The 106201-nt window shown below is 37.2% G+C and overlaps 4 protein-coding genes across 9 annotated transcripts; 2 read left to right on the top strand and 2 right to left on the bottom strand.

Annotated features, from left to right (window-relative positions):
- Nucleotides 1–253: 253 nt before the first annotated feature.
- On the top strand, nucleotides 254–15181 carry tfr1b (transferrin receptor 1b). Its single transcript, XM_007252333.4, has 19 exons — nucleotides 254–368; nucleotides 5472–5523; nucleotides 5772–5994; nucleotides 6987–7191; nucleotides 7381–7518; nucleotides 7607–7694; nucleotides 8317–8439; nucleotides 8558–8650; nucleotides 8750–8889; nucleotides 8994–9163; nucleotides 9241–9357; nucleotides 9759–9844; nucleotides 9951–10014; nucleotides 10247–10314; nucleotides 10622–10689; nucleotides 10960–11050; nucleotides 11154–11384; nucleotides 11708–11860; nucleotides 11996–15181. The coding sequence occupies exons 2-19, from the start codon at nucleotides 5479–5481 to the stop codon at nucleotides 12224–12226; spliced, it is 2334 nt and encodes a 777-aa protein (XP_007252395.3). The 5' UTR covers nucleotides 254–368; nucleotides 5472–5478; the 3' UTR covers nucleotides 12227–15181.
- A 3263-nt stretch (nucleotides 15182–18444) lies between these two features.
- tnk2a (tyrosine kinase, non-receptor, 2a) lies at nucleotides 18445–41725 on the top strand. 5 transcript variants are annotated; one of them, XM_049462823.1, is made up of 18 exons: nucleotides 18496–18636; nucleotides 23170–23388; nucleotides 24733–24910; nucleotides 27300–27370; nucleotides 28687–28914; nucleotides 29502–29657; nucleotides 30032–30309; nucleotides 31386–31512; nucleotides 31687–31833; nucleotides 31951–32045; nucleotides 33417–33611; nucleotides 34219–34316; nucleotides 34448–34492; nucleotides 34728–35207; nucleotides 36748–37706; nucleotides 38724–38819; nucleotides 39354–39481; nucleotides 39778–41725. In XM_049462823.1, the coding sequence occupies exons 2-18, from the start codon at nucleotides 23341–23343 to the stop codon at nucleotides 39782–39784; spliced, it is 3336 nt and encodes a 1111-aa protein (XP_049318780.1). In that variant the 5' UTR covers nucleotides 18496–18636; nucleotides 23170–23340; the 3' UTR covers nucleotides 39785–41725. The 5 variants fall into 5 exon arrangements, with proteins under 5 accessions (XP_049318771.1, XP_007252397.3, XP_049318780.1 ...); XM_049462828.1 differs by lacking the exon at nucleotides 18496–18636 and adding an exon at nucleotides 18646–18737; XM_049462829.1 differs by lacking the exon at nucleotides 18496–18636 and adding an exon at nucleotides 18941–19051.
- A 960-nt stretch (nucleotides 41726–42685) lies between these two features.
- LOC111195092 (ubiquitin carboxyl-terminal hydrolase 37) lies at nucleotides 42686–48096 on the bottom strand. 2 transcript variants are annotated; one of them, XM_022681446.2, is made up of 16 exons: nucleotides 47824–48096; nucleotides 47585–47637; nucleotides 47127–47220; nucleotides 46977–47035; nucleotides 46653–46880; nucleotides 46394–46495; nucleotides 46156–46287; nucleotides 45536–45659; nucleotides 45246–45388; nucleotides 45054–45153; nucleotides 44865–44947; nucleotides 44557–44667; nucleotides 44392–44462; nucleotides 44208–44254; nucleotides 43909–43975; nucleotides 42686–43778 (listed from the first exon to the last, which is right to left on the bottom strand). In XM_022681446.2, exons 1-16 carry the CDS (start codon nucleotides 47857–47859, stop codon nucleotides 43636–43638), a joined length of 1593 nt encoding a protein of 530 aa, XP_022537167.2. In that variant the 5' UTR covers nucleotides 47860–48096; the 3' UTR covers nucleotides 42686–43635. The 2 variants fall into 2 exon arrangements, with proteins under 2 accessions (XP_022537167.2, XP_022537178.2); XM_022681457.2 differs by having other exon boundaries at nucleotides 44208–44251; nucleotides 47824–48094.
- A 20342-nt stretch (nucleotides 48097–68438) lies between these two features.
- On the bottom strand, nucleotides 68439–76562 carry LOC125780559 (uncharacterized). Its single transcript, XM_049462886.1, has 10 exons — nucleotides 76207–76562; nucleotides 74171–74267; nucleotides 73866–74021; nucleotides 73471–73631; nucleotides 73205–73341; nucleotides 73016–73109; nucleotides 72578–72910; nucleotides 72304–72475; nucleotides 72084–72211; nucleotides 68439–71397 (listed from the first exon to the last, which is right to left on the bottom strand). Exons 2-10 carry the CDS (start codon nucleotides 74262–74264, stop codon nucleotides 71074–71076), a joined length of 1599 nt encoding a protein of 532 aa, XP_049318843.1. The 5' UTR covers nucleotides 74265–74267; nucleotides 76207–76562; the 3' UTR covers nucleotides 68439–71073.
- Between the last annotated feature and the right edge of the window lie 29639 nt (nucleotides 76563–106201).

The raw sequence follows: 106201 nt of genomic DNA on the forward strand, positions 1-106201 counted from the left end.
TGAGATTAAAATAGCAAGAGTGTGCAGATCTGTCCTCAAAGATAAACGTGGTACTTAAATAATCTAAAGTGTAAAACATAAGCATACAACAAAACATATTCCTGTATATCTTTACTGACTTATAAAAAATCATAAATAGAAAGAAAACACATTTAGAATGAGGAGAGGTGTGGTTATGTCGCTGAAAGATAAAACGCTTCAATGTGAACTGTGAATCGGTTTGACAGGATAATATGAAATGAACCGATTCGCAATGATTCTCTGCACTTGACCTGCAAGAACAGCGTGGGAGCAGACCGGTACCGCGTGTTCCTGCGAGGAGCAGAATCCAGCCATAAGATCCCCCCTGATTTCAAGCTCAACTTTAGGTGAGACGCATGCGCTTATTTAGCAGAACCTCACCGGCTGTCTGAGCAAAGCAAAGACATTTCTTTTTGCAGTTTATGCCTTTTTTCTCTCGTTGCAATGCTAGAGCTAGCTAGCTTAGCTTGGAGGCAGATAGTGGCTAGCGTGGAGCTGAAGAGACTCATTCATAAATTTGAGTTAGTTTTTGTCAATTTAACCATTCTAACTAACTAACTAACTAACTAACTAATAACGTGCAGAGTAAAGACAGAATGTCTGACCACCCTATGCGTTTTATTTTGTACATTAGCTAATCAAGCTAGCTATTTAAGCTATATAACGTTATAGCTGAAATGGTTTGATTTCCTGTTAGCTAACGCTAGCTAACTTTGACCATGAACTTGTCCAGCTAGCAAGCAAGGTAGCCTTCTGCTTAATATATGTAGCTACTTTAAACCATGTAATAGCTATTAATAATATTCTATGTAGTTAGCTAGTTAGGTTAAACGTGTTTCTCAGATGTATTGCCTGTTTTATTACTTAAATCCTCAGAAAGTAATTAGCTGGCTAGTTAAATTGGTTGAGCTGTCAATTGAATTGGCCAGCTAAGCTAAGCTAACAGGCTTGGCTTTATCTTGCACAGTTACCAGGGCTACCAAGGCTAGTTAGCATTAGCCCAACTGTCACTACTATAACTAATGCTGCAGGTCTAGCTCCAGTATCGTGAGCTAGTCAGATTTATTCATGTTAACTAGTTAGCCACGCTCTATCCTCTACTAAACAAGCTTAGTCTGTGAAGCTGAGTAACTTTAAAATCCTATAACCAACCTTATCTTCCGGTTTGGTGTTTTGACCTTGATGTCACTGAGCTGAACTCACTGTTGTCCTCCACATGGTCCTAAGCTAGCTAAGCTAAGCTAACCTTAACTATCTGAACAACCAACACAACGTGGCTGTGAAGATCTAGCTGGCTAACTTAGGGTGTGACCCATTCAGCTTGCTATATATATATATATATATATATTTACAGTCTTATGTATGTTTGTGTATCTGTAGTAGCAAATATATTAATGAAGGTGTGCACATGATTTTAGTTTTTATATGATCTGATTAATTAAATTAATTTACTTAAATAGAATATACTAAGATTGCAACAGGGAATTTCAGTAGATAGAAATTCGCTCCTGTCAGTAACCTGTAAAAAAAAAAAAAAAAAAGTGTCAGATTTTTTTATATTTTACACTATTCCTGAAATACAGCTCTGGAAACAAATTCAGCTTCTAAATCAGTTTCTCTGATTTTGCTATTGATGGGTTTATGTTTGAGTAAAACTAACATTTGTTGTTGTTTTGTTCTATAAACTATGTGCAACATTTCTCTCAAATTCCAAATAATTCCAAAAAACTTTTGTAATTTAGAGCATTTGTTTGCAGAAAATGAGAAATGGCTGAAATAACAAAAAAATGCAGAGCTTTTAGACCTCAAATAATACAAAGAAGTTCATATTCATAAAGTTTTAAGAGTTCAGAAATCAATATTTGGTGGAATAAGTAGTTTTTTAATTACACTTTTCATGCATCTTGGCATGTTCTCCTTTACCAGTTTTACACACTCCTGGTGCAAAAATTCAAGCAGTTCAGTTTGGTTTGATGGCTTGTGGTCATCCATTGTCCTCTTGATTATATTCCAGAAGTTTTCAGTTTGGTAAAATCAAATAATCTCATCAGAGCTGCATATGAAGGTTATGTTTGCATCGTGTTTGAAAGGAATGTAAAGGAAACAATAGCTTGTTTACCACTTTAAATTGTGGTGTTTGTTACAAATAAAAAAAAAACTAGTTATGTAAGACATAAAACTCTAAATCGTAATTGTGGATATTGCATATACATAGAGAATAGCAAGATTTAATTTATATAATTTTTTGTACTTTTATATAATTTTTATAATGTTACAACCCCCCCAAATATGAGCCCAAAAATCCCATATCATTATATGGCTTATTAAATGAACTTGTATGGAGGAGCTAATATATAACCACATAATGGCTTCACAATGACAACAGCAATTTATTTTTAAGGATGAAATGGCACCCTAATCCAAATTGCTTTGCTCTTATGCCGTCTAGATCAGTGGTATGAAATATATTGTCACTGAATAAAAGTTTTAAATCTGTTATCTTTAATATCTGGTATGAAGTCTTTAGCTCATTTGGTCTTAAGCTTGTAGGCTGCTTAACAAATGGAAGAATCAGTGCACACGGTTCCTAGGCTTCATTGTTTGGCATTTATACTATGTTACTTACCAAACCTGCTTGCAAAGCTGCTGTCCAGCAACAGCATTCTTTCAAAGATAAGGGCTGAAAAGATGGATAATGCTACATTACAGTTACAAAATGATTTAGTGTTGTCTGCCAGTTCTTTTTAATCTTTCAGTGTTTAGATACGTATACACTTGCTGTAAATGTGGATTTAAGTAATACTAAATATTAGTTTTACTTATTTGCTTGCTTTTTCATGAAACACACGCATGTTGGGTAATATGGAGTTGCTGGTCCATTACTTGATGTTGACCTGACTTACCCCTTACTGATGTGGGTGTGTTTTTGAATAAAGATAACAAAAGAACATTTGAATCTTTTTTTTTTTGCTAATGTATTGAAACATTGTTGATCTCCGATGTCAGAATTGATTTGTTCACATTGACTTTTATTTAATACAAATTTAACATATAACAAGGTTTTATATGTATGGATCGTATTGAACTTTACTAGGTTAAATATGCAGAGCTCAGCCTAACCATTCAAAACCTTTAAATGAAAGTTGTCTATTAGGCAATTTTAAGGTTGTTTTTCCATTATCAAACATAAAAGATGTAAGGCAACAAAAAATACATTTATCACTGCACATTGATCTTAAAGGAATTGTTTTGCTAAAAGTGGTTTATCATGTAGTTGTACCAAGATTTTGGTCTTAATAGTCAGCCAAAGTCATAGTTTGATTAGAATTGTACTTGTAGTTTGATTAGAATAGTTTGATTAGAATTGTACTTGTAATACTGAGAAAATATTGGTGTCCGCAATAATAATAAAAGTGCAATAGCGTTTCTTCTTCTAGACAAAACAAATAAACTCCAGATACCATTTATGACTGACTTTGATTTTATAACTGGTTTATTTAGTCAGAGTATTTACTTAGATTGCATTTGAAGTGGGATTTATGATATGTGTTTAAGTTTTAACTGCATCCAATGTAACTAATTTAACCACGTCCTTATCTTTTTTTCCCCTATTCTTTCTTATATAGCCTAACTAGGTCATGTACTTTCTTTAATAATTTAGGCTATACTCTTTATAAGCTGTTGTTTGACCACTGACACATTGTAACCTGCAGTGTTTACCACTACTCGTCCTTTTCCATTCACTTTATTGAACAAGCCAGGCCGGCGCTGTGTGCCATGCGCCAGTCTGGCGCCTTTCTTATCTATTAGTTTTTTGTTTTTTTGCTTTGGCTACTTTGTGATGTAAATAACTCTTCAAACAGTGCAAGAGCTTGTTTTAAGAGAGAATTAATATGCCTACCAATGGCTGAACTGATGAATTTAGGCAGCTAACCAAGCATAAGTGTGGTTCTTTGATAAATTATTGCTTGATTTATCCATGTCTGGCTATAGCAAATAACGGCTAACAAGGTTTCACCACGCATCCAGAGTCTGTCAGTGTTTGTGACTCTCACATGGTGTGTGGGGGTAATGTGATATGCTCTGAGAGAGAAAACCATGCTTTGTGAAAACCGATTGTCCTAGTAGTTGGATACTGTGCTTTTAGACAGGGAAGCATTATGGTTTTTAGTTCATTGAAACTTGGTAAAGGAAGGAGTTATATTACCATTTTCCACAGAAAATGTCCTGTGGTGCAACCATACAGCAATTATCTAAAACGCTTATAGAAGCTTTAGAATGTAATAGAAAAATGTTTAATCCATCCAACATGTTGTTAATCCTGGTGTAAATTGTAATCTCCTAAATTTAATCCAGTATTTTATGACAAGGAAATTATTTGCACAGTTAATACCTAATGAGTCATTCAGGATCTAAAGTACCTAATTAATAGGTGGCAGTTCAGACTTAACTGTTCTTTGTAAAAGGAACTTATGTTGTGAAACTATCGGTTAAGAATTGGCGGTTATTGCGTCATTGTGGGGGACTTTTTAAGGAAGTGCTCATCTTCTTCTGAAATCAGTTTTGTGGTCAAACTTTGAAAGGTGCTTTTATGCTTTTAAAAGCTTGAGTGTTTTTACATGGCATGATCCATTTTTGTACCTTGCTTTCAGTTCCCGATATCTTTTTTTGTAAGAATGTATTAGTTTAGTGTGTGTGTATAAAAAAGCATGCAAACTACAAATCTATGTGCAGTAAATATGAAAAGGAAGTAAACATTTTGTAAATAATTACATAAAAAGTATGGAAAAATATGTATGAAAACCAAATGCACTGTTCACCCAAAACATTAACACTGCCTTCTTGTTTCTACACTTTTTGTCCGTCTTATATATTATTTTCACCAAGCATATAGGAGACTTTTGTATTTCTACAGTTACAGACTGTAGTTCTTTTGTTTTTCTGCATACTTTATTCTCCTCCTTTCGCCCTGTTCTTCAGTGGTCAAGACCCCACAGGACCACCACAGAGCAGCTATTATTTGGGAAGTGGGTCATTCTCAGCTTTGATCCACTCATACCAGCAGAATATACACTAATACACCACCACCATATCAGTGTAACTGCAGTACTAAAAGTGACTCACTTTACAAATAATACCTGCTCAGTGGTGATCTGAGTTACAGTCTGAACACAACAATTTGGAAATTAAAACAAAGAGGCTGTCCTGCAATGATATGCTGGGGGCTGTGGTTATATAATTCCCATATTGATTCATGTCTTTACTTTGTCTACAACTGGTACCATGATGTCTGGATAAGCAAAACGGAAAAAAACACAAACCTTGAACTTTGAAACAGTACAGATGCGCATATAATGCAGCAGAGACTCCAGAAGAGGCAGATTCCCAGAAAAAAAGCCTTTCTGTGCACTTTTATGCTCTGTTCTTATTTTGTTGTCTTTTCTTTTCAGATCTGTCATGGCAGGGCCAATTAATCAAGCAAGAGCGAAGATTTCAAAAATAGTAAGTATATTCATAACGAAAAGTCAGACATTTCTAGTACATTCCTCTTATAGGCTCCTTTCTTGTTTTTTTTTTTTTTGCAAGTTTGCTTTGAGTATTTTGTAACATGAATTTTAGGCACAAGAAGAAAGTGATTGTTCAGTTGTGTGGCTGAATGGAATAATTGTTGAAATTTGCTACTTGCTAGGACAAGTGAAAAAGCACTATAATGTTTTTATTTTGTACTGATATTGTTCTTTTTTTTTCAGTTTAATGGGGAACCACAGTCATACACACGCTTCAACTTGGCCCAGAACACTGATGGGGACAACAGTCATGTGGAGGTAAAGCTCTCTGGTGATGGTGAAGAGGAGATGGACGGGACTGAGGCAGGACACCACGGTGCCTCCAACACCTACACCCAGAAGCCACTGCACAACTATAAGAAAGTGTGTTACATCGCACTAGCGATTCTGATCTTCTTTCTTGCTGGTATGTTACTTCAATAAGTCAGTAAGCCACTGTGATATAGAGCTGTAATGATGTTGACAATCTTTTGAGTGAAAAATGTACTGTGTAGTGTTCTGCAATGTTCCTTTTGTCACGGTCATATTAACATATAGTAATGTGATATGATTTTTTTTCCCCAAACTCGTTTGCATGGTTTGTAAGTCATGAATTGCTGGAGTCTGCCATTTTAAAATGGTGGGAAAAAGTATAGCATGAGTGTTTGATAAGACAGCAATACTATGATGCCTGACCAATTACAATACACTACTCAAAGTATAGGGGGCTTTATTGCACTGTAAAAGAAAATGTTTTTAAAATAGACATTTGACCTCCAGTTTCTAGTACTGTGTGACTGTAAATAACTGACCATTCCATTTTTAAAGATGGCTACAGAAGGCTTTACTATTAGGAGTTTGATTTTCTTCACCAATAGCACTACCCCCTATCTCAGCCTGTGTATACAAGCAACAAGGCCAATGAGCTCAGGTCTGACCATTCACATTATTGTCGCATGCCCATAAATCAGATTTTTGTCACATTTAAAACACAAATTCTGAATTGATTAACTTTGGCTTGGTAATGTGAATGTGGCCTCTAATTTCACAATATCCCACAATATTATCAAACTGTTATTCTCTGTTACTGCTGTTTAAGTGTATTATTGTACATTGGCCCATATATTTAACTTCTTGGAGTAAGAATGCTGATCCAGGATCAGTTGAAGTGCTCTGTTGGGTTGAAATCTCACAGCACATTTATTAAACAAAAAAAAAAATTAGAACACATGCATGTATTATCCTAACATATGGTGCATTGTATTATTATTAATGATATTTTTGTAACTAAGCCCTAACGAAATGTCTTTACAGTAGCTTGTAAAATGTATCTTATAAAACAGTCCTGTTGCTGCTTGCCAGATCTAGCACATAGCCTGATTTTTTTTTTTTTTTTTCTTTTTTGTATGTGTGTATCAGGTTACCTTATTGGCTATGTGACACATCGTAAGACGGATGCAGGCAAACTGCCAGGCTCTGAGGGAGTGTCATGCACCAGTGTGCAGCCAGACAAGGGTAAGGATGAAGGAGAGATTGTGGTCCCTGAGCCCACCCTGGACTGGAGTGACATTACAAGCATGCTGCAGCGGCTACTGACCTCTGACGATTTTGACAAAAAACTAAGGTACTAATTGCTCACTTCTTTGGAGTGGTTTCTAATTAAGTTAAGGTATTTAATGTAAATATATTTTTTAAAACCAAAAATCTTAATTAAATTAAATGAATTTCGTATTTCTCTATGATTAGCTATTTCTTTGACAATTGTGTTTCTAAAATTTCCTTTTTTTTGCCTCTTTCCCCTCCGCTTTCGCAGCGAATTTGCTATGGATAAGCATGAGGCAGGCAGTGCTAATGATGAGGGTCTGGCCACCAAAATATTGAACATTTTTAAGGGCCTGGAAATGACCCCATGGTATGACGAGCACTATGTTCAGCTACAAGTTCCGTCCAGGTCAGTACTACCATGAAACCTTATAAATGGCAAGTCTGTTAATTGCAGGCTTCTCAAGGTCATTCACTGATGTCTTGTTCACAAACAGTGGCAATCGAAACAAAGTCTTCTTTGACTCTGAGGCGATTGGACAACCCACAGGATACTTGGCCTACAGTGCTACAGGAACTGTTTTGGTAAGTTTTTTGTGCAGGCTTATTGTTCTCAGGAAGGGGCTTGTCCTCATGAACCAGCTTTAGACGTAATAGAGTCTGATTGTTTTAGTGAAAACGTGTTGTGTAAAAGTCAGAATACAAATGGCAAATGTCTAAGGTGTCCTACAAAATAAATCAGACAAATATCTTAACTTGTCACATCATGTAACTCAATATAGAGTATGTTTACATGCACTTCATAATCCATTTATAAAGGGGGTCTTGTAAACAGTAAGGTTTAAAATTTGACAATGAAACGTAAGGATTAAGTAATTTTTTTTCTTCTAGCTGATGTGTGTTCATATTAAGGCTTCTTATGATAAAAGAAAAAATGCAGCATAAAGTTTGTGTTTAAGAAAAAGATATGTTTACATGACATCTTATTCTGTAAGAGTATTGTCTGTTTGCAAACTGAGTGCGTTTTTCTAATATCTGATTACCTAAATTCATGTAAACACATTTGATTGGATTATTAACAAACTCTGATGTTCTGCAGCAATCGAAATGTGAAGTGGTGTGTTTATTATAAGTTTGTGGAAATGTGTTCACTCTCAATGATTTGTGAAAGTGCTTCTCAAGCTGACTATTTGTGATCTTTTTAAAGGGCAAAGTAGTGTATGCTAACTATGGCCAAATAGAAGATCTGAAGTACCTGCAGGATGTTGGAATGGACCTTCTCCAGAGTGTTGCTCTCATAAGAGCAGGGAAAATCAGCCTAGCAGAAAAGGTACTGCAAACATCACACCTCTCACCAGGTTCCAAAGGAAAGAAAAAGTGCATCGGCTAAACTGTTTAATTTTCCCAAATAAACTGATATCATCGTACTGTATCTCTTTTAACCATAGGTTGCCAATGCTGCTAAGTATGGCGCGGCCGCAGTTTTGATCTACCCAGAACACGCAAATGACTTTGATGGCAGCACTGAACTCTATGGACATGTGAGTTCTTGTACTAATATGTTCTGAGCTGAACTCCCCTTTTCCTCATTTGAAGACACTTATTTTCCTTTTTCATTTCTTCTTATCTATATCATGTAGGTCCACTTTGGAACAGGTGACCCTTACACTCCAGGGTTCCCTTCTTTTAACCACACCCAGTTCCCTCCTGCCAAATCCTCAGGTCTGCCTAAAATACTGGCTCAGACCATCACTGCAGACATGGCCCTCAAAATCCATACGTAAGTTGTACTTTTAGCCTGCAACCATATTAAATATATCATTTGTAATATTTATCTTGTTTTTCTGTGTATATATAATATTTGTAAACTGTTCTAAATCACAGGAAGATGGGTGGAAAAGCAGCTCCTGACGGCTTTCAAGGAAACCTAAGAGGCATAAGCAGATACTTCCTAGGAAGTGACAATGACCTGGTCAACGTAACCGTTAACAATGTTCTAACTGACACCAAAATCACTAATGTCTTTGGAGTCATCAAAGGTTTCGTTGATCCAGGTGAGTCATGGACAGAGCTTACTGTGCATTTAGCATGAGGCCATGTAAAATATGAACTCACAGAATTGTTTCTGCAGATCGTTATGTGGTAATCGGCGCCCAGAGAGACTCTTTTGGCAAGGGATATGCCAAGTCCACAGTTGGGACCTGTCTGCTGGTGGAGCTCGCTAGAGCCATCACACAGATGAAGAAAGGTAGAGTGAAGCCACAACTCATAGCTTTAGTCATATACACTGTTGGGTATAGTCAGTTTAGTCAAATTTACTATGAATAAAACAAATACTATTAGAAAACCATTCACAAGAAGTCGTAATAGGCTTAGCATTCATGTATTTTGTGCAGCTGGTGTAAAGTGGTTGTTTTTATTGTGTTTTTATCTTTCTTTTTTTTTCCTGTTAGTTGTATGTGATCGAATGCATTATTTTATAACATTAATTGCAATGTGTCTTTAGCAATATTCTGCTTACTTGTATATTACAATAATCCTTTCCTTTCAACTACATTATTACAATATTCTGGGTCATTAATCAGCTGTTTAAGTAATATATATATATATATATATATATATATTTATTTTTTTTTATTCCTCTTGCAGAAGGATTTGTGCCCAGGAGAAGCATTGTGTTTGCCAGCTGGAGTGCCGGGGATTACGGCAATGTGGGAGCTACTGAGTGGCTGGAGGTATGTACTAATCCTACATTGACTGACTGTGAAAAAGGAATATCAAAATGTTATATATCTTTAGCATTAATATATAATCTAAAACCCCATGGTCTGTGTTAAACAGGGTTATCTGGCCTCACTGGACAAAAAAGCATTTACCTATATCAGCCTGGATGGTGCAGTTGTGGGTATGTCAACATTCGTCTTGACAACGTTTTATTAAAAAAAATTATGTTAAGTATTTTATGTCACGTTAATGACCCATTGTACGTAATTAAGGAAAATGTACTGGCCTAGGTTCATTTATGAACGGGACATTTTTAAGCACATATAACATTTTTAAATCACAGTTTTAATCACAGTTTTATAACAGTTAAATCACATGTCGGAGTATATAGTTGATCTTTTTTTTGTCTACAGGTGGCAGTGCATTTAAGGCATCAGCGAGTCCGTTGTTGTACAGCCTTCTAAAGGAAACACTGAATGAGGTTGGCAGAAATGCTTTCTGTTCAGTATTAGAATTTAATAGCTCCCATGCACATTGTATTTCCAAAAAATGCAACTTTATCTATTTTTTTTTTTTAATTCTAGTGAGTATTTTATTTATTTCTATTGGTCTCTATCAGGAATTTGAAAAACTACCAGATTTAAATAGTCAAAAATGAAAAATGTTAAAAATACATACAAGATTTTTGCATTATAGCAATGCTGTTTTATATTTTTATATAGTATACACACAGCACATGTTCTGATCTGTTCAATGCGGTAAGATAATGCTGTGTATCTCCTTTGAAGGTAAAGAGTCCAACAGATAAACAGGCGACCCTGCTCCAAACATTTGCTCGAAATGATTTTAATAAAGTGTAAGTACAGATTTACTGACTAACAGTTGGATTTTTGAAGGTGCTTGTGTCATTTAGTGTTTAAGCTTCTTCAAACTGATATTTTAAATTATATATATATATATATATATATATATATATATATATATATATATATATATATATATATATATATATATATATATATATATATATTTGCAGGGTGTTTTGGCAATCAAATTCCATTGTAATGAAAAAGCACATTTTAACTCTAAATACACAGCCTTCATTTTTTTACTTTACTTTATACAGTCTGGAAGAACCCATGAAAATGCAGGATGGTGCCTACCCTTTCCTGGCTTTCTCAGGAATTCCCTCCATCTCCTTCCGCTTTTCAGATACGGTGAGGTTTTTTTATAGAAAAAACACCTGTGTGTTCTCTTCTCTAATGGTGTGACTGACTGTGTCCTTTTCTGTTTTCTTTAATCCTATATTGATTCTACCAGACCTCTTCAGACTACAAGTTCTATGGAACAGATCTGGACAATAAAGAAAACCTGGACATTGCCACTCAGCAGCGACTGCGTGATTACTGTGTGTCTGCTGCTCAGGTGGCTGGGCAGATGGCCCTCAGACTGGTACACGACCACATTTTGAGGCTGGACGTGACCTCATATTCTCGCCTCATCAGGAAGCATGTGGCCAGTATCAACGGTCAAGTCATCCAGCTCACACATGTAAGCGCATATATATATTTTTTATGTTATGACTTCAACAAAAATAACATTCAAAACAAATTTGTTTTACATTTACAGCATTACATGTCATTAGATTTGAAAGAAGTGTTTTCCTCATCTTAGTGAAGAATCATATCACAATCTTGGAAATGTAGTCAATGGAGAGAATGTTAGAATTTAAAAATGTTAAAAAAAAAAATCTTGTCTTTATGGACAAAGTTATTTAGGATTGTTATAAAGAGTTGATTTTTTTAAGGCATGCTATTAAGCTCTTTTTTTTATTGTACACCATTTTAAAATATTTTGTTTGTGATGTCTCATAGGCTGGCAACTTGAATTCACCCCTGAAATCTCAGTGGCTGATTACAGCTGCGGGCTCATACGGCCGTGCTGCTTCCTCTTTGTTGAATGACATTCAGAATAGTGAGCTCAAGGACGATGAGATGAGTCGCAACATCAACGATCGTATCATGAGGGTAAATATTTTCTCTCTGTCCAATTGCAGACAGTATTCAGACTTTCTCACTTTTTCATAGAAGTCACAGAAGATATGGTGGGCAGGCTTGGTGGGCTTTGTGGTGAACTGACGTGTTTATTGTAATCTGTCACAGGTGGAGCACAACTTGCTCTCCCCGTATGTCTCTCCTAGAGAAGTTCCTTTCCGCCACATCTTTTTTGGCACTGGTAATTTCACTGTCTCTGCTCTGATTGACCACCTTAAGAATCCGAAGAAGGAGGATGATGACCTTCTGCGCAACCAGTTTGCCTTAACCACTTGGACCATCCAAGGCTGTGCCAATGACCTGGCTGGAGACGTGTGGGCCTTGGACAACTTGATTTAATGAGCAGTGTGTTTCATTGAAACACACAGGCGGGCCTGACATTACTGTTTGTTTAAGGTGTCGATTACTGAGGCAGAGTGAGAAACTGAGTAAAGGGTGCTTTATCGTTTAAGAAGTCAGAATCTTTCAATAGCATAATTGCCAGGTGTGGCTTATAATATTACATAATATAATATATGATTAACCTGGCCCAGTACAATGAACAGTTCAAGATGAATTATACGAATATGAAAAACTTAATGACATGAATTACTGTTACTAAGTCCTGCTGAGCTGCTTATTACAATTTTCTAGTTGAATTCTACTGACATAACCCAGGTTTAAGCCTCAGCTAGGGGCTGTACTGTATTAAACAATGACTGAATTCACTAATACTTCAACTGTTAGTATTAAAGCAGACAACTACACTGAAGCATATCAAATTTAAATAATTACAGCATAAGGTAGTAATGATTTGCACGAGATTTACGTTGTAATCAGCTTGGTTTATTCTGGAAAGTCAAAGCTGTCTCGTGCTGTTTCATCTAATCAGGTAATTGGAGAGCAAGTCCTCCTGAATGCTTCAAGTAGTCATAGCTGCTAATACAGTATTTAACCTGGTTGTATCCATTTGCATTTATTTCAAACCCCCAAAAATCAAAGCCCTTGCAGGGGCTCTGCCTTTGCCATATGTTTGTAAGTGACTGCCTTACCCGTTCAACGTTAACAGAATTATGTTTGTATCTTATTTATTTATCAGTGACAGTGTTCACTATAAATGTGTCTTTCTTTTTATTATCGGAAGCAGTGCCTTCCATAATTGTGACGGTTATACTGTCAGTTTATAAAAGCAGCATCTGCTATCAGAAATACATGTTACCAACAGCTGTCACCAGAAATTAAATCTGGACATCTTTTCTAAAGAGAAAGTAATGCATCTTTGTAATAATTATCACCATTTAGCAAAAAAAAAGGAAAATCAGGAAAACTTCATCGTTCTTAAATCTAATTTTTAGATGCACTGCATCTGTAGTGTATTACAGTGGACAGATTTTCAGCAGACAGTTTCCTTGTACTCTTTGTATATTTATTAATAATAAATAACTAAACAAAATGGAAAACCTGTTAACTCTAAACACATGTAACAGAAGTGTAAATAGGTGTAAAAGAAAGTGCTTATTGACTTCTATTGTAAATGTGTTTTGAGTTGACTGATTTTTCTGTTTTTTTTTTTTCTAGGTACATGGAAATGTTTGGGATATTATTGTTCATAGTAGGTGTCCATATGCTGCAGATGTGGTAGCTACAATATTAGATTATAAAACGCTGATGTATTTCTTAAATGCTGAACAGTGCAAAACAAAGCTTAGCAATTTCCCACAGATATTGTGAATTTTATCAAATGTTCAGCATTGCTCTTTGTACAACTTTTCTATTTGATAGAATCTGAGGAAAAATAATCTTTTAATTGCACCTAAAATATCTGGCCATTTCTGTGACAAAGCGTTTTTTTGGAACATTTATATTTCTATCCTGAAACATTATCGGGAGCAGTGTCTTCCATAATGTCAAGTGTGAAGGTAGTTTTTGCCTACCAGCGTGTATATATCGGGGGCAGTGTCCCTCATATTTCACTGTAGGGTGGATTAACTTATCGGGAACAGTGTTTCCCATAGTTTTTTTATTACATATTTATTTTCATTTTTGATGTTAATGTGGCTTTTTCTTGTGTTTCTGTTGAAGTCTGTGTTTAACTCTTAAGACAAATATGGTGACTCCCCAGTAGTTCCTTTTCAGCCTTTTCAGGCTGATGTAATTGTGTTTACTGTAAATGTTACCAAAATATTCAGCCTGGTGGTTCTGGGCTGAATTGCCTAAAAGCTGATTTTTAAGTGGTCGAGTGAGCATCATACTGAACACACACTTATCTCGCTACCATTAAGGATGATCTTAGCACCATGCTACTGTACATTTAAAACATCTACTATACCATAATGTGTAGGATTAGAGATTTTACATCATAATGTCTTCCTCTTGTGGTTTCAGTAGCTTTTTCTGAAAAGGTAAACACTGGGGAGCATGTGAATATTGTTGTTTCTGAGTTCCTTGAGATTGCACATTTCTTTTTTCTGTTTTTTATTTGTTTGTTTTTTTATTTGATTTCTTGAAATTGTTGTCTGAACAAAACCTTGCATTTCCAGTTTTACATATGAAAACTGACAGATCTTTACATTACAAAAACATTCACATTTCATGATAAACAGATCAATAATAATGGACCAGAATTGAAATTGTCTTCCTACGTTAGCCAAAAAATGGAAAATAAATTTTGTTAATGCAAGGTTTTGTTCCAACAGTGATGAAATAGCGCTTCTAGAGTCTTCGTTCAGTGTTTGCACTTTAGAGTTTCATGGCAAAAATCTGCTAATGGTTGTGGTGTGCTTGCAGTTAGGTTGACTATATGGCTTCCTTTTGGCATCTGTTACTGTCTCTGGTGGATTGTAATGCATATTAATCTCTCTCCTTGTCTTAAGCCACATTTGTTCAGTTTTGTAGAAATCTACATATTGACAATGAACCTGATTGGCTATTGCATGCTGTTTCTGGACTCACAAATTTAGATGTCTTAAAAATCTTATGCAGTACAGTATTCAGACATGGAAATCCAGAGAATTGATCTGTATGCTTTAGTTTCAGAAAGGTGCACAGGGTTTATTACACTGAGATTGGACTGGTAATTCCTCCATCTATAAATGATTTCATGTTACTGTGTTTAATTGAATTAACAAACATGTCTTTCAAAACAAAAGTATACTGTGTTACCACTGATGGTAAGTTTTGACATTAGGTTGTCAAAGTCATGAATTGGTTTAGTTAAAGTTATTTTGGATGGACTGTGTAAATTGGAAAATGTTTTCTCTGATCAATCTGAGTTGTCTTTTGCTGTGTAATAAACATGCTGTATGCTTACTGTCACCTGCAAATGTGTTTCTTATTGCTTTGTTCTATTAATTTACACTGTGACATACAAATGTAACAAACATGGAGAAAAAAATCCAGCATTAAGCATTAACCGCTGGATTTTTTGACAACACTTTGTGTTCAAACTCAGAACTACATGTACTATCTATTAATAATAAATCACAATAGATGAATTATATGATTAAACACAATTAATCAGTTTATTTCATAACCCTAAGCTTTTAATAATGGGTATTTAAATGTGAAAAAATCAGTGTTAGAATACTTAGATTTGTATTAATGATTCCAATCTTTTCAAACAATAATTGTATTATTTACAATAATATTCTGTGACTAAATCATGGATAAAATCATGATTGCATTTTCAAGTGCTGGAACTGTATATTTGGAAAGGTGACAATGGTGTAGACCAGGGAAGATGTACTGTATTATAATATCTCAGGGTAGATTTACTGTGTTATAATATCTCAGGGTAGTTTTACTGTATTATATCAAGGTAGTTTTTATGCTTTTAAACTATAATATTGAAATGTGCTGAGTAGTGAGTTTAACTAAGAGTCCTAATAGTAGAAATAAACGCTATTCCAGCTTCATATTTTACACTGTGCATTGTTTAACTATTCAGCACAATTTGCTGTATGGGAGAATAATGCAGAAGAAGCTGTTTTTGAGCACACGTCACAAATAGTTGCTTGAGGTGTGCTAAAGCAGATTTGGACAAGCCAGCTTTATTTTGGAATAAGGTGCTGTAAACTGATGAAACTAAAATTGAGTTATTTGGAGGGCGGTATGCATAGTGGCAAATGAATAAGCATTCCAAGACAAACACTTGCTCCCCGCAGTAAAAATTGGTGGTGGTTCATCATGCTGTGGGGCTGTGTGATCAGTGCAGGTACTGGGAATCTTGTAAAATATGAGGGTTGCATGGATTTCAGTCAATATCAGCAGATTCTTGAGAACAATGTTTAAGAATCATTCAGAAAGTTAGTTGCGCTGGGGCTGGATACTTCAACAAGACATCAACTCTAACTCTGCTCAAAATCTACTAAAGCATTCATGCAGAGGAACAAGTGAAACATACTGGAATGATCATCTCAGTCCCCAGTCCTGAATATTATTGAAAATCTGTGGTGTGATTTAAAGTGGGCTGTTCATGATCAGAAACCATCAAACCTGACTGAACTGGAGATGTTTTGTACAGAGGAATGCTCCAAAATAATTCAACCAGAAGCCAGACTCATTGGAAGCCGTAGAAAGTGTTTTGGAGGCTGGTATTTCTGCAAAAGGAGGATCTACTAAATATTGATGTATTTTTTCTGTTGGGGTTCCCAAATTTATGCACACTTCCTGTAACTTTTATAAACGTCATTTCACTTTTCAAATATCACTGTATTCCTCTGCTATATGATATATTAAACTGAAATTGCTGATCTGAACAACCAACGATTTTTAAAAGAAAATCATACAAATTATCAGGGGTGCCCAAATGTTTTCATACCAGTGTAGGATAGGACAGGATAACAGGTAGATAGAATAAGTAGATAGGATAGGTAAATAGGGTAACAGGTAGATAGGATAGGATAGGTAGATAGGGTTGAATAACAGGTAGAATAGAATAGGTAGATAGGGTAACATTACATTCCATTGAATTACATTACAGTACACTACATTTGGCAGACGCTTTTGTCCAAAGAGACTTACAATAGTGATGTACATGTAGTAATAGAAGTTAAAAGTAAACACATTTTTTCATAGGGCCTAAGGGAGGCCAAAGGGAAATAATAGGATAGAGGAGGAAAGGAGGGGAAGAAGGAAATGAGGTAGACAGGGTAGGATAACAGGTAGATAGGATAGATTAACAGGTAGATAGAAAAGGTAGATAGGATAACAGGTAGATAGGACAGGATAATAGGTAGATAGGACAGATGGAGGGATTGAAGGAATGAAGGTGCTTATTACTAAGGGAGAAAAAAATATTGCAATGAGTCTTTTTACAGCATTGTGGAGGAATCTTTGCAGATTTGTTTTCGAGCATGAACAGCCTTTTAAAGGTCAAGCCACAGCATCTCAATCGAATTCAGGTCAGGACTAGGCCACTCCAAAGTCTTAATTTTGTTTTTGTTCAGCCATTCAGAGGTGGTGTGTTTTGGATCATTGTCCTGCTGCAGAACCCAAGTTCTCTGCCAAGAAGGCTATTTCTGCCCAGTCTCTTTCTGATGGTGGAGGCATTAACATTGACCTTAACTGAGGCAAGTGAGGCCTGCAGTTCTCTGGATGTTGGGGACTTTTGTGACCTCTTGGATGAGTCGTCGCTGCACTCTTGCTGTAATTTTGGGTGGCTGGCCACTCTTGGGAAGGTTCACCACTGTTCCATGTCTTCGCCATTTGTGGACAATGGGTCTAACTGTGGTTCGCTGGATTCCCAAAGCTTTGAAAATGGCTTCATAACCCTTTCCAGACTGATAGATCTCAATTACCTTCTTTCACAATTGTCCTCTGCATGATGTGTAGCTTTTAAGGATTTTTGGTGGACTTCACTTTGTCAAGCAGGTCCTATTTAAGCGATGTCTTGATTGAGAACAGGTGTGGCAATAATCAGGCCTGGGTTTAGCCAGAGACAGTGTACTCAGGTGTCAAAAACCACAGTGATGGTATGTTTTTACAAGGGGGCAATCACTTTTTCACAGATGGCCTGTGGCCATGTAGGTTTGGATTTTTTTCTCCCTTTATAATAAACACCTTCATTTAAAAATTGTATTTGTGTTTAACTGTGCTTTCTTTGAGTAGTATTTAAATTGGTTTGTTCCAGGAAATCAGGAAGGGGGCAAACACTTTTGCACACCACTGTAGATGCATTAATTACAATGCATTAATTACAGCTGTTGATAAAAATATCTCTGCAGGAGTTAATATTCATGTATTTCCTCAAAACTCATTTTAAATGTCAGATCCTCAGAATTCAATCAGTAAAGTGTGGAGCTACTTTGACCTTTAACATGGTGTAAAAATAGTGATTTCTTTGCGTGGGCAACACTATGCACCTGTCATTAGCACTGTAAGCCTGTTGGGAACATTGACTAAAAGCCCTGTATTTCAGAGTGCTGGGGGTGAACGGAGGTCGGCTTTTCGACAAAAGGTCATACTCGGTATGTTTTAATACACCCCAACTCCATTTGGATTTCTCCTTTAAAAAGCAGAAAGTGCTGTTATTTCGTGTTCGTGTGGAGGTGTCGGTGTCTCTTTAAGGGGATGAGCTCAGGCGCTGTGTGTGTGTAGGGGGGACTTACAGGCGCTGGAACAGGCTAGCTGTCAATCCTCGGGGAAATGGAGGCAGAAGTTGGGATAAACTTGTCAGGATGGCGACTGTACTGTGTGTATCTGAGGGGAAGCGTTTACAGGGAGTCCGCGGGGATGAGCTGAGCGCGGAGCGCGAGGCGGACACGGAGCAGGTAACGGTCATATGTAACCGAGCTACATTCAAATATACACATCCGGTCATCCGGGTCCGCGGACTGTCCGTCGCCAGTCTGCCTCCTGGATGATAAACAAGGTAAAGACGCGAGCAGGCGGAGATTTGAGGGAGTTTTGTGGTGGTCTGATCTAATATTCATCCTCTCTACCGCAGCTTATAGCTGGTAGAAATGCTATTTAGCGTTAGCCTGCTACTGAGGGGTAATATGGAGGCTGCTGCAGTGATTTAGACCGACCGTATCTAGACACTCCACTCTTCAGGATATCAAACTACATACAGCTATCACTATATCACCATATATCGTCAACACTCAGCGTTCACTCAGACGTTTACACAGTTCTACAGGGTCTCTGGCTGGGTTCAGTGCTGGTGTGTGTTCAGAGGAGGGCAGTGTGAGTCTTGTTGCTTTATTAAAGGGACTGTTCGCTCTGCTGAAGAGCAGGTGTTTACAGTTAGAGGAGGTGATGACGAGGAACGACTTAGTTTGGCGTCATGATCTGTGTATCCTCATCCGTTCATCCCTCACCGAGAGTGTGTGTTTGTGTGAGAGAGTATGAGAGAGAGGAGAGTGTGTTTGTGTGTGTGTGAGAGAGAGAGAGAGAGAGAGAGAGAGAGAGAAAAAGTGTGAATGATTGAGTGATAGAGAGTGTGTGTGAGAGAGGGAGTATGAGTGAGAGTGTGAAAGAAAGTGTGTGTGAGAGAGATTGTGTGAGAGAGTGTGTTTGTTCATTGCTTTGGCAAAAGTTGTAAATTGAAAAAAAATTAGAAAACATTGAGTGTGAGACAGTGTTTAATAGAGATGTGTGAGTGAGAGAACGAGAGAGAGTGTTTGAGAGTGTAAGACTGTTCAAGAGAGAGAAAAAGAGTGTATGGGAGACAAAGAAACAGAGTGTGTGTGTCTGAGAGAGAGAGAGAGAGAGAGAGAGAGAGAGAGAGAAAGAGTGAGAAATAGTATGAGTGTGTGAGAGAGAGAGACAGAGAGTGTGTGTAAGAGTTGATGTGAGTGAGAGAACAAGAGCAAGTGTGTGAGAGACAGATCAAAAGTGTGAGAGAATATGAGAGTGTGTGTAAGACAATGTGAGTGTGTGAGAGAGCGAGAGACTGTGTGTGTGTGTGTGTGTGTGTGTGAGTGTGTGAGAGAGAGAGAAAGTGAATGAGTATGGGTGAGAGTGTGAGAGAGAGAGAGTGAGAGACAATAAGAGTGTGTTAGCTTTGACAGGTATCGAAATATACAGAAAAAGGCAAGTACAAAATTCCTGTTTGTGAAACTGCCCCAAATGTAGCCACATTAATTTGCACCTATTGCTGACATCTTATCCAGTCCCTGTGGAGAAGTACTCTCAACAGAAGAGGACTCTGTAAACATGAACCTATTGGCAAGTCGGATGCCAGATGTGTGCTAGAGGTGTATAAGGCATCCCTCAGCATTAAGCTTTTGAGCAGTGGAGCTGGTTTTTATGGAATGGTGGTTTCCAATAACTTTGGGATGAGCTCTAGCTGATTAATTGGACTCTCATTAGTATTATTGTGACTGGTCCGAATACCAGACAATGCAAATCATCACTGGCCCTGGACAGTCCTGACCCCTATAGGTCCTAAACCCTGGCTGGTCATAGTAGTAGTTTATCTTCTCCCTGCTGGTCCTAAAGATGGAGAACCAAAACCTTTGTTGGTCCTAACACAGAAGGATGCAACTCCAGACTCTACATTATTTAATATCTTACGAGTCTAAATGACTTAATGTATTGCTTATTTTACCCCTAGATTGCCTGAATCCTCTCTGGTGTAAACATTTGTTGATCCCACACCTGTGTTGGCCATTACTTGATTACCTACACCCTCACTGGCCCAAACCTTTGGTATAGAAAACTCATTATCTTTTTTTAAACTCACCTGTTCTGTCCTTTTATGTTTTCAGCTCTAGCCACTCCCCTACTAGAATGTGCATGCCCCATATAGTGAAGTAGGTGTCCTTTGTATTCTTCCGCCCCTGCCCTTAAAATAGACTGTGTCCGCAACTGGTGTTCCCAGACCTCTTTTGTGTCCACAGTTGGACAGTTCGATGTTACATGTTTTCTGAAAACATTTCTCATAAGCCAACAGTGAAACTACACCCAAGCACAGATTATAATTTTTATTATAACACAGTCTTACGTGCACTGCTAATATACTGTTAGACCTTGAAGTACGCTTTATAGAGCACATTTCAGGCTTACTGGAATAGACTAGTCCTATATATAGTCTTTCATATTTAGAATGCCCTAAATAAAAGCCTCACTGACTTCTATAGGCATTATTTTGTTCTTTCGTCTCTTATACAGGATTATTCTCAGTTTTTTTTGTTTGAAACAGCATTTGTCTTTAAAAGCTGGCTTATTTTGCAATATTATCCTGTAAGTACGTGTAGGCCCCATCTATATACATCGACAAGCAATATTAGCAAGACCATGCTAGTTGACCAGCATAACCAAAATGACAATGCTGTTCAACCAGTATAACAAAGTTGGTTGATCATCTTGGGCAGCATTTTTCCATTTTATTTTAAATAATTTAACTGAGCTAGAGCCAGAACTTGCAGTGGTTAGTCTACAGAGCCACACTATTTTTGTCTTTTTAATAACATTAACTATAAAAGACCAGCTTAGGCCACTTAAAACCAGCAAAATGTATCTTTAGATGGCCTTTTCAGAGGGCATTTTACTTGTCTACACAAAACCACTGAAAACAAAGACAAAAACCTTTATTTGGTTTTGGACAGGAGCCCAAAACGCAGGGACGTTTTCAAAAATAATGGATATGCATGGGTTTTAGAATACATATGCACATACATACATACATACATACATGTATATGCTTGTGGTGGGGGAGGTGGTCCCTGAGGGCTGTAGATGCTGTAAATAGACTGGCATATAGACGCTTCAGCAATTCATGAAGGGCTCCATCATACAGTTAAGTGTTAATCTATTCTGTGCTTTTTGCTCTCTCGCTTTACTTCATTCCTTCTCTTTTTCTTCCTCTCTTTTCTCTCCCTTTCTTACTGTTCTTTCCTCCTCTTTCTTTACTGCTCTCTCTATTTCTCTCTCCCTGTTTTCTTCATTCCTTCCTTCCTTCATTCCTTCCCTCCTCTAGTCGTGCTCTCCTCCCACTTACTGTGGAGGCTGAATTATTCAGTAGGGCTGAGCAGAGCAGGATGCTGTGTGTATGTGTATGTATGTGTATGTGTGTTAGTATAGATAGCGTGGAAAATGAAGTGGTTTTAACATGAGGTTAGAATGTGTCATCATACAAACAAGGTAAACATGAAGAGGCAGCTTACGTTCAGAGAAGATCCGAGTCTGATTGTGGATGTGTTTAGTCTGATCCTGGTCTAGTGGGATCTTATATAGTGTAAACTTGTTGTTGGGGTGATCTAGGAAAGTTTTGCACAATGCCCACAATATGCAGCATGTATTTTCTGTTATTACTTGTTATTACATAAAATGTTTATTTAATTACTGATTAATGCTTTCATAAATGTGGGATAAAAATAACCAATATCCATTTGCTCTTTTTTCTTTTCAACACGGAGCTGCTTTAGTAGCAGATATTTAATTGGGTGCCCAGTTCTCTTTTGGCACTTGTGCAAGGTTTTTTGTGCAAGATGTAGAAAAATTTGAGAAATCAAATGTAGAGTAAATATGTATGTATGTGCTAAAGTTCAGCTGAAATGCTGATAACTATTGGATTTAAATGCCAGTTATCAGATATAGTGCTAAACACATTGTGAAGTTGGTAAAACGAGCTAGTGCTAGGCTAAAAGCTGCCTCCTTAGCTGGCTAACTGTACTGTGCCACCTGGATAGCAACACAATACAATAAAGAATAACTACAAAAGCTAGGCTTTTCTGTCCTGATGTGGTCCATTGCAGTGACATAAACAAGCCAATTAAAGCATTATGTTTTTTTTCCAGGAGCCCACCTTAAAATAAAGTAGCTGGGTTGTAAATAGACATGTAAAACCACATTTACTTTAAAGCAGAATTTACTTTAAAGCATTTTAACTTTTACACAGATGACACCACCCCTTTTCCAAATAATTTGCTTGGGGGTTGTTCTTGCATTAAACAGCAGTGCAGTCATCAGGATGATAATTCTGCACACCCAGTGACTCAGAATATGTCTGGAATAGTGGATTTGAGGGCACTGAGAGCAGCTGGGTGGGTAAATGGTCACGCAGGGAGCAGTAGAGATGGGCTGAGGTCCGCCTCGAGCTTCGCAGTCTGCAGTGACTCAGCTAAAATGAGGCAGGCACGATCCTGTGTGGGGAGAGGGGAGCAGTGAAGAGCAAGGAAAAGGCAAATTGAGCAGAGATGAATAGGAAGGATGGGCTAGGGATGTAGATTGAGGATGGAATTACACTGACATGGGTTAGCCAGAATGGAGGGCTTATTCATGCAAAAACAGCCACGGAAGCTGGCAAAGCTCAAGTCTCGATCTGTATAAAGATTAGATATGCCTTTAAATGTGTGCAGCATCTCTTGCATTGGGTCGGTTTGTGAAGTAGAACAGCTGAAGAGGACCATGGTGCAATCCACAAGCTAGAAGGGGGAGTCAACATTTGAGTGTAAAATCGGGACACATCCTGCGGGAGCCGGATTCAGAGCAGTTTCTCGGCTCACACACTCGCAGCATTACCAGAGAAAATGGGGGGAGCATCAGAATACCGTCCGCAGAACGACGAGACAGAACAGGTAAAGGTCTAAGTGAGTTTATGCTGTTCTATCTGCACTTAGATGAGTATTGTGTTCCAGATGGAGAAGGACTGGCAGTCATTGGTTTCTTTGCTTTTGTATGAAATGTCAATAATTGGGTAAAAGCTTGGTTGTTGCCAGAGATAGAATTGAACATACTGGTTTCAAAAAAATCTGTATTTGAAAATGTAACATATTACATACAGTTCCCAATTTAAGTCTGAGATAGCAGACACACACTACTGTACAATGTGACATTCTTAGCTGTGGGGTAATAGTGTTTCAGTGGTCTGAGCATGATGCTCAGATTCTTGTATAGCATAAAGTGTTTTATGAAAAAAGTGACATTTTGTTTTTCAGCAAAGCATGTATTTTCAAAAATACAGTATACATTTTAATTATTAGTTTACATGTTAAGATAGGAGTCATTTTTCTCAGATGTTATGTATATGATTTTTTATATATGAACATTTTTCCTAAAATTTGATTTAATTAGTCACAGTATATTCCTTGAATACAGCAATATATTAAGTTGTATAATATAATATATATAGCAATATATTCAATTGTTAAGTTCTTTTTTTGTTTTGTGTTAACAAATGGAGCATAATCAGGTTTAATATCTGTGCTGCACAGTGACATAATATATTTTCCTGTCCAAATGTTTTCTATACAGGCTTACTGCACTATGTAACTTTGGTGAAGCTTGCACGAAAGCTTTTACATGAAATGCATAATGCTGTGGAACCTAAGCTGTGTGGTCTACATAGACTATATATTCTAATGCTTGTGGACACCGCTGATTAATGCATTCAGCTACTTTAAGTAGCACCATTTGCTAACACCACTCTAATACTTTTGGCATACTAACCTGCTGCTACTGTATGATAAAACGTGGAAGAACATGTGATACTGTATGTATATATACAACTTTAGAAAGAAAATAAGAAACCACTTAAAACCTCCAAAATATAATCAAGAGGAAGATGGATGATCACAAGCCATCAAACCAAAGTGAACTGCTTGAATTTTTGCACCAGGAGTGGCATAAAGTTATCAAAAAGCAGTGTGTAAGACTGGTGGAGGAGAACATGCCAAGATGCATGAAAACTGTGATTAAAAACCAGGGTTATTCCACCAGATTCTTAAAACTTTATGAATATGAACTTGAAAGCTCTGCATTTTTTTTTTACATTTTCTGCAAATAAATGCTCTAAATGACAATATTTTAATTTGGAATTTGGGAGAAATGTTGTCTGTAGTTTATAGAATAAAACAGTGTTCATTTTACTCAAACATATACCTATAAATATACCAATAGTTTGTGTGTGTTTGTGTGTGCAGGCAGCTGGAGGAGCGATGCAGTCAGACGAGGGGACGGAGTGGCTGATGGAGCTGCTGACTGATGTGCAGCTCCAGCAATACTTCCTCCGTATGCGTGATGACCTCAATGTCACACGCCTCTCGCACTTCGACTATGTGAAGAATGAGGACCTGGAAAAGATTGGAATGGGAAGGCCAGGTGGGTGCAGAGCGGCTCCACGTCAATGCCCCCTCTTCCAAACCACCCACCCGTGTGAATGTAGACTGCAGGTGTCATGGCTTAGTCACCCATGCACAGAGCGCATCTGTCAGAGTGATGAGTGAAAATGGTTAAATGAGTTTAGAAATGACTCAGGGGAAGAATATTCTCAGCGAGGATTTGGTTGAGTTCTTGCCTGTGACTCAAGTGGTAGAAGAAGAAAATTGTCTCTTTACTCTTTTTTTTTTAATGTGAAACAGCTTTTACCAGGAGTTGTGTATTGCTTTGGCAGACAGACTGGGTGTACTACATGTGAACAGTATAGGTAGATTTTACACCTCCAGAGAACACTTTCAATTATTTTACGATGAGAACCTGCGTATTATGTGTGAGGAGAAAAACTGGGACCACTACTTTTGGAATGTTAAGTTAAAAAAAACACAGGTTTATGTATATCTAGGCACAGAGACTGTAAAAAAGATGGACCCCGTGTCGCTGTTCCCATTCATTAAATGAAAATGAAGCCAAAATCTTGCGCCATTTTGGCGATCCTGATACCCGAGTCTGCACAGTAGAGACCAGAGGAGGGAGAAAGACTGTGAAGAGACAGCCTACTCATTTAAATAAACCCGCCCCTGAGGGCTGCCTCCACAGAGCTCACACAGTCTATGGTCCCACCCCGGCTAAGTGTAACCCAGCCCTTTTACAATAACCACACCTTTTGAATAGAGCTGAATAACGTTTTAAAAAACAAATTAGTAAACGGATATAAACATGTGACAATAAAAGCAGGGTTATACTAGCTGCTGCATTTAAATAATGGAGGTAGAATTACAGTATATTGGAAAAACCGTGATTGAAAGTTGTCTGTTTTGCCATTGAAATCTATGGGGATGGGTGGGGTTACACAGCTTTCTGAAACCGAACAGCAGGGGTCGCCCGACCTGTGGTGGATTCACTTTTGAGAGACGATGCTCTGTCCAGCTATACACAGTCTGTACATGGTCTGTGAAGATACCTTTTTTTTTTAACTGACAGTATATTGTCCCAGGAATTATTAAGATAAACACTTTTATTGCAATTAAAAAATTATTTTATTCCACTATATGTACACAGAAATAAGTGTATAAACATATGTTCCCACTATGGAATTATTAAAAAAATTATCCTTGGTTGTTTTATCGTATAATATAGTAGCAAAAATGCAATGACACTGTTTCTCAGAGCAATGAAATAGTTAATATAAATATAGTAATATAATTTAACACAAAAAAGTAATATAAATTCAGAAAGTAATGCTTTTATGCACAAATAAATTATCTCTTCTGAATATTTTTTCAATGTAAAAATGTGGGCTGTTAGCTGTGGTGCTGGACTCTCAGTGTGTATCAATTTAGTGGTTAGTTTAGTTTAAGATTAGTTTTTATTCACTACGCACACAGAGTCAGACGTGGTGCATGTATGAATCACCAAAACTTTACAGCACCGCTTTTTCCTAAAAAAAAAAAAAAAAAAAAAAAAAAAAAGCAGTGAAAGATGAAAGTCATTTTGGTTTGTCTTGCATTTAAACAGAAGTTACAGACATCTCACTTGATTGAACAGTGTGAAAGACTAAAGCAGCAATAAAACTGTACTCTGTGTGTGTGTGCGCACAAGGCCACCTGTTTAAAGTAATGTTTTGCTAAAATACATGCAAGTAAACACTACAGGCAATATCAAGGGCGGCATAATTTATCAACGTCATGTTCTGATCAACATTACATTAGGAGAGATGTGAGGAGAGAGCACTCTCTACCCATCCCTGATAGAGCAATTGTGCTCTCAGTTGTGCTTTCTCAGCACAATGGCAAACTAATAGCAAGCAGCATGATCAAGGGTTAGAAAATGAGCTAAACTGGGATAAATGTGTAAACTAGAAAGCTAAATATGAGCTAAACACAGACGGTGGGCATCTCACCGAATTTTCACGTATTGCAGAGCACTGAGCTATAACATTCACCTTTCATTCATGTTTAGGATGATTGTAGGTAATCTTCTGACCACAGCTAAATATGGATGAGCTAATTAAGCCTCAAATCTATGATCCTGCATATAGCTCAACAATAAATGCTAAGTTTAAGGTTTCTGCATTACACATTTTACATTAATTTTACATTAATATTGTTATTTTTGTATGACTGTCTGTGAGTACTAAACAACTAATTAGCCTATGTTTTATACTGGCTCATATTTAAAATTAGATTTCAGCAATGAGCTTGTACAAGAAATAAATAATGTGTTGTGCTTTCTACATAACAGGCCTTTAGATCAACACTTGGCTAATAATCATGTCTAAACAATAAAACAGTCTTATTGAAAACTCTCTTTCTCACTCTGTTTTGTTGTGAAGGTCAGAGACGGCTGTGGGAAGCAGTGAAGAGAAGGAGAGCGCTCTGTAAACGCAAGTCCTGGATGAGCAAGGTATGCTGTGGTTTCACCAGGCCCTCAGGCAGTTTCACCCTCACCTTTCTAATCTCACTTCATCTCAGTATGCAGACTTTTAAGTGTTTCAGTTGATTGATTTAGTTTGATGAGCTTTCTGTAAATAATAGGGACAAATGTAATTACAATTGAGAATGAATGATTCAGTTAATTATCATTTCACCATGATTCATTTTGACTCAGTTAAGGTAATGAACCATGATAGAATGTGGTTTGATCGGTTTGTTTGTTAAGATATATTGAATGTGGTGCTGGAAGTTTATTCTAACTAATTAGATTTTGAAAATGGACTAATTGAAACATCTTTACATATAAAACTTGCCAGAGGGGATCTTAGTAGGTCCCTGTCAGGAAACCTTTTTATGTGGCATTGATTTTCATATTTTGCCTTCTTCTTTAACTGAAACGTAAGAAAAAAAATATGTTGCTATTTGTTACTATTTTGGCATATCTCCAAATAAAAGTCTTTTTAGATATTGTGTAAGAACTAAAAAATCTGAATTGTATTTGAGAATAATAAGACTTCACACAACACTAATTGTGGAGAACTACTTACACTAGACAGGGTTGGGTTTCCAGTCAGTTATTTGTATTTATATACTTAACTTACATTTTACAAATCAATTTAAGATAAAACTCTTTTAAACTCTTTTAGACTTCATATCTACAAAGTTAATTAGTTAGATCACAGACCTTAGGTTAGACTAAGAAAATTCTTATTCAGGAGAAGCACAAAAAATAATAATTATAATTTAAAAAAGAATACAGTTGCATTGTTCTATCCCTAGTAGGAGTGACCCTAAAATATAATGATATTTGATATATAATGATATAAACACGATATTTCGAAGTAAGTTTGCGATAATGATGTTCTTAGTGATATGAATTATTTGAATATATTACGGCAGCAAAATATATAATAAAGCTTTATTTAGTATAAATATAACCGTTCCATACATTCAGTATGAAACAAAACATTTTTTAGACGTTTGTCTATTTCGTACAGTAAACAGTAACTCACCAAGACCCTCATTTTGAATCAATTATTAAAATAAAAAATAAAGAAATGCAACCAAAAAAAATCTACCACAAAACTAAAGTGCAGCACATAAACAATCAAACTATGCAAAGTATAATAAAGTAATTAAAAGTAACGTTTTTTTATATTATGTCAAATATTTTGCGATATTATCGGTAATCCCTAGTAAAAAAAATATTTGTAGTAAGACCTCATTGCTGTGATTGGTCAGTGCTGTGGATGGGTCAGAGGCAGGTGGAATCACTCTCAGCTGTAGTCTTTGTACCTGGGTCAGCAGGTGTTCACTGGGAAGCGGCCTGAGTCGGAATCCCAGACCAATGCTGTGTTCCACAGTGTATCGCCCACGCCTGGCCAGGGCGAGGGTCAGCCGTCTGCCCTCACCTGCCTCATCAGTGACCGGGACCTCACGCTCTACGAAAAGCTGGGAGATGGTTCTTTTGGAGTGGTAAAGAGGGGGGAGTGGCAGGCCCCTTCTGGAAGAGTGGTGAGTAGGGCTGTACACTGTATGCTTGTTCTTATTTTTATTTCAGTTTTTAATTTTTTAAGGTCATATCACACTAACCATACAGTGTAATTGCAGCATGGTATTTTACTGTAATTGTGCAGCAGAGTGGAGAGAGGAACAGATGGCTTATGTACTGGCCTATATAGAACATACAGGCCTGCAATTCTGTTCTCAGTTGCTCAGTGCCAATAGAGGCAAATGTACCAAAACAGATGGTGTGGATAAATGGGCTATTCTGATTGATTTAGCATGTCTTTATTGTATCATTCATTTATATATTATATATAAAATAAGATATAAATACATTTTCAAGAATCTTAAAATTATTCTCAAGTGCAGTCGCAAAGACCATCAAAAACTCCAAGAAGAAACTGGCCCTCATCAGGAAAACCCCAGGAAAGGAATACCAAGAGTTACCTCTCTTGCACAGGATAAGTTAATCAGAGTTACCAGCCTTTGAAAATGCAAGAGCCCACCTAAATGCTTCACAGTTTTTTCACTACATGTTCATAATCTGGATGACTGTGTAGTAGTGTATGTGTTACATGTCTGTCTTTCTTTTACAGCTGAATGTCGCAGTGAAGTGCTTGAAGACAGATTTGCTGGACCAGACGGACGGAGGTCTGGATGATTTCATACAGGAAGTCAATGCCATGCATTCTCTAGACCACCAAAACCTCATACGTCTGTATGGAGTGGTCCTCACACACCCTATGAAGATGGTATGTTATAGAATCTTGTTTATGTGCATACAAAAATGGACAGAATTATAAACAAGATTCAGGTTGTAAAACGATGCTGCTTTGCTTTATTGCTGCAGCATAACATACATTTTTCAGTTTATAGTTCACAGTATGTTTCCAGAATATCAACAGTGTTGTAAAACAAACTGCATAAGCAGGTGCATTTGTTATCTAGAGATATTTAAAACAATACCGAACATGTTAACGGATCAGCTAAATTTTGATATGATGAAACTGTGTCACTAAAATATTTATATACTGCTTGTTGCTTGTTTTGAACCAAAACAGCAGGACATGTCAGTTTTTTTGTTGCCGTGTGTTTATAATAGAGCCGGATGTGTTTGTGGTTGCAGGTGACGGAGCTGGCTCCGCTGGGCTCTCTGCTGGACAGGTTGAGGAAGAGGCAGGGTCACATCCTGATCTCTGTGCTGTGCCGCTACACTGTGCAGATCGCCTGTGGTATGGCTTATCTGGAGACCCGCCGCTTTATCCACCGTGATCTGGCTGCCCGCAACATCCTGCTGGCTTCCAATGACCTGGTCAAGATCGGAGACTTTGGTCTGATGAGGGCTCTGCCCAAAAATGATGATCATTATGTGATGCAGGAGCACCATAAAGTCCCTTTTGCCTGGTGAGAAAAAGCAGATGTTTCCTAAAGCTAAATTTTAGACAGTTTTTGCCAGATATTTATGGTGTAGGCTTATATATTAATATTTATATATTATGTATATATAAATATAAATAAATATATAAATATATATATTATATATTTATATATTTTTCTTAGATTTGTTACATATTATGGGAGAATTGCTCCCCCCAGAGGTCCAGGATGTAGTTCTTTTATCAAGTCTGATTACCCAGTGCAATAGCGTGTTTGGGGACTGGAGTGGTCATGATGGAAATGCCATTCTCACTATAATCAGTGAAGATCTACAGTCATTTAAAATATATTTTCTACATAATGCTTCAATAGTCTCAATTTTAGATTTTGTTTTAGTTGTATTATATTTATTTAGGTGCTTTATTTAAATAAAAAACAAATCACAGGGTGTCACAGTGTGTCTTTCTGAATATTCTGAGCATATCAATTCTATTTGCCTGGCTTTGAATATCAGAAAACATATGCTGTCTATTATATATTTATATATCCAACCCTTTTTTCTTATACAGTTTGTTTACTGATATGCATTTAATGTTTTCTAGGCCCTTAGACATTGTTGGCATGATTTCTACCTAGAAAAATATGTTGTGTGGTTTGTATACACCACATGGGGACTTTTAGCATTGCCCTATATTTCCTTTTACCAGCACTGTAACAGGTACACATCTGCTGTGGCCAGAAACCACCATGTACTCATTTTAATCTACAAAATTAAATGGTTCACTATTTTAGCACTACAAAATTGGGGCATTGGTCTATGCTTAACTAGGCGGCAATGTACAGAAATTGGTGGTTTCAATCGTTAAAAAAAATTGATTGAATCACTTGAATTAATCAAGTTAATAATTTGATTATTTACACTTACACTTACAATTATTCAGATATTCATTAAAGCATCAGTGTTAGAAAAATGTAGTTTTGCCTTGCTGTGTAAATAATGTCTTTGTGCCTTGTTGAATTACTCTTCATCTTTAATATACTCTTTCTTACTTTTTCCTTTCTTGCTTTCTTTCTATTTTTACTCTTTCTCTGTGCTTTAACAGGTGTGCTCCAGAGAGCCTCAAAACACGCCACTTCTCCCATGCTAGTGATACCTGGATGTTTGGAGTGACCCTGTGGGAGATGTTCACTCATGGCCAGGAGCCATGGCTTGGTCTTAATGGCAGTCAGGTACTTAAACTAGTCTCACTTAATACAGTTCAACTGTAGGATAGTTTACCTTTGAATGTTACTCTTGTTTTATTCAAATGTTTTCTTACAACCAAGAAGCAGTAGCCTATTAATACAGTTAATTCATTATATGCATCAATACTTGAAATGAAATAATCAAATCTCTTCCTTCAGATCCTGCATAAGATTGATAAAGAAGGTGAGAGGCTGGCTAAACCAGAGGACTGCCCACAGGACATATACAATGTCATGCTGCAGAGCTGGTCTCCAAAACCTGAAGACAGACCCACATTTGTTGCTCTCAGAGACTTCCTTGTGGAGGTGAAAATTCTCAGATCAGAACTACATTTTGCTTTTTCTAGCAAGAAACTGCTTCTGTAAATGCTTAGAGGTTAGAATATCTGAAATAATATGCCTATGAATAATTTATTTTTGTAGACCATGCCAACAGATATGAGGGCCCTGCAAGATTTTGATGAGCCAGACAAGCTGAAGATTCATGCCAATGACATCATCACAATAATTGAGGGCAGGTCAGTATATCTTAACTGTAATCTACACATTTTCTACTGACTGATCCTACAATGAGATAAAATGCTTCAGATTCATAGTAGGATTTAGGCAGTAGTTCTTTATCTTCTCAGACCTCACTAGTAGAAATTCCTGTTGATCTGTGGTGTAGTTTAAGTCAGATTTGTGTAGTAGGATTTTTATTAGGTGGTGGTTTATGTGGCATGATTATTTTAAGCTTATTAACAATACAAAGAGGGGGGGTGGGTGCTGAGTGGTTCAGTGGGCTAAGTGCTGCCACGAATCCCGGTCATGCAGCTTGACTTCGGATACTGGAGCCCCGAGAGAGCACAATTGTCCTTGCTCCCTCCAATGGCGAGGTCATCACAAGGTGTCTGTAAGCTATTGTATAGAAACCGAGTCGTGTGGTGGTGTGGCATCACTAGTGACTAGCAGTGACTAGATGAATGGGTGGGACAATTGGCCTAAAGAAAATGAGAGAATTTTTTTAATAAATCTAAAAAAATATTTTTGACCAGCTTTTATAAGAAGTAAGTGATTATACCTAACATGGTATTAATATTCCACTGTGTATCCAAGATTTAAGTAAAATAAATTAAATGAATATTGCCAAAAGTATCTGCTAGCCTGCATTGCTTTTGGTGATGTGAGGTTTGAATGTAGCTGCTCGGCCACGAAGACCCATTCTATGAAGCTCTCTACGCTCTTCTGTTCTTGAGCTAATCATGAAATTTGAAGAATCTGTAGTCATTGTCAATGGGCGATCTCTGTGCACTCTGCTCCTAAGCCTTTGCTGACCACGCTCTGTTATTTTACACTGACAGAGCGAGTTGCTTTAATTACAAGTTGCTTCCAGTTTATTATAATATTACTGACAGTTGGCTGTGGAATATTCAGTAGGAAATTTCACAACTGGACTTGTTGCACAGGTGCTGCATCCTATCTGCATCGTTCCACTCTGGAGTTCACTGAGCTCCTGAGAGCAACCCATTCTTTCAATAATGTTAGGAGAAGCAGTCTGCATGTCTAGGTGCTTAGTTTTACATACCTGTGGCCATGAAAGGGATTGCAATCTGATTAAATTATTTAGATGAGTAAGCAAATACTTTTTGTAGTATAGTGTATTTGGTCAGATATACTTGTCATGGGAAATAAAAAATATAGCTACATGATGTATATGTAGCTTTCCTTTGAGCATCAAAAAAAAAGAAGAGGAAGCTTTGTGACCAATTAGCTATGCAAACCAATATAAAAATGAATGAGTGAAAGAACATTTTGGTCCTAAATGTTATAAAATTGAATAATCCCATTTATTTTCTACACTGTGAAGCACTTTTCGATTTAAATCAATCAACCGGTTCTTTGGTTTGCAGGGCAGAGAACTACTGGTGGAGAGGGCAGAACAGACAGACTCTGAAGGTGGGTCAGTTCCCCAGGAATGTGGTGACCTCTGTAGCAGGCCTGTCTGCCCATGACATCAGCAGACCACTCAAACACAGTTTCATCCACACGGGCCACGGGGACACGGACCCACACCGCAGCTGGGGCGCCCCTGATAAAATCGATGAGTAAGTTATCCCTATCCAGCATGTATTCGTTTCACTGTATCTGTGATTTTCCTTACTGGTCTTGGGGTTATTCTTTCTTTGTATACCCTGGCCTTTCAGTCTGTGGCTGGGATTTGGTAGCTAAAAATCTTTTACATTAGACTGCATTTAGTGGACACTTTTATCCAAAGCGACGTATAAATGATGACTTACATAAACAATAGAATACATCAAAAATCCTAGGCAAATGTAAAACATTTAGCTGGGCCTGAAAGAGGCCAGAAGCGTAATATTGACATAGAGAAAGAAAGGAGGAAGGGCAGCAGGGAATTAGGTGAGAAGTAGTTAGTTAGGTAGAGGTGTTAGAAGAGAGTAAGGAAAAAAAGGAAAATCTTGTTCTTCTATTCTTTTATCTTGACATACTTTTATCCTGTTCTCTTTAATGCCTTCCTAAATGTTAATGACTTTCCACTTTTCACCACTAGACTGCACTGCAGCACATGCTTTTGTTTTTGTTCCACAGTACACTTCCAGTTTTCTGTCTGGTAATTTAGAATTTACCACATTCTGTGTTATTAACTTCCTCCACTGGATAATTTCAACCTGTCTTTTCACCTCTTGCATGCAGTCTTTACCTAGGTAATCCCATGGATCCCCCTGATGTTCTTGGGACTTCCTGGGATCCAAACGCTGCTCGGCCTACTAAATTACCCAACCGGTCTAAAAGTGAGTGAGCTCTGAAATGTAAAAGCTCTAGTTGCAGAATGTAGTAGATTATATTACCTTTTGTTTTCTAAATGAATCACCCAGACCCAATTTTGCTGTTTATGCTTCTTTTCTTCACTCTGGTGCCTCAGAGCAACCACCTCCTCGACCTCCTCAGCCTGCTGTTTATATCAAAAGTAAGCACCTTTGCTATTTTGTCTTAGAGGCTTTCCTCTAGATCTAAGACTTAAGGATGAGTATTTTATGTGTTTTTCCTCTTCAGATGTTCTCATTTCTGAATAATTTATTACATTCAAAGACATTCATAGACATAGATATTTTAGTTTGTGATTTTATTAGATATTATATGTTAAATTTACCGGTAATTAGAAAACTCAATTAAATAACAATCTGTTTGTTTGCTGCTCTCAGAGCCATTCTACGACTCCGTGTTGGACGATGATGATGATCTGATAGTGACGGGGGTAAAGAAGTTGTCTCTGAAGACACCAGCATATCTAGGACTGCGCCTGCGTCCGTGGGAGAGCTCCAACCCCAGTGACCGTCTCAGTGAAGTCTCGCTCATCGACTTTGGAGATGACAGCTTCAGCTCAGCATCGCCCTCCCCCATCACCGAAACTCCCAACTCCAGCACCGCCCAGCAGAAGCTCTCAGCCTCCAGCGGCTCCATTCTGGATGCAGCACCGCCCCAAAGCCCCTACCGCAGCCTGCCGAACCCTCTCCACCCAACCCCTGTAGTGGACTGGGACACCCGGCCCCTTCCTCCACTTCCAGCCTATGATGAGGTGGCCTTCGAGTGTGAGGAGCAGGAGGACGTGGAAGTTCGTTCCATAAACGCCTCTGCAGGACAAAACAACAACACGGCTGATCAGAAGTACGATGAGGTTGAAGGTATGGCTGTCCAGAAATCTCATTTTGATAAATATTCTGAATGTGGCTTTTGGCTAGAAATACAGTTGAATTCATACCGCAAATACAACAAAGTACGAAGAAATGTTACTGATGATGATACTTTACTACTTCTTACGACTCCTCAGTGAACTCCAGACAGTGTATGGATTGGTTCAATTCATCCAGCAGCTGTCCTGATTTGCTTAATTGTATGACTAACTAAATAAATGAGGTTGTGGATGATAACTGTGAAGGACAGGTTTGCAAATGGTTAACTGGAACAGTCGTTTATTTATACAGTATCTCTTAAAAGTGAGTGCATATTTTCTTATATTCCTCATATTTTTGTAAATATGTTATATATATTTTCATTGGACAACACTGAAGATATGATACAATGTAAAGTAGTCAATGTACAGCTTGCATAACAGTGTAAATTTGCGAATAATTATCCATAATTATTAATTATATCTGAACCACTGCCAATAAAAGTGAGTACACCTCTAAGTAAAAATGACCAACTTGTACCCAAAGTTTTTATATTTTCTGTGGCCACCATTATATCTCTCTTGAGCACAGAATTCACTAAAGCTTTGCAAACTGCCACTGAAATTCCACTCGTCCATGACGACATGGACTCCTCCACCTTCCATGTGAGGATGCCCCAGAGGTGCTCAATTGAGATTAGGTCTAGAGACATACTTGGCCTGGCCATCACCTTAATCTTAGCTTTCTTAGAAGCAAAAGCAGTTATCATCTTGGAGGTGGGTCATGTGGTCCAGTTTCCAAAGATAGGGAATTGTGCTTATGTCACACTGCATGTTGGCATTTATGGCCAACAGTATTCACTTAAATTGCGGTAAATAGGGCTAAATGTCTAAAATATTATGTTAAAAACATTGAAACTTCTCATTATTTAAAAAAAATTGGATACAATTAGTTCAGTAAGGCACTAGTATCAATTAGGTGGCTGTTTATAATAACTGATATTTTAAATGTGCCAGATAAAGTCTGGGCAGTGCTAAGGCAGTAGTATTTTACTTTGACTTTTATTCCGGTTCAAACAAGATGACCCCAAACTATTTCCTGTCCTGTCTGGTCAATTTTAATCCATTGCTACATTTTAGGCCTGTAACACATTCCAAACAAGTTGGGACGGTAAAGAATTTACTACTTTGTAATGTTGCCATTCCTTCTCACAGCATTTAAAAGATGTGTTTCTCACATTTGTTGACATATTTCCACTCACAAACTGCCCATCCTTTTTCCTCTGAGACACAATCATGATTTTAATCACCCGTTTGATATCACATTTTTTTATTTAGTTGTTGTTATGTTTGTACATCAGATTTAGGCCCTAAATTTCCTTAATCTTTTTTTGGAATGTGTTGCAAGCCTGAAATGCAGGAGTAGATGTATTTTAAAAAATTAAATGGGGAAGACAAAATATAAAATATAGAAATAATAATTCAACTTAATACAATATTGTATTTAATGAAGCACTTATTAATGAATTATGAATTATCTTTTGATCACCTAGATCTTGTGGAAGGAGACTCAGAGTCTGTGAGCGAGGGCAAGCGTGTTGTTGAGGATAACATGTTCCTGCCCTCCAAACCACCAGAGGAGACGCACACTTTCTCACAGTCGGCTGACATTTTTAAGGAGCTGCAAAGGGAGGCAATGGTGAAGCTGCGTGTGCCTCCGGCGGGCCGCTCGCTGCCCTCCTCACCCATTCCGACTTACTCACTTGCCCCACACCGTCAGATCATCCTGCCCTCCTCCTATGATGACAAACCCCAGATACCTCCGCGGATCCCCATCCCACCCATGCGGCCCTCCAAGCGGGCTACCATATATGGCAGCAGGCTCTCAGCCTCCTTAGGGGACGATGAAGGCCGGGGCAGGCCCCCTCAGATCCCCCCAAGAGACCATGCTGTGTCCCAGCCTGGCTCACGGGCCCCCAGTCCCCTGACTCCATATGCAGGCTCCCCCCAACAGAAGCCTAGCTTGTGCTGTGTTGGTTCCTTGGGTTCCTGCCTGTCCCCTTCTTCATACTCCTGTGCTCCTTCTACCACCTCCACGTCCACAGCCCCCAGCACCTCCTCTAAGCTTGTGTCCGCCCCAATAAGGCTCCCTAGAGACAGCCAGTACGGCTCTACTGAGACTGGACAAACTGGACAAGCTCAGGCTAAGAGCCCCTGCATCCTGCCCATCATGTGTGATGGTGTGAAGGCCAGTAGCACTCACTATTACCTACTGCCAGAGAGGCCAGCGTATTTGGACAAGTATGAAAGGTTTCTGAAGGATTCAGACGGAGGTGAAGACAGAAAAACCACCAACATGGCTACCGTTAGGCCCATGGTCCAACAGCAGGCCATCAGACCTAACAGTTCGTCCTCTTCCGGCAGCAGCGCCAGTGGGCAAAGCAGCCCCTACAGCCTGGCTTCAACAACAGCGCAGACAACACAAGCAAGCTCCTACAGCAGTGTCAGACAAGTAAATAAATAAATATTATCACACAAATCATGATTATTTCAATAAGTGAAGTAAGCTGACGTATGTATATTATTGTCCATTCATGCATGTAGAAATACAATTTAGAAATGTGGCCTTCAGAAAACAGGAGACAGATTCAGGAGTCAGCAGGGTGAACTGAATGGTCAGATTGTGACTTGTGCAGTCAGAAAATTATATAAAAGCACAGTTTAGTTGGTCAACAAAGTGGACAGTCTGTTGGGTCCAGGTCCCCTTTTCTCCTATATCTGTCTGTCTGTCTGACTGTCTAAGACGGTGGTTCTCAACATTTTTACAGCATGTACCACCAATGACCAAACTAAAACTTCCAAGTACCCCCTACAAGCCATTTCACAGGAACACCTGTACCATAGACATGCTTATACACAGAAAGCTAGCCTTATAATCCACACAAATATATGCCATATATTTTGAGCAGTTGCTCTTCAGCGGTTTTGTGGACCTTGCCCACTTTTGCAGTCTGTAAGTTACTATGGCCACTTGTTTGATTATTGTATCTGGTTAATACAGCGTTACTTATCTGTACTTACTGTAATGCAGAAACTGCTGTGAACTGTTGGTGACTGGTAATATAGCATATTTTGTGGCGTTCCACAGGGTTTTACTCCAGGGCCAATAAAACTGATGTTAATAATTATAAAACTGTAGTTCCGAGGGTGAAGAGCTGAAGGTTTTACTTACTTAGATAGATAGATAGATAGATAGATAGATAGATAGATAGATAGATAGATAGATAGATAGATAGATAGATAGATAGATAGATAGATAGATAGAGAGAGAGAGAGAGAGAGAGAGAGAGAGAGAGAGAGAGATACTTTATTTATCCCGAAGGAAATTTAGTTCTATATGTTCTAATGGGTAAAGCACTAAACACAAACACATGTAATGTTAGGACAAATTTTGTGGAACTTAATTCCTAATGTTTTAATGCAATTATCAGTTATAAAGAAGCTAATTGGTCACTGTATGAATCTATAGGTACAGGAAGCAGTCCATGGAGTGACTGTAGAGGAGTGCCAGGCAGCCCTCCAGAGTCATGGCTGGAACATCCAGGAGGCAGTGCAGTACCTTAAGGTATTCTGACCTTTTCGTAGTCAGTTGTTGTTATGACTTTCAGTTATAGGTATAATTTGTTGTTAAATCTGTTTTGTTATGTTTATTTTTTTCCTTTGTTATATCCCGAATGTGGTCAATCAACCAAGTCATCATAAATGTTATACCCTACATTATGGGTGTCATAAACATTAAATGAATAGTACATTAAATGTATGAATGTGTTTAGTTTACCAGATTGTAGAGTGCCACAGGGTTCTATTTTAAGGTTTATGAAAATGAAATCAGTTATAAAAGTAACTTACAGGGTAAAAAGGGTTTCATTGGTTATATATAGATCTGCTTATGTGGTTTCTGATTTGGTGATCTCTTTTAAGATGATGTACCTCAGCAGAGTCATTGTGTCGAAATTGTTTGACGATTTAGCCATGCAGTTTGTACAGCATTAATTGTATTAGGAATAATGTACACATGTATACAGTGATATGGCCTTGCATGACTACATGGCTGTACACTACTGTATACATCAACTGTATTTGTATCTGTTCTGCTCAGGTGGAGCAGCTGTTTCGTTTAGGTCTGAAGACTCGGCCTGAGTGTGTGGAGTTTCTGCAGAGGTGCAGGTGGAATCTGGAGCAGGCCAGTACTCAAATGCTGGATTCGTATGGACCCTCCAGGCAAAGGTAAGCACGATCTTCACAATCATGACTCAAACTTTTCAAAATTTGAAATGACTCAAAAATTTTCTCAAAATCTGTTGTTTTCTTAATATATTGAATGTGCTCAAGTACTTACTATAACATAAAATCTCTTTTGTAGAAAGCCTTTACATCTTCTATATGCATTGTTAACTTATTGTTGTCATATAATGAATTGTTATGTATTCTGGGATTAAATTAGCTATTATTTTTAGAATATTGAGTCAAAAGAGTTCCTCATTTTGTTGCTTGTATCAAACAAAAAACTCATTTTGTCTCAGATACTAAAACCAGCTTCGGAATGAACACATCACTCGTCTCCTCTTCTGTGTAAATCACAGTTCACTCTTCAGTCTGGACCTGCTTGAGATGCTTGCTTGCTATTCATGGTGAAATTCTTGGTGGTTTCCTAATGCTACGGATTTTCAAAGTGTTTCAATGTCTGGGGTCAATAATGAATCACGATAATGCACTAAAGCTCATTTTCTATTATTAAAGTATTCCATTCAGTCATTCACATTTTCTGCTTTATGTGGGACTCCGTATAAACGAGTGCTATTGCTTACTTGAAATAGAGACCTTTTATCTGTTTAAAGTATGTCTCCTTCTATATTTATTGATCTTTATAATATGATTTTAATGAATCATGCAGTGGTAAAACGGATTACTGCAGCTGTTACTGTGTATATTACTGTATTTATTTTCCTTCAATATAAAATATTTAAATTGCATTAAATGAATGTTTTATTTAATGGCAATACAGGGTTTGATGAGACAGGGAACTCAAATTGAATGTCTTAATATTATAGTTCAGTTCTTCTTCAAATCCTGTGAATCAGGTGTGTACAGCTTGTAGCCTCATGCTTGTATTGTACTACTGAACTTTTTTTCATGTTACATCTACAAATTTAAATGTATCTTATTGAAACTTATGTGAAATAACACAAAAAAGCAAGTAATTGTGAAGTAAAAAAAAAATCAGCCCCCCGTATTCAGATACCCCTAAATATAATTCTAAGAAGGATTTAAAGCTTTATTTTTTAGCCCACATCTTTGAGATTATGAAGCTGTTGATTGTTGACAGAAACAGGAACCCTATCTGAGATGAAAAAAAAAACTGTTTAAAATTGTGGTGAAATAATCTGAGAATCAATTTTACATTCATACGATCTGTAGACTTAAAGACTATGTTTATTTCTGTGTGCATTTACTGTAATGATGACAGTCTTTTGTAAAGTTTGTGTAACCTGAAAAGTTGCAGTAAAAACACATTTGTAGGCAGGGCATTAATAGTTTAATTATTCAGGCAATCAGACCTCATTTTCACTGTTGTACCATCAATTGATCATGTATTATTGCTTATTATAAGTTATTGTCAGCAGTCAGGATTCACTGACTTATACTGTATGTATGTATATATTTATTTATGAATGTTTTTTATTTCTGTATTTATTTGCATCTGAGGCTACCAAAGATGTGTATATGGTTTTGTTAATTCTGTGTATAAAAGCTTGTGTATAGTAATGACCATGTGGATGAAAAGCAGCCAGCTTGAAATTTCCAGCTCAGGTGACGACGTGTCAGTTCAGTTCTAGATCCTTCAGTTATATTACACAGTTTGCATAGATGTGCTTCTGCTTTATATGTGAAACTGGAGGAGCCATTGAGCTTCCAGTCTTCTGCAGTCCAGCATATACTGTATACTTTATATATGGATTCAATCAGTGCTTGCTATAATCCTGCTTAGCTGAGCCAATATATCAATGCTGTTGGACAGAAATCTCCATATGTGAAGCTTTACAGGAGCAGAAAAATGCATTCTTTACTTTCAGTGGAAGCCATTGGTAAAAGTATGTATTTCAAGTAATGTTGGAGCATTTCTATTGGTCAAATCTTAAAGTAACAGGTTTTAGATTCATATTATCTCAAAAAAAAAGAAAAAAGAAAATATGGAGATATGAGTTGTATTCGATAACAATGATGTGCTTTTGCACATGTTTTTCAAAATGCTGTACCACTTTCGAACTTTTTGCCCACTTCCACGGTCAAAGACTTGGTTGACACTATTATGTCAACTGCTGGTGAGGAATGCTCCCATTAAAACACTGTTTATTATTCAGGTTGCACCCTATTCACTGAAGTGTTTAAAATGCTGGGCTTGATGTACATTTGCATTAGATGTCCAATACTGCATCTGTATTTTTATATTGAAATAAATCTAAAGAAGTGCTTGTTTGTATGTGTTTAATTGCCAATGCCTTTGAGAGTACCAAGATTTCTGCATCTGAAGTATTATCACACAGGTGAACTATGTTAACTCTTATGTGATATTGATTGCATTGGGTCAGAATTCACACTGCAAGCTAGAAAACACTTAGTAACTCCCCGATAAAAGCAGCAACCTTTAATAAACATTTCCTTCAAATACTGTAAGGAATTTTAGACCACACCTCACTGCAAATGAGTTTTTGATTCTGTGCTTACACAGCCCTCTTGAGGTCATGCCACAGCATATTTATAGGATTAAGATGAGAATTTTGATTTCAAAATACTTCAAAACAGGACACTGGCCTTCTTTTCAGCCATTCTTTCTTGATTTACACTTGTGCTTTTAAGTCAATATATTGTTGCATGCTTTTTCAGTGAACCCAAGGCATCCAGGCTCTGAAGCAGTATGGCAGCTCCGGATCATGATGCTCCCTCTACCAAGTTTCACATGTGGAATGAGGTTTTGTAGACTAAAGCTTTAAAAGTGTTTTAGGGGGAACTTTTTTTAGATCTTTTATACGTCCTGTTTATTTCCCTTTGGATACTGTTCTATAACTCTTCTAACATGTTTTCAACCCTAACATATTGTGTTATTACATGTCATAATTACAGCCGCACTGAATGCTCCACTATCAATAAATCTGCAGCAGAAGTCATATGGTGGTCCTTTAGCAGTGATAGACAGAGTACAAGGAGCCAGTTAAATTGTGCAGCAGCAGATGGGCTACATTTAACACTTAATTGTAAATCTGCAGCTATATGGTAACCGTTTCAGATGGAAGTGATGTAGTGTCAAATGGGATGTACTGTGTAGAAGCTCAGTGTTAAATGTTGCCACACATTAAGACTGAAAAACAAACTTCACTCCGTTTGGTGGACTAAATACCTAAAGGTAGATACAATACAGAAGACAGAAATCACTTCATTTAAGTGCTCTTTGCTGTTTAATTCTCTGCCACACACAGACCTTTATGTTTACAGTCTCCATCTCTGTCTGGCCCTGTAGTGAGCTCTCCAGAAGAAATATTAAAGAGGCAAATTACCCCTGGACCAACAAAGGGCTGTCACTATTACTCACTATTAACCTTAAATCTGTAAGTATGTAAGTACTGTAATCTAAGGCTTGTACAATAGGCACTAGGCATGAAGGATGCATCACTACAGATGTCTCTCTTCTTCCTCTGAATATCTAGTTAATATCTTCTAACCCCCTTTACCAGCTCAGGCTCCTTTCACACTAATTACTTTTCATTTATCATATCAAGAGCCAGTTTCCACTGTCAAAAATGAGGTGCCATGATTCCAATTTAAAGATGAATGGACCAATATAAGTCCTAAGTCCTTAAAACGGGCAAAAATGGACCTCTATTGAAAACTCTATTGAATTTTTCTGGACACCAATTATCTATTCATTGATAGCTAATAATATTTGCTCACAACTTACATGTTACATCAAAGAGGTCTATGAGATCATGAGCTCATCTGCCCTTTTCCTTTTGCCCAACTGGCATCACACTGCAACCCCAATCTGGACCATGCAGCTGGGCGATCTGCACAACCTTTCCACATTAATCCCACTAGCAAATGTGGTTATATATTAACTAATGACTAATTTAGGTATTTTATACTTAAGTAATAGTGACAGCCCTGGATCCAAGCCCCCAGTGAGCAAGCCTACAGCGACTGTGGAAAGGAAAAACTCCCTCTGTTCCAAAGGAAGAAAGAGGAAGAAACCTTTAGAGGACCCGAGACTCACTGGGGGAGCCAGTCCTCCTGTGGCTGGTGGAGTGCTCTGCAGGGCTCAGAGACAGAGAGTGTGTGTGCACAAGCCATGGAGATTTGGAGAAGAGGCCGTGCATTCCACACACTGCTTAGGATCTTTCATAAAACAGCACGTAAGCACTCCTCTGCCTCTGCTCCATAACTTCTGCTACTGATGTCAGGGTGACATATTCATCATCACAAGTCAGCCAGGAGGAATCGGACTGGATGAGGCAGTCGGTCAGATAATGTCCTGATGGAGAGAGAGAGATATTCACGAGAATCAGCAACAGATAATAGCTCATCAGATGATAGCATGTAATGCTATGTGCTAGTGTATACTGCACCAGACCTTTTTTATTAGCTTTTCAACATACACTTACCAGAATAAATGCTCGGCCCATCATGGTTTAGGACACTGATCAGTGAATATGTACACACTGATTCATCCTATAAAACAGAGACAACACTAATTATGCACAAATTATATGCGAAACAATAGTTTTCTGTCAATAGCCTCCTCATTTCTCTTTTTTCAGACCTTGGCCATGATCCCATCATTCTCTAACCCCTTCACTAGTGCATATCTTTACCATTAAACAGCCATTCTTTCTTTCTTTCTTTCTTTCTTTCTTTCTTTCTTTCTTTCTTTCTTTCTTTCTTTCCTCTATTTCTCTCTCACCTGTTCTGTTCTTGCTGTCTGTTCCTCCTCTCCCACACTGGCTTCTACTTTAAAAGAGAAGGCACAAAGGATGGATAGATCAGGAACTAGCTCTGATCTGAAACATCTGGAAATTCATCATCTGCATCTAAAGATGCATGTGTTTGGTATCCATATTTATCTAATGATTTAATACAAATATCACCTCCTGGGAGCCATGTTCGAGCCTGATGACTGGTAGATGTGGCCATGGTGTAGGTGTGTCCTCCAGAAATGCTATAAAATGCAAAAATAAAGTGTGTGATAGAAATTGATAGAAATGTTCATGCAGATCTGAGTAAAAGTGTGCGTATGTGTGTATGTTCTTTACCTCTGCACTGGTCGCGTCAGGTAAAACACAGGATCTATGTGGATCTTATTGTGCTTCTTCTTGGTGGAAGTTGCAGACAGCCGAAACCTTTTCAGCTGCAGAATCAGAACCCTGCAAAAAAGAGTACATTGTAGATTTGCCATCTAGTGTTGATCTGCTGAACTGTTATTCCGGTCTGTAATTCTGTGCTTGAGGTGAGCTGATGCTGAAATGCTGCTGATCACGGGCAGTAATGGTCAGTTTGATCAGTGGAGGTTTTTGTAGCTCTTTAAACACACACTATTTTCTTGATCTGGGTGTCAGCTTACCTGGGCATTGTGTGGAATGCCCACCTGCTACTGGCAGAGCTATATCCACACACACTACACCTGCACTGGATTTCTTCCTCGTCCTACATACACAAATATATACATACAAGCACACAGTCGTCACAGACACATTACATTACATACATCTTTCATAAAGTCTGAGTGTGTGCGTGTGTGCTTGTCACTTACGCTCAAATAGCAATTCAGGCAACTCTCAACTGAACTGGGATTTGCCAATGGTAGAGCCAGATGATTGAACTCCTCATACTTGCTTTTCTGAACTCCACAGCTACACAAACACACACATTTAGCATTGCTATAGAAACTTTACAGCGTAGATAACAATAATAATGATGTTTAATTGATGACAGCATCTCTTACAATCTACATGTAATAATGTTCCTAAGCTGAAAGCTGATGTTGGCTTTAATGGGGCATTCTGAAGCCATGCCTCCTGCCTGGTTCAGTGTTCGGCAAATCATTTGCATTTGGCTCAAACAATAAAACAGGAACTCATGGGCATCCTGAACACAGGAACACAAACACATGCACATAGAAACACACAGATACAAAAAGAGAAAATAGGCCAAAATGTTCTCACATCAGAATTGCAAGAAATACAGTAAACATGTTCTGTGCATCTCTGCATTTGCGTTTTCAATCTGTCATACATTCTGGGTGTGGATGGTGATATCCGGGTTTGTGGAAGCTGCTGCCATGATGAAGTTCGTGAGAAGAATACTCTTCCTCTTTTGGTCCGAGCTCTCGCTTATTGACCACAACTCAATGAAGCACCTGAAGAAGAGCATTTGTTTAAAGCAAAAGTATTAGAATCAGTCAAATCATCATTCATCATTATAACTCTGATTAGGATGACTGACCCTAGAGCAGCACTGTATGTTGGGTTTTAATTTTAATGTTAATATGTTAGTCAACGTTACACAAAACCTGCAAACTAATCTCCAAAACAGCAATTTTACAGGAGAGGGCAAACATCGTCTGAACTTTCAATGAAAGTAAATGTAAATTGAATTTATTTTATGTGATTTGAAGCAATTGTATTGGTCCATTCATCACTAAACTTCAAAAGCACAACTGACAGATTTTGATTTGGTCAAAAAGTGAAGAAAAAAAAAACATAACACTGATGAATGATATAATAATATATGAAACTGCTGCATATAATCAATTTACATAAAACACAGTTAACTGTTTGTATTCTACCTAAATAAAATAACAGTTTTCAACACAGGTGTATACACACCCGTTCCCTCTCTTTCTCTGTCTCTACCTGATCAGTTTGGCAGATGGATGGTCACACCAGTCACTCAGCTGGACGCAGAGCTGAGTGCAGAATCTCTCCATGCTAAACAGACACTGCAGACTTGAGTTTATATAGCAGGTGTTCCTGAAGTTTTTCAATCTGCACCACAAACACGCATAAAAATATCACATACATTTATCAATTAACATAATAGCAGAGTCCTCACAGGCTGTAAGACAATGAAACACACGCTTGTGTTACATACCCTCTGTCAATGTCTGCTGTTCGCCTCTCGGCGCTGGTCTTATCTCTCTCTTCTTGCCCCTCATAAAGCACACCTCCACACAGCATTTCAACCTTAGCAAAGCTATGAGAGTAATGGTGATAGAGAGAGAGAGAGATTGTGGGTATAGGATGTGGATCAGTTATAAATGTCCAAATATTAGTAATGGAGTTTAATTGGGTAAAGTTTTATTATTATTTGACGAAATGTTAGCTTGATTAGGATGATGAGGGCCACTTACTTGTCTGAGGAGGATGAGAACATCTTTTCTGTGATGTCTTCAGTGGGGCAGATAATAATGTCGTCCATAGTAGCTGAGGAAAAAAAACAGACCGAGTAATCTTCAGGTGTAATTGTGATTTCACTAACAACTTCAAATGACACTGAAGAATCTGAAAAATCTGAAGAAACTGAAGAATCTTTCAATGCCGTGGACATCTCATCAGCAGTGCAGTCTGGTTGTGTGTTCCTAAAAATCAGGAGGAGGACAAATAGATTAACAAACTCAGCCGTGCAGTGGTCTCTGGCAGACCACACAAAATCACACATTCAGATATTTATTTACCTTTCTGCATTGCTGACAGTCTCTGCTGCAGGACGACCTTTCCTCCTCCACTTCTTAAACTAATAATCACAGCATAAAATATTTGTGTAAACATTTTTATTAATGAACTTTGTAGTAGCTTCATTTTGGTATTTGAAAAGGTTGACTCACCAGCTTAAAACACCACGCAAAGCAGGAAACATCGCCATTAGAATAAGTAGAATCAGTATCCTGGCTGAGCTTGGTGTTTGCTGTGTTTTTGTTCCTTTAATAAATAACAGAATATACATACAAATGTGTGTTACTCTTTATAACAGGCAGATAACTTAAATTCACAGACTCAGATATTCTCAATTTGTATTTAGACCCTTTAACCCTCAACCCTAATGTAGCACACCTGAACAGGTAAAGAAGACATACACAAGCAGCTGAATAATAGTCACATGTATTTTTGATATATAAAGTCTACAGGAAGTTAGACCTCCTGCTCTTGAGCTTATGTCTACATTCTGATAGACAGTAAAGCATTTTATGTTGGGTTTCTAAAGATAAACATCACCCACACATTATTATTATTATTATTATTATTATTATTATTATTATTATTATGAATTATTATGAATACTTACCTTCCTGCAGCGTTGCTTTTATCACCATCATCTACAACAGGATGAACTTTAGTCTAAAGAAAACAGACAGACAGGATTAATTCTATGTAAACATCATTTAGTACTGTTTATAAAGAATTATAACTTGAAACATTTATTGGTATGATTTAAAATTCATATATTTAGCCATTAGTCTATTTTAGCATTAGCACAGTTTTTTCACATTAAAGCGTACCTTAGTCTAGTTAAAGTAGACTTACCCGCTTGAAAAAACGCTTCAAACGACGCATCTTCATATTGTGGCTGAAAATATCTCTAATAAATCTCTCAAAAAAAGCAAGAAAGCGCTTTAAAAATTAGTCTAGATAAGATACAACTGCAATAATCGCACAGAAAGTGTGAAACATGTCTGTAAACAACTTTCCTAAATGCACGATCTGGATGACGTTGCCTGTTGAAGGCTCTTTATTGCGTCATAATAGAATAAAGCGCGTGCTGGGTAGTTAGCATTCCACGTCGCCACGGCAACGCATCTCCACCACCTGTTACTTTACCATGTGTCTGTACTCCTATTAACTCATCTAAACCTCTCACTCTCAATATAAAACACACACACAAACACACACACGCACACACACACACACACACACACACACATACCAGTTCTTCAGGTCCACAGAAGCAGTTTCAACCCACAAATACCCAACTATATTAATACAGCAGCTAAATTACACTGATTCTCTCAATCTACACACACTCTAGCAGTAAAATCGTATGACTGATTGAATGTCCTTATTGAATAACAGCTGGACAAAAAGCTAGGTTAGGGTATTTATTTATTTATTAAACAGGAATGTAACTTGTATCTGGAAAATATTTAAGTCTGTTAATAGCTTTAGACAGTACTCAGCATTCAGCTTCTTAATTTTTACCACAGCAAATATTAGACTACTAAAAAGGCATTGCTACATTCATTTAAAAGAACAATAAACCACAGTTCTGTCCTGAATGCACACAAGAAAATCATAAACAGAAACATTTCAGCATGCAAAGAACTAGCTTAGCTAGAGTTAGCTAGGTTAACTAGCTTAGCTAGAGTTAGTTAGCTAGAGCTAACTAGCTTGTCTAGAGTTAGCTAGGTTAACTAGCTTAGCTAAGTGAACTAGCTTAGAGTTTACTAGCTTAGCTAGAGTTAGCTAGGTTAATTAGCATAGTTAGAGTTAGCTAAGTTAACTAGCTTAGCTAGAGTTAACTAGCTTAATTAGCGTAGTTAGAGTTATCTAAGTTAACTAGCTTAGCTAGAGTTAACTATCTTAGGGTTTACTAGCTTAGCTAGAGTTAACTAGGTTAATTAGCTCAGCTAAAGTTCGATAGTGTTCATTAGCTTAGCTAGAGTTAGCTAGAGTTAATTAGCTTAGAGTAAGTTAGAGTTAATTAGCTTAGTTAGAGTTAGCTAGGTTAATTAGCTTAGCTAGAGTAAGCTAGGTTAATTAGCTTAGCTAGAGTGGGCTAGAGTCAATTAGATTAGCTAGAGTTAGCTAGGTTAATTAGCTTAGCTAGAGTGGGCTAGAGTTAATTAGCTTAGCTAGAGTTAGCTAGGTTAATTAACTTAGCTAGAGTAAGCTAGAGTTACCTAGCTTAGCTCGGGTTAATTAGCTTAGCTAGAGTTAATTAGCTTAGCTAGAGTCAGCTAGGTTCATTAGCTTAGCTAGATTGAGCTAGAGTTAGCTATCTTAACTAGAGTTAGCTAGGTTAATTAGCTTAGCTAGAGTGAGCTAGAGTTAACTATCTTAACTAGAGTTAGCTAGGTTAATTAGCTTATCTAGAGTGAGCTGGAGTTAATTAGCTTAGCTAGAGTTAGCTAGGTTAATTAGCTTATCTAGAGTGAGCTGGAGTTAATTAGCTTAGCTAGAGTTAGCTAGGTTAATTAGCTTATCTAGAGTGAGCTAGAGTTAATTAGCTTAGCTAGAGTTAGCTAGGTTAATTAGCTTAGCTAGAGTGAGCTAGAGTTAACTATCTTAGCTAGAGTTTATTAGCTTAGCCAGATTTAGCTAGGTTAGCTATCTTAGCTAGAGTTAGTTTTAATGTTTATTATTATTTCCAGCGATTCTCTAATTCAGTGAGTGCTGTAGTGCAGTTTACTTAGTGTTTATGTAGCAGAGCTAATACCACAGAACGGTGTCAGGGAGCCAATAAATGCCCAGTTGCCGAGTTCATTATTAAACTACTATAATAAATTGAAAGAATAAAACTTTCCATGTCATGTTTCACTCTTGCTACCAGTTACTATATTTTCACAGAAATTGACTGTCTGAGCACATGATACATAGGAGGAAAATCATGACAATTTTTAGGGATGCCCAAACTTTTTCAACTTTATATATCATTCTGTCTCCATGACAATACATTATATCTGATTTTTTAATAATAGAAAATTTACTATTAGGAAAGACAGTGTCTTGTTTAAAGAATGAACATGAATGAAATTTTTGACAAATATTATATTTATTTATTATAGTTTATAATAGAAGCTACCCTACCTTCAGCTTCACCCATAATGTTTCGCAAATTTACAGTAACATACTATTTTCATGTTTTACAGTAAGAATGTGTTCATTATACAGTATCAGTGCTGTGAAAACTCCAGATTTTTAAATGGTAAATTTAATTTATGTCATCTGCTGTTCAATGGATTCAACCTGGCTCTCCTCACATCCGTCACTAGATGTCAGTACAAGACTGATTTCTTTATGGGACCACATTCCCAGCATCACTGACCTCTTAACTGATCAATACAGTGACAAAAGTAAACCTTTAACACTATGAGTCTGTGCAACTCTGCCCGTTATTTCCCCATGGGCTGTGTATCATCAATATCTTCAAACATTGCTAAAACAAAGAATGGCTTGGTGAGATATATTGATATCTGTGTATTCTCTAAAGTACTTATAGGAACAGCCAATTGACTGGAGTTCTGTTATTACTTTTATTGATCTAGTGCCAGAAGCTTGTATCTGGTCATACAAGTACATCTTGTCAAAAACTAGAACACCAGTGACAGAAATATATCTTATAAATTCGCAGCACCATTAGCTATCTTAAGGATTTTATGTGGGTTTTTTTAGGTAAAAAAAAAACATTAATAAGGAATTCTCCAGTGAAATAGGTCCTCATATCTAAGCACAGTGATTTCAGTGAGTTTACTTTCATTTACTGAAGGAACAAAAAATGCACTCAAATGACTCACATACACATAATAAAATGGCACACTTGTAATAAAACTCAGTAGGCAGTTGCTGAAGCCCGCTAAACCATTTGGCTCTATCATGAGCCAGTTTGAGTCAATTTTCTGTTCCTCTTTAAATACAGGCACTTTATTTTCAATGGGGATCTCAATATTGTGACAGATTGAGATATAGATTGTGATTGAAAAATGTGAAAGTATTACTTTAAATGGGTCTTAGACATGCATTTTGAATGCATTACATTTTTTGTACTTGCCATTTAATCAAAGCTAATTACTGGTGACCTGCCTCAAATGAATTATATTGATCATTTCTGAGAAGCAAAAGGAAAAAAATGTAACCACTGTTTATTTGACATATTTGACAGCAGACTCCACCGTGCTGTCAAATATGACTGCCTGGCTATAAATTGTAGGGTGGGAAAATAAGTACCTTAATCAAGAAACTGGAGGCAGGTTAAAAAAGCACATTGTCTCTTAAAAATCATTACGTGTGGTTTTAGACATAGCCTGAAGAAAAAAATGTGGCCGTTGCTAATCTTGGGGTCTACGAATTGACATACATTTCCCTTGTTTTTATTTGTTTGTCATGTTCTGCTTGAATAGGACCTCCCTTAGGCTCTTGGTTTTGTGTGAAGACACAGAGCACATAAAAAAGATTGGGAATAATTGTGTACCATTATGTTCAAAACCATTATAATTGCAGATAAATTTTTGAACAAGACCAGTTTTATGTGCATCTTAAAAGATCTGCGTCAGTGGCAAGGAAAAACTCCCTCAGACAGAAGTAAGAAACCTACAGAGGGACCAAGACTCAAAACAAGAACCCATTCTATCGGGTCAACACTGGTTGAATAACTACTTGTTCTGGAACTATCTAAAATAATGAACACATCCTATATATAAACTTACAGAACATATTCACATGTTCAATGTGTGGTCTAATAAACAACTATTGATATCACAACTGATTTCGATCTTTTGAACCTTAAGCTGAACCTACGTATATTCAGGATGTTGTTTCACCGACGCACTGACACAGATGCCATGTAGATCAGTGCATTTTAATTAGAGAGTGCCGCTGGCTCCCATTTCACAGTCCTGGCATGTGTACTGTGGGAGAGTGTGCTGTGTGCTGGAGTGGGTGCAGGGGGTCCCCTGCAGTTCCCTGGAAGTCCTTTATAAAGGCCAGGAATAGACTGGCTCCTCTTTGACTCTCTATAGACTTTCTGTTGCAGAAAAGGTGACCCAGCAGGCACACACAGACACTGTGAAGCAGCTGAAGTTTTAGAGTTTGTTAGGATGATAAGAATACATCATGATATGCATGATGATAATAATGATGAGTTGCTAGCAAGATCATTTGGGTAAGTAAGAAAAGCAATCTGTAATAACAATGCCAACAACAGCAGTTTAAATCATTAATCATAAAATAAAAAATGTATGGTAAGTAACTATTGAGAAATCAATCATGTTCAAACTATAAATATTATATAAACATTATAAAAAGCTCACAAAGAAAAATGCATCTCAAATGCAGAGTAAGTTTCTTAGACAAAGGATGCTGACCCGCTTCCTCAGAAAAAAGTAAATAATAGAAATACAAATATAACAATAATACAAGGCCAGATAACAAGGTCATTTTGATTCCATTCAGTTTCTAATCTGACCCTAACCATAGGAGCTAAATGCTCAGTTGCATACCCTTAGGCAATGGGTGGACTTTTAATTCACTGAGTTACTAATTATACTATGGAGTTTAATTTTATTATGGTATGTTGCTGACTATAGTATAATTCAAGTAGTTTCACTGGCAAAACTGCATATAAACAGAGCATACAGAGGATTAAAATGGAAAAAATCTCTGAACCAAAGCTGCAGCAAATAAACATTAAAAGATAGAAGGCTGCTGCACAGAACATTTTCCAGTGTTAAATTAACACTGTTATTGTTAAATTAACATTGTTAGAATTAAAATGTAACATTCAGAGGTTTGCGCTGACAAATGATGTGCTAATAGCTTTGACTTTTGAGACCAAAGGGATCCAAAATAGTCTAATAATCTAACAAACTTCAAGAGTGATGCTGTATCTAATTTCCACTTTTTTTATATTATTTTATATCAAATTTTTTCCTATTTTTTCCCGGATTTACACTTACACTTACAATTACCCAACCCACTCTTTAGGAATCCCCCTATCACTAGTGATGCCCCAACACCAGGAGGGTGAAGATTAGCACAAGATCCTCTGATACATGTGAAGTCAGACACTGCCTCTTATTGAACTGCTGCTGTTGCAGCGGACTCAGTTCTGATACATCAGCTCACAGGCACCTTGTGCTGAGAGACATCACCCTAGGAGTGGCTCGTGGAGAAAGAGCGCCATCTACCCACCCAGACAGAGCAAGGCCAATTGTGCTCTCTCAGGGCTCCGGCAGCTGCTGCAAGCTACATGACCAGGATTCGAACTGGCGATCTCCTGATCTTAGTGGCATCGCTTAGCCCGCTGGACCATTCAGAGCCCTGTTTCATATTCTTTATTATATTTAGATACTAGATAAGAAACATGCAGAAAAAAGTCCAACATGCATGAATTTTGTAAATAGGTTGTTGAAATGACAATAAAAATATGCTGTGTGCTAGTTTTTATTTAAAAACAAGTTAAAACGTTTCTGAATGGAACGTTTTTTAAACAAATAATTAATTAAAAAGCTATTAATAAAGCTACACACAACCCATATTTAATCATTCTTGGCGCCTTAATTTTGAAAGAGAATCTTTTTCCTAAAGACAGTCATATAATAATAATCAGTATAAGTAGCTCCCTGTTCACATTTTAGGGCACTATTGAGTACACTGGGCATGTTTTCTCTGAGTGTCCAAAGCATAAATCGGAATTTAAATGTGTTTTTTAGGGGACCATAATCTCCCATAATGCACTTGTAATATTAGTGAAAAGCATAGCTCACTACATGTGTTGAATGTGGATTAAAATGCTTTGTGAGTCTAGTTACTAAGCAACAGACAGTTGAACAAATGACGATGTTTGACCATATAAGCCAGTGATAGTTTGGAGCTACTGGATTTTACATTTTTACATTTCACACTGATTTTCCCATGTGGTTTGTTAATGGTAGGCGTATGTGTGTAAACCACATAACAGTTGTGTTTTTTGTGCTCTTTAGTAAAGAAAACAATTCCTCTATTACACCAACCAACCATAACATTATGACCCCATCCTTGTTTTTGATGGTGTGTGTTGTGCTGGTATAAGTGGATCAGACACATTTATCTATTTATTATATTTAAAATACTACACAGAGATCATATTTTCCTTTAATCACTTTTTATTTTCACTGTCTATTTCCTGTTCTGCATGTGTCCAAAGTGGACGAATTTAGTGAAAATTTGCATTTGATGAAAACATGGTTGACCTAGAGTTGCATGCATGCTGAATTGTTTATGGTGATCTTGTTTTGTTCAAACATATATTTTGATTTTCTAAAATTATTTTAATTACTGTGATATTTAACCATGAGAGGGTGGACAGTTTATACTCACAGCTAAATGCCTAAAAAATTAGGCAATATGTGAAATATCAAGGGAAAATTATGCAACATTACGTTTTCAGTTCCCTGAAATAAAGTGAAGGTTTTAATGTCACTGATGTTAAGAATGGCTTTCTTTAAAGGCTAAATGAATAATTAAAATGTTTTTTAATGCTCAAAAAGGTAAGAAAATATAGTGTTGTAAAAAGCTTGTGTTATTTAACCAATTAAAATAATTATTTAACTTAGCAAGGCAGCACTGCAGAAATGGCAAAAAAAAAAAACTCACAAAAAAACATCCTCCACTTTAATGTAAGGTTTTCATCACATTTGTAATTGTCTGTTCATTTAGAGTAAATTCGAAAAATGTGTCTTTTTTTTAGATTTCTGTTGTTAAATGTAAGTGTGCATTGTAATAATATACTTTATTCTAATATTTGAATCAAATCACTTCCGTGCTGCTTACTCTTCTGATATTTTCATATCTGAATACAGATTAATGTATATGTCTATGGTTATGTTTTATCATATTCTGCCTGAGAAATGAAAGAGATTCATAGAAGACAGATTCGTATGGTCATCGTGTCACAGCTGCGTAAAAGCTTACAGTAGAATCTAAAGGATAAAGCTCAAAATGAAGGAAAGGAAAACATGGTAAAAAAAAATTGGAGTGACATTTAACTTCAATCTCTATCTCTTAATTAATTCAGGGATCAGACTTTGCGCATTAGTTTGCAGGGATGGTTGTTGGGACCAATTTGGCAGTACAGGTGGCTCCTCTCAAGATAAGAGTTCAAAGGGCCGCTCACCTATCGATCCAGCCTTCATTTCACAAACAGGCAGATAACTGAGGGTCACAGAGACGCTCTTGCCGCCAGTCAGTTCTGGCAGTGCCCCACCCCCCCTCCAGTTCCCCGGTCGATGATGAAAAACATCAGGAAATTCATTTACGCCCCGATAGCTGTAAAAGCTCTCATCAAAGCCATCTTTGATGTTGAAATTGAAATGAACTGGATCAGCAGGAGAGCAGTACCTGTACGCCAAGAGACGGTTTCATTCATGCTGGTCATTTTCGCTGTTTCTCCTATGTGGAGAGCCGCCTGGCCGGTAGATGGAGCAATGAGGAAGATAGAGAGGCAGGCACTAGTATTTCAACTCTGTTTACATTGCAGACTTGCCACAAATCGTATTTGATCTGATAAAAAAAAAAATCAGTATCCAGTTTCCCAAAAACATCTTAACATTAAGAACATCTTAACACGGAGAGAGTGTGTGAGATTGCTCTGTGTGAAGCTTGCTCGTCCATCTAAGAATAATCTTAGTGCTAGAAGCCTTTTGGGGAAACTCAGACCAGATTTTTTCAGAGTTGTGTGAACAGAAATATCTTAAACCAATTTAATTTTTGGTCCTGGTAATGGGTGCACTTTCACGCTTACCAAACCTGAACTGACTTTTTTTACTGGTTTATCCAATATCCATCCAATATGCATGACTGGTTTACCCAAACCCTCTTTTTATCTGCTTCTTCCTGGTCACCGTGGCAGTGGGTCTGAATCATTTAATTTTTCAAAAAATCATAGACTACTATCTGCAGTTAACATTTATGGATGATGAACAGAGACATGACCAGACGCTGCAAGATGCAAACCACTCTGCAGTACTCAGAAAAGCATTAATAATTCTTGGAAAAGACAAGACAAGACAACCATATATACGTACCTCACTAGAGCATCTGTTGGGCACAGGTAGAATTTGGCCTTCGCCTTTAATCCATCTGTGCAGTGAACACATATATACACACCAGTAAGCTGACGTGCCCGAAGCAGTGGGCAGCCATTGCTGTGGTAACCAGGGAGTAGGTCTTGTGGAATGATGACATCGAGATTAAGAGAAAACTTGTGGACCGTCCACGATCCAAAGCATACCACCTCGTCTGTGAAACATGGTGGTGGGGTTGGGCACAATTAGTTACTGTATTGTAACTGCTGAAGGCAGCCATGCAGTAATTTTAGGGTTTACAAGAAGATCGTATCTGCTCAAGCAGGATAATGATCCCAAAGAAACTTCTAAGCCTGTAAAAACGTTAAACCTCTTGTTAGTCGCCCAACTGAAATTAAAATTGAGCATAAGTTCCTTATCCTGAAGAGAATATAATAAGTCAGGTCCTTAAAAACAAGCAAGAGCTGAAGAATGCTGCATTAGAGGCTTGGCAAAGCATCACCAGAGTTGATACTAAACACCATGTTGTGATTTCAACATGGTGAACAGTGATTATGCATTTTAGAGTATTGTTGTTTGAACTGCATTGTTTTTTTTCTGTTCATCAGCTATACTTTAGTTGAACAAATCATACCCTAGTCATTTTCTGATATGTAAATGCTGACAGCCAGCCAGATTTGAGCAATATCAGCTTTGCTACTTGTCTCCTTCTACAGTTTCTTTCCTTCTGCACTACATGAAAGATACTCTTTAGATACTTCTGGTATGGTGAACAGCTCACTTTTGTACGGTGGCTGAGAAAGCCCAACGCAGTGCAAATTGAAAAGCGCTGCAAAAGCACAAAACACATCCATCAAAATTACAACACAGGCGCTGCAAAAAGAAAAACGCGCTGCAAAAAGGAAAACGCGCTGCAAATAGAAAAACGCGCTGCAAATAGAACCACAACACAACGGAAGTGAGTCACAACACAACGGAATTTTCCCGGGGGACCTTAAAAGATGCTGTACCAGCTAAGCTGCGTCTTCAGTAACGTCTCGGACTTCACTATGTGTACAAAGGACAATACGTGGCAAACAAGGCGTTTTGTGAAGCAGAACTTTTAATAATATGCACACAACCGTGGTAATCACAGGTAATAAACATTACTTACTTTTCAGAAGCTTGTTTGCCACTTATTGTCCTTTGTATACAGCTGGTACAGCATCTTTTAAGGTCCCCCGGGAAAATTCCGTTGTGACTCACTTCCGTTGTGTTGTGGTTCTATTTGCAGCGCGTTTTTCTATTTGCAGCGCGTTTTTCTTTTTGCAGCGCGTTTTTCTATTTGCTGCGCCTGTGTTGTAATTTTGATGGATGTGTTTTGTGCTTTTGCAGCGCTTTTCAATTTGCACTGCGTTGGGCTTTCTCGGCCACCGTACTTTTGTAGGCTATAAACCCTGAGAGAAATTACAACCCCAAATCAAGAAAAGCTGGGACAGTATAAACACCAATAAAGGCAAAACACAATGTTTCACACAATGACACATGACATATTCTTTGACTTATTTTATTGCAGACAGTATGAACCCACAATAGTTAATGTTTTATCTGCTCGACTTCATTTCATTTGTTAATGAACACCAATGCCTGTATTTCAAAAACTTTTAAAGCTGGGACAGTAAAACGTTTTACTACTTTGTAATGGTGCAATTCCTTCTCACGACACATTTAAAAGACATTTAGGCACTAAGGATAACAATCCAATAAGTGTTTCAGGTGTTTTTTTCTCCCATTCAGTCATGGCGTCAAACATATAATGAACTGTATAGTTCATTTAATGGTAAAATCAATGCAGTTGAATTGCCATTTTAATGGCTATTTGACTGTAATTTAAAATGGTCAAATTAGAATTTTTGTAACATTCAATTTCACCTATACATGTGCATTTTACTGTTTCCATCCATTCACTGTGTTACTGCTACAGTAATGGACCGTTCCTCAGGTACGATGTTTTCACGTGATGTTATTGATTCTGAAACCGTGCAGGTCATTTCAAAGCAGCAGCCTGTTCACACTCATGGCCGATGTGCTTCACTGACCAACCTGAACATGAGCCATCAGTGCAGAAAGATTTGAGCAAGAAATCGTAATTGAGAGATAAAGCATGTAATGTGAACAAAGCCTTTGTTTACTCGTGTCCCAGCGGGTGCAGCAGCAAGAGTCCCTAAGTGCTTCTCTTTTCACCTCAGGCAGGCCGGTACGCCTCAGTTGAGAGTTTTCAATCTTCTGTGTCACGATAATCATGTTGTGTTTCTGTATGTGTGAGTCCAGACGTTAGAAGTGTGAAAAGGGTTCCATGGTCTCCTGATAAAGCAGGCGGGACAGGGAGAAAAAAGATCTCTGTGTGATGAGCAGTCAGGAGTCAGCGGTGGTTGCTGGACTGTTTTTTCTTTTACATAAAGTTCAGAGCTTTTTAATACCTTCCCAACAATGATAGAAAACAAGAATCTTGCACTGACCACCGATCAGTTTCTAAACAGCCTGTGCTGTTGCAAAATTCAGTTTGTACTCTGTAAAGCTCTGCTACAGGTGTATTGATACACATCATGCTGTAAAAGTATTGCATGACCATGAACGCCGCTGTGTGTCTACATCAGAATGACCACATCAGAGCATACACATTACATCACTCTCTTTGCATTGCATTATAGAACAAACTCAAATCTGAGAAGCTTTCTGGATAATATTCAGTGAACCTTGTAAAAGAAATAAAGCTTAGAGACTGTTTGCTTTATGATTAAATATGATGTTTATGATATGATATAATATATGATGTTTGTTCTGATGGCACCCAGGCATTTCTGTGGACCATTTAAAGCAACATTATTTAGAATTGTACATGAAAATTAATCTTTTAAAATCATCTTGATGCTCCACTAATCTGTAATAATGTGTTTTTTACACAGTGTTTAACATCAAAACACGCCAGCATAACATCTTGCCTGTTCATATTTTTTATGAATAGTTAAGAATATAAGAATTGTGAATGTAGTGAAACATACAGCTCTGGAAAGAAAATAAGAGATCACTTAAAAATGATGAGTTTCTTTGATTTTACCAAATTGAAAACTACCAAATTGAGGAAGATGAATAATATTAAAGCTATCAAACCAAGCTGAACTGCTTGAATTTTTTGCACCAGGAGTAAAGGCATAAAGTTATCCAAAAGCAGTGTGTAAGACTGGTGGAGGAGAACATGCCAGGATGCATAAAACTGTGGTTAAAAAATCCAACAAATATTGATTTCTGACCTCTTAAAACTTTATGAATATGAACTTGTTTTCTTTGCATTATTTGAGGTCTGAAAGCTCTGCATATTTTTTGTTATTTTAGGCATTTCTCATTTTCTGCAAATAATTGCTATATATGACAATATTTCAATTTGGAATTTGGGAGAAATGTTGTCAGTAGTTTATAGAATAAAACAACAATGTTCATTTTACTCAAACATATACCTATAAATAGCAAAATCAGAGAAACTGATTCAGAAACTGAAGTGGCTGTATACGTAATATTGTTGCTGCTGCACACTACTCACTTTAAAAGACTCAGAGTGGCTAATAGTTACTGGCTACTTTGCACCCTCCACTAGACCGATTATTTCACATAAAGTCTATTTCATATACAGCCTAGGAGTGATTGTTTACAATATTGCACTTTGAAAACCTCTGCATTGAACCATTTGCATATATTGTTTCCAACCTTGTATTTACTATATATTATTTACATGTTTATATTTGCATTATTTTACATATTGTATTACTAAGGAGAGAAAGCTGGATCTTGTTGTACTCGAACAATGACAATTTATTTGTATAGTGTATAGTATTTTTGCTTCTCCAGGCTTGGTATTTTGATAACTGGACAGTAATACTCATTATGCAAAATCCTTTTATATTATTCTAACACCTAAATCCGATGGGTCTGTATCTCTCAGCATGTCCAAAAATGTATGTGCAAACCATGAATCACATTTCTTAACTGTAAGGGAGCTCAGGAGCAAGAAATAGCAATTCTTACATAATGCTGCTTTAAGTGCTTTAATTTGAGAGATAGAGTTGCTGTGGCTCATCCCACAGATGAATGGCAAACGTGTACACAGCCCCGCTTCCAAGAAATGTAAACGAAAAAATAGAACTCAATTGATAATGTGAATTTTAATTAATTGCTTTAAGGTTCAGTTCCATTATTGACAGAAACGAATAACTATGATGCCAAACTCTGCTTTGAATGTTTTGCAACATTTTTGGCCAATTTTTGTGATGCGAAAAATGTTTTTTCCCTCTTTGTGTCGTTTGTGCACAGAGAATTGTGGGTAAAAGTGTGCTTGGAGGGATACATCAGTTGTGTCCTAATGTTGTGGGTGTATATAAAGGTTCCTTGCTTTGAAACAGTAACAGTATGAACTCTAAGCAGAGAACTGCAACATTATCAATGCAAACATCATAATGTAATCATCTATTTATAGTAATTAAATCAGTTATGTTCAATTAAAACGGAATTTAAAAAAAAGTAAAAAAAAGGAATTTAAAAAAGTACTGGGTTGGCTGTACACTGTAATCTTACAGGAAAATTGTGATTGCAAAAAGTTTCAGACTCAACTTTTAGTTCTTTTTTTTTTTTTTTTTTTTTACTGTGTGTGTGTGTGTGTGTGTGTGTGTGTGTGTTTGTGTAATGTTCTCTCTCTATGGGCACTCTCCCCAGTTGCAGTCATTAACAGAGACAGATACCTGTAATGGGCCAGACAAATGGATACTGATGTGTCGCTAAACAGAAAAGTACATCAGTGCATTCAGCATTCCCAGAGCTGTGTGGAACCTGAACCATCAAACACTGTCCCCTCTACCCCGCCCCCAAATCATCCTGCAAACCAAACTAAGCCATGTGTTCACTCTTTTAGAAGGTATTTATGAAGTACAGGAAACTCTTCTGCTGCTCACAGGATTGAAAGAAAGAAAAATTATAACAACCACATGGATTATACTGTTCTACTGTGCAGCAACACCTCTATTCACCTGTATGACCTTCATGAAAGAATAAACAAAAGGAAATCTTTCCTACATTCTTAACATAACATTTAGTATCAGAAGTTTTCAATGGAACATTCGAACAACACTGATACAATTTGGAAACTAATTGTGTGAACACGATGAAGTAAAAAAACAAACAATTTGATTAAAGATATATTTGGAGAAGAGAGGGTACAGTATTTCATTAAAAGAACACATCTTTGATCTCATTTTTCCAATTCATTGCTTTATTTACATAGAATTTTATTACAAGCTGTTACAAGTTTACAAGATGTTAATATTGCATTTTTTATTACAAGCTATTTTTTTACAGCTTACAAATTACAATAAGATCTTCTGAGAACAACCCTTTTTAAACAATTTCAATCATTTAATTATAAATTATTTATATTTTGGTCTTATGCACTAAGATTCAATTAAATACCAGTAAATAGTAAAAAAACAAAACAAGTTTTACTAAGGGTCATACTTCTGACCCCACTGTTATATAATTCATGTCTGATTAGGATTATGTGTGCAGAAAAATAAACAAGCCTATCCAGGTTACCCTTAAATGAAACACCATTTAATATATCAACATTTTTTTTTCCCTTTTGGGAAAATGATAAGGTTGGTATGACAGTGTATAATGAGTCCTCTAAATACATAAGGAATACCTGTAGTTTGTTTCTCTGGTCTGAATCAGCTGATGAGTTACTTTACTTAAAGCATTTCCCCCATCGGTTTGGTTTGTTTTCACACAGGTGCAAACCTAAATGCACACCAAAATAAGCCCCCAAAAAAACATGCGAGCACACTGTTTCCTCCGATCAATCAGAGCTGTCTGTGGCAGGAGCAAGAAAGTAAATATAGCAAGAGGGTCCTGTGTTTCAGACATTATTTTTAAGATTAACATGGAACAGCAGCAGAACTGGCCTTATTTAGGAACTGTAGTAGTTTTCTGGCTAATATATCAGGTTAAACTACACCTGAACAGCTGTTTCACTCAAATAAAAGGAGTATATATATGATAGTCTATACTGTAGCAAACATGTTGTTCCCATAACTAAGTGAATTATATGGAATGCATTTAAATGTTGTATTCCTTACATAGGTGTTTTTAGTTAGCTGATTTTTGGTAAATGCAACCTTTAACATTTTTCTTGGGTTTTAGTGTTAAACCATGGCATCTACTTTCAATTATAACTTTAGAGGATAAAATCAGTGCAGACTAAAGCCTGTGTCCTCCCTGCTGAACACTTGCTTTAGAATTCATTAGAATTTATAAACAGGGATGAACTGTACTTCTTTAAAGAAGGAGGCAGGAAGGCAGGTGCTGGCTGTGTGTTCTCGGTCACTGGTGGGGGTCTTCTGTCCCAAGGTCTAAAGTTAAAGTGATGACTCATGGAGTAAAGGTTTAAACACAGCTCCACAGGCCCATTTTACTGACTTTACCACTGACCTCACCTGAGTTTAGTCTACTGCACTGTTAGCCCTTTTAACAGGGCAGAAGCCCTTATGTATCAATCATTAAGCTAATGCAAGGTGATGCTCATCATGTCGCACACTATATATTCTCTTTCATGTTGTGTTAGAGCCACAAAAACACTGCTCTTCTTAAAAGTGAATTAGATACATTACAATATAAAAGTAAAAGTGATTTGGGGAAAATGTATATAAGATCAGAGATAATTTTTCATGATTTTAACATGTTAACATTAAATAGGTTGCTTTGTTTGCTGTAGTTCAGCAGAATGTATAGATTTATTTATTTATTAGAAAACACCACACACACTTCCAGGAGCAATCTGCTACGGTGTGCATAGTGCGAGGTCAGTGTGTTGTTGGGAAAGTCTGCTGAAAACTGAACCCATATTTTAGCTGGATATTACGTAAAAAACAAAATATATATATATATTTTTTCACTTTACTAAAACATAAGCATTGTTGTTTGGGCATCATTGTACTGCTGCTCTAAAACATCTTCATTTTGTTCGTATTTCACCCCCATGAAATTTCTTTTTGCACAATTTTACCACTGGTGTTCTATTCCTTACATTAAATACAATTCTTAGGCAGCGCTGCAGGAAAGTTTAATAATAATACAAAAGAAATACTGATGTATATGATTGCATATAGCTCTAACACACATGCTTTTTTTGTGCAAATAGATTTGAAAGGCAGATCAGATTTACCTGACAGTCGGTTTAACATAAGTTTCAACAGAAGAGGACTTAATAAGATATAAATAATAAATAAAACCTTGAAATAAATAATATAATGTCAAGAGTAAAGAAGCACTCATATACAATTAAAACTGTTTGGAAGATGGTAATATTTCCCCCTTTCCACCACAGCTTGTGTCTAAAATTGGATCATTGTTGTGCCAAACTGATTTCATTTTATATGGATATTTCCATACTTTTTACATTTTCAATTTTCTTAGGTTTAAAATTTAAAAAAAACATATCCAGTGACACACATTTATTGTAAAATAATTCATACCAGAATTTCATGCACCACAGAAAATAAATGTTGCATTTTAATTATTCAGATTAAATGCTATTTTGAACATTTTGCTGAAGCACATTGTGTGTAAACTGCTCTTGTATCTCATTTACTCATTTCTTACCCTGCAAATCTGAATAATTCTATATATGTATGTGCAATGAAATTGTAATGGTAGGGTATATTAGTGAGGCATTGTGCTCTTTGTCAGTAAGGACTTTACTTTTATGCTCAACAAAGCAATCAGAGTTTCGAGTGCCCTTAATTAATCAACGTGAATCACTGGTCATTAGTTCTGTTTTAGTGAGTAGATAAGTAGAGAAGTCTCTGTGTGATTACGCTTCAGCTGAACGGTTGATGGAGTAGGGGGCTGAGAGCCATGCTGGCTGTGATACACTGATTTATCATTAAGACCAAGGCGTGTGTTTGACGGTGTAATAGTTACGGCTGACGGTGTACAGTGAGGGGAGACAGAACTTTAAAGGTGTTTTTTGGCCATCATACTTTGGCAGTGTTCTTGGAGTCACTGTAACTCACCAGCTTTTGCTTTTGCTGCCCCTCCCTTCAGGCCGTGCTCATAATGTTGATTTATGTGCACTCCTTGTCTTTGCTCTTGGAATAATTGACAAGGTGATGAATTGCTTTGGATAGGGAGGCAAGGCGATGGACCAGGGGGCCGGCCTGGTCCCTTCCACTCAGACACACATTCAGGTGTCCTTCAAACAGGAGATTTGCATCTGTTCCCAGCACCTGTGTGAAATCAACAGATACTTCACTGCCATCAGGTCTGACTACATTTCAAGCTTGCGTTCAGTTTCAGAAATAACCGGGTGCATAGAAGAAAAAAATAACTGTTTTCAATGATTTGAAAAAAAGTTGTGTGCTGTGCTGTTTGTTTGCAACAGAATTTTGATTAGGTAAAAATATTACATTATTTCTCCCAGCAGTAACTGATTCACAGAACAGTAATAAGGGTTATAAATGATTTGAAGTAGCTACCTTTCAAATAAATTTCCTATTGAATATGACCTGTATATTTCACACATATTTATAATTTCCAAAATGTATTATTTATCACAATGACTTCACAAATGAGAAAGGGAGACGGAAGCTTTATAAGGCTTGATCTCTGCCTAGTTTATTGCTCTGCCTAGATTGCTCACCACAGAGTCCAGACCTTAACCTCATTAAGAACATTTGGGATTAATGCAACACTGTTAACAAATATTGCAACACTGTTAATTAATGCAAAGCTAACGGCGGTCCATTAAAATATTATAGTGTGTGACCTTTTTTTCTTTGCTCAGGCAGTGTATTAGAGTTTGTTAGCATAAGCATTTGGACAAAACAGATAACCTACATTTAAATTAAATGATAAGTGTGTATATTAGATTTTTTGCTAAACTGTACCTTTAAGTAGTTTTGCTTTGATCATGTAATCCTGTAGTGACTAATTGCTAACTTGAATGATTGGCCAACAAAAAAAAACATACTTTTGTGCTACACTAACATGAAAAACTAAAGAATAGGTTTATAAGTGTCTTTCTGTTCTTTTAATACTTTTTCACCTGTATATAGAAATAAACTTACTTCTAAGGGTAATTGCTTTATTTTACAAAGCATCCATTTCACTACCCATATAAATAGAGTTAAGATGCTCTGTTTTTTCACATGGTTTACAATGCAAACAGACTGAGACAAATTTGGCAGACTTCCCAACATATGTCAGGTTTACTCGTGTGTTTCCATAATCTTAGACTAAACAAGGAACCCACACGCTGTCTAGTCATGATAAACATCTATGTACACAGCTTCCTCAAACAGGCTGAAGGCACCTGTTTCCTCTTAGCAGACAGAAACACTTGGAGATATTTTATTCACTGTAAAGGTTATACAGAAAAGAAAACAGGAAAATAAAAACTAAGTTTAACAGATGGTAAATAGTAGAAAGCCTTGCCTTGTTTTTCTACCACCACACGGACAATTATTTATGTTAATGAAGGTGTTCATTTTTTAAGCCTACTTATCTCCAATTTTTATGTCTACATAAGACAAGTTTGTTTCACGTTAAAGCTTAAAAGTATGTACAATTTAAACCTGTTTTAAATCAGATGGAGAGACTAAGAAAGCTTTAGCATTATAAAATATTTGCCACTGTATATATACTGTGATGCATGTGATTCAGTTTTACATTGAAATATTAGTATATAAAATTCAGGTGTACAACACTTTGGATGTTATTTCTGCAATATGTTTTTTTTTTACTAAGCAAAATTATTTCTGTCCAAGAAACGAAAGTTTCAAGAACAAAAGGTAAAAGTGTTTGAATTGTTGTTCATGTTAATTGAATTGAATGTGGTAAATTATGGTTTCAAAGCTTTATTTGTTAACTTCTGAACGTTTTGGCTGGCTATTGGGCAGTGGTGGGTCAATGGTTAGAGTACTGAGCCATCAATAACAAGGTTGTAGGTTTGGTATTAAGATTTAGCAGGCTGCTAATAGATCTCTGCAGGTCTCATATTTGTCTAAAACCAACTCTCAATTTGGACTCCTTTAACCTCAGAAGTATCTCATGTCTTAATGCTATTTCTGCTAAGCAATATTAGGAGAAAAATCTGTGATAAAGTTGATCTTGAAATGAAACCTAAGTAAGAATCATAAATATGTCTCCTGAGATGTCAAAGATCAACATTTGATTATTAAGATTTTCCTCTGTGCACATATGAGAAAAGTCAGCGATCATTCAGAGATATGTCTAATAACCTATTACAGTACTCATAGATCACATAGGTTGTGTATGATTATGTATAATTCTAACCTTTAATGTTTATGTGCGTTCAAAATTAAGTTTGTTATTTTAAACCTTAAAATATAATGATAGCCCAATCCTATTACATATCAAAAAATCTATCAGAAATCCACCTAAAACTATTGAAATATTGATTGACCTAAGTATGGCTCTATGGCTCAGAGGCCATATTTTGTGTACAAAATGCTTCCAAAAATAAAGTAGCATAAATCATGTTAGAATGTGTATGAATGAATGTGCTAGTGAATGTAATAATGTGAATGAATGTCATTTTTCTAAAGCACTTCACACATTATTTCATTTGCTAAAAAATTAAATGGCTACATGTTGCTACTTTAACAAATATTAAATTACCAGTTGTTCTGATTGGGTTAAAATGTCATTTAATATTATTATTCTGATCATGAACTGAATGCATTTGTTTGAAGTGGTATCCACAAACTTTTGTAGATATAGTGGTATTATTCCTTCATGCTATATAAAACCAATGCACCATGGTCACAGTAAAGCCAGAGATATACAAGGGTTTATTGTGTGTGTGAGAGCCAACAGTGAATCTAATAATGGGTTCGGTCACTGTTGTGTTTGGACAGATGATGAGCAGTGTGCTTTGATACACATGGGAGAGAAAGAGATGAGGGAGAGGCATGTTTACTGGGGTGTCTGAATCCTTTCTCTAGCGTATATTTTACTCCAGAGATGCACCTCTTTGAGATATTGTGAAAGGTATTGCTGTTTACTGATGATTTAGTCCCCTGCATGTGGCCGCCATGTGTAATTCCATTTGTTAGCCACATGGTCAACTGAGTGAATAGCCTTCTCTCTCACGTTTGAGGATTACTGAATGCTTTCCATGCACGGTGGTGTCACATTAGCCTCCGAAAAACCGTCATATCTGGAGAAAGTGGCAAAGTATATTCCAAAGAGATTAAGAGAGCGTGGATGGCCTAATGGAAAACCTTTCAGGATGCAGGCTGAACACTCTCACACACAATCACCCCCCCCCTTATTTCTTTATATGTGGAGTGAAGTTGATTCACAGAGTCTGATTGGAAAATGAACAGGATATCACCCTGAACATGTTGTTTACTTTGTGATTGGAAAATAACCATTTGAAACTGGATGAGGCCTGATCTGCTATCCCATGTGATTTGCCAGAAAAAAAAAATGGTCGGGCTTGTTGGGTTGATTCTGCTATGTAGCCAGAATTTTTTTGGTAAAGAATCTAACTATTTGAGCAAAATTATACATATGTATTTTTACTAGTGATGTCAACATAACACACACAATAAGTTGTGTTTATTTGTAACAAGTTGGTCCAAACTTCCTGTTTCACTTTACAGCTTAATTCAACCCAACTTGATTCAGATTAACTCAAGCATATTGTTGATCTGCACATCCAGGTTTGATTTAAATAAATAAGGGAATGCAAAAGATAACGTGCAGAAACACAGACTTTAAAATTGTCCCACAAATCAGGATTTTCTGTATTACCATCTATATTATTCATATCTATAATATTCATATCTATATCTGATATACAGAGCCTGTCTCTACACAGCAAAATCAGCAAGCACAAAACAACTCTTAGAGAGTTAATTTCAACACTTTAAAAGTGTCTATATGGGTCCACTCCCCAGGGTGTTCTTTTAACACTTTTCAAAGTGTTGGAATGTTAACACTGTGATATTGTTAGTTTTGACACCGTGGAGAGTTAAAACTGAACACTGTTCAACACTATTTAGTGTTGAGCTTTTTCAACACCAGAGTGCAGTGTTATGAAGAGACTCTTTGGAGAGTTAAAACTGAACACTGTCCAACACTACTTAGTGTTTAGTTTTTTTAACACCTGAGTGCAGTGTTATAAACTGACTATGTTATGTTGTCAATTTTTACTCTACAGGAGTTACCTTTATGTTGATATTGATTTGCATACTGCAGGTTTGAGAGTCTGCAATTAGTTTACTTTAGCTTGAAAAAGAGAATGACATACTTGACTTGTTTGACATGTTTAACATTTATTTTTGAACATGTGCACCACTTTCAAAAAAACATTCAAAAACATGTTTCCACCATATAACAATATGGTACAATGAAAGCCCTGCTACCATCTTCATTGGAATACTGCTTATCAAAAGGCCTGAAATAAGTAAGCTGGTCTATACAAACAACAGAAAAAACATCACAGCTCTCCTCAATAGAGTATCCATTAAAGTGTTCATCAAAGTACAGTGTGTTTGTACTACCAGCTAGTATGAATGCATGTTCTTCATGTATTATTATACAACAGATTTTTTTGAACTCTGGAAGGTCATATGATCCAGTGCAAATGAACAAACCAACCTCATACTCAGTACCAAAATTTCTGACCCAGTTAGTAGTTGAAACAACAGAAAATGCCTCCAACTGTAATGTCTGTCTAAGTACTTCTCCACCCTCTAAGCTAGAGAGTGCTTGTGTTCTTGTAGGACCAAACTCAAATCTTTTGAAGTTATAGTTCTCATACTGACATGCCATTTGACGCTGATGCTGCTTTACTAAAGATTTTATGAGATTTTTGAAATTTTTTTGAGATCTTTTAAAAACACGGTGTTTAGCCTCAAACCTCATACACCAAATATGTAGAAGAGGGCCAATTTGTTTAATACACCGTGGATAGTGTATCATCAGGTGGTGTTTCGGAATCAATTTCCTATCAGGATACAGTAATTTGAACATATTATGGTGATCACAGATCAAATGTTTCAAGTAACAAATCATGCCATCAGTAATGATTGGGGAGAACACTATGTTGACTATCTGTATTAAAAGGAGAAGTAGTTTCCAGTGACTGTTACCCCTTTCAATTACATCACCAAATATAAGGGGTGTGTTGCGTAGAACACACCATGACTGTACAGCATTCAAACCTAGGTGTTTGCTATTGTCATCCAATTGTAAGCCACTTGGTTTGTTTTTGCGTTCTGGGTAACCATAATTAAAGCTTTGTATCCTGTCAGACAATGTGTTCACAGAAACATAACCCTGTTTAATAAGGTAAAGAAAAAGCAGCTTAAGTTCATACTGTACGACACCCTCTAACAAATCGTGCATTATGTCAACAGCATAGTTGTCAGAGCTATGGAAATACTGTAGAGAATTGAATGCACAATTCTTTTTAACACCACTTACTGAATGTTGAGCAGGATTTTCACTAAGTACCTTACAATGTTCAGTGTGAAGTTCTTTTGAACGGAAAATTACACCAGGATCATCCTCAGTAAATACAGACTGTATATCCTCCTTACAAGTCAAACAAAACCTACAGAAATGTGTTCCACTGAATGATTCCACAAAACCTAACAAGCCATTTAATGCAAGGTTATCTCCTGTAATTTGAATTACTGAGCCAAACAATGGTTTTTCAAAATAAGGAAGGTGTATTCCTTGGGTTTCCAAAATTTTTAGATCATCAATAAGAGGCTTCAATATTTCATCAAAACCATATGTCTTCAGGTCGCTACTGTAAAAAAGAGTTGCAAGATGTATATTCATTAGCACAGAGTTACATTTAGGTGGTAGATTTTTCAGAGTAAAATAGACACCACCTATTTTGTGTACCCCCTTCTTGGAACCTAAAGGGTTGGCGGTTTCAAAATCGTCATAATAGAGCAAAATCTGTAAAGCATGCCTCTCTTGTGAGAACAGGGAATGATTATGGAAATACGAACCATCATTAATGTCTTTGTAAATGCCCTTTTCACTCAATTTTTCTTGCAAAAAGCTTTTTCTTATTTCCTCATTTTTGAAAATGGATTTGAGAGTACCAAGAATTGGCACATACATATACTTGTCTGTTACAGGGAACTCACTGTATATTCCTGTAGTTCTATCTCTTCGTACATCCATTCGTACCCCAAGGACATGTTCTTCAGGTTGAACTATTTCCCATCTTTCATTAAAATGTTTTTGTCTCTTAGCCTCTGTGTTCAATGCAGAAAAAGGGTTATCAAGTTGATCAAAACAGTGCTCTATTTTCGTTTTTAAAACATCTGAATTTGTTTCTTCAGGAGAAAAGGTTTTACGAACTGCCTCTCGTGTTTGGTTGTGAATGTCATTAACAACTTCTTCCATTGAGCTAACAATTGTTTGAACAGTGCTTTCACAAATACCTGCTGCTTGTAAATGTGCAACAATTGAACCACACATAGATGACAGCTGGGACGTACCATCAGAACTCTGTGAATGTACATGAAATGCTTCCGAAATAGCAACAGAAGTTGAACTTTGTGGTTGATTACTTGAAAACTGCACCTCATCTTCACTTTGTGTAGTGAAATCCTGGGTAGTGTCCACGTGGGGAAGGGTGGTGTCCCTATGTATATTGTTCAGGTGCTTCCTAAAACCACTGTAAGTACAAAATGATAAAGAACATCCTCGCTCTCCACATTTCAAACGTAAACTTTTGCCAGGATATAAGCCATGGTGAAATTTCAAATGCTGACAAAGGAGCAAACAACTACGGTGGTGCACTTTACAAACAAAACATGTGAACATTTTCAACAAACTGTTTGTTCAGCTGTTATGTTGAAGCAGTCTTGCTGCTCCAAGTTCCTGAACACAGGGGATCTCCTTGGCAATTCCAACAAACTGTTCAGATGTTGTGCTGTAGCAGTCTTGCTCTAAGCTCCTTAACCCGAGGGCTCTCCTTGGTAACTCCAATATCAATATTATACACTGTGGTCTGCACAAATGTATAAAAATTGCTCAGAGCTTCATCATAGGAGAGACTGAAGACATAGTGAGCTTTAAATAGCTCATCAAAAGCAGCCACCGATGTCTGAGCCTTGCATGGAACAGCCTTCTGGTCAATGATGATGTAGAACTTTAAGATTTTGTTCTTTTGCTCACCAATGCAGAGGAGGAAGGGCTGTTTCGTTTCAGCTCTTTCAAGGAAGGTAGTGAGACTGGCTCCTTCCTATAGAATAGAAATATTGGACATATTACAAGTCAGGGCAAGCAATGATCACAATACTATTTTCTCCTTGAGGATGTTTGGCACTGCCATTACATAATTAGACATGAAAATGCATTAGAAAAATATATATATTCTGTTATGTCTAAATCAGTGGTTCTCAAATCTGCACATTTAAAGAGATTCTTCTGCTGCCCACAAACCTAATGTAATGACAAAGTTAACCCCAGGTTAAAGTGGGTGTGATTGAGTGAATAGAAAATTACAGCATGCAGGGCAGAGGCCCATCTGGACCAGAAGTGAAAAATATTATTCTAAATGTTCTCTGAATCATTCTTTCATTAATTTATTTACTCATTCATATTCTGTCATCAACTCATACTTTTTTAGGGCCGAGGTGGGTTTGGAGCCTAACTGGAATCATTAGGCACAAAGAAGGAATACACTATGGACAGGGTGCAAGCCCATCACGGGCAAATACAAACCTTGAAATGCAATATATTTCAATTGCTGACACACTAACATTGGTGTTTTAATAGTGATCCGAGCCAGGGATTTAACCCACTCCCCCAGAATCCTTGAGCTATGTATGACAGACCACTGTGCCGCTTTTGTTACCAATCAAAGGTTTCTAATGACAAGACACACCAAAAAATATGTTAAAAAAAAAAAAGTTAAACAGTACATACTGGAATGTATCGCACAAGATGGTTAGCTGCCTGGGCTGAACTGATCTTCGCTGTTTTTTTCTGGCCTCTCGCAGTTGGGGGAAGTAGATGTAGAAGCAGGAGAATTGCTGACATGTCACTGTCCCAACCTAGAGAACAAAGGTTTAAGAAACAGTATTTAATTGCCAAATTAATTGAAAAATCTTTAGAATTATTTTGGGGATTAAAAAATTCCATTTACCATAGATATCCTCAGGTTGGGGTTCAATTGCTGACAGCAGTTCCTCAGCATACTGATTTGGGGCGAGTGTCCTGCAGTCGCTTATGACTCTGGGCTTGAAAAAAGTAGGCCACTTCGCTAGAAACCTACTGGACACCTCATCTCCAAACATCATGGCAAAGTCCTGGTCAATCTTTTAAAAAGTAGACACACAATTTCCATACATGATTAATTGTACAAAGGTTGTCCAAAAACATGTGAAGACCTGTCTTATATTTTAGTTGATTTTTCTTACCAATCCAGGAATGTCAAGGAAACGAGGAAAGTTGTCCAGAACAGACATTGACGCATCTTTATCACGAACCAGCTTTTGTCTATACTGGAAAGTTGCCCTCATTCTCTCTTTGACCACAGATTCATCTGTTGAGTGCCTCATTGTAGATAAAGCCTCCCTGCACTCATCACCAAACAGCTGTTCAACATCTGGTAGAGCTTCTCGTCTGCTTCTTGGACTATCTTGATAAGATGGCCTTGAATAACTCTGGGAGCCAACAGAGGAGTTCCGCTGAACAGTCTTAATCCTCCATGCTAGGTAGCCAGTGTTACCCACAGGATCGTAGTAGTGTTCCTGTTTTGGACAGAAAAAAAATCACAGGCAAAAAAGAAACTGATAAATACCAATTACTGGGAAACAGCAGTTTGGGTCCTCTGTTTAACATTAACGTTAACTTACATATCCATTTTCAGAGTATGGATCTTGGAGGTATGGAAACAGAGTCACAATTCCCAGCGCATAATTAGTTCGTGCACTTGATGGTGGAATCCTCCTAAAAAAAAAGAGAAAAGAATAAAAAAAGAATATAAATAAATAACATCCTTAAATTTTATGGACTTATTCTTTAAATGTACTTGAATGTCTTACCCATGTGTCTCGATCATATCAGCCACCAGGATGTTCACCATTTGTTTCCGTTTTCCATCTGTAAGAGTTTTGGTCTTGTTATACTCCATGAAGATTTCTTCACCCTTTGGATTGGCCTTGAGGACATCTTCAACCATCTTCAAAAACATAATTGAAAGCAATATTACATTTCCTAAATAAGAATACCCCAAGACTTCAAAAGAATATAAATACAAAAACTTAATACTTGGCAATATTAAAATCAAAATATCTTCACTGAATTTTACATGTTTTGCTTGATCCCGATCCATCAATTCTGCTACCCTCCTTCTCTTTGTTGATTCAAGGATGACTGTGGAGTCGGATGAACTGGATGACAATGGGGATAATGGAGTGTCTGACACTACAGAAGAAGATGATTCCTGACTAACAATTTGGACTTCCAGATCTAGGAAATAAAAAAAGTACTAATTAGTAGTAAAATTAAGTTTTCCACTTGCAACCTGTGATTCGGAGTTGGCCCCAAGCACACCATAACTCTAAATTAGATAAGCAATTACAGACAATTAATGAATGAACAAATTAATAAATTTAAGGAAATCTATAAACCAACAACCAATGTGCTCTTTTTGTGTTATGTTTTTCTATTATCAGCAAAATTCCAATGACCAAATAGGCTTACCTAGAACTGGTTGTCTAAAGGAAAATTTGAAGTTCAGTACACCTGACTTCACAAGGTCCTCGAAGATATCTTCATCTACTTCTGTTCCTGATTCATCAGTTAAGACGAGCTGATCTTCTTTCAGGTTTTCAGGTTGCAGACCAAATTTTGTGGCAACTAGAACAAAAATATTTTGGAATAGTAACAGTTTTATAAATTGAAAAAAAAAAATGTGTTCAGATCATGATTTTGTTAGTTGTTAGTAGGCAAAAAACTTATTTTCTTGCCTTTGTGTATTTTTGCAAAGTAAAAAAATATATACTGACTGTCTTGAAGAAATCTTTGGTATTCCAAGGTTTCCTCAGACTGTGGAATCTTGATGTATTTTTGTTTTCCTCCATACTCAACTTTAGCTAGCATATCCTACAGGGAAGAAAGTCAAGGTTGTGAACATTTACTAATAAATTATCACTCTGTCTTATCAGCAAAACCACCACATGTGAGATATGGCATAAAATTGGGTTCAAAATCTCTCCTGAATATGGTAATAAATAAATGTTTGTAACATTAAGTATATTCACATCTTGATATAACGATCTGCACAAACATTCAAGTAACGTTATTTGTTGAAACATGCCAATATGTTAATACACAGTTAAATTTTTTGCTTTTTACAAAGTGATATAATACTTTGTCACCAAGCCAACTGTTCTGAAAGGTTTTGGCCCCAGCAGGTTGGTAGGGCTGGGCGCCGGTTGCCGTGGTTCTGGTTTTGGGGGGGTTTGATGTGGGATTTACCAGGGGATGCTGCACACACAACTACATCATTACAATTATGATTAAGTTAATGATTACACATCCCGATTTCCCTCGCTAGCATTCGGCACACTGACACAGCTAACTAAGTTACCAGCCCCACACCCCGAGTTCCCTCGCTAGCATTCAGCCCGCCAATACAGATAATTACCAGCCCCACACCCCGAGTTCCCTCGCTAGCATTCAGCCCGCCAATACAGCTAACTACCAGCCCCACACCCCGAGTTCCCTCGCTAGCATTCAGCCCGCCAATACAGCTAACTACCAGCCCCACACCCCGAGTTCCCTCGCTAGCATTCAGCCCGCCAATACAGATAATTACCAGCCCCACACCCCGAGTTCCCTCGCTAGCATTCAGCCCGCCAATACAGCTAACTACCAGCCCCACACCCCGAGTTCCCTCGCTAGCATTCAGCCCGCCAATACAGATAATTACCAGCCCCACACCCCGAGTTCCCTCGCTAGCATTCAGCCCGCCAATACAGCTAACTACCAGCCCCACACCCCGAGTTCCCTCGCTAGCATTCAGCCCGCCAATACAGCTAACTACCAGCCCCACACCCCGAGTTACCTCGCTAGCATTCAGCAAACTAACACTGCTAACTACCAGCCCCAGCCCCGAGTTCCCTCGCTAGCATTCAGCCCGCCAATACAGCTAACTACCAGCCCCACACCCCGAGTTCCCTCGCTAGCATTCAGCCCGCCAATACAGATAATTACCAGCCCCACACCCCGAGTTCCCTCGCTAGCATTCAGCACACTAACACTGCTAACTACCAGCCCCAGCCCCGAGTTCCCTCGCTAGCATTCAGCACACTAACACTGCTAACTACCAGCCCCACACCCCGAGTTCCCTCGCTAGCATTCAGCCCGCCAATACAGCTAACTACCAGCCCCACACCCCGAGTTACCTCGCTAGCATTCAGCACACTAACACTGCTAACTACCAGCCCCAGCCCCGAGTTCCCTCGCTAGCATTCAGCACACTAACACTGCTAACTACCAGCCCCACACCCCGAGTTCCCTCGCTAGCATTCCGCCCGCCAATACAGCTAACTACCAGCCCCACACCCCGAGTTACCTCGCTAGCATTCAGCCCGCCAATACAGCTAATTACCAGCCCCACACCCCGAGTTCCCTCGCTAGCATTCAGCCCGCCAATACAGCTAATTACCAGCCCCACACCCCGAGTTACCTCGCTAGCATTCAGCACACTAACACTGCTAACTACCAGCCCCAGCCCCGAGTTCACTCGCCAAGTTTATTTTTACATTAAGTTCAAGTGTTAGCTAAGAAGTACTTAAATGTTAATTAATAGCTTTAACCTACAAAGCACACGACAGACCTAAGTTCACCAAGTTCAACGCCTGTCCTTTACTTAAACACCATACACAAAAATAACCTAGCTAATTAACTTAATTAACAAAAGTGTAACCTATCTAACGTTATATTCAAACAGATTCTACAGAAATGTAACCTGTTACAGCATTTACCAATGTAATTTGTAACCTAACAGTTATAACTTACTGGTTAATTTTAATGTTACCTTATATGCTCTTCCTTGAGTTGATGTTGCTTTGTTCCTGCTGCGTTTGTGTGTTCTGTAAAATGGCTTCCATAAGTTTAAAAAAAACTGTGGGTGCGGTTAGTCAATAAGGGTAACACTCTGGGAGTTAACCTAAGTCCTAGAATTGAATAATATTTGTGTTAACACTCTCAGAGTTCATTTTAAGGAGAGTATGTTTAACACTCTGTTTTTACACTGCTTGTTTTTCTACTGGGAGTGAATAGAAACCTATACGACTCTATCCAGAGTTGGATTTACTCTTGCAATAGTCAGATTGACTCTCTACTCTCAAATATTTCATCAACACCAGATTTTTAACTCAGGTGAATTTGCTGTGTACCATGTATAGAACAACTTTGTTCCTTAATGCAGTTCCAGCTACAACATTAAGGGAGATAATTATAGATTTTTTTTTATTTATTTTTAGAAAACAGTATTGGTGAGTTTAGGGATATTATAATATAAGAAGGGTGAAAAAATCAGCAAAAGTATGTTGCTTAAAAAACTGTCTCCATATCCAATACACACAAGCAGACCAAACAGTTATTGCAGCAACTCTGCCTTATCTAACCTGTGCTGTAGTTTACTCTTTTTTTTACTGAGTTATACATTTTTTTATTAATAATTTTATTTTGGTATTTTTTCCATTGTCTCCCCAATTTACAGAGCCAATTACACAACCCACTCATTTGGACTCCCCCTATTACTATTGATGCCCCAAAACCAGGAAGGTAAAGACTAGCCCATGCCTCCTCTAATACAGGTAAAGTCATCCACCTCCTCTTTTTGAACTGCTGTTGATGCAGCATTGCTGAGTAGAATCACAGCACACACGGAGGAAAGCGCAGTGACTCGGTTCTAATACATCAGCTCACAGACGCCCTTTGCTGATCAACATCACCCTAGGAGTGATGTGGGGAGAGAATGCATCATCTACCCACCCAGAGAGAGCAAGGCCAATTGTGCTCTCTCAGGACTTCGGTAGCCGAAGTGGCAAGCTACATTAACAGAATTCGAACCGGTGATCTCCTGATCATAGTGGCAGCGCTTAGCCAGCTGGACCACTTGAAGCATGAGTTATACATTTTATTATGACACTATGTTAAAAGGCACCAATGGGTTAAATAAATAATAAAATAATTGAACAGTAACAGTAATTACAGATAAATAAATGTCAATTTAAACGACTTTTTATAAAGTCAGTGTTACATTTAGTTTGTGCCCTTCTCCATCAGCCAACAACAACACAGTGATGCAAAACCACTGCTTCTTTGCACCATGCATTACTGGTGGTACTTGTCTTTGCATAGGCCCTTGTAGCTTGACTTTGAGATACAGACAGGATTTAGGAAGTATTATAGCTAATCTGCTGCTCACAGCACAACCACACACTTTGAGGGTGAAAGTATAAGCTGTCTCCTTCCCTGCTATTACCATATACTAAGAGGTGACCTTTAAGCTGAAGTAGGATCTGTTTGAATACGGATGGTCATGTCAGGTCAGCCAGCAAGCCCCTATGTCTTTTCAGCTGTTTTTAGGGCTAATATGTAAAACATGTTAGATTTGAGCAATGGAGTCTCTTGATAACAGTGCTTTAGCCACCTCTGATCCTGCCCACTGCCTATTCCCCAGTAATATTTCCACACTCCAGGCTTCCAGGTATGGAACAAAGTTGCAGGCAAACACAGCAAGCTGCAGCTTTGGTATCCTTCTAAAAATCTCCACAACCAGAGACATATAACATAAGTAAACATAGATACAGACAATGAAGATAGATAAAGATAGCTTAGAGCCCAGAAGGACTAGAAGACAGATTCTGAGCTGGCTAATTTCCTACTGAACAGTTAACACTGAACTTAGCTAACCTTTGCTAATAGTGCTGGATAGTCTTGCTACAGCATTCTAATGTGAACTGCTTTTAGTCACAACAGAGTTGTGGAAAGGCCACAGCTATTTACTTCTTTGGATTAAATAAACATGTTGCAAACAACTAGTTTAGTTTAGTACTAGTTACTATTATTTATACAGACACACTCTCATAGCCATATGATATAATTTAATAATTTATGTAATTATATAATTTATTTGGAAATGTTTGAGAAAAAACAATATTTTGTTAACACTCATAATGTGAAATATATATTACATGTACTATCAATATTTAAAATATAAACAATATATGGAAGCCTTGGCAATGCAAATAAAATCAGTTTCACATCACATTTAGACTTTTATTCATTTAAAAATATAAAACATAAAAAAGAACAAAAAACAATTTAGTTAACTGCAATGCCCTTCACCGAACTCCACTTTACACATAACAAATTAAACTTTACTTTTATTTTTTTGTGGGTCAACTGAATAATTTAAACACGTCACAGACTAGTTAGTCACCTTTCACACAGACACACTCATAGCCTCACTCATAGCCACACATTATTTCATCATCGGCCTGCCAGGGACTAAATAATCAGTCAATAGTCATTTCTGTTCTAGCATAAGTGTCCATCACAGCGTTTCACAATAAGTACACAGTGCTGACCTTTCTCCAGACCTTCATCACTCAGAACAGAACGGCAACTCAGAAACACATTCTCCATTTCACAGCAAATTAGCCAGTAATTACAGCCAGTGTGGCAGTAATATAGGCTAGAGGACTGCATTTACTGCCAAGAATATTTGCCATACATTTTGGAACAAGAGAAGAGAAGTTCAACTCCAACTAAAGCTGCAATGTGTAACACATAGTCCGACATGACTCAGCTAAAATACTTGATAACTTTATAAATCTGTTATAAACTCTTTATAAGAACAAGATTTTATACTTTTGGACTTTTTTTTTTTTTTTGGCCTGATGCGTTCTCCTAGTTTTATGTGTTGTCACTTCTGATCGGTGTTCACTGATCCATAGGCATTCATGTCCACTGTTAGGCCTGACACAATAATTAGGTTATTAACTTCTTATATGATAAATTAACATGACATTGATCGTTTCTGCTGCCCTCAGTATTACCTGTTTATTTCACTTGTGTGCATTTTAGTGAAAATGTTACTTATAGCCTTTTAGCTCTAACACGTAAGGACCACAGTCAAGAGCAGTGTTGGGCACGTTACTTTGAAAAAGTAATTAAACTCCACTATAAAAGTAACTAGTTACCAATAAAAGTAACTATTGAGTTACCCGTAACGGCGTAAAAAAAGTAACGGCTTTACTTTTTTCAGAAACAAGTAATCTAACAAATTATTCTGACTGTCACTATAACACTGTTACCATTTCCGACACCCCGTTTCTGCACGTTACTTTAGCCGCTCAATGAACTTTTTTATTTCAATGCCGTTATTACTATCACTGGTCAAGAGGCAAAATCAGGATAAAGGTAAACCTTATCATCACTAACCTGATATACCAGAGTCCAGAACTGCAGCAAACAGCCCAAATAACTATTTTTATATGTTAAAATGCGTTCAGATCCTTTCCGTGACTCCAAAATGGTACACTGTCTGTACCATTAAGTGGTCACATGACAACATTGCATTCATTTGAATGAAAATAAGATGGCGGGAATCCCAGTCCAATGTTTCTACGGCCAGTCTAGACAGAAACATGGGCCAGGTAAGAATTCACATCATTTTTATGTTTGAAACTGTTTTATTTACTTATTTTAGAAGCCTATATTTTTTGTCCTTCTGATCCCAAATGGCAAGGATACCTTTTAAAAATTAAAATAAATTATTGTCCACATATGAGGACATTGTTTTTTTTTTGTTTACTTCCTGTACAATGATAATGTTTAGTTTTTTTATTCTTGTTAAGTCCTACTAATCCAAAATAGCTAGGAGAAAATAAAAATGAATACTAGGAAAAAGTCCAGGTTTTAGGAGGTCAAACCTCTGTCACTTTAGTGGATAACAGTTGGATTTTAACACAGGGCCAATCTTAGTAAGCTGTTGCCAAATTTCTAAGCTTTGTGTTGTGTGGTACACAAAGGGTGTTCTCTCAGAGTGTGTGAGGTGTTCCTGTTAATGTGGTCCTGACCATACTAATTTTGAGGGCTCTGCTCTTCTCCATGTTCAGTGAAGTATCTGGAATGCCGCATGTTTGGCAGTGCGAACCTAAACATATGGTTCCTGCTGCAGACTGTAGTGAGTGAGTGATGTTTTGCACCAGCTGTGTTCTCTAGTTAACCTAAGATTACTCTCATTAAAAGGTGTGATGACTAAAGGAGTGCAGGGTGCAAATTTGGTCTAAGAAGTGAAGGGGTGGCCCAACCTGCATAGACAAGAGCGCTGAAAACGATTTGTCCTACACTGACAGTTCCTCACACTCTGGCACGTTTGTGTCAGCACACACAGTACAAGGGCTTATTGTTCTTTGATTATAGCGTAATTGGAGTAGCATTATAGGTAATCTTGTAGCCCCACTTGTGACAGACCAGGGATCAGTTCCCTGCCCAGACAAGAACCTTGGGTCAGACTCACCATTCTTGGTACTGATATTGTACCAGAATCATACTTTATCATATTTTAAAATACGCTGTGTTATTACAGTGAATGAGTAGAGTACAGTATAGAGTACAGTATATATTTTACATTATGTGTAATTGAAAATAATATTTTATATGGAATATGTAATTCATGATGGATTTCTGCTGTTTTGGTAGATATATAGTTATTCTTTAGAAAGGCTCAGTTGATCATTATTTTTTTTATTGAATTAGTAGCTAGTATGAATTATTACTTAGAAATAAGTATTAATTGCTATGTTACTTAATTATGAAAAATCGCAATCCTAATCTTTAATTAATCAAAATATATTTAAATCTTTGTTTCTTTGATTTTACCAAATTGAAAACCTCTGGAATATAATCAAGAGGGAGATGGATGATCACAAGCCAATGAGTCAAGCTGAACTGCTATATCCAAAAGCAGTGTGTGAGACTGGTGGCGGAGAAAATGCCAAGATGCATGAAAACTGTGATTAAAAGACAGGGTTATTACACCAGATATTGATTTCTGCACAAACTTTATGAATATGAACTTGTATTCTTTGCATTATTTGAGGTCTGTGTCAGGAATACCCAGGCAGGGTGACGAGGAAAGCGGACACAAGTGCAGGTAGGGTGAAATCAATAAATAATAATTTAATAAATAAATAACAAGTAACAAAGAAACAAGAAACAAGTAAACACTTAAATACGGAACAGGGAGATATATACAAGGAACAAGGGAGTGAACCAAATAAATGAAACTAGATAAACAAATAACCAATAACCAAAACAAACCAGTAAGACTAGAGAACATAAACTAAGCAAAACAAGAAGTACTAATGATAAACAAACAGGGAGTAAATAAACAAAGAAACAAACGAGGTAAGAACACAAAGAAACTAGAAACTACCAAGAATAACCAAGAAGATAAACAAAACTAAACAGGGCAGGGATATATATTTACAAGGGAAAACAAACAAGAAGCTAATACTAGACAGGGAAAAACTAGGCTGGACAATAATAAATAAACTAAGCAGAAAGGAACTAAACACTAAGCAGGGAACTGGGGAAACGAGGAAGAAACAAGAAACTAGAAAACTAAACAAGAAATAAACACGGAGCAGAACTAGGGCTATGAAACGCAGAGAAACACAGAGAGACAAACAACAGGGGTTAGTGCAAAGACCGACGGCGACAAAGTGGCAGAGGAGGGCTATTTAAAGAAACAGGAAACGCACTATAATTGGAAACACCTGGGGAAGGGGCGGAGCTAAAAATGAGACAAGTGGTGGAAAGGTACTGAGACGGGAGACACAGGGGAGCATAGGTCACGTGGGGAAGACACACAGAGACACGAGACGAGACCAGGATGTGACAGTCTGAAAGTTCTGCATCTTTTTTGGTTATTTCAGCCATTTCTCATTTTCTGCAAGTAAATGCTCTAAATTACTATATTTTTATTTAGAATTTGGGAGAAATGTTATAGAATAAAACAACAATATTCGTTTTACTCAAACATATACCTATAAATAGCAAAATCAGAGAAACTGATTCAGATATAATGACTTCTTTCTTGATGGAAAAACCCTTCTTATTAAGCACAGAGGTCAAATGCTTCTTGTAGTTGGTCATCAGATTTGCATACATCTCAGGTGGGATTTTGGCCCACTCATCTTCACAGAAAATCTCCAAATCCTTAAGGTTTCGAGGACGTCACTTAGCAACTCAACATTTTTCTTTTAGGCCTATAAATAGCTTTTGCTTAAGTGATCTGTGTTGCCATGGCTGTATGTTTTGGGTCATTATCATGCTGGAAGACTCATCTGAGACCCATCGTTAGTGTTTTCAAGTAGGTTCTCATTCAGGATTCTATGGTACATGACCCCGTTCATCATCCACTCAGTGTGGTGAAGTCTTCCTGTACCTTTAGCGGAGAAAAAGCTCCAAAACAAAATGTTTCCACCTCAGTGTTTGAAAGTGGGGATGGTATGCTTGGGGTCATATCCAGCATTTCTCTGCTTCCAAATCTGGCGAGTCAAGTTGATGTCAAAGAGCTCAATTTTGATCTCATCTGACGGGGGTGTACATGAGCCTTCTTGAGCAGAGGGACTGCAAGATCCCAATCCATTACAGTGAAGTTGGTTGCTAATGGTTTTCTAGGTATCTGTGCTCCCAGCTCCCTTGAGATCATTAAAAAGCTCCTTCATAATACAGTAATTCACAGCTGACAGCTCACCTTCCTCAGAATCATCCTTACAGGTGCCAGGTGAAAACTCGCATGGAGCTCCAGAGCAAAGGTGATTAACTGTTTGCTTGTTTTTATTCTTTCCAAGCTTCTTATTACAGGTTTTGTACCCATTCCTGCCTTGTGTAGGTCTACAATCTTGTTCATGATGTCATTTCACAGATCTTTATTCTTGCCAATGGTGGTTGAGAAGTTTAAATGGAAGAAACTAATTCTGGGACAGGTATCTTTTATACAAATAATGAGATGAGATTAAGAGCACTTTCTTAAAGGGACAGGACTAATTTGTGTGTCTCAAAGGCACATAACTAGCCTGGGGGGGTCAGAATGCTTGTTGATTGGTTAGGGGATCAAATACTGATTAATTAAATTTCACTTATTCAAATACAAATTCATTTATAAGATATTTATTTGATGGTTTTGTTCTGGATTTTTTGTTGATATTCTGTCTCTTTGTTAAAATTAACCTATCATAAAATGGATAGACTGTTTGTATCTTTGTAAGGGGGTATATTTCCAAATTTAAAAGCAAAATTCTTGTAAAAAAAAAAAAAAAAAAAACCTCATTAGCACCCCCATCCCTAATTCACACTTTCACACACACACCAGGAATGCAGCGTAGGCCACCCTAGTTTTCCAGACTAAGACAGCAGTTAAGACAGGAGCTGATCTTGCTGTCAGCCGTGATACCCAGCATGCCGTGGTGCGAAGCTTCTGAGGCGTGATTGGTCCCATATGAATGAGAAGAGGCACCAGTGGGTCTTTGTTTCTATAGCACAGAGGAATGTGATTAATGGCTGGATCCAGACACCCTCTGACCCATAGCCTCTTCTCCAGCATTATCCCCCAAATTAGAGACCTACTTGTTCAGGTCCATATCCCCCTGAGATCACCAGGGGAAATATGAGATGACAACTTCCACATTCTGCCTCTCCTCGTGTGAAAGTTCACGTCCAAAAGTGTCTGCTGGACTCGGGTTGTGAAGTAGAGCTGTTATTTAAATCTTTGCTTTGTGTAGGGCTCTGAAGAAAGTTTCTTTCAATCTGAACTTATGATTTAGAAATACAGAAACTTCCAACATCATTCCCACACAGTGTAAAGTGATGACTGACCAGTGACCATATTAATTATGGTTTTAATGTAATTAGAAAATTGGAACGCTTACCAAAAAGTGCCCTATGGCCTGTGAACCTAATCTCTGTGTAGCAAATAAACTAATGGTTTGTAGATTTAAATTGCTTTTTTTTTTTTTTTTTAATTGGGAATTGCTTAGCCAGTTGTATTACAGTTGTATTATGGAGCTACAGTGTTTGCCCCTTTCAAGATTTCTTTTTTTATGTTTCAGATCAAAGACAACACAAGCCAAAGAAAATGCAGTTTTTAAATTATTATTTTACAGAACTGTTTTACAGAATTAATTCTGCCACATTGGACGATTTTCAACCATGAACCACCTTTTTAAGGTCATGCCACAGCATCTCAAACGGATTCAGGTCAGGATTTTGACTAGGCCACTGCAAAGTCTGCACTTTGTTTTTCTTCAGCCATTCAGAGGTGGACTTGCTGGTATTTTGGATCATTGTCCTGCTGCACAACCCAAGTCTGTTTTATTCCAGATGTAATGGGAAAAACACCTTCCAAGAAATCCAAGTTTTGTCGTGTCTGTCCACAGAGTATTTTCCCCAAAAAAGTTCCCCAAAGATGTTTTCTAGCAAAATTGAAACAACCTTTAATTTTTCTCTTTCGTATGATGGAGTCATGAATGCTGACCTTAAGTAAGACCTGCAGTTTTTTGGATGTTGTTGTGTGTTTTTTGTGACCTCTTGGATAAGTTAACACTGTGCTCTTGGGGTAATTTTGGTCAGCTGGCCACCACTCTTCCATGTTTTCACAATTTGTGAATAATGGCTCTCACTGTGGTTCACTGGAGTCCCAAAACTTTAGAAATGGCTTTATAACCTTTTTTCGACTGATATATCTTAATTATTTTTTTCTCATTTGTTACTGAATTTCTTTGGCTATTGTTATGATGTCTAGCTTTTGAGTATCTTTTGGTCTATTTCACTTTATCAGGCAGGTTCTATTTGAGTGAATTCTTGATTGAGAACAAGTGTGACAGTAATCAGGCCTGGGTTTAGCCAGAATAACTGAACTGATAAACCACAAATAATATATATCTTATCTGGGGGCAAAGACTATTTCACATAGGGCCATAAAGGTTTGATTTTTTTAAATAGAAAATAAAATAATAATAATAACCTTATTTTAAAAACGGCATCATGTTCATTTGTGATGTCTTTAAGTAATATTTAAATTAGTTTAATGATCTGAAACATGTAATAGTGACAAATATATAAATAAGGAATCATACTGGGGCAAATACTTTTTCACACTACTGTATTTATCGTGTCTGGTCCCCAGGATTGGTTACTGCAAGACAGAGGGTGAAAACTGTGAGGGAATGTAGCCTCAGAGAACTTTGGGATCTCCAATTTTGTGTTGGAACGACACTATGGATGGGAGAAGGGGAGAGAATAGGATGAAAAAAGGGCATAGAAACAGGTGAGGATGTGTGTAGCTGCACATCATACTGCAACTAGTCAGAAGAGGTGCAAACATTAGAAACAGGCATCTTCAAATTATTTGCTGCTTAGGCACTCGATAAAGTCTGTTTAAGGAATCAACAAAAACAGAAAATAGTTTTAGAGTACTGTCATCATCAGCATTAGACATTCATTCTCGGATTTGTGTTGTATAACACAAAAATGTAGATTTTCCTTCACTTTCTCATGGAAAATAAATGTGAAAAATATAAAAGTTCCCATACAAACATTAAATCATGACAATTGGCAGTAAATGAACGCTGGAAATTTGCTGATCGAGTGTGAAGAAAGTCAATTCTGTTTCTGTGCCATTTCTCTCCCATCCTCTGCTCAGCCTCTGAAGCCATGCATCCACGCTCTATTGATTCCCAGAGCTGTTCTTTATTAGAGTCAGGTTCTGCTCATCCCTCAATAAACAATACAAGTGTAGGTTCAGTGACCACGGAATGGGCATGGGACGGGTTTTCATTAGAATTCATTACAGCCCAGGTCCAAGATAACAGATAGAATTAGAGCTTAGGTCAGGTTGAATGAGCTATAAAAGGAGATTTATTGTGATGTATATGGACAGAAGTATTGGGACACCTTCTTGGGTGTTTGAAACGAAAGAGGGTAATCTGCCTTTGTTGGGGTCACTCTATATAATATATCTGCTGTCAGAGGAAGGCTTGCTTTCTACTAGATTTTTGGAGCATTGCTGTGAGGATTTGCTTGCATACAGTGTTAAGTGTGTTAGTGAGGCGAGGGTGATGGATGATCACCACCCCACCTCATCCTCATCCTAAAATGATTGGATGGAGCAACAGCATTTCAGAAAACCCAATTCCACCGCTCCACAACTCAATACTGGGGGGCATTGTACCAATTTAATGCATTCCTGGCATTAAGTAAGTGGCCCATAGGTTCATAAGATTGAACTGCTCCAGAGAAAAAGCAGCAATTGTTTTAAAAAAAAAATTTTAAAAGTGAGCTGAAATCTGCACCCGCGCCAGGAAAAGCACCGCCTGTGCTGTGGGTGACATGATTCTTTTTCCTTAGTTTTTTAGAGTAAGCATAGCTTAGAAAAGTATTTTGGAAAAAGAAATTTCCATTTTCTAAGTAAATTTAAAGCCAAGAAGACATGCATGCGCGCTCCAGAGAGGAGGTGCTTTTCCTGGCGGGGTTGCTGGATTTGGCACAACAGCGGCTTTACACAAGTGCTCACAACAATAACAATATACTGCAATAATAATAAAACTATTTTCTAACGATTATCTAACATTATTAACTGCTGCCAAAAATCTCTATGAAGCATAAAGTTACATTCTTTTTCATGAAAGGACACCATCTTAAGAAGTGTTTTGTGGAGAAAATGTAAGTACACAACAGAATAATAATAATAATAATAATAATAATAATAATAATAATAATAATAACCAAGTCTGTTATATTATTTTAAATATTAGGTGATAAATGACCAGTTTTTTTCATATGTGTATTTGTCATGTATGTAATTCAGACACTGCACACACAATTTTTTCTAACAACAGTAAATGTAATGTGGAGTAACATTTTTAGGTTGTAAAGTCCCCTTTGGTGGGATTTAACTAATAATAAATATATCTCTATAGGGACTAAACAAGCTTTTCCATTGTTGACTGAACCCCATTTCATACCAGAAGAAACACATTAGGGTATAGGGATTCAGGCCTTTAGAAACTTAACATGTACACAGAAACTGTGGAAGCCAAACTGATTCTAAGCACATGGAGATACTGCAAGAGTCGAAGATTCCTAAAATATACATCTAACAAGTACACCTAAGATCCTTATCATAGTCTGATCTAGTTAATTACTTAATTAAATAAATCCTCTTTTTAATAACCAGTAAAACACAAAGGTTAAGCCCAGAACTCAAGAGGACACACAGATCCCACTGAGCTACAGGAACCTCTGTGTTCTTGTATATTCCTGTAGCTCAGCTGTGCAGAACGCTTGCACGTGCAGAATCCTCATCCTTGCCTTTCCCCTCTTTCCAGGAACTGTTATCACCCTGGTGTGTGAGGGCGAATACACTAAGAGCATAATGCAGTTATGAAGCTTAAAGGATGCTTATGAGGTTTTAGAGTGTGTTTGTGCGTGTGCGGTGAGGCTGAGGCAGCTAATCAAGGCTATGTAAGACAAATCCCCCGGCGATTCCGGGGTCTCTACACTGTGCTCATGTCCGCCATCTGAACTAATCATTGGACTTCATTATGACGACCTTGAGCATGCGCTCCACTCAGAGGAAATTGAATATGCCGTGGGCTCTGTTCCACTGATTGCCTGTGCCATAAAGCGAGATTAATTTCATGTCACACTGGAAAGGAAGAGAGAGTGAGAGAGACAGAGACAGAGATATTAGCCTCTTTACACCAGGTTAGAAAGATTTAAGGCTGATTCTTGACCACTATCTCATGCAGTTCTTTATATCGTTATCATTTTTTTAATGATGAAAAATCTTTACTGAAGATAGCTATATTCTCTATTGAAAATCTATTTTGTATCATTATATTATATTATACTATATATATATATATATATATATATATATATATATATATATATATATATATATATATCATTATATATATATATATATATATATATATATATATATATATATATATGCACTAAATAATCTGCAATTTAAAAATGTGGTAGATTTTTTGTTTTGTTACATTGCAATGGTTTAGTGTATTTTTGTTACACTCTTGTTATTTTATACAAATTCAGTGTCTTGGTAAATTATTGTAGTTTACTATTTCTCTGTGCTACCATCTCCCAGTGTTCTCCCCAGTACCTTTCCATTCACGTGTACTCTCCTCTTGTCTTATTTGTAACTCCACCCCCCTCGTTACCTGCCCGGGTGTTCGTCGTTTTCTGTGTATGCTTCCTGTGTATTTATAGTCCTGTTGTTTTACTGTTTCCTTGTTGGTCTTTGCACTCACCTCTGTTTTGTCTTTTCTCACATTAGGTTTCTCTTTGTTTATTGCCCTGGTTTATTTCATGTTATTCCTTGTTTACTTCTTTGTCCTGTTTAGTTTATTCCGTCTTGTTTTAGTCCCTAGTTTATTTTCCTCGTCTCCCGTTTGTTTTGGTTTGTTTCTTTGTTCTCTACTTGTTTATTTATAATAAAATCTCCTTACCTGCAAGTATGTCCGCCTCCACGTCTTCCTGCCTGCCTCCCTAACAGAAATAATAACATTTAAAATACAATTAAAATAAATAAAACATAAAAAATATATGTTGAATGTCTATTTTTTTATTACTGAAAAACTAAATATATATATTGTGGCGTGAGGAGGCGGGGGAGTTGTGGGTCCGCCCCACGCCAGAGCGCAAAGCCATGCCTGTCTCAGCTGGCCCGCATGAGGGCTGATTGAACCGCCAGTTGAGACAGGCATATATACTCAGCCTCCGTCATCATTTGGGGGGACTTTGACTGGGGAGCTGAGGGCTGAGGCTGCGCGGACGCTAAAACAAAAGAAACTAAAGAAACTACTGAACTATAGAGCCCCACTGGGCTAGCATTATGTTTTGAGTTGTTTTTGGGTGTGGTGGAGGGCATTTAAAATAAAGGTACGTTTGATTTCATTTACTCCCCGTGTCTGTGTTCTTCCTCCTTCCGGGTCACAGTGGTCACGCCCCTAACCCCAGGGGCCTACCACTATATATATATATATATATATATATATATATGTAAACTGTGACAAATATATATGTAAACTGTGACAAATATATATGTAAACAAATATTTCAAGCAGCTGATCTGAGATCAGAATGTTTTGTTCCAAATGTTTCTAAAAGACAGTTGAAAAATCTGATCTCTGATCTCAGAACTGTGTTGATTAAATGCATATTCATTTAGCTAAGCAATATGATTACATCAAAAAAGAAGCTTTTTAACTACTTTTGTTCAGTTTGGCCAAGGAACATTATTGCTGTTCCTTGCAGTTTATCATAAAAAGAGCATTTGACAGATGACATCTGGCAAGACATGGATTAAGTCCTAATTTCCATATATTATAAATGGATATCATGTTTAGATATTTCGATTGCTCAGTATTTGCCATGCTTTGCTTTTTCATTACAGTGTACACTCGAGCTGCAAGGATGTCACAGGTTTTTTCAGTAGATTAAAGCCACCTGAGAGTCATCTGGACATAAGGTACAGTGAAGAAGATACTGTTATGGTCATAATCACTGGGAACCACTGGGAACCAGAAAGTCTTGTGCACAGGTTCCAGGTTGGCCTCGCACACAGATGTCAATGACAGGACCAGGAGGGGGTAAAACATGTGCCCAATCTAAGTTGCACTCTGCACATGGATGAGGCCTAGATGAGACCTATGTGAGATAATGGTGGCCTATAATTATGGAAGGATGGCTTCCAATAACACACACATACAACACAAACCCACTCAAAGGGCACATGCCCACCTAGAACCCACCTAGCCTACATTCCACCCATATAAACTCACACATGAGTTTAATTGGTATGGCTGTGCCCATAAACTTTTTTCTCTCTGTGTGTTCCCCAAAATGTCATTACATATGGATAAGTGTAAATGTGGGCTACAGTGGAAACATTATGGTATACAAAAAGTATTGATGCGTGCATTGGTGTGTTAGCAGTGTGGTATTAGAGCCATTCTAAAATCGGCATTGTCTGTTCTGAGACTTTGGTCATATGGGAGCAAGCAAAGAAGAAGCACAGTGTCAGCAGAAAAAATCGCCAGTAGCCCTCCCCTAGGCACCCTGGTGGTTTGCCAGCAGCTAAATGTGGCTAAATGACCTCAGGTTATATTAAACCAGTGAGATTGTTGGTTTCCAATACAAGCTGAGTTTTCAGTTTTTGTTGTAAATATAGAAGCTTTTTCACTTGAAATTGCTTTTCTCTGTGGCCCAAAACAAGACAGCAAGTTTCGGCCTACCAGAACTTACTGCAACAATAAGCATTTAAACTTGTAAAATAGTAAAATAATAATACTAAAGTTAGTTTACTTCGAAAGTCAGATATCAGAGGAGCTGCGAATGACATCACACCACAGTTGACTGTGTTCCACATAAACATTAAGATATCAGCTATCACATTTACAGGCCAGTTGTTCAGAGGTAATCTGATCGGCTTTTGGTTATCGGATTTGATCAAATCTGAAAAACGGGTTGTTCAAAATTGAAAGAAGCATTCTGAAATCAGATCAGATCATGTAATCCAATCCTAGTTTGTAAATGGATCAAACCTTCAGTTTCTGTTGTTTAAAACTTTTCAGTAGTATTTGGATAACTTTAATAAAAAAAAAAAACAGGATTATCCTGATCCCAACAAGGGGTAAGATTTCAAGGTGGATTTCAGGAAGAAAATGTAGTAAAACTTTAAAATTAAAATTTTAAAGTAAAAAAATATATACATTTGTGCAATTTGGTGTTAATACTTTTATTTCTATTTTGCACTTGACCTATACTTGACAGTGATAAAGTAGACATAGGCTAAGGCTACCAATTAAGCCTTGCACTATAGTAAAGTAAAAATAAAAACGATCTTGACCCCTTGAAATAAACCCCCCAAAAGATATCAATAACAAACAAAAATAATATATTCATTTTTTAATTTGTGTCACTGTCATTCATCATTGTATATTAATGTCAAGGAAACATTCATCAGATTTAAACCTGTCAAAAATAATTTCGAACAATTGCATCCCTTACTACATATCCAGTCAGTCCCTCATTCCGACAGAATGAACACCAGAGGTTGGTCTGGTTCTTTAACAGGCTCAGGTGCATCATAAACATCACAGAGAGGGACATTGTGTCTGGTATCAATGTTGTGCAGGACAATACATGCAAGTGTTATGAAGTGGATGTTTATGATTTGTATTTTGCCTCAAAATAAACACTTAAAGTGACCCCATGTTGGTTCTTCTACCTGTTCTTTACATAGCTGGTGATCCGGATTAGGTAATCCTGAAAACTGTGTATCTGGATCAGGGGAATCCAATCCAATGTTGCTTTGAAAAAACGGCTTAAAAGTAAAACAGATCACCTGATCCTGGATGGCAAAAAATGGGATTACCAAATCTGGATAATTTTGATTCGAATTACATTTTTAAAACAACTGGCCCTACATGATCATATTAAAGGAAAACACAAGGATTTTAGAAACCGCTGCCTTAAACTAACACCAGCCTAGCCCACACAGGTGAGCACAGCTAGTTCAACCTGAAGTTATCTTTAGCTTCTTTATTGGCTACTTCACTTTGGTGTTTTCTCCTCCCACAAGCACACCAGTAGGCACCTCTTTCAGAAACAAGCCACAGCTTTTCTCTGCTATGTGTTGTTCTCAGCCTGCACTCATCCAGGGACGTTTTATTGTAGTTAATAACCTCGCCGTGATGCACCATGGGAGAAGTGGACAGGACCATCTCGGGATGGAAAAACAATGTTGACGAAAATGTGCAGCGACAGGCACAATTCACGCATAAGAGGAGGAAAGAGGAGCAGAGCTTTTGTAGCACTCTGGGCCGGCCCCCGCGGGACGGCAGTGCCGTGTCAGCGAGCGCCTCTGTCACAGGCTGGAGGTGGCAGTGACCTCGGTGGACTCGAGGGCTTGGGGGAGCCCCAACCTTCTTGGAACTGCTGGCTATTGCATGGGAAAGTATTTAGAACCTCCATTTCCTCCAACACATATCAGAGTGCAGAGGTTAAATCTACCCCGCGGTGTGGTGACTCAACTTGTGACATGCTTCTAAACGTGAGGACGCTTTGACTGTCTCTTCTGTGAGCATGGGGAGTTGACCTACAAAAAGAAAAGATGAATACTGTACAGACAGTCTATGTAAGTCTAAGACTCAGAGTCCCAAGGCATATACTGTGGCATGCAAATTCTTTGGTACCCCTGGTCAAAATACTGTTACTGTAAACAGTTAAGCTAATTGAGAGTGAAATGATCTTCAAAGGTATAAATTTAAGGAAGATACATTCTCTTTGTATCTCATCTTTATCTTTTCCATTTTCAAAATAACAAAAAAGAAAAAAGGCCTAAAGCAAAAGTTTGGGTACCCTTTATGATTAGTACCAAGTATCTGCCCTTTTGTTAAGTATCTCAGATTGTCAATGGTTTTTTATGGTATTCTGGTTTTGTGAGATTCCCCTTTTGAGGTCAATTCACAGATTCACATTGAGGTGTGTTTAGGATCATTATCCATCTGTAGATAGTGATGTGTTTGCTTCAAGAATTTAATGGATTTTCATTGAATCCCCATCAGTAGCTGCAACACAATCTCAACACATGACTGATCCATCCCTATGCTTAATAGTTGAAGAGGTGTTCTGTTAATGAAGCTCTGCTGCCTTTTTTTTAAACAAACATTTGTATCCAAATAGTTAGTTTTTTTGTTACCCAGGGAGTCCTGTGTTAAATGAAATAAAAAAATAAAAATAATACAAAATGTATTTTGTTACATTACTTAGCAGTTTACTTTGTCCCAATTGCAAGTAATATGAAGAACACATATGCTAAATTTGTTTCCTTTAAAATTGTTAAATCACTTTTTTTAATAGATAATTTCACTCATTAATGTTTTTTTATTTTATAAATAAAATAATCAGCAAATGTATAAATAAAGAAAGTATGTTCAAAACTATAGTGTATTATTTATTGAATTTAATTAGAAATTTAAAACACAACAATTTTTTTTACTAGATTATAGCACACATAATATTTATTTATATCATTTTAATTAAGCTAAAAACTGAAAACCAGAAGCCTGAAGACCTTGTAAGGGTTAAACAAATTCATATGCTAGCTAAGGAACCTAGCTTTGTTCTTCAAACTAGCTCACAAGATATTAAATACCTTATATAAACCACATTTGTCCCAAATATTGCACTTGACCAATGACACAAATATAAAACTCAAATCTTCTCAAATCCTGTGGAGACCCATGCTTTGAAAAAAGAAAGGGAATGACAGTGTAGGAACAAATCGACCGAGGAGGCAGAGAAACTAGAACAAAACAGAACAGAAGTGCATCCGACCATACAGCTCTAACCACCCACACCTGCCGAATAATTCAGGGAGGAGAACAGGACTCAAGTAGTCTGACAGAACCAGCCTGAGCACCCTGTAACAATCGGGGTGAAATCAGATACATCGCACTTGAGCAATTACTGAAATGCAGGGAGTTTACCCATGGGGCCACATGCACTAGTTCAGGCCATCTACTCCTTTAACAGCCATATTCCGATTCTTACTGTCGGAACAGAAAGTACAATCAGCCTCACACAGCTGCAAACTTTAGTGGGGTGAGTGGAGTGTGAGGTTTTATTTAGATGACTGATAAAAAATCAATGTGGCATGTAGCACTTATTTTGGCTGCCTGTACTAGATAAAAAAAAATACTAAAAATTATTTTTAAAAAATGATAAAAACCAAAAATACAAATATAATACAAATGCTTAGTTTTGTGCTTTGCAAAATGATTCTACTTAACAGTTTATGTAAAATATATCTGATTTGCTTTTATTCTGATTTAAGTACTGATTTAAAATCTACATAGGAAATTAAATGTAACATTGTTTGTTTGTTTCACTGCAGTTTAGAATTAAACACAAAAGGAATGTTAAATCTAGTTTGATTCCTAAAATCCATGTAAAAGAAAAGACCCTATATGAACACACCCCTGTCTGTCACGTCTTGGCCTCCTCTCTTGTCTCTGTGTGTTCCCCACGTGACCTGTGCTCCCCTGTGTCTCCCGTCTCAGTACTTTTCCACCTGTGTCTCATTTGTAGCTCCGCCCCTTCCCCAGGTGTTTCTAATTATAGTGCGCTTCCTGTTTCTTTAAATAGCCCTCCTCTGCCACTTTGTCTCTGTCGGTCTTTGCACCTTCCCCTGTTGTTTTGTCTCTCTGTGTTTCTCTGCGTTTCGTAGCCCTAGTTCTTGCTCCGTGTTTATTTCTTGTTTATGTTTTCTAGTTTCTTGTTTATTTCCTCATTTCCTAGTCCTCTGCTTAGTGTTTTGTTTCTAGTAAATTCCCTGTATATATCCCTGCCTTATTTAGTTTAGTACTTATTCTGTTCCTCGTTAATTTTCTTGTATATATATATATTCCTTGTTTATTTTGTTATTATTATCTCCTGTTGGCTTAGTTTATGTTCTCTAGTTTCACTGGTTTGTTTTGGTTATTGGTTATTTGTTTATCTAGTTTCATTTATTTGGTTCACTCCCTTGTTCCTTGTATTTATCTCCCTGTTCCGTATTTAAGTGTTTACTTGTTTCTTGTTTCTTTGTTACTTGTTATTTATTTATTAAATTATTATTTATTGATTTCACCCTACCTGCACTTGTGTCCGCTTTCCTCGTCACCCTGCCTGGGTATTCCTGACACTGTCAGTGGCTGAACTGCACTTAACAGGGCACTGCACATGTTGTAAAGTATCATATGACATTGCAAAGACTGTTATTAGTGTAAAATGTCTTTATTTGAAATGTTTCTAACTGTTGCCTGTCCTGCTGTTTTCATGTGTGAATGTTCATGAGCAAGAGCCTAAATCCCCCCCCCTCCCCCCAAATCTCTGGCAAAAAAAAACAGCTCACATGGCATTCATTCATACTAGAAACCACAGCTAGACTTTTTAAAATGAATGAAAAAAATATGGAATGAGACCTTTAATTACTGGTTATAGCAAAGTACTGGTTTCACTTGATGATTGGGCCTCATTTATCAATATACCCCTATACATTCTTTTTACATTCCCTGTACATTCTTAAACAAAGCACAAATAAGAAGATTTTTTAATAGTATTTTTAATCATTTTTTTTAATCACACCTGTCTTCTCCTTAGGACCAAGTTGTTAGTAATGGGCATTTACATTTAAATAAACAATCAGTGTTAGATTGGCAAAAAGAAATGGTGTCTATATTAGTAATGTCAGGTCCTCAACAATGACCTGTGATTCAATTACAAGTAAAATTATGTTTGTTTATGCTTATATTTTCATGTATTTTTAGAAGGAAGACAGTAATAATGTCACACCTTAGCCTGTGTCTGTCCAGTGTCTTTCCTTTTTTTGGTTCCTTCCTGCTCCTGTCCTCTGTTCTCTTTTGTTTAGCTGTCATGTTTCCCTGCCATGTGCTACTGTTGTGTTTTGGTCTTGTCTCCGCCTTAGCCCCGCCTTGTCATCTGTAACCCCTACTGTCTCATTTGTAACTCCGCCCCCCTCATTACCTCCACAGGTGTCCTTAGTGTGTGCCTGTGTATAAATACCCCATGTCCTCCTTTGTTCTGTGTTGTGCTTTTTGTTTGACCGTGTCCTGTTACTCTGTCCGGATCTTGTAAATCTGTTTTGTTTTGCCTCAGACCTGCTGTGTTATTTGTCTTCAGTTTTCCAGGTTTGCTTTATGTAGTTTGTTTCTTTATTTGTTATTTTTGCTTGTTTGTTTCAGTCTTTTAGTTATCCTCTGTTTCATAGTGTTTTGTTTTAGTTTCCTTTTCTTATATTATTCCATAGTGTTTTGTTCTTTGTTAGTTTCTAAATGTCTAATAAAACCGACTTGCGTTTGCATCCGGCCGCCTCCTCTGTGTTACAAATAATTGTGTAGTGTGGTTTAGTCAAAACTTCAACCAAAAAAAATCTACTTTCAAAACTTGACATTAAGTAACATTAAAGTGACACTAAATGAATCTGATAATGCATCACCAGACTCTGTTGACTAGAGTTTAGAGTCAGGTTGGAAACTAAACTTTGTCACATAATTAATTCTGGTAAAAAAAAAAACAATTTCAGATTAATTTCATGCATTGATGCATTAACATTAACAGCTCACTGTTTTAAATAAGCACCTGGACTGCTGCAATCTATAGCACTGCTTTTTTTTTTTTTTTTTTTTTTTTTTGCAGTAGCTGTTATGCCTGCACTGGAAAGGCAGTTACTATCTTCACAATAAAGAAGTGAAGTTTCGAAAAGTGAAAATGGTCTGTATCTTAAGAGATGTGTTTTATAATGTGTACTTGCCCTCAACTAAAGAAAGAACTAGCTAGCCAACTAGAAAGAAAGATAAATAACACTTCAGGTTCTATACATGTTCTGCACTGATGCTCCAAGTGTCAGTGTAAGCCATAGTTTGTGTACATCCCTGGAGCCCAGAATGATGGATGGATTTTAAATAAATCATTACACCGGAGCTTTACGCTAAACATCAATGTCTATAGAAGGCTTGTTATTAGCTTGGGAGAAGGGACAGTGACCATCTTATTGAGAGCTGTAATAATTGCTTTAAAAATAGCCTTACTGACCACACACTCAGCATTTCAGTCATCTGACAGAAGGACGGAAGTGACAGCACAGCATGTGCAGAGTGTCCAAGGAGTCTTTAAAAGCAGGCAAGACAAAAGAAGATCGAAGACCTGATGAGGATTAGAAACCCACTGTGTTCTGCTGCTGCCTCTATAAGCCTCTGTAAAAAAAAACTCAGCACAGGCTTTTGATTTGAGAGAAAAGCTACAAAGAAGCTTTTTGAACCAGGTGCGTCAGCTGCACTTTAGCCGAGTGCAAGAGTGGCGAGCAATCTGGCCTTTTGGCGAAAAGAGAAAGGCAATAAGGATTGACGCAATGGCCGGCCTTCGCCACTTCATCAGGCACCACTCCTGCCTCATGTTCCTGAGATGCAGTTTCGCTCTCACGAGTCCTCAGAACTAAGCAAAGGTCTCTGTCAATATAACTGTCAATATTGTGGAGTAATCTTCTAATCCTCTTTTAAAAAGGCAATGAATAAACACAGCAAGAAAATTACTTTCCCTGACATTTGGCCCTCTCCAAGGAGTCCAAGATTTCTCCTCAGGAAAGATTTGGATCAAACCTGCTACTGCAGCGTAATGACTCTTCACACAACCAGCAGCAGATGAAAGCATACAGTGAACTGTGTGCCAGACTCACGCTGAAATCAGAAACATGATTATTACAACAGTATAGTTTCAGAGCAATCTGATCTGATAGAAGAAAGACTTATTTGATAGAGGCCATCTTTATCAGGATAAAACAGGATACATTTTGAATATAAAACGTTATAAGCAAAGAAAAGAATAACACATACAATAACTGTTTATGTACTGTTCAGGACATAAACTCTTTGTAAGGGGTGGAAAAAGTGGTAAGTAGGAAATGTAAAGGAAATAAAGAAACAACAAAGGTGAAATTGTACCTTTTCTGACACAGATGTGCAAATGTACACACACATTTTACCTGATTCCTGTAAAAAGGACTGCCCATAGAATAGAACTCTCTGGAGCAGATAAATATGAACCTATTGGCACCATGTCTAAAGCAAGGTGTGGGCTAGAGGGGTATAAGGGGTCCAGCATTGAGCTGTGGTAGAATTAACAATAAATCAGCATATGTACTTTTCTTTCCATGTAGTGTACATTCCACACCACAGCACTTGTCTACCTTGCACAATCAGAAGTTTTAAAAGTATGGAGAAGGCACATAAAATAAAATGCTGTGTTGCAATATTTACTTTGACTTTTATTTCATTACGGACAGAAACAACCTGAGATATTTCATGTTTTTTTTCCTGTAACTTTATTTAATTTATTAAAAAACATGCATTTTTGGCCTGCTGCATATTCCAAAACAAACAACAAGCCTAACAGCTGCAATTTCCAATTAACTCACATGGCTGTGTATAAAAAGAGCATATTAGAGAGTAGCAAATATGCTGCAAAAAAACATATAGCAGCAAAGAATATGGAACAATTTCAGTTCCTCAACATAAATTGTGAGGACTTTTAATACCCAAACCATTTACAGTACAAAATACCATTAAAAGATTCAGAGAACCTGGAGAATTTCCAGTGCAAAAGGGACAAGGCCAATGGTCAAGTACTAAGTTTTTCTAGGTTATTATCAAAATTGTCAGAAATCTACAGCTTAATGGTCGAGACACTGCTTTATAATTTATCTTCTAGAAGTGTAGTTTTAATCCATTTCCAAACAGATATAACGATCATGTATGTGACTTCAAATTTTATTTAACTGCAATTTTTTTGCAGGCATGGCACTGAGCACACCATTACTACACTGTAGTAATTTAGTTGTTTTTACAGTGATCCTGTGACTGTACTTTCCTACAGGAAAATGCCCAATAAATAAAACTATTTATTCTGTCCAAATGTATCCGATTCACAAATCGTCACCAAAATTATTGTAATAACATTTTTGGAAATTGAGTTTTAAGCATAAAATAATGGTGTCAGTGATGTAATGACTACTTGAGTGCTCTCATTCCACATTTTCATTCTTATTCAGGAATATCTAAAGTGGTTTTCTGCACCAAGTTGATTAATGATGACATGAGCTTTCATCAGCAGGTGGCCCTGAGATTCATTTTGACTCAAGTCCCAGACCGTGAGAAGGGCTGTTTATCTTAAGTGGATTTATTTTAAGTGTTTTTAAATTTAACTGATGAATAACTTTAATTTCCTAAAGTATCAGTTCTCTAGGTCAGCAACATTACTGACATGACTGATCAATACATCACCACTAAAACCCACCATAACAGAGGGTAAGTCAATCTGACTGAATAATGTGAAAATGCATTACTCAACTATATTCTATAGAACATTCTGTGATAAGTATGTGTACACTGCTGTGACTACATTTGCTTCCAAATGGCCATATATAGTAATATTTGTAGTGTTTGGTTGGTAAAACCGTCTCTATTGGTGTTTAGGCAGTCAGATTCTATATGCTTACTGTATGTTATGTTTAGCAGTCTTTGTACATTTTAAGCAAACTTGGGGAAGCCCCACTCGCTGTGGAGGTGTGAAGCAACAAAAGCAACAGTAATAACAAACCAAGGCAAGCATGATTGAGCCGACAGCTTCTAAGTCGCTAATACAACTTTTGGTTTTGAGTATTTAGGTCTCTCTACATGCAAACAAATGGAGGGCCGGTTTTACATGTCTGGAAACAAGCACTCTGTCACATAGCAAAGATGACTTTCCTATTAGGACTTTAGGCTAATTCTTTTTAAATGATTTTTAGATCTGGTGAATTTTAAGAATTTGTTCTAAGGTTGTATCAGAACACTACTCTGTTTAAGTTCCTGAAACACTGGAGGTTCTGCTAAAGTCACACCTGATTTTCATCTTTTTGCAGCTGACTCCTGGTTTGAATTACCCCATAACTCCTTATAAAGGTTTACATGTTTTTACCCCTACAAAGAAATTTATCAATGTATTTTCCTTGCGTATGATTAGAAACTGTGATAAAGATGGGGTTAAATTTCAGATAACATTTATTCATAAATACGAGAATGTCATGTTTGCGGCAGGGAAGGAGAATAGAGCAAATGCACAAACAGTAAACCAAACCAAAACAACAAGGAAACCAGGAGTAAACTGAGACCAAGTAAACGTGAATCCCGAACAGATGGGAAGACGTAAAAGAACTGAGAAAGGAAACAGGAAACACAGAACTATAAATACATACACAAGGCGGGAAAGGAAACTGGGAACACCTGGGGACAGGTAACGAGGGCGGCGGAGCTACAAATGAAACACAGGTGAAACCACCTAAGGCGGAGACACGGGAGGAACACACACGACTACACAGAGGAGGTAAGGTAAACAAACATTGAGCAACATGGGCACAGAAGGTAAATGACAGGGAAAAGGGCAAGAATATGACAGAGAAATAAAGACTCACAAACTGTTATGTCGCTTTGCTTGTCATTTAAAATACTGACACCATGTGTAGGGCAACTGGTGTTTTAATATGAAAGTGCAGTGGAGCATATTGTCTCATTAAGTATGTTTCCAAGCACACAATATTCCAAAAACTCCAATCAAATCCAATCAATGAATTTACATGCATTTGTGTAACTAGATCATTTTCAAACTTCATGACAGTTGTTCTTTATAGTGTGTCAACATGTCATGATTAATAAAACAATAGAAATGCTCCAACATTACCTGGAATAATGTTTTTTTTTTTACTTTTATTAAAAATTTCAGAGTTTTTTTCCTTCACGGGAAAGGACAGTGTCTCTGTTATATCCCATTTGGCAGATGCAGGTTTTTGAGTGTGAGTGGCATCATAAATACAATAATAGTCTAGTTAACTGCCTATCTCGATTGGTGCTGTGATTGCTAATTAGATTTTATGTCACAATGATACAGCCGTTACAAACTCATAGAAAGGAAGCTGCACCTTTCAAAGCCAATCTCTGTAGGTAATCCACAGGACTGTACGAACCTGACCCTGGTGGTTTTTTCCTAATGAGCTACAAGCTCCAGCGCCAATCCTTTATTCATAAAGTACTGTTTAAAGAATTGTCATAACTGATATGTGAACGCTGCAGGAGCTGCTGGCTCACGCGGGTTACTGCCAATAAAGCTCAATTGTTTCTTTTCTGAACTCTTCCTCAACTGCAAACATCTACTCTCACCAAGCACTAAGGTAAAACACAGTTGTTCCTAAACCAGTCCAAGATAAGTGGTGTTGGAAACCAGGAAACATCTCATGTTTCACTTGTAAACTGCCCTGAAACAGCCATTATTTTTTTTTACAAAGGAGGACACTTGGGATTGTTTATAATACATATGTTTACAAGATTTGAAATAAAATGCAACCATGCATCAGTAAACATCGTAAAATCAGGTCACACTATTCATGAATATTCTTATTGTTCTTGTGGAAACAGCATTTACAGGCATGTAAAAATGGTCAGAATTTCTCTTGGCTATTAGTGATCTGCCATTAAACTTGACGATTTCCTTTTAGCTTGTGGGGTCTTCTTCTCCTTCACTAAATGTGGATGTGTCTGTTAGTGTGAATTGTCTGTTGTCTGCTCTCACTAACAATTCTAGACAGATGCCACAAGTCACAATCATTACCATCCACTCTGCTGTACACTATAGGTGGTAATGCCTTCTATTATGTTTTCCCAGTACATATGTGACAGTGTGGGTCAATGAATCTTATTACAATGCATCCCACTATCAGGCTTTACTCAAACTCCTATCATTTACATTGCCTTGCCATGAGCACACTGGCTATTGTTCAGCCTCATTCACATAATATAACCTCACAGTTTATACAGGTACAGCATTGCCAAGCCTTAATGGTTACATTAAAACCAATGCATAATTGAACCAATCAATGATGAGCTCTGTCCTATTTTTTTATTTACACTGGAATGAAAATGTAACAGCATTAGCGTCACAATGTCTGGTCTGAAATTAAGTCTCATTCCAGCTCTGAGTCTATAATAAAATAAAAAACTAGACAAAACATTGTACCATAATATTATAAATTGAATAATTGTATTATTAAAAATGTGCATTTCCTGAAATAATTATATTATGCTTGTGCAATTAGTTCCAGGCAGTTGCTAGGGTACTGCTTAGTGGTTGCTAATTAGTAACTAGGTTGTTGCTATGGAATTGTTAAGTGGTTGTTATGGTATCCCAGGTTGTTGCAATGATGTTGTTAAATGACTTTTGAGGTGATTGCTGAAATTTTAGTAGGTGGTTGCTATGGAATATAGAAAGTTCGTTGCTGGGGTTTTCATGGTGGTTGCCAACTGGGAGTTATGGTGTACAGTAATAGTGTTTTTAAGATGGTGCTAAATGGGTGCTACCATGTAGAAAGGTGATTGCTTCAGGCAATTCTTGAAAAAAAAAAACACAGTAAAATGGGCGTTAGCAAAATTTTACAGAAGGCTGCATTAATTAATAAATGTTTTTCATGTTTTATTCATGATACATAATCAAACAAAAGAAAATGTCACGTCTGGTGCTGTTAGCTCCTCTGTCCTTTCCACACTCAGCTCTAATGGAGGTTTTCAGGTCAACAACTACACTACCCAGAACGCACCACCCGCTGACATCACGCACTCACCTGGTCACGTGACAACTCACCTGCTTCCTCCAGGAAGTCCCGAATACTGATTACTGGCACTATATAAGAGCACTCCACACAAACACCCACACCGCGTATTGTAGGTTCTCCTCTTTACAAAGTGTTACTTTATCTCTTGTCTCAGTTTATCTTGTGTATGACCTTGCTTTTGTTTTCTTGACGCCGATTATTGCCTTTGCCTCTGATACTGGATTGCCTGTGTATCACCTGGACTGTGTTTTCACTACTGCCTCTTGGATTACCTCTGACATTGGATATCTCGTGTATGAACTCTGGACTGTCTCTCGTTTATGGTATGGTTTTGTCTACATTGCTCTGGTTTCTGGTGATTACCCATTTTCTGTATCAACCACGTCTTACATCTGTTTATTTTTATAATAAACGTATTGTTTTATCAGTATCTGCACGTGCCTGCAATTCTGTGCTCACCATGACAGAAAATCATTTTGGCCAATTTAATTCATAGTGATATAATCATGTTAATACTGATTCAGTAAACTGTTTGTTTTTTAAACATATTCTAATATTTAGCAGAATATTCACAAAACCAGTATTTTGTCTATATTTCAGGCGGCCGTAATGAGCAGTTCTGCTCAGTGCCTGCATCTACGATAAGGCTCCAGGCACATGCTGTGGTCCAAACTTGCTAATCAATGTGGTGCCATGACCTGCTGATGTCTATCAGTCGTGGAGCTCCTGTGGAGAGATAGGAGGTCAAAGGGAGGTGACCTCAGCAAGTCAGAGTCAAACACAGCAAGTCAGCACATAAATAGCTTCTGTCAGAGAGATCAGTTTATGGACTGCCTGGTGGTCATACAGTAATGTGTTTGTCTTTGATGTTGGGTTCTTGGTCACAGGATGGGTAAACAGACAAGTGATATAATTGTTCTCGTGTTAAATGCTATTGATCTGATGTGAAACGCTGAAAGAAAAGAAAAGGCAGCAAAAAAAAAATACTTTTTATATTTAAATTAATTATAATATTATATTATATTATATTGTTATAAAATTATATTATAGTATGTTATATCATATTGATGCATGAACTATATCAACTTGTTTAGGGTCTAACTGGTGGCACATGTTAAAAGTTTTTGCATTGCTGTGAGTCCATTTGTTGGCCCTATTAGATGGTGTTGTTTAAAAGTAAAAAAAAAATATATATATATACGTAGTTAGAACCTAGTTAAAATTGATTGATATCCCTGAGGTTTAACTCACTTTGTGTCATAATGTGATAATAAAGTATTCCCTTATTTTTTTAGCAGTTTATATAAACATTGTAGCTGTCTTACAAAAGACCACTCTTTCTGTATCTGATATGAACAGTTTGCTTGACTTTCACTTGAGCATTAAACTTGGAAACTGCCTGGAGAAACTGCAGAGGACACAGGAAGAGTAGTGAACTGCATGCTGATGTACCCATAAGCCATATTTCCATTTTTTCATGAATCAAAGTTTAAATTACAGCTGCTAAGGACACGTTTTTTCATGCTGCCTCATTCATGCAGAAAAATACTCTCCTCAACATGTTTAAACGCAATTTCAGTAACATTTCAATTTCAGCAGAAGTCTGTGGGGATTCAGTGCTCTTCACACTTCTTGCCTCATGATAGTCCATTCTGCACACAGCAATATAGTGCCTCTGGAATCATGATGTGAACTGGAAATGATCTTCATTTTAGAGCAATTATGTGGAACAAGGCAAAACACTGTGCATGCAAATATCAAGTGATTAAAAATACATTTTATCATCAGTATGAAGGAGAATTCATCACTGACAACACTGTTAAATGTTTGTGTGTGTTGTTTGCATTAATTATTATTATTATTGATTTTTTAAATAAAAGTTATTATTACAGATTTTATCTACACTTTTTGCTGTCTCCAATTTTCTGGTAAGCCTCTTTACACTGCTGTGAGAAATTAGTTGCCTTAAGCTACAAGTGCATTATTGAGGTCAGGTATGCCTGTTTAGATGATAATCAGTTCTCCTGAATTAGTTTTATGCAAAAGTTTGAGCACCCATGGACAAATTCAATTTTTCTTTACTTAATTCAGAAGTAATGAACACAGCCTCCGAATAATCACAACAAAAACACAATACTGTCATATTTCTCATCAGTGTCACGTAGACCCAGGCAGGGAGACGAGGAGGCGGACACAAGTGCACGTAGGGCGAAATAAATAAATAATTTATTAAATAAATAACAAAGAAACAAGTAAACACGTAACAAAGATAATAAACCAAAACAAACGAGAGGAACTAGTGAACATAAACTAAACAAACAAGAAGTACTTAATATATATATATATATATATAAACAGGGAGTAAATAAACAACGAATAACCAAAAACCAATAACCAAAATAAACAGTGAAACAAAATAACATAAACCTAAACAAACAAGAGATACAAGAAATAGACTAACAGGGCTAGGGATATATATACACAAGGGAAGGACTAGAATTAAACAAGGAAATAAACAAGAAGCTAAACTAGGTAAAACTAAACTAAGCAGGGCAAGGGAGGAAAAATAATGGATAAAAACAGGAAACTAGAAATAAACAGAAAAACACAGAATAAGGAGCAAGGGAAACAAACTAGGAATAAACACGGAACTAGGGCTTAAGCAACACAGAAACGCAGAGAGACAGACAACAGTGGAAGGTGCAAAGACCGACGGAGACAAAGTGGCAGAGGAGGGCTATTTAAAGAAACAGGAAACACACTATAATTAGAAACACCTGGAGAAGGGGCGGAGCTACAAATGAGACACAGGTGGAAAAGTACTGAGACGGGAGACACAGGGGAGCACAGGTCACGTGGGGAAGACACACAGAGACATGAGACGAGGCCAAGATTGGTAGGGACTATATAAAATGCTCAGCCTATTTTTAAGTAATTGGATAACAGCATGTTAATGCCAGATGGACGAGGCATTCCATTTCTGAAGATGTGCAAGCATTTAACTTGCCTCAAACATTTCACAGTGTTATATGTGTAAATAAAAGGCATTAATCCATTAATCCATATTCAATGCAGGAGACGCCACAAGCATATCCCGCTGCTCCTTTAGATTCCATCATGGTCATGGGACAAGATATTAGTTCCTTTCCTCTAATGCATGTCAGTGTATACAGTATATATTACTTAAAAATAAAATATTTTTACACTAGAAAAGACACTACTATAGATTGATATTTTGAAAATACAAGGTTTTTGTGTTTGAAGTTGTGTGAGAGATTTAATTTTAGTCCTTCATCTAAAGATTTTAAAATAGTAAACAATGCTCTTCCAACTTCCTTTCAAATTATGCTACAGCAGAGTATAATGTACTGTATAGGAACACTTAATTTGTCTACTGAATGTTTTCATTAACTACAGAAGGGATTTTGACTCTTATTAAATGTATATGTGGACAGAGTATAAGATCTAATTAAAAATGTTTTTTGCATGACAGCAATAATGTGTGTTTTATAAATATTTGTATTCTACTGTAAGAGTGAAATTGATTGTGATTGAATGAGAACTATAAACATATGCTGTTCTGACACATTATTGGTTTGTACACAATCCATCGCACCTGCAGAGCCTAGTATGTCCATGGCAGAAACTGTCCCAACTAAGGTTCTTTAATATATTTGTATTGTACTAAAAATCTATTCATGTTCAATGGTCATATATGCAT

The sequence above is a fragment of the Astyanax mexicanus genome, chromosome 1 (genome assembly GCF_023375975.1).
Source record: "Astyanax mexicanus isolate ESR-SI-001 chromosome 1, AstMex3_surface, whole genome shotgun sequence".
Classification (NCBI taxonomy): domain Eukaryota; kingdom Metazoa; phylum Chordata; class Actinopteri; order Characiformes; family Acestrorhamphidae; genus Astyanax; species Astyanax mexicanus.

Bases quoted from the DNA above. Each gene is read 5' to 3' on its own strand.
- tfr1b (XM_007252333.4), top strand. From the start codon at position 5,479: ATGGCAGGGCCAATTAATCAAGCAAGAGCGAAGATTTCAAAAATA. The intron at 11,051-11,153 runs GTGAGGTTTTTT...TGATTCTACCAG, and splicing joins CCTTCCGCTTTTCAGATACG to ACCTCTTCAGACTACAAGTT. The intron at 11,385-11,707 runs GTAAGCGCATAT...GATGTCTCATAG, and splicing joins AAGTCATCCAGCTCACACAT to GCTGGCAACTTGAATTCACC.
- tnk2a (XM_049462814.1), top strand. From the start codon at position 18,544: ATGGCGACTGTACTGTGTGTATCTGAGGGGAAGCGTTTACAGGGAGTC. The intron at 18,637-24,732 runs GTAACGGTCATA...TTGTGTGTGCAG, and splicing joins GCGAGGCGGACACGGAGCAG to GCAGCTGGAGGAGCGATGCA. The intron at 33,612-34,218 runs GTAAGTTATCCC...TCTTGCATGCAG, and splicing joins GCCCCTGATAAAATCGATGA to TCTTTACCTAGGTAATCCCA.
- LOC111195092 (XM_022681446.2), bottom strand. From the start codon at position 47,859: ATGAAGATGCGTCGTTTGAAGCGTTTTTTCAAGCGG. The intron at 46,288-46,393 runs GTATGTAACACA...TTTGTGGTGCAG, and splicing joins ACAGCAGACATTGACAGAGG to ATTGAAAAACTTCAGGAACA. The intron at 44,948-45,053 runs GTAAGTGACAAG...TTGTGTATGTAG, and splicing joins GCCTGAATTGCTATTTGAGC to GACGAGGAAGAAATCCAGTG.
- LOC125780559 (XM_049462886.1), bottom strand. From the start codon at position 74,264: ATGCTAGCTAAAGTTGAGTATGGAGGAAAACAAAAATACATCAAGATT. The intron at 73,110-73,204 runs GTAAGACATTCA...CTTTTTTTTTAG, and splicing joins GATATGATCGAGACACATGG to GAGGATTCCACCATCAAGTG. The intron at 71,398-72,083 runs GTATGTACTGTT...TCTATTCTATAG, and splicing joins ATCTTGTGCGATACATTCCA to GAAGGAGCCAGTCTCACTAC.